The following is a 137,845-nucleotide window of genomic DNA, read 5'->3' as shown; positions in this document are numbered from 1 at the left end:
CGGCCTCCCAAAGTGCTGGGATTACAGACGTGAGCCACCGCACCCGGTGCTATTTGTTTGTCTTTTTTGTATTCCTTTTGTTCACCTTGCTTTATAGCAAAGTAAAAGCACTTTGCTCTCTGCTTTTAGTTATTCTGACCTTTAGCCAACTTTTAATTCCCTTTGCTATTCTTCTGCCTTATGTTCCCTATTCTCCTGCCTCAAAAGGAGTGGGTGGGCTCTCGCTCTCTCTTTAGCCCCCAACAAAACTCCCAAGTCTCCAGTAAGCATGAGCCTAAGTTGGCCCTGCCTCATGGGAAACATATCCACATGGCTTGAAATTGCAGGACAAACAAAGGCTCGGCAGCTTCTCCCAGGGAAGGAAGCTAGTCAAGGTGCGGTGGCTCACACCTGTAATCCCAGCACTTTGGGAGGCTGAGGCAGGAGGATCGCTTGAGCCTAGGAATTCAAGGTCAGCTTGGGCAACATAGTGAGACCTTGTCTCACAAAAAATAAAAATTAGCTGGGCATAGTAAGGCGCACCTGCAGTCCCAGCTACTGGATAGGCTGAGGCAAGATCGCTTGAGCCTGGGAGGCAGAGGTTGCAGTGAGCCGAGATCACGCCATGACACTCCAGCCTGGGCAACAGAGTGAGACCTTGTCTCAATATAAATAAATAAAGACACTACCAACAGGCTAAAAAGGCAATCCGTAGAATGAGAGAAAATGTTTCCAAATAATCAACCCCTGATAAGGGATTGATATCCTAAATACGTAGAGAACTCCTAAAACTCAAACAGTACAAAACAAACAACCTGATTCAAAAAAGGGCAGCCGGGCACAGTGGCTCAGGCCTGTAATCCCAGCACTTTGGGAGGCTGAGGTGGGTGAATCATGAGGTCAGGAGTTTGAGACCAGCCTGGCCAACAGGGTGAAACCCAATCTTTACTAAAGAAACAAAAAATTAGCCAGGTGTGGTGATGCATGCCTGTAATCCCAGCTACTCAGGAGGCTGAGGCAGGAGAATCGCTTGAACCCAGGAGGCGGAGGTTGCAGTGAGCTGAGATTGTGCCACTGCACTCCAACCTGGTGACAGAGGAAGACTTTGTCAAAAAAAAAAAATGCAAAGGACTTGAATAAACATCTCTCTAACGATAGGCAGCATATAGTCCCAGCTACTCAGGAGGCTGAGGCGGGAGGATTGCTTGAGCCCAAGAGTTTGAGGCTGCAGTGAGCCATGATTGCGCCACTGCACTCCAACCTGGGAGACACAGCAAGACCCTGTCTTAAAAAAAAAAAAAAGGCCAGGCACCGTGGCTCACGCCTGTAATCCCAGCACTTTGGGAGGCTGAGGCAGGCAGATCATGAGGTCAGGAGATCGAGACCATCCTGGCTAACACGGTGAAACCCCGTCTCTACTAAAAATACAAAAAATTAGCGGGACGTGTGGTGGGTGCCTGTAATCCCAGCTGCTCGGGAGGCTGAGGCGGAAGAATGGCATGAACCCAGGAGGCGGAGCTTGCAGTGAGCTGAGATCGCGCCACTGCACTCCAGCCTGGGCAACAGAGCGAATCTCTGTCTCAAAAAAAAAAAAAAAATATATATATATATACACAAAGGCCAACAGGTACATGAAAAGATACTCAGCATCACTAATTAGAGAAATGCAAATCAAAACCACAATGAGATCCTACCTAACATCCATTATGATGCCTACTGTCAAAAAACAGAAAATAAATGTTGGTGAGATATGGAGAAATTGGAACTCTTGTGCACTATCACTGAGAATGTAAAATAGTGCAGCCAATGTGGACAACACTATAGTGCTTCCTCAAAAAATTAAAAATAGGCTGGGCGCGGTGGCTCATACCTGTCATCCTAAAACTTTGGGAGGCCGAGGAGGGCGGATCACCTGAGGTCAAGAGTCGGAGGCCAGCCTGGCCAACATGGTGAAACCTTGTCTCTACTAAAAATAGAAAAATTAGCCAGGTGTGTTGGCAAGCACCTGTAATCCCAGCTACTTCGGAGGCTGAGGCAGGAGAATCATTTGAATCCATGAGGCGGAGGTTGCAGTGAGCCGAGACCATGGCATTGTATGCCAGCCTGGGCAATAAGAGCGAAACTCCATCTCAAACAAACAAGGCCAGGCACGGTGGCTTATGCCTGTAATCCCAGCACTTTGGGAGGCCAAGGCAGGTGGATCACCTGAGGTCAGGAGTTCAAGACCAGCCTGGCCAACATGGCAAAACCCTGTCTCTACTAAAAATAGAAAAATTAGCCAGGCGTGATGGCATATGCCTGTAGTCCCAGCTACTCAGGAGGCTGAGGCAGGAGAATTGCTTGAACAGGGAAGCAGAGGTTGCAGTGAGCAGAGATCGTGCCACTGCACTCCAGCCCAGGCGACAGTGCAAGACTCCGTTTCAAAAAAAAAAAAAATGGTTAACATAGTGAATTTCATGTTATATGTATTTTACCGCGATAAAAAATAAAGAAAGGAAAGAAGGGAGGGAGAGAGGGAGGGAAGAAAGAAGGATAGAAAGAAGGAAGGAAGAAGGAAGGAAGAAGGAAGGGAGGGAAGGAGGAAGGAAGGGAGGGAGGGAGGAAGGAAGAGGGGGGGAAGGAAGGAAAAGATTCTCAGCTTCGCCAGAACTAGTTACAATAACATTGACTTATCTGAGGCTAAACACTGAGAAGTTTGAATTAATGTCCAGAAAAAAGAGATACTGCGGAGGCAACTCAGTTTGAAGCCAATTGTTATTTAGTTTAATATAAGTGGTTTGTTGCTTTGTAAATACGTAGGTTATATCTTTGAGCTTCCTTCTGCTTTCTCCCCCTATTTATTCCTAGTAAAGCTCTTTTTTGAAGAATTACAATTTTTTTTTCCCCCACAACTAAGAGGAAAAGAAAACCTCTACTTTTGCACCAAGGTAGGGAGAGAGTAGGGTATTCTTCTAGACCAAGTATGAAGGTCACAGTGACCTCAGTTTTAAGAACTGGAGGCCGGGTACGGTGGCTCATGCCTGTAATCCCAGCATTTTGGGAGGCTGAGGCAGGTGGATCACCTGAGGTCGGGAGTTTGAGACCAGCCTGACCAACATGAAGAAACCCCATCTCTACTAAAAATACAAAATTAGCTGGGCGTGGTGGCGCATGCCTGTAATCCCAGCTACTTGGGAGGCTGAGGCAGAATCACTTGAATCTGGGAGACAGAGGTTGCGGTGAGCTGAGATCGCGCCATTGCACTCCAACCTGGGCAAAAAGAACGAAACTCTGTCTCAAAAAGGAGAAAAAAAAAACGAGAAAAACTGAAAAGGAGCTGGTTGAGTTGGAGGAGAAATGTTACAGCCTGGGAAAGAGAAAGCATGAATAACTTAGATTTCTATTATCTCAAACAAACTCTTTTGGGCTAGTGTTTTGGACTCCCTTACAGCTACCTCTGCCTGATACAATTTGCTCACTCATTCTCCTTCTTTCTTTCTTTCCTTCCTTCCTTCCTTCCTTCTTTCCTCCCTCCCTCCCTCCCCTTTCTTTCTTTCTCTCTTTCTTTTCTTTCTTTCTTTCTCGTTCTTTCTTTCTTTTTTCTTCTTTCTTTTTTCTTCTTTCCTTTCTTCCTTTTCTCTCTTTTTTTTTTTCTGTTTGTTTGAGACAGGGTCTTGTTCTATCACTTAGGCTGGAGTGCAGTGGTGCTGCCTCAGCTCATTGCAGCCTCTACCTCCTGGGCTCAAGCGAATCTTACACCTCAGCCTCCCAAATAGCCAGGACTACAGGTGCCTGCCATCAGATCCAGCTAATTTTTGTATTTTTTGTAGAGACAGGGTCTCCCTATGTTGCTCAGGCTGGTCTCGAACTTTTGGGCTCAAGTGATCATCCTGCCTCGGCTTCCCAAAGTGCTGGGATTACAGGCATAAGCCACTGCACCCGGCCCTCATTCTCTTTCTAAGAACTTGTTCCACTCTGACACTTCTGCTCCTGGATTAATAGCGGGAAATAGAATGAAGAAATGGAGAGCTTTTCTCAGCCTCCTTGTCCCAGATTAGAGGAACTACTTCAAGCTTTAAGGGTAGAGAGAGATAAGCAGAAAGAGAAATACTCACCCAAATTGCAATGGCTGATACCACAACCACCGTCTTATGCCACTTGAACTGTCTGACCAATAGGTCTGTGGAAGCCTAGAGTTGTTTATTAGACATCGGACCTGTGCTCAAGACCCTAGGTAGAAAATTTTTAAAATCCAAGGGTCTGTGAGAAACCATCAATGTAGGAGATGTATATCAATAATGGCAGTTTTTGAAGTTTCCAGTTGCATGATTAAATAATTAGAAGCTGTGTTCAGCAGTGTTTGTAATACATAATGAAATAATTCTACAACTTGTCAGTGTTGTAGAATCAGTGAAAGCCCTGAGCTTGTTTTCCTGCAACTAGAGACCAGCCTGGCCAACATGGTGAAACCCTGTCTCTACTAAAAATACAAAAATTAGCTGGGCATGGTGGTGCACGCGCCTGTAATCCCAGCTACTCGGGAGGCTGAGGCCGAAGAATCGCTTGAACCCGGGAGGCGGAGGTTGCAGTGAGCCGAGATTGTGCCACTGCACTCCAGCCTGGGCAACAGAATGAGACTCTGTCTCAAAAAAAAAAAAAAGAAAAAGAAAAAAGAAAAGAGAAGCAACTGCTGTCTACTCTCAACTTTCTCTCCCTGCAGCCCCACCTTTAATTGGGAGTTTTTGTCCTTCTCAGCATTTAGTTTTCGGGGCTAAGGGAAGACCCAGGAATTCAGACAATCATCCCTTAGAAATTCCAGACATCCTACCACTCAGTTGATCCTTTTCTTTCTTTTCTTTTTCTTTCTTCCTTTTACTTTTTTTTTTTTTTTTTTTTTTTTGGAGACAGGATCTCACTCCGTCACCCAGGCTGGAGTACAGTGGGGGTGATCATAGCTCACTGCAGCCTCAACCTCCCAGATGCAAGCTATCCTCCCACCTCAGACTCCCAAGTAGCTGGGACCACAGGCACTTGCCACCATGCCCAGCTAATTTTTTGATTTTTTGTAGAGACAGAGTCTCTCCCAGGGTACTGGGATTACAGACGTGAGCTGCCATGCTCAGCATGAGTGCTTTTTTTCTAACTCTGAATTTTCATTGTCTTTTTTTTTTTTTTTTTTTGAGGTGGAGTCTCACTCTGTCGCCCAGGCTGGAGTGCAGTGGCGCGATCTCGACTCACTGCAAGCTCCGCCTCCTGGGTTCACGCCATTCTCCTGGCTCAGCCTCACAAGTAGCTGGGACTACAGGCGCCCACCACCACACCCGGCTAATTTTTCTGTATTTTTAGTAGAGACGGGGTTTCACCGTGTCAGCCAGGATGGTCTCGATCTCCTGACCTCGTGATCCGCCCGCCTTGGAAAGTGCTGGGACTACAGGTGTGAGCTACCGCGTCCGGCCTTCTTTTTTTTTTTTCTGAGACAAAGTCTGTCTCTGTAGCCCAGGCTAGAGTGCAGTGGCGCCATCTCGGGTCACTACAACCTCTGCCTCAAATGATTCTCCTGCCTCAGCCTCCAGAGTAACTGGGACTACAGGTGCATGCCACCATGCCTGGCTAATTTTTGTATTTTTATTTTTTAAAATTATATATATATATATTTTAAGACAGAGTCTAGCTCTGTTTCCCAGGTGGGAGTGCAGTGGTGTGGTGAGATCTCAGCCCACTGCAACCTCCGTTGTCCGGGTTTAAGCAATTCTCCTGCCTCAGCCTCCCGAGTATCTGGGATTACAGGTGCCCACCACCATGCCCAGCTAATTTTTGTATGTTTAGTACATAAGGAGTTTCACCATGTTGGCCAGGCTGGTCTCGAACACCTGACCTCAGGTGATCCACCCACCTCAGCCTCCCAAAGCGCTAGGATTACAGGCATGAGCCACTGCGCCCGGTCCCAGATCATGATTTTAATCTTACTGATTGCTTGACAAATAGAAGAAATACACTGCTTCCTAAACCTGAGTCTGTCCCTGTGTCTCTTTCCCCTGCCCACATTTTCTTTCTGAAACTTAAATCCCCTCCCCCCATTGCAGGATACTCCTCAACCCTTGTTCTTTCTCTCCTCCCTCTGTAAGTCCCCAAAGCCTTGTGTCCTCTTTTCATAAAAACTCACAGGGTAGTGTCCTGGCGATGTTTTATCTACTGCCAAAGTACAGCATCTGAAAACATGTGGAAGATGTGGCTGGTCAAGCACCCAGAAGGAAGTTCAGTGGGGAGAAAGGCAGCTGCCTTAGGAAGGAGAGAACCACACTTCTTAGTAGAATCAATTTAGAGTCCGGGAATGCAAGCGCAAAGAAGGAATAAGTCTGCGGGCAAGAGGAACCTAATGACTGTGGAACTTTATGGTCCAGAACCCCAGAAAAAAAATAATAATAATCAGCCGGGCGCGGTGGCTCACGCCTGTAATCCCAGCACTTTGGGAGGCCGAGACGGGTGGATCACGAGGTCAGGAGATCGAGACCATCCTGGCTAACACGGTGAAACCCCGTCTCTACTAAAAAATACAAAAAACTAGCCGGGCGAGGTGGCGGGCGCCTATAGTCCCAGCTACTCGGGAGGCTGAGGCAGGAGAATGGCGTGAACCCGGGAGGCGGAGCTTGCAGTGAGCTGAGATCCGGCCACTGCACTCCAGCCTGGGTGACAGAGCGAGACTCCGTCTCAAAAAAAAAAAAAAAAAAAAAATCACCTCCTCCTCCCATGCACCCACCAGAAAGCAATTTTGTTGTTGTTGTTGTTGTTTGTTTGAGACGGAGTCTCATTCTGTCACCTAGACTGGAGTGTAGTGGCATGATGTAACCTCCGCCGCCCGGGTTCAAGAGATTCACCTGCCTCAGCCTCCTGAGTAGCTGGGATTATAGGCACACGCCACCACACCCAGCTAATTTTTGCGTTTTTAGTAGAGATGGGGTTTCACCATGTTGGCCAGGCTGGTCACAAACTCCTGACCTCAAGTGATCCGCCGGCTTCGGCCTCCCAAAGTGCTGGGATTACAGGCGTGATCCACCACGCCTGGCCCAGAAAGCCTTTTCTACTGGATATCTGTAGAAGAAAGCAATGCCCTGGGGAGAGGGTTGTGTTTGTCTGCTTTCTAGAGAGAAACTGGACTTGAAGTCAGTACCTAAGTATATGAAGGAATTATGCAGGGATGGATGATATATTGAGCTTGATGGTTTGAGCACAGGAGTTTGAGGCCAGCCTGGCAGCAAAGTGAGACCTTATCACTACAAAAAATAGAAAAATTAGCTGGGCATGGGGGTGCACACCTCTACTCCCAGCTACTCAGGAGGCTGAGGTGGGAGGATCACTTGAATCCAGGAGTTGGAGGCTGCAGTAAGCTATGATTACACCACTGCACCCCAGCCTAGGCAACAGAGCAAGACCCTATCTCAAAAAAATAAAAAAATTAAGAAATTAAAAAGTTGCTTCATGTTAGCAATATGTTTTTTATTTTTTTTGTTTTTTTAGGATGAGTCTCCCTCTGTTGCCCAGGCCGAAGTGCAGTGGTGCCATCTTGGCTCACTGCAACCTCCGCCTCCTGAATTCAAGTGATTCTCCTGCCTCGCCCTCACAAATAGCTGGGACTACCAGCGCATGCCACCACATCTGGCTAAATTTTGTATTTTTAGTAGAGATGGAGTTTCACCATGTTGGTCAGGCTGGTCTGGAACTCCCGCCCTCACGTGATCCGCCCGCCTCGGCCTCCCAAAGTGCCGAGATTACAGGTGAGCCACTGTGCCTGGCCAGAACAATATGTTTAGACTTAAGTTTTCTAGCAGCAAGGCCAGCACTAAAGGTTATAAGATGTTTTCTTGCTTTTTAAAATTTGTTATTTAATTATTACTTTATTTTATTTTTTTTGAGACGGAGTCTCCCTCTGTCGCCCGAGCTGGAGTGCAGTGGCGCAATCTCAGCCCACTGCAAGCTCCGCCTCCCGGGTTCACGACATTCTCCTGCCTCAGCCTCCGGAGTAGCTGGGACTACAGGCGCCTACCACCACTCCCAGCTAATTTTTTGTAGTTTTTAGTAGGGACGGGGTTTTACCGTGTTAGCCAGGATGGTTTTGATCTCCTGACCTCGTGATCCGCCTGCCTTGGCCTCCCAAAGTGCTGCGATTACAGGCATGAGCCACCGCCCCCGGCCCACTTCTTTTTTTTTTAAAAAAACACATTTATTTATATATTTTTTTGTAGCGACAAAAGTAAAATGTTTCATTTCCCTGTAAGTTAAGATACAAATTTGTCTGGAGGAAAAACTCCTGTTAACTAAAATATTAATACAAGGTACAAAGACAAAAGTAGAGTTCTTTGGAGAAAACTTGAGATGATAGAGACCCTGAGGGTAAAGTAGGGTCATTGTTGCAGAAACTGAGGGAGGAAGGTTGTGCTCAAGGATTTGTAAGGTAGTGGTTCAGCATGCTGGTTTCTTTCCAGGTCAGTAGGTTCCATCATAAGCTGTGGTCACATTCAGCTACCTGTTCATTAAGTGATCAAACAAGACTGGGAGCTGAATACACACACACCAAAAAAAACTTCACCTGAAGCCCTGCTACTAGTCCAGGAAGTAACTTTGTGTGTCTAGACACCTACACCTTCCTGAAGCACGTTAGTCGTCCCATCTGCCAGGAAATCAACCTTCCAAAACGTACAAACCTTTTTTTTTTTTTTTTTTTTTTTTGAGACAGTCTGGCGCGTCACCCAGGCTGGAGTGCAGTCACGCGATCCCGGCTCACTGCAAGCTCCGTCTCCCAGATTCACGCCATTCTCCTGCCTCAGCCTCCCGAGTAGCTGGGATCACAGGCGCCTGCCACCATGCCTGGACAATTTTCTGTATTTTTAGTAGAGACAGGGTTTTACTGTGTTAGCCAGGATGGTCTCGATCTCCTGACCTCATGATCCCCCCGCCTCGGCCTCCCAAAGTGCTGGGATTACAGGCGTGAGCCACCGCGCCCGGCCACAAACCTTTTTACAAAATGAAGCCTGAGCTTCAGCTGAGACGCTTCGGGAGAATTGAATTGTTCAGTAGCAATGGCGCGATCTCAGCTCACTGTAACCTCCACCTCCCGGATTCAAACAATTCTCCTGCCTCAGCCTCCCGACTAGCTGGGATTATAGGCATGTGCCACCACATCCAACTAATTTTTGTATTGTTAGTAGAGACGGGGTTTCTCTATGTTGGCCAGGCTGGTCTCAAACTCCTGACCTCAGGTGATATGCCTGCCTTGACCTCCCAAAGTGCTGGGATTACAGGCATGAGCCACTTCGCCCAGGCCTCACAGGCTCACTTTTTTTTGTTTGTTTGTTTTTGAGACAGAGTTTTGCTCTTGTTGCCGAGGCTAGAATACAATGGCGCAATCTCGGTTCACCACAACCTCCATCTCCCGGGTTCAAGAGATTCTCCTGCCTCAGCCTCCCAAGTAGCTGGGATTACAGGCATGCGCCACCACGCCTGGCTAATTTTGTATTTTTGGTAGAGACGGGGTTTCTCCATATTGGTCAGGCTGGTCTCAAACTCCCTACCTCAGGTGATACACCCACCTTGGCTTCCCAAAGTGGTGAGATTACAGGCGTGAGCCACCGAGCCGAGCCCATAGGTCACTTCTAATCACGACAGTCACCATATGAAACTGAAGCTGCCAGTTACCAGGGCAGCACAGTCACACACTCTGATTAGTCATTGCTTTTCCTCTCAAGAAATTGAAGCTAATTCTGGCTGATTACAGATAAAAGGAATTAATAAAAGTATCCTGGGCAGCCCATACAAGTATTAGGAGACTGGAGATGAAAACCTGAATGCTGATCTTCCAGGAACTATGCCCTAAAATCATGCTCAGACCTCCACTGCTGCAGCCCTACTCAGTGGGGTAGGAGAGACTCCTGCTGTCATTCACACTGCACCAAGGATGCATGCCTTTCTGTGCCAGGAGTCTAGCCTTGCAAACTACCACCACTATTGAGGGCCAGGTTCCTCTAATACCACCCTGACCAGCAAAATAGATCCCGTGTGGACCTCATTTTCAAGTTGCTCATGTGTGCATTGAAGGAAGTGATATTATGAAAGCCAAGAGGAGATAAGATTTCCCAATAAAGGTTGGTCTACGCTGTTTACTAAGTGGGAAAAAAACCCCAATAATCTGCAAATGAACTGTGGCTTTTGGCCTGACTACCCCCAATAAAGACAACTGAAAAAAGATTTAAGGCCGGGCGTGGTGGCTCAAGCCTGTAATCCCAGCACTTTGGGAGGCCGAGATGGGTGGATCACGAGGTCAGGAGATCGAGACCATCCTGGCTAACACGGCGAAACCCCATCTCTACTAAAAAATACAAAAAACTAGCCGGGCGAGGTGGCGGGCGCCTGTAGTCCCAGCTACTCGGGAGGCTGAGGCAGGAGAATGGCGTAAATCTGGGAGGCGGAGCTTGCAGTGAGCTGAGATCCGGCCACTGCACTCCAGCCTGGGCGACAGAGCGAGACTCCGTCTCAAAAAAAAAAAAAAAAAGATTTAAAATAAAAATATTTATGGCTGGGCATGTTGGATCACACCTGTAATCCCAGCACTTTGGGAGGCCAAGGTGGGTGGATCACCTGAGGTCAGGAGTTCAAGACCAGCCTGGCCAACATGGCAAAACCCCATCTCTACTAAAAATACAAAAATTAGCCAGGTGTGCTAGCACACACCTGTAATCCCAGCTACTTGGGAGGCTGAGGTAGGAGAATTGCTTGAACTCAGGAGGTGGAGGTTGCAGTGAGCCAAGATTGTGCCACTGCACTCCAGCCTGGGTGACAGAGCGAGACTCCGTCTCAAAAAATAAAATAGGCCGGGCGCGGTGGCTCAAGCCTGTAATCCCAGCACTTTGGGAGGCCGAGACGGGTGGATCACGAGGTCAGGAGATCGAGACCATCCTGGCAAACACGTTGAAACCCCGTCTCTACTAAAAAATACAAAAAACTAGCCAGGCGAGATGGCGGGCACCTGTAATCCCAGTTACTTGGGAGGCTGAGGCAGGAGAATGGCGTAAACCCCGGAGGCGGAGCTTGCAGTGAGCTGAGATCCGGCCACTGCACTCCAGCCCGGGCGACAGAGCGAGACTCCGTCTCAAAAAAAAAAAAATAAATAAATAAAATAAAATAAAATAAAAATATTTAAAAAGCATCAAAGACCTTGTATGACACTGAAGAATTATCAGGAGAGAACTGGGAAAAGGATTGGAGCTCAAATAGATGGCTTAGGGTTGATTCTAAACCAGGGATATTTGTGAGTAAACACAGCAGAGACATAAAGCTTGGCTTTTGTCATTCTCAAGAGTAGAGTGGGCTGCGTGCAGTGGCTCATGCCTATGATCTCAGCAGGTGGGAGGCCGAGGTGGGAAGATCACTTGAGCCCAGGAGTTTCACACCAGCCTGGGTAACATAGTGAGATCCCATCTTTAAAAAAAACAAAAACAAAAACAAAAAAACCCAGCCAGGTGTGGTGGCATGCACCTGTAGTCCCAGCTACTTGAGGGGCTGAGGCAGGAGGATCTCTTGAACCCGGGAGGTCAAGGCTGCACTAAGCTGAGATTGCGACAGTGCACTCTAGCCTGGGTAACAAGGTGAGACGCTGTGTCAAAAAAAAAAAAAAAAGAGAGAGATAGAGTGAACATGGGTGAAAGTCCTTCAGCAACTGGGAAGGTAAACTTTAGAGAAGCATCTTCTGCTATTTGTCAAGACTCTAATCCATGGGCATTCACTGAAAGGCAGAGATGTATTTTTGGTGGCTTCATGCATTAGAGCAATGGGAGTTGGAGCTTACCATTCACCAAATGGAAGACGCTATGTAACAGTTGCTATACTGGGTTGAAAACTGAAGAATTTTGCTCTGTTTGTTGGGGTGGACTGTACTCCCAGGAATTTTTCTGTGTGGCCACAGAACTTCAAACCATGTGTCTGAACTGTTAAGTACCTTAGATATCTAATAGCAGAAACTGTTTAGAGTAAGATAATAGTGCCTTAGGTCTTACAGTATACATAAAAGTATTTTTTCAAATAAAATGTCCAGAAAACAATCAAATATCACAAGGCATGTAATAAAGCAGGGCAGCCAGAACAATAGAAACAACAGACTACAGAAACATGTACACACACATACACACACAGACACACAAGGGCTCCAGATGTTGGAATTATCAGACACAGATTGTAACGCTTACTATGTTCAAGGAAATAAAAGTCTAATTTTAAGATCTCAGTGGCCGGGCAGTGCAGGTCACACTTGAAATTCCAGCACTGTGCAAGGTTGAGGCAGACAGATCACTTGAGACCAGAAGTTCAAGACCAGCCTGGGCAACATAGCGAGACCTCATCTCTATAACAAACAATAACAAACAAAAATTTAAAAATAAATTCGTGGATTTAGGCATGTTTGTTATATTTCAATTCACTGCAGTTATTGTACTGATTGATTTCAAAATATTGTTTTTTCTTTTTTGTCCAGTGGAAGCCTCTTCAAGTTGGCTTTTGAATTCTTTTGACACAACCCTAGTCACCAATAAAGTTATCTTTTTATTGATTGATTGATTGATTGATTGAGAAGGAGTCACGTTCTGCTGCCCAGGCTGGAGTGCAGTGTCATGATCTCCATTCACTGCAACCTCTGCCTCCCAGATTCAAGTGATTCTCCTAAGCCTCCTGAGTACCTGGGATTACAGGCACATGCCACCACGCCCGGCTAATTTTTGTATTTTCAGTAGAGATGGGGTTTCAACATGTTGACCAGGCTGGTCTGGAACGCCTGACCTCATGATCCCCGCCTACCTCGGTCTTCCAGAGTGCTGGGATTACAGGCGTGAGCCACCGTGCCCGGCCCTAAAGTTATCTTTAACTTCATTCTGTAGTTTTATAATTGCTTTCTCTTTTTTTGAGACTGAGTCTTGCTCTGTCGTCCGGGCTGGAATTCAGTGGTGCAATCCTGGCTTACTGCAACCTCCGTCTCCCAGGTTCAAGTGATTCTCCTGCCTCAGCCTCCTGAGTAGCTGGGATTACAGGTGCCTGCCTCCACGTGCAGCGATGTTTTGAATTTTTATTAGAGACAGGGTTTGGCCATGTTGGCCAGGCTGGTCTCAAACTCCTGAGCCAAAGCGATCTGCCCGCTTTGGCCTCCCAAAATGCTGGATTACAGGTGTGAGCCACCGCACCCGGCCTCCATCTTTTATCTATCTACATCTTCTGCCTGCAGAGTGGCCTAGAAACTATGTTATCCCATAAAAATGGGCACTCACAATCCCCAGATATGCATTTCCAATTCCTCACAAATCCTCAGAGAATCAACAAATTCCAAGTTTGGGGCATAAATAGGTACAAAGTGAGCCTGAGAAGCTTTTTTTTTTTTTTTTTTTTTTTTTTTTTTTTGAGACGGAGTCTCGCTCTGTTGCCCAGGCTGGAGTGCAGTGGCATGATCTCGGCTCACTGAAACCTCCGCCTCCCAGGTTCAGGCAATTCTGTGCCATAGCCTCCCAAGTAGCTGGGATTACAGGCGCCCACAACCACACCCGGCTAATTTTTTGTATTTTTAGTAGAGATGGGGGTTTCTCCATCTTGCCAGGCTGGTCTTGAACTCCTGGCCTCGTGATCCACCTGCCTCGGCCTCTAAAAGTGCTAGAATTATAGGAGTGAACCACCATGCCCAGCCAAGCCTGAGAAGCTTTCTAATGCCAGAGTTACGTCAAAAAGGACACAAGCCAACTCAGCAAAAATTGTGAACATTTGAATATTAGAGAAAACAATGATTGTACTGATTGAGCTACATCAAATCAATAAAAATCTATGTGTCCATAATGGCATTCAAAAAGGTAAAGCCATTTGTCACACTGGACATGGCAGCTCACACCTATAATCCCAACACTTTGGGAGGCCGAGGCAGGCGGATCACTTGAGCCCAGGAGTTTGAAACCAACCTGGGCAACATGGCGAGACCCTGTTTCTACAAGAAATCCAAAAATTAGCCACGTGAGGTGGTGCATGTCTGTAGTCCCAGCTTCTCAGGAGGCTAAGGTGAGAGGATTGCTCCAGCCCAGGAGTTCAAGGCTGCAGTGAGCCATGATCACACCACTGGACTCAAGCCTGTGCAACAGAGCAAGATCCTTTCTTTAAAAAAAAAAAAAAGGGCTGGGTGCAGTGGCTCACGCCTGTAATCCCAGCACTTTGGGAGGCCGAGGCGGGCGGATCATGAGGTTAGGAGACCAAGATCATCCTGGCTAACACGATGAAACCCCATCTCTACTAAAAATACAAAAAAAATAGCCGGGATGACGACATGCCCCTATAATCCCAGCTACTTGGGAGGCTGAGGCAGGAGAATTGCTTGAACCCGAGAGGCGGAGGTTGCAGTGAGCTGAGAGTGCACCACTGCACTACAGCCTGAGCAACATAGCGAGACTCTGTCTCAAAAAAAAAAAAAAAAAAAAGTTGAACTGATACTTCACAAAATATGATATCCCAAAAGACAAACCTGTCTGAAAATGTGATCAACCTCATTAATATTTAGGTAAATGCAAATAAAAACCACAATGAGAAGCCATCGCATATCTAAAAGTGTGGCAATACTGGCTGGGTGTGGTGGCTCATACCTATAATCCCAACACTTTGGGTGGCTGACGTGGGCAAATCACGAGGTCAAGAGATTGAGACTATCCTAGCCAACATGGTGAAACCTGTCTCTACTAAAAATATAAAAATTAGCTGGGTGTGGTGGTGCGCTCCTGTAGTCCCAGCTACTCAAGAGGCTGAGGCAGAAGAATTGCTTGAACCCGGGAGGCGGAGGTTGCAGTGAGCCGAGATTGCGCCACTGCACTCCAGTCTGGGCAACAGAACGAGACTCTGTCTCCAAAAAAAAAAAAAAAAAAACAAAGTGTCGCAATACCAAGTGTTAATGGAGCTGGAGATAACCAGGAACTCTGACACATTGCTAGAGGAGTGTGAGTTGGTCTAACCAGTTTGATTTGCAGATCATAGATAAAAAAGATAAGGAACTCTGATTCATTTTTTTCTGGCAACCTGCTCTTTCTACCAAAAGCAGATAAATAATATACCAAAAAGAAACTATAGCCCAATCTCATTTATCATAATGGATTTTTAAAATTCTAAATAAAGCAGTACAACAAATGGGTAGTATAGTTTGTTCCAGTAGATTTTATTCCAGAAACACAAAGATGGTTAAATATCACTTGATCTTAGCCAGAAGGCCGAGAAGCAATAAAGATGGTTAAATATCAAGAATACTGCCACTGGCTGGGCGCAGTGGCTCTCGCCTGTAATCCCAGCACTTTGGGAGGCCGAGGCGGGTGGATCACCTGAGGTCGGGAGTTCGAGACCAGCCTGACCAACATGGGAAACCCCGTCTCTACTAAAAATACAAAATTAGCTGGGCCTGGTGGCACATGCCTATAATCCCAGCTACTAGGGAGGCTGAGGCAGGAGAATTGCTTGAACCTGGGAGGCGGAGGTTGCGGTCAGCCGAGATCGTGCCATTGCACTCCAGCCTGGGCAACAAGAGTGAAACTCCGCCTCAAAAAAAAAAAAAAAGAATACTGCCACCATAATTTATTACATCAAAATCTTTTTTTTTTTTTTTTGAGACGGAGTTTCATTCTTGTTGCCCAGGTCAGAGTGCAATGGCACAATCTTGGCTCATTGCAACCTCCGCCTCCTGGGTTCAAGGATTCTCCTGCCTCAGCCTCCCCAGTAGCTGGGATTACAGGCATGTACCACTGCACCTGCCTAATTTTTTTTTTTTTTTTTTGTATTTTTTGTAGTGATGAGGTTTCACCATGTTGGCCAGGCAGGTCTTGAACTCCTGACCTCAGGTGATCCACCCGCCTTGGTCTCCCAAACTGCTGGGATTACAGGTGTGAGCTACCATGTCCAGCCTTGAAATTGTTGTTTCTAACAAGTCTTAAAAGACACCCAGACTTCAACAATTGTTACTATATTCAGATTTTTTTTGGTTTGTTTTTGAGACAATCTTGCTCTTTTACCCAGTCTGGAGTGCAGTAGCATGATCATGGCTCACTGCAGCTTCAAACTCCTGGGCTCAAGCAATTCTCCCACCTCAGCCTCCCCAGTAGCTGGGACTACATGTGTGGTATCATGCCTGGTTAATTTTTAAATTTGTAGAGATGGGGTCTTGCTATGTTGCTCAGGCTTCTAGAATCACTCTTCATATTACTCACTAACACTGCCTCCACCACATTAATACGGCAACAGGTCTAGAAATTATTTAAAACAAAAATTTCCAATGTTTACATATATTGTGTGATATATGTATGTGTGTGTGTGTGTGTGTGTGTCATTCCAAGGTACTGTTTCTAATTTTTTCCTGCAGAGAATATTCAGTATTGTATCTACATTGGCTAGCTGGGGATTCTATTCACCATCACATTGTCCCGGACTGAATCTGAGGACAAAAAACCGCTTTGGGAACAAATTCTTTTTTTTTTTTTTTTTTTGAGATGTAGTCTCGCTGTCTCCCAGGCTGGAGTGCAGTGGCATCTCGACTCACTGCAAGCTCCGCCTCCCGGGTTCACGCCATTCTCCTGCCTCAGCCTCCCGAGTAGCTGGAACTACAGGCGCCCGCCACCACGCCCAGCTAATTTTCTGTATTTTTTAGTAGGGACGGGGTTTCACTGTGTTAGCCAGGATGGTTTCGATCTTCTGACCTCGTGATCCGCCCGCCTCGGCCTCCCAAAGTTCTGGGATTACAGTCGTGAGCCACTGTGCCCGGCCAAGGGAACAAATTCTTGTCTTCAACAAAGAGCGGTCTTGAGTAGGCATAAAAGTAGCATTTGAAGGTTGGGCGCGGCGGCTCACGCCTGTAATCCCAGCACTTTGGGAGGCCGAGGCAGGCGGATCACTAGGCCAGGAGTTTGAGACCAGCCGGGCCGATATGGTGAAACCCTGTCTCTACTAAAAACATAAAAATAGCCGGGCGTTGTGGCGGGCGCCTGTAATTCCAGCTACTTGGGAGGCTAAGGCAGGAGAATTGCTTGAACCTGGGAGGCGGAGGTTGTATTGAGCCAGAGATCACGCCATTGCACTCCAACGTGGGTGACAAGAGACTCCGACTCAAAAAAAAAAAAAAAAAAAAGGTAGCATTCGAATAGCTTTTTTAATTTTTATTTTTTAGAGGAAGGGCACCCAGGCTGGAGTGCAGTGGCACCAAAATAGCTCACTGCACTCCAACTGCTGAGTTCAAGAGATTCTCCTGCATCAGCCTCCTTAGTAGCTGGAATTACTGGCGCGAGGCACCACGCCCGGCTTATTTTCTTATTTTTTGTAGAGGTGGTTGGAGGCGGGGGGTTGGGGAGGGTCTCGCTATGTTACTCAGGCTGGTATGTAACTTGCCCTGAAATCATCCGTCCTCTTCCGCCTCGCAAAGCGCTGAGATTACAGGCGTGAGCCACGGCGCCCAGCCTTGAATAGCTTTTTACATGCATTGCACGTTATTTCCTTGTATTATCACGTTTTTTGGGTCCAGTCTTAAATCCGGGAAGGCATTCGTTTGGGGGGTCACACTGGCGGGCATCCTGGTTCAGGCGGAACCCAGACTCTAGAAAGCGCGCGCGGGGCCACACGGTCAACCCTGTCCCACTCCCGGGCCCCCCAGACCGTCCCCTCCCCGGACGAACTCCCTCTTCCTCTCGCTCAGGCACTGCCTGAGAGGCGGGGAGATGGGTGTTAAAGAGGGGATATCACCAATCAACGTGCGCCTCCGGGAAGGAGCGCTTCGCACTGGCTGGTTGGGTCTGACGACGTGGCCACGATCCAATCCTCATGCTAGAGGCGCGGCTAAAGAGTAGGGAAGCAAGCAGAAGGAGGAGCGCGCCGGGTGCGAGCACGTGACCGGGGCCTGAAGCCGGAAGCTACCTATCTGGTAGGGAGCTCCACCAGCACCGGAGACTGCGATGGTGAGTGAGGGCGCATGCGCGGGAGGACCCGCCGGGGGTTCCGCGTCTCTGCTCCCCAATCTGTGTGGTTTCCCCCTTGTGGGTCTGCGCTCCACCCTCACCTCCTATCCGCTCGGGGAGGAAGACGGGATGGAGATGGGAGGGATGGCGACGGGAATGCTGGGGAGGGGTCTGTGGGAGGGTGTTCTGGGGCTGCGGGTAGTCTGCAGGTCAGGGGCGGGGAGGTGGAGAGAGGGTCTGGGGGCAGGGGCCAGTGGGGCAGCGAAGTCCCCTCGGGGTAGCATAGGTGGAGCGTGGAAGGCCAGGGGAGCCCGGGGGCCGAGAGTGGGGGCAGATGGAGGCTCGGGAAGATCAGTATTGAGGACCATGTAGGGGGAAGGGGGCCGGGAAAGGACCTGGCTGGGGAATGAGAAAACCTGGGGCCATCGTCAATCAAGAGACTTGGGTTTGTAGGTGAAGGGTATCAGGGGCCATCCATCCCTCTAGCATGCTTCTCACTACTTGCATCTTTACCCACTAGACTTCTGCACTGACCCAGGGGCTGGAGCGAATCCCAGACCAGCTCGGCTACCTGGTACTGAGTGAAGGTGCAGTGCTGGCGGTGCGTTCTGGGAAAGGGAGGGGGTCCCTTAGTGCACACAGCCCGGTAACCCCTTCTAATATTGGCCCTTCTTTTCTCGACTTTTACCTGGTTTGCGGTCTGGCATCTATTAGGTTGGTACAAAAGTATTTGCAGTTTTTGCAATTACTTTCAGTAATCAGTCTGTGGAATCTTAGTCTCCTAACGGTTGCGATTTATTTATTTATTTATTTATTTATTTATTTATGTTTTTGAAACTGAGTTTCATTCTTGTTGCCCCAAGCTGGAGTGCAGTGGTGCGATCTCGGCTCACTGCAACCTCCGCCTCCGGGGTTCAAGCGATTGTCCTGCCTCAGCCTCCCGAGTAGCTAGGATTACAGGCATGTGCCACCACACTCGGCTAACTTTTTGTATTTTTAGTAGAAACAGGGTTTCACCGTGTTAGCCAGGCTGGTCTCAAACTCCTGACCTCAGGTGATCCACCTGCCTCAGCCTCCCAAAGTGCTGGGATTACAGGCGTGAGCCAACATCCCTGGCCTTTATTTGATATTTCTTAAAGAGTCATTTGTATTTTGTTTCATAGTACTGTATAGTGTTAGGTCTCTAGATGTTTTTGATTTAGCTAGAGACAAAGCTTAAGGTTAAGTGTTGAAAACAATACAGGTGGTAAAAGACTATTGAAGGAATCCAGGATATTAAAAATTCAACATGTTATGACAAGGTAACTAACTTTCCTGGAGGTAGGAATTCAGCTCAGCTTAAAGGAGAGTATTTATAGTGGGGAGGTGGACATATTTGCAGGTGTGTGGCACTGACCTTTCTGAACTGATGGTAAGTCTGTGCTGAAAAGATTTGGGAAGATTTGAGGGAAGAGGAGGATATGGTCAGGGAGGATCTGATTGTGAAGGATCTTCAAGGCCAGGTTAACACACTTGAACTTATTCTTCTTGGAGGTAATACAGTTTGAAAGGTTTTTTAAACAGAAACAAGACCCAGTGAGGTGGTTGAGCAATATTGTTGTTAGTGATGTGAAGATGGGCAGAAGGAGGCATCATTAAGAGATTAGACTGGGCCGGGCATAGGTGGCTCACGTCTTTAGTAATCCCAGCACTTTGGGAGGCCAAGGCGAGTGGATCACGAGGTCAGGAGATCTAGACCATCCTGGCCAACACGGTGAAACCCTGTCTCTATTAAAAATACAAAAACAAAATTGGCCAGGCGTGGTGGTGGGCGCCAGCTATTCGGGAGGCTGAGGCGGGAGAATGGCGTGAACCAGGAAGGCGGAGGTTGCAGTTAGCCAATATCGCACCACTGCACTCCAGCCTGGGTGACAGAGCAAGACCCCGTCTCAAAAAAAAAAAAAAAAAAGAAAAAAGGAGATGAGACTGGGCAAGTGGCAGTAAGAAGGAGCAAGGAGAGAAGAGTTTTGTTTTTGTTTTTGTTTTTGTTGTTTTTTGAGACAGAGTCTCGCTGTGTGGCCCAGGCTGGAGTGCAGTGGCATGATCTCAGCTCAGGGCAACCTCCGCCTCCCAGGTTCAAGCGATTCTCCCGCCTAAGCCTCCTGAGTAGCTAGGATTACAGGCGTGTGCCACCACACCCGGCTAATTTTTGTATTTTTTTTTTTTTTTTTGAGACAGAGTCTCGCTTAGTCGCCCAGGCTGGAGTGCAGTGGCGCGATCTCGGCTCACTGCAAGCTCCGCCTCCCGGGTTCACGCCATTCTCCTGCCTCAGCCTCCCGAGTAGCTGGGACTACAGGCGCCCGCCGCTTCGCCCGGCTAATTTTTGCATTTTTAGTAGAGACGGGGTTTCACCATGTTAGCCAGGATGGTCTCGATCTCCTGACCTCGTGATCCGCCCGCCTCGGCCTCCCAAAGTGCTGGGATTACAGGCGTGAGCCACCGCGCCCGGCAATTTTTGTATTTTTAGTAGAGATGGGGTTTTGCCATGTTGGCCAGGCTGGTCTCGAACTCCTGACCTTGTGATCTGCCCACCTCAGCCTCCCAAAGTGCTGGGATTACAGGCATGAGCCACCGCGCCCGGCCCCCCATTATTTTTTTTTTTTTTTTTAGGACAGAGTCTTGCTGTCACTCAGGCTGAAGTGCAGTAGTGTGATCACATCTCATTGCAGTCTTGAACTCCTGGGCCCAAGCGATCCTCCCACCTCAGCATCCCAAGTAACTAGAACTATAGGCAAGCACCACCACGCCCAGCCATTAAAAAAAAAAAAAATTTATAGGGACAGGGGTCTTGCTATGTTGCCCAGGTTGGTCTCGAAGTCCTGGCCTCCATCAGTCCTCCTGCCTTGGCCTCCCAAAGTGCTGGGATTATAGGTATGAGCTACTGTGCTTGGCTGGGAGAAGATATTTTAAAGGAGGAATCAGTATATCTTGCTAATGACTAGAAATAGGTAATAAAAGAAATACTTCTCTAGCTAGAACTCTAAAGCCTGGAAGAGTGATGATGCCTTAAGAAACATGTTCCTGGGCCGGGCGCGGTGGCTCAAGCCTGTAATCCCAGCACTTTGGGAGGCCGAGACGGGCGGATCACGAGGTCAGGAGTTCGAGACCATCCTGGCTAACACGGTGAAACCCCGTCTCTACTAAAAAATACGAAAAACTAGCCGGGCGAGGTGGCGGGCGCCTGTAGTCCCGGCTACTCGGGAGGCTGAGGCAGGAGAATGGCGTAAAAACCCGGGAGGCGGAGCTTGCAGTGAGCTGAGATCCGGCCACTGCACTCCAGCCTGGGCGACACAGCGAGACTCCGTCTCAAAAAAAAAAAAAAAAAAAAAAAAAAAAAAGAAACATGTTCCTGTGTGGTGGCTCACACCTATAATCCCAGCACTTTGGGAGGCTGAGGTGGGTGGATCACTTGAGGTCAGGAGTTTGAGACCAGCCTAGCCAGCATGGTGAAACCCCATCTTGACTGAAAATACAAAAAACTAGCCTGGCGTGGAGGCACATGCCTGTAATCCCAGCTACTTGGGAGGTTGATGCAGGAGAATTGCTTGAACCCAGGAGGCAGAGGTTGCAGCAAGCCAAGAGTGCACCACTGCACTCCAGCCTGGGCGATAGAGTGAGACTCCGTCTCAAAACACAAACAAACAAGAAATCAAAAAAGGAAGTAGACTGGAAAGGAGGTGGATAAGGATAAGGTGAAATTTGATGGCCCAACTTTAGACATTGAGTTTGATGTAAAATAGCAGTTAATATATATTGCTAGCTCAGCAAAAGGAACTAAATCTAGTGGAGGCCCATATCAAGGAAGACCCATATCAAGGAAGAGGGAAGAGGAAGTTGAGACAGTCACCAGAAAAGAGGAACCCTAAGCCACTGTCCCATCACTTACTCTAGGGGTCAACAGAGGGAGGGATTCAAGGACAAACGGAATGTTTATGTTGGAGATTGTGCAAACAGGGCAGCAAGTGTGAAGACTAAGAAAAAGATGGAGCCATTAACAGGTCAGTGGTGGGCAGGCATTCATTTCGGAGAATGTGGTTTTATCAAATAGGCAGGGACATGGGAGAAATCCAGTTTCATGGGGTTAGAAAAGCATGGTCAATAAAGACATGGATGGCCAAGCACGGTGGCTTACGTCTGTAATCCCAGCATTTTGGAAGGCTGAGGCGGGCAGATCATTTGAGGTCAAGAGTTTGAGACCAGCTGATTAATATGGTAAAACCTCGTCTCTACTAAAAATATAAAAAATTAGCCAGGTGTGGTGATGCTGGTATATACCTGTAATCTCAGCTACTTGGGAGGCTAAGGCAGGAGAATCACTTGAACCCGAGAGGCCGAGATTGCACCACTGCACTCCAGCGTGGGTGACAGAACGAGATTCCGTCTCAGAAAAAAAAAAAAGAGAGATGGATAAGCTGCTGCTCATCCGGGAAAGTCCAGTATTACGGGAAACAGGATGGCATCTGGAGGGTGACAACATCATAGGGGGAGATTTCAGGTTTTTTCCAAAGCTGGGTGACCCAAGGGTACTGGCAAGCCGAGGGGGAGATGGTCTAAGTGTGAGAGCCAAGGGGACTGTGCCTGGAATTCCGTCCCGAGCCTGTGCCGTAATGCCCGCCCCCTCCCTCCTCCGTCTGCATGCAGTCATCTGGGGACCTGGAGAATGACGAGCAAGCAGCCAGTGCCATCTCTGAGCTGGTCAGCACGGCCTGCGGTTTCCGGCTGCACCACGGCATGAATGTGCCCTTCAAGCGCCTGTCTGGTGAGCCCCTGTCCCTGCCCTTGGTGGTAGTACTGGGAGGAAGGGCCACTTCCAGAGGCTTCTCTTCTTCCTCCCAGCCTCCCACCATCTCCTCCTGGGGTCTCTGGTCTGGCCACTTTCCTCCCTTTGGGACTCCCCTGTATCAGAATTGTGAATGAGAAGGCAAGAGAAAGGAGATGTAGCAGAGGCCACTCATCTTCAAATCTCTGAGCCTGGAACGATAGAATTTCTTTGGCTTTGATCCCAGCCAATGTGCGTGTGGCCCCGCCCCATGGAGTCTGTTGCACCCACTAACTCTGTGCTCCCTTCCCTCTCCTGGGGCGGGGGAAGGTGTGTCTCTCCTCCAGTGGTCTTTGGAGAACACACGCTGCTGGTGACGGTGTCAGGACAGAGGGTGTTTGTGGTGAAGCGGCAGAACCGAGGTCGGGAGCCCATTGATGTCTGAGCCTGCTGGAGGGTGAGGGTCGGAGAAGCGGATTGGGTCCTGGGCCTCTGTGATGAGGCAGGCACAGCCGTCAGTCTTCGCTTGCAGCTAGAACTAGGGCCTTCTGCTCGCCCACCTCCCACCCCTACCTGGATGGGCCGAAGCTTGGGGACTGTGAGCTGTGTTAAGGAGAACAAGGGCAAGGAGACCTCCCTTTGTGCTCCCTCCCTCCCTCCCTCCCTAATAAACATGAGCCTGATGTTCTCTAGCCCAGGGACATGTGTGTTTAGTGTGGGAATGGTTACACCCCATGTCTGTCTTCCACCTTCTGGGGAGAAAGTCATGCACTTTAGCCCAAGTTGGGTGTGGCAGGGGTGCCTCTGTGTGCTATAAAACTGGGAAACAGAAAAAGCTGGAGGGGAAGGGAGTCACTCTGAGCCCTGGCGACTTCTGCTCTTCCCATCAGTACACAAACTAGTCATCCTTCTCCCTCCTGAACAGGCATTTAATAGTCTTATTTCAGTTGGAAGCAATAGTTGGAGAATAAGTTACAGGAACAGACCAAAAAAAAAAAAAAAAAAAAAAAAACCACAACAACTTAAAGTGCTTCAGGCTGCAAACGAAAACATGAGGGGCAGGAGGCCACCTGCCTGGCCCTGTCCCCAACCCCTGAGACAGGACGGTCACTGTCAGGGGCCCTTAGCCATCACCACCCTCTAATCTCAGCCCTGCAGGAGGGAGGGAGGGAATGTCAGAGGTGGGAAAGAACTCAAAGGGAATGAGGAAGATACTTTGTAAACTTAGAACCAGGGTAAAGGGCGGGGGGCAAGGGAGCTCTGGAAACCCTTGCCCTGGCCTAGGGGTGGGGCCAGCCCCCCCCCCACAGGAACTCGGGGAATACTGGTGGCTTAGTCCCAGCCATGCCCGCCCACTTCACAGCTTTTCCCCCGTCCCTGATCAGCAGACACAGACAGGCAGCTCTGCCAGGCCTCTTCACCCCCATCTGGGAGGCATTCCAGGGGAGGCACAGCCCGGGAGCAGGGATCCCCTCTGGGGGCATTGGGTCTCTGGAGTGTAAGAGGGAACAGAGCTGGCACGATGCTACTTGACGGGTTCCACCACCAAGACCTTGCACTCGCGCTTGGCAATCTTGTCCAGAGACAACACAGCCTTGTCCGGGGGTAGGTAGAGGGGGCGGCCAACAGGAGAGGCCACAGGGGGTGTGATGGCCCTGCGCTCCATCACACTGCCCGACCTGGGGGAAGGCAGAGGCTGTGGGCGCTGGTCAGACCCGGCACCCTCCCTGCTCCCAGCCTCTACCCCATCCCATGCCACGCCCCCTGGTTCTGTACCTCATGAGGTGGCTTCGGGAAGGCTGCTGGTGGGAGAAGGACTGGGAGCGGCCCAGGCTAGCCTGATGCCTCTCCACCAAGTCCCGGACAGCAGGGCTGCTGGGGCTGCTCTTGCGGGAGAGAGGCCGGGCCTCGGGTGGAGGGTGGGACACGCTGGCGGTGAACTGCAGCTTCAGTTTCATGTGCTGGCTTAGCTGGGGGGAGACGCAGGTCAGCATGCCAGCTCGGCTTCCAGGGCCCAGGCCTCCTTCCAAATGGTCTTCCCCACGTGACAGACTGATGTCAAATCTAAATCCCACCTTCCCTCTGCCCAGCTTTTTATTTCATCCCTAAAATCTAAGGGTCCTGCCTCCATCCACCCCAGCATTCTGCATCACTCAGCACTCAGCTCAGACCCTCCCCAGCCCACCTCGAAGAGTCCCGTCCTCAGAGCCTGGAAGGCCACACTGAAGGTGAGAGCGCTGCCCTTCCGGGAAAAGCCGAGGTTGTTGAGGGGCGTGTGGCAGACGATGGAGTCCAGGGCAGCCTGCATGGCCCGGCGCTCCTCCTCACACAGCTGCTTTCCTGGGGGCAGAAACAGGGACCAGCAAACACTACAGCGTTCCTCATTCCCACAGGGCCTTCGCCAGCACATCTGATTCTCAAAGCCACTCTGTGGAGTAAACTGAGCAAACGTTATCTTTTGTGCATGTTGTAGATAACAACGGCTAATACTTACTGTGTGCAAGGCATGTCATGTATATTAACTCAGTATCTGCATGACAACCCCATGAGATATGAGTTGCTGTATTTTAGAGGTGAGGACTCTGAGACCCAGAGAGGTTAAGTAACTTATTCAAGGTCACACGGCTAGTAAAAGAGAGAAGTAGAGTTCACACCAGCAAGTGCAGCTCCAGTGTCTATGCCCTGAAAGTCACTCTGCCCCACTGCCTCTCTAAACTCTCCATCTAGGACACTGGGGAGATGACCCAGGTACAGGGCGGAAGCCACCTGCCACAAGTCACCTCCTGTGGTGGGGCTGGCACCAAGTTTGGCTGTTATCACTGTCCGGCCTCCCTGACTTTTTCCTTTCTTTTCTCCTTCCTGGGGATCAGATCCCCACCTGGCAGCTGACCTACCAGCCTGTGCATGCTCTGGGGTCCACACGAGCCTCACAGCAAGGAAGTCTTGGAGATTGTTGAGCAAAGTGTAGGTGACAGTGAATCGCTCGTAGGTCCGAACAGGGGACTCACAAGAAGCGGTCATCACGAAACACGGGCGGTCCAGGCGGACACTGGGCAGGCTAGGAGTGGTGAGAGAGGGATGCTGGCTGTGTGTGTTAAGCCACAAAGGCGAATGCCACAGTTCCTCCGGGATCCACACTCACCGGTAGTGGGTGTAGATGCTCTGAGTGAAGGGCAGCTTTGGGGTGGACCACTGAACCACAGCAATCAGGGGAACTTCCAGGCCCTGTGGGAGGGACAAAGGGGGTTGGGGCAGGTATTAAGAGTGCTCCTCCCATCTTGAGTCAGCTGCATGGTCTTTCCCTCCCACTGCCTTATCACTTTTCTTTGAACACACCAGCCCCTTATGCTCACCTCCTTGGCCCCTGGAGGGGGCTGCTCACCCCCTCGCAGCTGAAACAGGAAGTTGTGTTCCTCCAGGGCATTCAGTGGGCAGGGGAAGCAGCCAGAGGTCCCAGGTAGGCGGCAGAAGGAGCCCATGGAGACTTCCCCAGACTGGTGACTAGCTCAGAAAAGAGAACAAGGCATGGTCTCCCCATGCCAGAGCTCAGTCCCTGAAGCCATCCCCACCACTTCATAGCCTCGCCCCTCCCAGGACCTCACCAGACATTGTCCACCAGCAGCACAGAGCCATCGGGCATGACAGGTAGATAACTGGCGTTGAAGTTGGGGAGGATTCGGATATCCCAGATGGAGATTTCCTCCTGAGAGGAGCTGTTCAGCACTGTGGGAGAGGACCAGCTTGGCTCAGAATAGCTGGACCCCTCAGGCCCCACCTTTACCCAGAAAAAACCGGACCCCACCAGCCTGCCCAGAGGAACTGCATCCAATCAGTTCCCTTGCTGCTCCCCGAGGCTGGAGCTGGCAGACCTGCTTACCCTTGAGCACGGTCAAGTGTTTTCCAGCCACAGTGAACTGCCGGCATCTCAGAACCGGAGGGGGCAGCAGAGTCAGCAGCGTGCTCACTGCGGGAGGGGTTGGGGGCAAGAAGTGATGGTCTGGGGGCTGACCTCACCTCCAACCCAGAATTCTCACCTTCCTCTTCTCAGAGCCCATTAGCCACTTTCCAGTGTGACCCCTCCCCTCTCTCCCTCAATTCCGAGAGACTCGAGCCCTTGGCCTCTTCGTTGTCCTGCCCACCTTGGGCCTTGAAAGCGCTCTGCTCGCCCCGGAATGTCTCCCCAGGAGATCGGGTCTGCAGCAATCGCAGGTAGCCTTGATCTCTGACCTCTGGTGCCTCAACCTCCCGCTTCCACACAGTCACTACAATCTGTCAAGAGGAAAGACAGATGGCTGAGCCCGGAAAAGGTGTCTTAATTAGGACAACAGCTCCACTCCTTGCTCATCTTACCTTGGCCTTAGGTGTCCCTGGGGGCAGTCTATCCAGTGAAACGGTGAGTGGGAAGATGACCTCATCTGTGGAAACAATCGGTTCCTCCACAGGCAGCTGGGGTTGGGAAAGGGGTGAAGAGGTCAGGAGCAAGTCAGAGGCAGCCTGCAGCCTTTCCCTTTAAGACCAGCAGGTCATCTGCCTCCTGCCTTACGCCCCCAGCAAACCCCCTCCGCCCTGTGCCGGGTCCCCCAAAGCTCCTCACCGTGGTCGCTCCCCCTGAGGTAGCAGGGCCCGGGCCGTGGGTGAGAAGGGGGCTGCAGCCTCGGAACAAACCCCCACCCCCAGGATCCCCTCCCCCTGGGGGCTCCGAATCCTGGTCGCCGGCACCGCCGCCACCCGGCATCCCGCCTCCGGCGCTGACCGAGGCCAGGGCGGCCAGGGCGGTTGCCAGTTCTGCCCAGGTTCCTCTGGAGCCCAAGCCCGGGCTGCCCCCGGCGCCGGACCCCGCACCGCCCCGGCAGCGCAACACCAGCAGAAACCGGACAGTCTCCCCCAAGTACAGATGGTTGCGCCGGGGCAGCGCCCGGTACCGGCCCGGGTCCCCTGCCAGCTCCGCGCGGGGCGGCAGCGGCACGGCCGGGAAGTACATCGAATAGTCGCACTGGGACTCCATGGGGCGGCGAGGATGGCGCGACCGGGGGCCCGGACCGGAGGCCGACCCCCAGCGGGGCCCTCTAGGGTAGGTCCAGAGGGTCCCGACACCTCGGGCTGCTGCGCGCGGCTGGGGCGGCCCGAGAGACCGGCCCGGTCCCGGCACCCGGGCAACAAATCCGGAACCGAGACCCGGCGGCGCCGGAACCGGGGTACTGAGCCGAATGACTGGAGAGAAACCGGAAGCGGAAGGGAGGGGGCGTGGCCGCCGTGGCCCCGGAATCTGCGGGTGCCCGGACCTTGGAGGAGGGGGCGGGGTCCCGCTGCTCTGAGGCTGAGAGAATGCAGGCCGGGGCTGCGGCCAGGCGTCTTGGAAAAGAAATGTAAGAACCCTGTCGGCCAGGCGTGTTGGCTCACGCCAGTAATCCCAGCACTGTGGGAGGCCGAGGCGGGAGGATTGCTTGAGGCCTGGAGTTCAAGACCTCCCTGGCCAACATAGCAAGACCTCCTCTCTGCAAAAACTTTAAATAAATTGTCCGGGTGCGGTGGCGAGCGCCTGTACTCCCAGCTACTTAGAAGGCCTAGGCAGGTGGATCCTTTGAGCCCAGAAGTTTGAGGCTGAAGTGAGCTATGATTGGGACACTGGTGCAGCCTGGATGACAGAGTGAGATCTTGTCTCAAAAAATGAATAAATAAATAAATAAATAAATAAACCTTCCAACCCCACTTCTTCCAGGAAGATTCTCCATCCCTCCCCTTTCCATCCTCCATAAATCAAGTAGAAGTTTCAAATTATTTATTCATTCAACAAATATTTCAGAGAGAAATGAACAGTCTAGTAGCAAATATTTCATAGAGAAATGGATGTATCATTCTAACTCACCACGCCCCAAACTTTCTGTGGCTCACTCCATCTTTTGCCCACCTAGGGAGCTTTGGTGATGTGGATCTGCCTTGGGGCAAGAAAGGGGAAGGGGAAGCCAGGCGTAGTGGCTCACGCCTATAATGGCAGAACTTTGGGAGGCAGAGGCGTGTGGATCATCTGAGGTGAGGAGTTCAAGACCAGCCTGACCAACATGTTGAAACCCTGTCTCTACTAAAAATATAAAAATTAAGGCTGGGCGCGGTGGCTCACGCCTGTAATCGCAGCACTTTGGGAGGCCGAGACGGGCGGCTCACAAGGTCAGGAGATCGAGACCATCCGGCTAACACGATGAAACCCCGTCTCTACTAAAAGTACAAAAAAAAAAAATAAAATAAAAAAAATAAAAAGTTAAAAATAAAAATTAGGCCGGGTGCAGTGGCTCACGCCTGTAATCCCAGCACTTTGGGAGGCTGAGGCGGACAGATCACAAGGTCAGGAGTTCGAGACCAGCCTGGCCAGCATGGTGAAACCCCATCTCTACTAAAAATTAAAAAATTAGCCGGGCATGGTGGTGCACACCTGTAGTCCCAGCTACTTAGGAGGCTGAGGCAGGAGAATCACTTGAACCCGGGAGGCGGAGGTTGCAGTAAGTCAAGATGGCGCCATTGCACTCCAGCCAGGCAACAGAGCGAGACTCTGTCTCAAAAAAACAAAACAAAACAAAAAAAACATTAGCCGGGTATGGTGGCACACGTCTGTAATCCTAGCTACTCTGGATGCTGAGGCAGGAGAATCGCTTGAACCCGTAAGGCAGAGGTTTCGGTGAGCCGAGATCATGCCACTGCACTCCAGCCTGGGGGACAGAGCGAGACTCTATCTCAAAAAAAAATTAAAAAAAAAAGAAAAATCGGGGAGAAAGAACAAAATGAGTAGAGGGTGAAGGAGGAAAGCACTGTTGGGAGCCCAGCAAAGAGGACGCTTGCATCAGGACAAAGACTCATCCCTTCTGGGAGATGCAGAAGTGGCATCTTGCTGCCCCCCACTCATCACATGTGCCCTTCAAACATGGCTGCTCTTCCACCTAAATCTGTAGTCTGATGTCTATGGGGAGAGTGGCCTTGAAGTCTTGAGAGGCAGTGAGACGGTAGGGGGGAACTGCTTGGCATCCAGCTTGTCCTTATACTGGAGCTCAGGGGTAGCCAAGCGCTCACACTCCTCTTGGTCCTGAGGGCTCAATCCACTCCGAAGTATATAGCCCAAAACCTTAGCTGACCCAAACTGGAAGGGGCGGAACCGGCGATCAGTGATGTATTTGGGGTCAGAAGCCTCACCCCCTGCCAGACAATGTTTGGCTAGGGCCTCTCGGCGAGCCCGGAGCTCGGCTACAGCTGTCTGCAGCCGGCGCTGGCCGTATTTCTCTATCCGTGCCCAGAGACTGCGGTTGAAGTGGACGTAGAGAGCCCAGTCCAGGTTGTTCCAGGCTCGGGCCCGTGCAGTTAGCTGTTGGTCCCCTGCAGTCAGTCCAGTGTTGCTGAAAGTGCTGAGGTCCTGCTTACGTCCAGCCTGGGCATTGTGCCTGAAGCCCACCACGTCATCTAGACCCCAGCACAGGGCATCTGCCAGCAGAACCAATGATTCATCGAAGTACTCAGCCACCATGACCAGGTCAAAGACAGAGTCCAGCCAGGCCAGACCCCACTGGATGAAGGATGAAGACCCCAAATCGAAAGAGGCAGGGCTTGATATCTGGCTGCGATGATCAGCAACAGTGGAAACAGGATGGATGAGGGCATTGGGATTGAGGGTTTGGGCTCGAGGGCCAGCACCAGAAGGCAAGACCTGAAGCTGTCGGGGGTCGGGGTCTCTGGGGGGATGAAGATTCCCTCTCTTGGCCCTCTTCTCTGGGGGAAAGGGCAGGCCAAAGTCAAACCATAGTAAGTTGCGAGCGTAGTGGTCCCCACGGGCCCCAGGCCTGTAGAAGGCTCGAGGATTGGCCAGGAAGGCAGCCAAGGATGGTGACTTGCGGAAGGCTGATGAGGTGGATTTATAATAGGAGAAGGCAGAGCGAGCCAGAGCCGCTGGGTCTCGGACAATGGAAAAAAAGAAGCTGTCAGAAGGCATGACCTGAAGTACCTGCAGAGGAGGGAAGACAGAAGAGAGAGAATTGGGCTGGGGAGAAGGTATGCATAAGTATGCACAAGCCATGTGTCCACTGACCCGGCCTTCTCAAACTTCCTTCTCCCAGCTCTGCTAGGAATCCCCAGCTTCCATCACTTGTTGCGTGGCAAGTTACTTAACATCCTTGAGACTCAATTTGCTTATCTGCAAAATGAGGATAATCATACTTTCCCAAGTGATTATGAAAGATACATGAGATAAAACATACGAAGAAACCTGGAGGATGGAGCCAGGCATGTTTTGTGTGCCTGTCGATGCAGCTACTCGGGAGGCTGAGGCAGGAGTATGGCTTGAGCATTGCTATGTTGCCGAGGCCAGCCTGGACAACATAGCAAGACCCTGCCTCTACAAAAATAAAACTAAAAAAATTAGCAGGGCAATCAATGATAGACTGGATAAAGAAAATGTGGCACATATACACCATGGAATACTATCCAGCCATAAAAAAGAATGAGATAATGTCATTTGCAGGTGCATGGATGAAGCTGGAAGCCATCATCGTGCTCAGCAAACTAACCTACTCCAGCAAACTAACACAGGAACAGAAAACCAAACACCACGTGTTCTCACTCGTAAGTAAGTGGAGTTGAACAGTGAGAACACATGGACACAGGGAGGGGAACAACACAAACTGGGGCCTGTCGGGGTGGGGAGCAAGGGGAAGGAGAGCATTCAGACGAATACCTAATGCATGCAGGGCTTAAAACCTAGATGACAGGTTGATCAGTGCAGCAAACCACCTTGGCACATGTGTACCTATGTAACAAACCTATGTGCTCTGCACATATATCCCAGAACTTAAAGTAAAATAAAAATAAATTAGCAGGGTATCCTGGCACACACCTGTAGTCCCAGCTACTTAAGAGGCTGAGGTAGTAGGATTGCTTGAGTTCAGGAGTTCAAGACAAGCCTAAACAACGTAGCAAGACTCTGCCTTGAAAGAAAGGGGCCGGGTGCAGTGACTCACACCTGTAATCCCAGCAGTTTGGGAGGCTGAGGCAAGTGGATCACAAGGTCAAGAGTTCAAGACCAGCCTGGCCAAGATGGTGAAATCTCCGTCTCTACTAAAACTACAAAAAATTAGCCAGGCACGGTGGCAGGTGCCTGTAATCCCAGCTACTCGGGAGGCTGAGGTAGGAGAATTGCTTGAAGCTGGGTGGCAGAGGTTGCAGTGAGCCGAGATCGCGCCACTGCACTCCAGCCTGGGCAACAAAGTGAGACTCTGTCTCAAAAAAAAGAAACAAAGAGAGCCAGAGCAAGAGGGGGAAGGAGGGAAGGGAAGAGGAGGGGAGGGGAGGGGAGTAAAGGGAGGGGAAGGGGAGGGGAGTAAAGGGAGGGGAAGGGGAGGGGAGTAAAGGGAGGGGGGAGGGGAGGGGCTTGTCAGGGGATGGGGGCAAAGGAAGAGAGAGAATTAGGATGGATGCCTAATGCATGCAGGACTTAAAACCTAGATGACGGGTTGATAGGTGCAGCAAACCACCATGGCACATGTATACCTATGTAACAAACTTGCATATTCTGCACATGTATCCCAGAACTTAAAAATTAGCCAGGCACTAATTTTTAAGGGGAGGGGAGGGGAGGGAAAGGAAGGGAAAAAAAGAAAAAGAAAAAAGAGAAAGAAGGGAGGGAAGGAAACCTGGAGGATAGGAAACTCCTGGAGAACATTAATTTCCTCGGGCATTTCTGTCTGCCTTAGTCAGTAAAACCTCTAGAAACCAACCTTTGTACTCATTTCTCCAGCAAAAACCTGTTGAGTGCCTGGGAGAGGCATCACTGGCAGCAAAGGGGCAACTATAATGCCATCTCAGGCATAGGCAACAGGTGGGCAGGCCAGGCCCAGAATCACTGAGGGGTAAAGCACTTCAGGGACTCCTGGGCATCCCAGAGGGCAAAAGACACCCTGGGCCGGGGCACTGGGAAGCCACCGCTGCCTGGTAGGATGCTGCCCTGAGGGCTGGGACATGTGATTCCACCATTCTGCAAGAAGGAAGGTGGAAATCAGGCTGCACCACACCCTAACATGGCCCTGCAGGCTGATGCAGGTCAGAACCTAGCTCCTGATCTCCTTAAAGGGTTTCTGCCTCCAAAAATGACTTTCATCATTGAATCTGACTTCTGTCATGGTGTTCCTCAATCGGCTCTGCAAATATGGCACACCTGAATAGCAGCCTGTGAACGCTCTTTTTTTTTTGGGGGGGGGGGGGCAGGAAATTAGTATTTTTCAAATAAAACTTTTCAGTGTTTATTTTCTTCTTATTCTTATTCTTCTTACTTTTTTGAGACGGCGTCTCACTCTGTCGCCCAAGGTGGAGTGCAGTGGTGCGATCTCGGCTCACTGCAAGCTCCGCCTCCAGGGTTCACGCCATTCTCCTGCCGCAGCCTCCTGAGTAGCTGGGACTACAGGCACCTGCCACCATGCCCGGCTAATTTTTTGTATTTTGTTTAGTAGAGACGGGGTTTCACTGTGTTGACCAGGATGGTCTCGATCTCCTGTTGTCGTGAACCGCCCTCCTCGGCCTCCCAAAGTTCTGGGATTACAGGCGTGAGCCACCACTCCCGGCCTCTTATTATTTTTTAAGAGACAGTGTTTTCTTGCTCTGTCACCTAGGCGGCATATCATAGCTCACTGCAGCCTTGAAAACTCCTGGGCTCAAGGGATTCCCCAGACTCAGCCTCCTGAGTAGCTGGGACTACAGGCACACACCAACATACCCTGTTAATTCTTAATTTTTTTTGTAGGGATGGGGTCTTGCTATGTTGCCCAGATTGGCCTCGAACTCCTGGGCTGAAGTAATCCTCCCACCTTAGCATGCAAAAGCACTCGGATCACAGGCATGCGCCACCATGCCTGGCCCTGCAGGTCTCTTTGAAGGCAGAGGGGAAAGTGAAGAAAACAGTCTTTGGCATATGGACCTGGAATAAAATCCCACTCTGCCATTTACTAATTCTGTGACTTTGGGAGGGTTATCGAAGGTTTCAGAGCCATCATTCCTCCATCTAGAAATCGGAGTAACTGGGTAACACTTACCTGGAAGAATGTGCAAGTGTCTGGAACATGGTAGATATTCAGTGAATGGTGGTGTCAATGAAGGCCATCATCCTAGCCTCTGGAGAAACCTACCTCAAAGGTCACTGTCATTGCCTCACTCCTGCCAGTGGCCTTTCGCTGCCCATTAGAGCATGCCCATGTCCTCAGCTGGTGTCTCCAGCTCCAGCTTCAACAAGGGTGACTTTGCAGACCCTGCAGAACTTCCACCCCAATACAGACGTTCTCCCTTTTATATGCACATACACACATGCACCCCACCATGTCCTTGCTGGTGTTTTGCTCCCTCTAAGAATGTCTCATGCTGTCCTTACCACAAGCCACATCCACCTTTTCCTTTAAAACCCCCTACTCTCGGCTGGGCACAGTGGCTCACACCTGGAATCCTAGCACTTTGGGAGGCCGAGGCGGGCGGATCATTTGAGGTCAGGAGTTTGAGACCAGCCTGGTCAACATGGTGAAACTCCATCCCTACTAAAAGTACAAAAATTAGCCAGGCGTGGTGGCAGGTGCCTGTAGTCCCAGCTACTTGGGAGGCACGAGAATTGCTTGAACCCGGGAGGCACAGGTTGCAGTGAGCTGAGGTGGCACCGCTGCACTCCAGCCTGGGGAAAAGAGCAAGACTCTGTCTCAAAATAAATAAATAAATAACATCAAAATTAAATAATAAAGTAAAATAAACCCCCCTCTCCAGAAAGCCTCACCTCTTTGGTGAATACTCTTCTCACCATTCCAGATACAAACGCACGCACAAGCCTCGGAAGGAGCCTTGACTTTGGAGTGCGTGGACCTGGGCTCAACTTCCAGCTGGAGCCTTGACTTTGGAGTGCATGGACCTGGGCTCAACTTCCAGCTCTGCCACTTTCATTTTCAATTTTATTTATTTATTTATCTTTCTTTCCTTTTTTTTTTTTTTTTTTTTTGAGATGGAGTCTCGCTCTGTCGCCCAGGCTGGAGTGCAGTGGCCGGATCTCAGCTCACTGCAAGCTCCGCCTCCCGGGTTCACGCCATTCTCCGGCCTCAGCCTCCCGAGTAGCTGGGACTACAGGCGCCCGCCACCTCGCCCGGCTAGTTTTTTTTTTTTTTGTATTTCTTAATAGAGACGGGGTTTCACCGTGTTAGCCAGGATGGTCTCGATCTCCTGACCTCGTGATCCGCCCGTCTCGGCCTCCCAAAGTGCTGGGATTACAGGCTTGAGCCACCGCGCCCGGCCTTTTTTTTTTTTCTTTTATGAAACGGAGTCCCACTCTGTTGCCCAGGCTGGAGCACAGTGGCACGATCTCAGCTCACTGAAACCTCTACCTCCCAGGTTCAAGCAATTCTCCTGCTTCAGCCTCCCGAGTAGCTTGGATTACAGGCATGCACCACCACACCTGGCAAATTTTTGCATTTTTAATAGAGACAGGGTTCACCATGTTGGCCAGGCTGGTCTCGAACTTCTGACCTCAGGTGATCTGCCCACTTTGGTCTACCAAAGTGCTGGGATTACGGGTGTGAGCCACCGTGCCCAGCCTATTTATTTATTCATCTTTCAAGACAGGGTCTTATTCTGCCACCAGGTTGGTGTACAGTGGCATGATCTTGGCTCACTGCAGCCTCGACTCCCTTGGCTCAAGTGGTCCTCCCATTTCAGCCTCCTGAGTAGCTGGGACTTCAGGCATGCACCACTGCCCTTAGCTATTTTTATTTAAGTTTATCTTTTTGTAGAGACGGAGTCTGCTATGTTGCCCAGGCTACTTTTGAACTCCTGGGCTCAAGTGATTCTCCTGCCTCAGTCTCCCAAAGTGTGAAGATCACAGACGTGAGCCACCATGCCTGGCCTTAATCTTTATGTTTTTAGCAATAGGATCTTGCTTTGTCACCCAGGTTGGTGTGCAGTTGCACAATCATAGCTCACTGCAGCCTCCAACTCCTGGGCTCAAGCAATCCTCCTGCTTCAGCCTCCTGAGTAGCTGAGACTACAGGCATGCATTACCACACCTGCCTGATGTTTTAAATTTTTTGTACAGGTGGGGTCTCGCTATATTGGGCAGGCTGGTCTCAAACTGCTGGGTTCAAGTGATTCTCCGCCTCAGCCTCCTAAAGTGCTGGGATTATAAGCGTGAGCCACTGTGGCTACTGGGTGCCATTTTCTAACTGTGAAAGTCTCTTCACCTCCCTGAGACTCGAACTCCACATATGTGTAATGGAGACACTTAAAATGCCTTCTTGGCAAGGTGATGGGAAGATTAGTACTCAGCATTGGTAAATATTCAGTTTAGTTTCTTCCCCGTATGTTTCAATTACACATTGATTTTCTTCCTATAGGAGCCCTCAGCTTCCTGTGTGTGTCTGAGTATGTGAATGTGTATGTTCTTCTCTCCCCCATTAGAATAGAAGTTCCTGGCCGGGCGCGGTGGCTCAAGCCTGTAATCCCAGCACTTTGGGAGGCCGAGACGGGTGGATCGCGAGGTCAGCAGATCGAGACCATCCTGGCTAACACAGTGAAACCCCGTCTCTACTAAAAAATACAAAAAATTAGCTGGGCGAGGTGGCGGGCGCCTGTAGTCCCAGCTACTCGGGAGGCTGAGGCAGGAGAATGGCGTAAACCTGGGAGGAGGAGCTTGCAGTGAGCCGAGATCCGGCCACTGCACTCCAGCCTGAGCCACAGAGCGAGACTCCGTCTCAAAAAAAAAAAAAAAAGAATAGAAGTTCCTGGAGGTCAGGACTGGGCTTCCACCCCGCTATTCTCAGCTGACCTCACGTGATCTGCCCATGTTGGTTTCCCAAAGTGCTGGGCTTAGCGCCGGGCTAAACGTACAGCTGATCCTCAAAATGTGGCAGACATGGTGAGGAGGTTGAAGAAGACAAGTCAGAAGGCAGTGGGGGAGCTGGGGCCCTGGTGTGACAGTGGAAGGGAGGCTAAGAAAGGGAAGGGGGCATGTTGTCCTAGGTACTTGCGAGGCTGAGGTGGGAGGATTGTTTGAGGCCAGCCTGGGCAACATAGTGAGACCCCATCTCTACAAAAAATAAAAAAAAATTAGCCAGGTGTGGTGGCGTGCACCTGTAGTCGCAGCTAGTTGGGAGGCTGAGGTAAAAGGATCGCTTGAGCCCAGGAGTTTGAAGTTGCGGTGAGCTATAATTGCACCACTGCATTCTAGCCTGGATGACAGAGTGAGACCCTGTCTCTCTCTCTCTCTTTCTCTCTCTCTCTCTCTCACACACACACACACACACACACATATACACACAGAGGCTGGGCAAGCTCACTTCTGTAATCCCAACCCTTTGGGAGGCCAAGGTGAGCAGATGGCTTGAGCCCAGGAGTATTTATTTATTTATTTAAGCCCAGGAGTTTGAGATCAGTCTGGGCAACATAGCAAGACCCCATCTCTACAAAAAAATTAGAAAGTAGCCATGTGTAGTGGCACATGCCTTAGCCCTAGCTACTCAGGAGGCTGAGGTGGGAGGATCCCTTGAGCCTGGGAAGTCAAGAGCTATGATTGTGCCCCTGTACTCCAGCCTGGGCAACAGAGCAAGACCCTGTCTTCCAAGAAATAAAAAAAAAAGAAGGGTAAGGGGCACCTGGAGGGAGAGTTGGAGGCTCAGAATTGGCAGGGCACTGATGCCAGGGAAATACATTGGTGAAAGACAGAGACTGTAGTAAGCGCCAGAGAGAGAAGGGAGAGAGGAGGACTTGGGCTCCCAGAAACTTCGGGGGAAGGGACACCTGTAGAGAGGATGGCAGGGAGCCCCACCTTTATGGCCCCTGTGTCCAACTTTAGGGTGAGATGATGCCTGGGGAGCCCTCAAGTCTGGGCCCCCTCCCTTGGTGGTGTCAGCCTGAGCCCATCTCTTGCTGGTCCCTCCCACCCCTGCGACACTCCTTACCTCTTTCAGGTTGAACCTCATGTGGTGACAGAGGATGTGGAAGGGGAGCTGGGTGCCTCCAGTCTGGGGGCGGTAGCCTTTTACCCTTGAGGCCTGGAAGAGCCTTGGGTAGCCAAACTGGTAGCGGGCAGGGAGGGCGAAGCGCAGCCCGTGCCGGTCCCCGTAGCGGTGAAGCAGGCTCAGCACAGAGCTGCTCCCAGATTTATGCGTCTTCAGGAACACCAGTCGCTGCCGGGGTGGGCAGGACGGAAGGGCTGGTCGTAGAGATGGGGCCAAGGGCTGTCGGAGCTGTGGCCCTGGTAGCCTGGGAAGAGATGCAGGGGGAGTGTCCTGTCCCTCAGCAGCAAATGGGTGGAAGGGACAGAGGGCATGGAGGCTTCTGAGTCCCTAAGAGTCACCAGCCCCAGGCGGGATGGGGAAGAGCAAGTGTGGGGCATCTAGAAGGAGCTGGGGCAAAGTGGGAACTTACCTCCTCTGGAAAGGCCCTCCCAAGAGCTGGAGTGCAAAGCCAATGGTCATGAAGACTCCCAGAGCCACCCCCAGGCTCCGAGGTCCCCAGAGCCGCAGCGTCCTGGCAGGAGACAGAGGGCCCATGTGGCACAGGGAAGGGTGAGATGAGAGAGGGATGGAGCCAGGGCCAGGAACAGGGGCAGAGACAGCTGGAGAAAGCCGTGCAGCCGCGGAAGGCGCCGGTTGCAGATCGGGGGGTCATTCCCCAGGCCTGTTTGCAGTCTTGGTTGAGTCTGCCCCCTGAGTTAGCAGATTTTTGCCTCTGTCAGCGTCTAGGAGGGAAATGAGGGGGAAGAAGGGAAGTCTAAGGAGAGAGGCAGAGTGAACCTTCTCTCCTGCTGCAGCTGAGACCTGATTCAGGGAAGGGGAGTGGCTGGGAATGTGGTCTACACCCAGACTGTCCTAGGTGGCCCCACAACTACTCCCTCCACTCTATCACTGTCTTATCTCCAATTCCCCCAGCTCCCCACCTACAGTTGTCCCTGAGCCTCGGGGACTTAGAAGGGAAGGAGAGAAAAAGCCCCAGCTCATGAATGAAACAGCCAGCAAGAGAGAGATCAGACCAATCAGCTCATTAAGAGAGTCAGGTCAGACTATGGTCGGGACCCTGGCTTCCTCCTGAGCCCCTCTGGGTGTCACAGATGGGGATGAAGAGCCCTATCCCAGGGCCAGGAAGGGAAGCCATACAGTGGGAATGAGGATCAGACAGGACACAGGTGGATGAACCCAGGCAAGAGGAAGGGAGGTTGGACTTCCAGGAGTGGCATTGCAATGGGCAAGAGCCACTGTGTTCTAAATTCCCGCACCTCTTTTTCCTCTGTCTCAGCACGGGGCAGACCCCCATGTGCGACAGGGGCTGGGGGAGACGTGTGGCTACTTGTGAAGCCCAGATTCCCGGACTTAACCCTCCATGCCACTTTCCAACCTTATCAGTGCACCCGGAGGAGACTGAAAGGGTGGGGCTGGAGAGGGAGACAGAGATAGAGAGAGAGAGAGACAGACAGACACAGAGAGACAGAGAGACTATGACACAAAGATATGGAGAAAGGCACAAATACTAACTGTAGAGTTCCTTCTCAAACCCGAACTTCCTAATCAACCAGGAGTCCAGCCCCGCCCCTTCAGATTACAACTCACGATCAAGGACCACAGCCCCCTCCAACAAGCCCCGACAGCTCCCTGCTCCGATGAGCCAGGGGTAACCCCAGGCAGAGAGAAGCCACACTTTTACTCCGGGAGACCCACCCCCTCTGGCATCACTCCCCAATTTCCTCCCCGATCACAGCCTCTGGGGTCCAGCTGCGTCTCCCCTACCCAGAGCCCTTCATTTCCTTCCATCCATCTCTCCCTTCCCATGATTGGAGATCCCAGCCCTCTGTCCCCTCCAGCTTTGGTGACTGCCCAGTCAGTTGCCCCTGCCGGGGTCCCATGAACCCCTCACGTCTCCTCCCATACATTAGAAGGTCCCTCCACTGGTCCTATCCTTGGTTTCACTTCCCACTCACCAGGCCACAAGGGGAGCAGCAAGGGAAATCAGGCCGGGCCCTCCCGCCCTCCCCAGCCACCGCCCGACTCTTGGCTCAGCTCAACTTTCCCCAAGAACTTTCTCAGCGCCCAGGCTCCTCCCTCCTCCCTTTGTCCCGCCAGCCCCAGCAGCTGCTGTAGCTTTGATCGCAGTTCTAGGTCTCTCCCCCGCTGCATCTTCCCTTCTCCGGCAGGGCACCCAGACTCCCCTTGGAAGACACCACTTCCACCCCCCTTTCACACTTGGGAATCAATCCTACCATTTTCTCTTGGCTTGCCGCAGAACAAAAGATTCATTCAGGCGGCAGAAAGAAAGAAGGAAGGAAGGAGAAAGTGATATTTGAAAGCAGACATTGTCAAAGATGTGGCAAGGTAGCCAGAGACTGATGCTCAGAGAACAAGGCCTCCCATCCTGAAGGCAGGGGACAGTGGTGTGGTCACCTTAATAATGCCTCGTGGCCGGGCGTGGTGGCTGACGCCTGTAATCCCAGCACTTCGGGAGGCTGAGGCTGGCGGATTGCTTGAGGTCAGGAGTTCGAGATCAGCCTGGCCAACATGGTGAAACCCCGTCTCCACTAAAAATACAAAAACTAGCTGGGTGTGGTGGCAGGCGCCTGTAATCCCAGCTACTCAGGAGGCTGAGGCAGGAGAATCATTTGAACTGGGGAGGAGGAGGGAGGTTGCAGTGAACCGAGATTGCACCATTGCACTCCACCCTCACGACAACAGTGAGACTCCATCTCAAAAAAAAAAAAAAAAAAAAAAAAAGCCTCATGTTCAAAGAGCATTTTGCAGGTGACAAGGTGCTTTTTCACACAGATTCTATTTGGTCCCCACAATTCTCCCTGTTGTACAAACGAAGATACTCAGAGGCCCAGAGGGTGGGAGATCAGGGGTTATTCCCTAGACCCGCCTCCTGGGGGACAGGTGCCAAGGGAGGTGAAAAGCTGGCAGAAAATGAGCCAGTCAGAGAGGCTCTGAGACCTCTGCTGGGAGCCAGGGCTCAGGCACTGACGGTGACAGCACAGAAGCCACACATGGGGTCCAATACATTACCATTTATTTACAGAATAAACACAGACTTGAACACTGAAACATGGAATTTGTGAAGGATGTGGGTGGCAGAGGTCACGAGATGAGCACCCCCCCACGTTGTCTTTTTTAAATTTTGGTTTAAGAAATTGATACTGAAAAACCTCAACAGAACCCAGGCCCATGAAGCCTCACATCCTACTCAAGCACCCCTAGTCCCCTGCCCCACACCCTGTCAGCATCCAGCTTTGTCCATTTCTGAGACCAGATGCCCCCACCCCTCCCGACTTCCAACTTCCTTCAAACCCCTTCCCCAGCTGCAACTCTAAACTCCTCACTTTCTCTGTTGGGGCTGATCACCAGCCCCAGCCTTAGAGGGCTGGAGATTATACCCTCTAAGGAAACCACACAGCCTCCTAAATAAATACCCCAGGCCCCCCTCCCATTACCAAATGAAAAAATAAATATTGTGAACACCCACCCACCTCTGATGAAAATCTCCTGGATTTGGGGCCCCAGCCATTCACCTGCAAAGTCCCTTCTCTACCTTCTCTGCAGCCCCCTTCGACTCCTCCCCAGGCCCAGCTGAGGGGGGAGGAGGGGAAAGGGCCATGAACCCTTCTGATGCTAGGGCACCCCTCCCCTGTTATCGAGGTCCAAGCAGGGCCAGGGCTGAGACGGAGAGAATGAGGATGGTTTGGGTGTGAAAACCAATAGATGCCCCCCCCACTCCTGCTCCGGCCCTGGTTGTAGCGGGCACTGCCACCTCCTCCTTTGCCCCCAGAACCATCCCTTCTAGGAGGGTATGGAGGCCGAGGAGGCCGGGCTGGGGGAGCCACAGCCCCAGCCATCCAGTCATCTGCATACTGCTGTCCCCCTCCAGAGCCGCTGGCATCCTCATCTGCAAGGAAGAAGAGGGACAGAGACAGGATGGGAGGGAGAGGCAGAGGGAGACAGAGGGAGAAAAAGAAATTGAGATAAAAACAGAAAGAGAGAGGCAGGGGAGGGAGACACAGGTGGATGCCGGGTTGGGTAAGGGAGAAAGACCATGAGTGACAGGAAGGCAGGGAGAGAGGGAAAGAGAGAGATCCGACAGCAGACATAGCGGGGAGAGATCATGATGGGAGACAATGAGACAGAGAGAAAAAAGACAGGCAGATGGGGAGATAGGATAACAGGAAAAAACAGAAAAATCAGAAGTACACAGAAGCAGAGAGCAGCCAGGAAGAGGGGTGGGGGAAGTGACAGAGACAGAGACAGAAGAGAAGAAAACAGTGAGTATCTGTGCCTTGCCTCTCTGTCTGGCAAATTCCACTCTGGGGAGGCAACCCAATGTCACCCACCACCCTGGCTTCCCAGCCTCCCCCAAGTTGCCCCCTCCCCCATTTCCCACTGCCCTTTGCCCATTATAAGGGTCTTCCCACTGTTCTGTAAGAATGTTTTCGTGTCTCCCCTACTGGCCCGAAAGGATAGAGATCCCCTCATTGATCTGTTACCCCCAGTCTTTGAGGTCAACCCTCAATAAATGCTCGTTGAATGAATTAATGAATGAATGAATGCTAAGAGCAGAGGCACGGGCGGGAACTACCAGGAGAGGGGAGAGGCTTAAGGGCAGTGGGCGGGGCTCAGGTTCAGGAATGCCGGGGTCTCACCCGCGTCCTGCCCGTCCAGGTCGTGTCCCAGTGCGGCTGCCTTCATCCTGGCCGTGGCCGCCCGGAGCTGTAGCCGACGCCGCCGTGTCGGGACATCGGGGCCCGAGGTGTCCACCTTGAGCTCGGGGTTGTTGACCTGCTCGGCCAGGGAGCCCCCAACCACCGGCGGCAAGTACCTGGGAGCAGAGCAGCCCCGAAGCTCTCGCTCGCGCGCGCGGCCCCGCCCCTCCCGGCCGCGGCCCCGCCCCCTGCTGCCCCACCACACCCCCGAGGCTCACCTGCCCCGCCCGGCTCCGGTCCAGCAGGGCGCCGCCTCCAGCGAGGCGTCCACTGCCATGCGAGAGTCTCCGCACACCGTCAGGGACTGCCGGGCCCAGAAGCCCCGCATCCGGGCCAGACGCTCGCGGAGCTCCCACACCTGGGCAGGAGAGAAGGGGCGGGGCGAGCTGGAGCGCAACCCCCATCCCCATCCCCGACCCCGCCCCCAACTCCTTGGTCACCCCACGCACCAGCCGGTGCAGGTTAGTGCCCGCGGCCGTCGTGGGCCGCTCCTCCTCGGTCACCATCGACCACAGCCGGCCCGCCTCTTGGGGCGGCGGGGCTCGACGGTTGCGGGCCGGCACCGGGTGGGGGGGGGCCACACTCCTGAAACACCTGCGGCACGGGGAGGAGACCTCACAGTCACCCGTGGGGGAAACCACACTGCGTCCTCACTCTGACCCCGGAGTCTCTTCTCAGATCCCCTATACTGTCTCCCTGACACCCACACCGTCCCCGCCCCGGGTCTCACCTCCACCCTTCTCTCCCCCGTACCTGGGCGGACACCTTCGCACTGTTTTCCTGCAGGTACATCAAACCCTCTGAGATCTTCACCCCAATGGACTCAGCCGCCAGCTCAAAGGAAAAGGGGCCCTGGAGCTTATCAGCCAGGATCAGGAGACCATCTTAAGGGAGGCAGAGAAAGAGAAAGGATGGGATGAGTGGTGATACTGAACTAGGATGTTCCCGAAAATCCTCAATCGGGCCTTAGAGAAGCAGTAGAGTGTTTCGGGGAAACTCACATGAGCTTCCTCTCATGTTTTCTCCCAATTTGGCTTTAGAGCCCCTCTCCAGTTCACCCCTAGCCTTACTCAGGACCCTCCTCCATCCCAGACTTTTTTAAAATTTAAATTTAAATTTTAGGATTTTAGGATTTTTTTTTTTTTTTTTTTTTTTTGAGACTGAGTCTCCCTCTGTCGCCCAGGCTCGATGGAGTGCACTGGCGTGATCTTGGGTCACTGCAACCTCCGCCTCCTGGGTTCAAGCAATTCTTCTGCATCAGCCTACAGGCGCCCACCACCATGTCCGGCTAATTTTTGTATTTTTTTTTTTTTTTTTCTTTTCAGTAGAGACAGGATTTTACCCTATTGGCCAGGCTGGTCTCGAACTCCTGACCTTGTCCTTGTGATCCGCCTGCCTCGGTCTCCCAAAGTGCTAGGATTATAGGTGTGAGCCACTGTGCCTGGCCAATTTAAGGATTTTTTAAAAGACAGGGTCTTACTCTCTTGCCCAGGCTGGAGTATAGGGGCACCATCATAGCTTACTGCAGGCTCTAACTCCTGGGATCAAGGGAGCCTCCTGCCTCAGCCTCTGGAGTAACTGGGACAACAGGCATGTGTGCCACCACGCGTAATAAGTTCTTTTTTTTTTTTTTTGGTAGAGATGGGGTCTAGTTACATTGCCCAGGCTGGCCTCCAACTCCTGGCCTCAAGTGATCTCCTGCCTCAGCCTCAGGAGTAACTGGGACTACAGGCGTGGGCGCTACCACGCCTGGCTAATTTTTCTTTCTTTCTTTTCTTTCTTTCCTTCCTTCCTTCCTTCCTTCCCTTCTTCTTTCTTTCTTTCTTTTCTTTCTTTCTTTCTTTCTTTCTTTCTTTCTTTCTTTCTTTCTTTCTTTCTTTCTTTCTTTCTCTCTCTCTCTCTCTCTCTCTCTCTCTCTCTCTTTCTCTCTTTCTTTCTTTCTTTTTTTGTAGAGATGATGTCTAGCTATGTTGCCCCTGCTGGGTTCCAACTCCTGGCCTCAAGTGATCCTCCTGCCTTTCAGCCTCTCAAAGTGCTGTGATTACAGGTGTGAGCCACCATGCCTGGCTCCAGGCTTTCTTGAATCCCCTCACCCAAATAGTTGCCCCAGTCAGGTTCCAGTCCCCTGCTGCTGAGACAGCCACGAACCACGTTGAGGCAGAAGCCCTGGCAGGGCATAAGTGAGGGGACTCCCCGGCAAAGGGGACAGCCGATGAGACGCATCAGAGCCTGGCTGCAGCCTTCAGACAGCGGCACCTGGGGGCAGAGAGTGGGGCTATGTCCTCCACAAACATTGTGGCTTCTCTCAGCCCAGCTTGGTGCCAGGCACAGACAGAAATCACATACCCCACCCCACGCCTAGGGCTGGTGACAACATGTGGCAGCAGGTGAGATTGTCACAGATCTGAGGAGGGAGGTTCCAGGTTGCTGACACTGATTCGTGGGAGGGGTGGAACTAAAGAGGCAGTTAGGGGTGGAGGGAAGATTCAAGGACAAGAGTGAGCCCATCACAGCTGGGGAGGGAGGAGGCGGTCAGGAGGCAGAAGGTGAGGCTGGGAGGTCAGGTAGAGGATGGGCAGTGAGAGAGGCCAAGCCAGGCATCTGGCCTTCAGCAGCAGGGAAGTGGAGTCATTGAGGGCTCCTGGGGGGTTGGGCAGGGGCAGTATCCAATCTCTGACTGCTATGGAGATGAGCAGGCCCTTGGGGACTGATGGGGGTAAGGGTCCACAGAGGGTAGGAGGGGGTCAGAGATCATGGATCGTGGACCAGTGGAGGTTTCACTCCAGCTCCCTCCTTCCTAATTCATCCTGGGACACCAGGGCCTAGAGGCAGAGAGAGCCCCAGGCCTGTCGTGCTGGCTGGTGGCTAATTCTTCCTCATGGGGTCTCTCTCACTTCCGCCTCTCCCTCCCTGGCCCCTGCCCACACTCAGGCCCCCTCTAACCTTAAGCGCTTCGCTGACCACATTTCTTCCAGTCTCCAGGCCCTGCACAAAGGCTCGGGCAGCCACCAGGGTCCGGGTTATCTGGGAGAAGGCAAAGAAGATGAGAAAAACCACAAGGGTGTTATGGGTCAGTCAAGGCTGGAGCCAAGAGACTGCATCAAGAGCAGTGAGGGTTGGGTTTGTGGGGTTCTCTCAAAGTGGGTTGAGTGTTGGGTGGTACAGAGAGGCAGGTTCAAGAGCCCCACAGGAATTATAGTCTTAAAGAAAACCAAAGGAAGGCTTGGAAAGAGATGGAGGGATTATGTTGTACAGGGCTTAGAGATAGAGAAATTGTGTATCGGAACTAACACTGAACTTGAAGCCAGAAGACCTGGATGTGAGCCACGGTTCTGCCATTTACTGGCTGGAAAGCTTTAACCTCTGGGAGCCTCAGTTTTCTCATCTGTAAAATAAGGGCATGACTCTCTACCTTGCAGGGTGATGATGACAACTAAATGTGATACTATAAAAGAAAATACCTTTTGCATATTGAATACATAATTCCTGTTTAGTTGAACCAGAGGAAGTCAAGGTGTTAGGATTAGGGAGGGGTTGGCACAAAGGTGGCTGGAGGTTAAGGGTAGGTGAGTGTTTGTGTGAAACTAGGGCACAGAATGGGAGGTGGCAGGGGTTGGGGCATCTGCTTCAAGAAGACCAAGGGGCACTGGGTTGGGCAGTGGTAAGTAAAGCTCAGGATAGGCATCACCAGGTCAGAAATGGCTTCAATGCAGGATGGGAGGATCACCAGGTCAGAGGTGACTGGAACACACCAGTTTGGAGATGAGTGGTGCACAGTTCAGGGGTCACTAGGTCAGAAGTGGTTGAAGCTCAGGCCTCAGGATCCCTCACCTGCAGGCGGAGGCGGCGGGGTGAGTCCCCGAAGGGCTGCAGAGAGCCATCGGTAGATGAGGCCAAGCGTGAGAGGCAGAGCAGGTAGTCAGGGGGGAAGCTGTACTGTGGGTGCAGCAGCGGGAACACTCTCTCCAGGAGCTGTGCCCAGAAATCCGCCAGGGTGTCATCCAACCCCTCACCAGATTCCCCATAGAAGTCTCGCAGCCGAGAGAACAGGCCATTGAATATGAGAGCGTGCTGGGCATACAGGCGGCCGTAGGAGTGGGAGAAGAGCTGGGTCAGAGAATGCTGGGCTACTGAGAGCATCTCCAGAAAAAACTCTGCAGCAAATGCAGGGAACAGGTGGAAGGTGGGTGAGGCCAGAGAAGGGAAGAAAAGTGAACAGGCAGAGGCAGGAGGGGATGGGAGAGAAGAGAAAAGACAAGTGAATCAGAAACTGAGTAACTCTCAGAGATGGGGCAGACAGGGAAGGAGGGAGGGCAGGGCCCTGGAGATAGAGTCTGGGGGGTGGGTGGGCTAAACCAGGGCTGGGAGGGGATGGAGTCTTCACAGACGGAGTAAGGAGTGGGGACAGGAGGCTTGCTGGGGTCCTAAGCGCCGAGAAGAGCTATGAAGCTGAGTTTGGGGACCCCAGGTCCTCACCATCAAATTTTCTGTGCCTGGCAGCCAGTGTGTGAACCAGAAAGGAGCCGCTGTCCTCCACCAGGCTTCGGAAGGTAGCCTCAGTCTCCCTGATCAGCCTCTGTTCTGTCTCACTGGAACAGCAGGTATACTCCTGGGGACAGACCCGGAGGTGCTCACCTGGACAGAGGAGACGTGAAGGAATGGTGGGAAGTGATATCCTAAAATTCCTTCCATTTTCCGCCTCTCTCTGGGGACGATGCCTTCTCTTCTACCTGCCTGCTCTCTTTTCTATTGTCTGCACCTTCTTCCCCACCTGACCCTATCCCCCACCTTATTGTCTCCTCACCCATCCCAAGTTCACTCCCATTAGCCACGGGATCATCTATTTAACAGCTGCCCGGAGGGCCAAGTCAGTGGTCAGTGTGTCCTCAGGTGACCCTCCCCAACGTCCACACCCCAGACCTCGAGGGACTTGGAGGACAGCTTCTAGGGGATGAAGAATGGGGCTTGGAAGGGTGGGGTTACTGGGTGAGCAATAAAGTATTCTCATAGAAGGGGCTAATAGAAACAGCGAGAACATGGCTGTGAAGAAAGAAACACATAGGGGGGTGTTAATTACGAGGAGGGGATTCCTGGGGTGGGGATGGAGTAAGAGCGCTATTCTGTGCATAGCAGGGTTATTGTGATCCCGGTAAGGAAGTTACAGGAGGAGAACAGACACTACTGTGGGATGAAAAGATTAGTATAACGGTCACTCTGAAAGGGAAGAGAGTTATTGTGAGATGAGGAGGCCCCGCCCCCGCCCCCACCCCCAATTCTCTAGTCTTCCTCTTTCTCCTCACCTGAGATCAGGGCGGGAGGGATTAGGTTTAAGCTATATCCCCGGGCCCCCAGCACCTGCCGGGTCTCTGCACAACTCCGGGTGACCTTTGCCTCGCTCCCGGGTCCGGGACCAGGACCGGGACACAGAGGCAGCAGCAGAAGCAGGAGAGGTCGCAGCGCGAACATAGCTGCAGCCACCCTGGGACGGCAAAGTGGGTCCTAAGGAGGAAAGAAGAGCCTCCCAAACTCGGGAATCCGGTACTCGGCCGTGGGACCGTTCAGCGGGCCAGAGAAAGAGCGCTACCCCCGAAAACTGAATAGCGAGCACGATAGCTGGACCAGGCGGCATCTGCCGAGACAATGGGAGCGGGGAGCCGGACAGGGGGCGGGGTCCGAGGCGGGGCCCCGCCAATAATGGCTCGGAGCCGGTTTCAGGGGCGGGGGCAAGGAAGAAATTAAGCCAATGTAGCGCAGAAGCTCGGTAGGGGGGCGGGACCCGGCCGGCACTGAGGAGGTTGGTAAAATAGGGGCGTGGTCTCCCTTGGGGGCGTGGCGATCCTGTTCAAAAGGAGGGGCCTGGGTGGAATCCAGCCTATGGCAATTGAGAAGCCAGATTAAAGGGGTTACTACGAGTCTGGTCCGAAACCCGTCCAATGGAGGGGGAGATTGAGGGTTGCGGGGGTGGGGCCTGGGTGGGGGCGGGGCTAAAGCGGGCCGCACGCGTGCCCAAGCCCACGTGACAGGGCAGCACGCCTGAGAGCTTGAGGCCACACGAGGCTGTGGAGCGGCGTAACTCAAACGTGGCGCGCACCAGCTCGCACACTCCCAAGCCTCGCGATAGCTACTGGCCCTGGGCGAGCCGTTGGGATTGCGCTTGCGCCCAGCGTGTTTCGTGCCTTCCCGCGCTTTTCTGAACTCTTTCGCCACCGGAAGGGCAGCGGCGGGCGCCTGTGCGGAAGGTGGGGTGGCGAGAGACACCCGAAGGACCTGAGGTGGGGGTCCTTCCCTGAACCCTGCTTCGCCAGAAGTCACTCTTCCAGGCTCTGACAGTGAGGTTTCTCCTTCACACAAGAACACACCGTCTCGCGACCCTCCCGGCCCTGATACTAGGAGCCTTCCTGGGCTGTGCCCCCAATGGCCTCTGCCACAGAGCCCCAGAATCCCCTCCCCAGGCCTCCATAGACTGAGAGTCCACTCTCCTAAGCGCTTGGAAGGCTCCTCATCCCGAAGCCGGTTACCCCAGGGGCAGTCGTAGATATTTTTACCTTCTGGAAAAATAGGAAACGCGCGCCTGCCTTTACTCCTTTTGCTTTTCCAGCTCTATTCTCATGGCGCTTCCACCCCCAAATCCTTAAGAGCCTCCCGTTCCATTCCAGGTGGAATCAGGTGCTAGTTCTCTAGAAACGTAAGCCTGGGGTCTTTCTGTATTGTTTTTTCTTATTTCTTTATTGGTTTAATTTTATTTCATTTTTTAAAACCTGTAAGTTCCCTTGCAGCAGGCAGTTTATACTTCTGAAGCCTCCAGAGAGGGGTGTGTCTGAAGCTGCCTTTCTGTTTGCCTTGCTTGGCTTTTTTTTTAATTTAATTTTTTTTTTTTTTTTTTTTTTAGAGACAGGGCCTTGCTATGTGGCTCAGGCTAGTCTTGAACTCCTGGGCCCAAGCGATGCTCCCGCTTCGTCCTCCCAAAGTACTGGGATTATAGGCGGGAGCCACCGTGCACCACGCCTCGGCTTTTGGAGAGCAGTTCCAAACTCACTGCCGAGTTTCTGGGGTCTTGGTGTCTGTAATCCCTTGGTGCTTTAGGGCTACTCTTTGTCTTATTTATTTGTCATTACTATTTTTTGAGACAGAGTCTTGCTTTGTTGCCCAGGCTGGAGTGCATGGTGCAGTCATAGCTCACTGCAGCCTCGACCTCCTGGGCTCAGGTGATCATCCTGCCTCATTCTCCACAGTAGCTGGGACTACAGGTGCACCACCACGCCTGGCTAGTTGTTTTGTTCTGTTTTGTTTTGTTTCGTAGAGACAGGGTCTTGCTCTGTTGCCCAGGCTGGAGTGCATGGTGCAGTCATAGCTCACTGCAGCCTCGACCTCCTGGGCTCAGGTGATCATCCTGCCTCATTCTCCACAGTAGCTGGGACTACAGGTGCACCACCACGCCTGGCTAGTTGTTTTGTTTTGTTTTGTTTTGTTTCGTAGAGACAGGGTCTTGCTATGTTGCCCAGGCTGATTTCGAACTGTTGGGGTCAGGCAGTCCTGCTTCAGCCGCTCAAAGTGCTAGGATTCCAGGTTTGAGCCACCGTGGGCGCCTTGCCTTTTTTTTTTTTTTTTTTTTGGGGGGGGGGGGCTCTGCTTCGTCGCCCCGGGTGGAGTGGCCGGATCTCAGCTCACTGCAAGCTCCGCCTCCTGGGTTTACGCCATTCTCCTGCCTCAGCCTCCCGAGTAGCTGGGACTACAGGCGCCCGCCACCTCGCCCGGCTAGTTTTTTGTATTTTTAGTAGAGACGGGGTTTCACCGTGTTAGCCAGGATGGTCTTGATCTCCTGACCTCGTGATCCGCCCGTCTCGGCCTCCCAAAGTGCTGGGATTACAGGCTTAAGCCACCGCGCCCGGCCCTTTTTTTTTTTTTTTTAAAAACCTATGAGTTAAATTCCCTTGCAGCAGGCAGTTTACACTTCTGAAGCCTCTAGAGAGGGCTGTGTCTGAAGCTGCCCTGGTGTGTGCTTTGCTCGGATTTTTTTTTTTTTTTTTGGACGCATCTCATGTTGCCAAGTCTGGTCTCAAACTGCTGGGCTCAAGCAGTCCTCCTGCCTCAGCCTCATGAGTAGCTGGGACCACAGGTGTGCACCACCACACATAGCTAGTTTTTGCTTATTTTTTGTAGAGATGGGGTCTTGCTATGTTGCCCAGGCTGGTCTTGAACTACTGGACTCAAGCAGTCCTCCCACCTCAGCTGCCTAAAGTTCTGGGATTATAGGTATGATCTGCTGCACCCAGCGTGCTTTTTTTTTTCTTTCTTTTTTTTTTTTGAAGAAAAGACCCATGAGTTAAATTTACTTGCAACAGGCAGTTTGCACTTCCACAGCCTTTAGAGAGATGTGTCTGAAGCTGCCCTGGTGTGTGACTTCCTCAGCTGTTGGAGAGCAACTCCAAACCCACTGGCCAGTTTCTGGGGTGTTGTTGTCCTTAATCCCTTGATGCCTTAGGTCAGCTCTTTGTCTTATTTATTTATTTTGAGATGGAGTTTAGCTCTTGTTGCCCAGGCTAGAGTGCAATGGCACAGTCTCAGCTCACTGCAACTTCTGCCTTCTATGTTCAAGCGATTCTCCTGCCTCAGCCTCCCGAGTAGCTGGGATTACAGGTATATACCATCACACCCGGCTAATTTCGTATTTTTAGTAGAGACAGGGTTTCTCCATGTTGGTCAGGCTGGTCTCGAGCCCCCGACCTCAGGTGATCTGCCTGCCTCGGTCTCCCAAAGTGCTGGAGTTACAGGCATGAGTCACTGTGCCCAGCCATTTTTCTTATTTATTATTACTTTTTTTTTTCTTTTTTTTCTGGGACAGGGTCTTGCTCTGTCACCCAGGCTGGAGTACAGTGGTGCGATCATAGCTCACTGTAGCCTTGAACTCCTGGACTCAGGCAGTCCTCCCACCTCAGCCTCGTGAATAGCTGAATACAGGCATGCGCTACCACACCTGACTATTACTATTTTTTGTAGAAATGGGGTCTTGCTGTATTGCCCAGGCTGGTCTTGAACTCCTGGGCTCAAGCCATCCTTCTGCCTCGGCCTCCCAAAGTGCTGGGATTATAGGCATGAGCCATGGTGCCCAGCTTTTGTCTTAGTTTTTGGTCCCCCTCACCCAACCCCAGAGTTCTAGAACCATTCCCTTGGAAAGAAAGGGACTGGTCAGGGCTGGGGATGGAGAAGTGCTGTGATAGGAGCCCTTTCTTATATTTCTTTCTCCAGCTGGATCGCCATACTTTCCCTGCAGTCTTCATCGTCCTGGCCCCGTAGCTCCTCTCTAAGCATGTCCTCCCCACTGCAAAGAGCTGCGGGAGGTGCCAGGACGGCCTTGTCTGCGTCTTCTAGTTCCTCTGCCAGTCTACCCTTTGATGACAGGGACTCAAACCATACATCAGAGGGGTAAGTAGATGTTGCATTGTGCAGCCACTTCCTGTGTCTGTCGCAGCCTTCTCCCTCTCGTTTCCCCACATTGATGATAATATGCGTGGGACTGTGTGAAAACACCAGAAGTGCTACACTCGTTCAGCACAGTGACACCCTCCCTCCAGCTCTAGGTGTGTTTTTTTTTTTTGGTGGTCCTAGGTGTTAGGTGTTGTAGACATCAAAATAGTAGTACATCCTGCTTTTTTTTTTTTTGGAGACGGAGTCTTGCCCTGTTGCCCAGGCTGGAGTGCCGTGGCGCGATCTCGGCTCACTGCAGCCTCTGCCTCCCGGGTTCAAGCACATCCTATTTTTAATCCATTCCATCTTGTCTAAACCTCTCTTAAACACATTTCTGTGTTCAGCATGTACAACCCCTGGTGGGGGCTGAGAGGTGGCAGATGGGGGAGTAAAGAGTTCTTTATTTGTTGCCTGGCAAATTGTATATACTTTTTAGCCAGTGTCCCCTAGTTCTCCTACTTGAGGATTTTGTAAACAGGTCTGTGTATCTTTATTTATTACCATATGAGAGTTTATTCTGTGTAGGTTATAATGATATATCTTGGTTTTTCATGTTTTCAGAAGGAAAAAAGCTAATTTCATATAGATCTGCTTTATCCCCTGGCTGTTTTAATTGGCTTTCTCTGAGTCATTTCTGTTTCTGTCAGTGCTACTGTGGGGGACCAGATTATATCAATGTTATAAACTTGAATTGATAAGACGTGTGGTTTATGTTTCAAGGGGGTGAAATTTAGGTACACATTACTCTTCCATTTATGGTTGAGTGATAGATGACTTCCTGAGCCATGATTATTTTTCTCTACCTGCTAAGTGAGTATCATTTGATTCTCTTATTCAGAGAGAATACTAGGAAGGGTTGTCCTTCCCCTGTCTCATTTCCTCATTCTTCATCTCCATTGCTTTCACATGAAAGTTTTCCTTTAAGACTTCGTCTCAGCCGGGTGTAGTGGCTCAAGCTTGTAATCCCAACACTTTGGGAGGCTGAGGCGGGTGGATCACCTGAGGTCAGGAGTTTGATACCAGCCTGACCAACATGAAACACCTGTAATCCCAGCTACGCGGAGGCTGAGGTAGGAGAATCGCTTGAACCTGGGAGGTGGAGGTTGCAGTGAGCCGAGATCATGCCATTGCACTCTAGCCTGGGTGACAAGAGTGAAACTCCGTCTCAAAAAAAAAAAAAGATTTTGTCCCAACTTCCTATGAATAATAAGCTCGTTTTTTCTTAAAATCCGAATATGTTTTTCTCATGGAGATGGGGTGTGGTGAGAGACAGAGAAACTATAATTCATTAGCCTTTTATATGGAGGGAATAGGATGGTTGTATTTAAAGAGAACCATATTTTCTCACAGGAATAGTGACTCTTTGTTAGCTGATGAAGGCAGTGACTTTGAAGATAGCTTGAATCGCAGTGTGAAGAAGAGAGCAGCAAAACGACCACCGAAAACAACGCCGGTGAGTCAGCCAGTTTTCTTTTGTTTTTGAATCTTGTGGGGGAAGCAGCCCAGCTACTCAGGAGGCTGAGGCAGGAGAATGAAACCAGAGGGCAGAGCTTGCAGTGTGCCAAGATCGTGCCACTGTACTCCAGCCTGGGCGACAGAGCAAGACTTTGTCTCAAAAAAAAAAAAAAAAAAAGAAAACCTAAAAGAGGTTCAGGTGATATGGTTCATAAAAGGACAAGATTTACCAAGTATTAAGGGATGGAAATAGGAAGAAGAGAAATTTCGAAGATAAAAGAATAAGAGAAAAGGATGTTAGGATGTAGAGATACAGGAAAGGGACTCAAGAACTTTTTTTTTCTCCTAGGGAAAAAAGTTAATAAATTTCATAACAGTATAAACATCAACTATTTCAGGATTGAGTCTAACTCAGATTCTGCTGTGGAATTGGCAGCTTAAGCCTACTTGTGTGATAATGATGAAACCAAGTGTTAATGTCACTTTTACCTTTTTTTCATATTTCTGATCTCTTTATACATATCAGGTGGCAAAACATCCAAAGAAAGGGTCCCGAGTGGTACATCGTCATAGCCGGAAACAGTCAGAGCCACCAGCCAATGATCTTTTCAGTGCTGTGAAAGCCGCCAAAAGTGACATGCAGGTAAAGCAGTGTCTTACTTCTGTTGATACCATCTCAGTTTTTGTAAGGTAAGGACAAGTGTCTACAAACTTGATTTGATATGAACATTTTAGTGGGTATAACGTATCAAAAAAGATAAGATTATGGGGTGAATCCTTGGAGTGATACGAAGGTAACCTTGAATGAGAGAGCGTGTTCTTCTCTTTTTTTTTTTTTGAGACACAATCTCTTTCCATTGCCCAGGCTGGAATGCAGTGGCACAGTCTCCACTTACTGGGTTCAAGCGATTCTCATGCCTCAGGTTCCCAAGTAGCTGAGATTACAGGTGCATGCCACCACGCCCAGCTAATTTTTATGTTTTTAGTAGAGATGGGGTTTCGCCATGTTGGCCAGGCTGGTCTTGAACTCCTGACCTCAGGTGATCCGCCCACCTCGGCCTCCCAAAGTGCTGAAATTACAGGCATGAGCCACTGCATCCAGCTTTGAGAGAGCATGTTCTTTTCTTAAAGGTATCACAGGAGTGATTACGCCTTTATTGATTGATGGAGCAGATGAGGAGAGGCATTGCATGACATAGGAAGGAAGTTTGGATGTGGGTGGCACCTTGTTCACCCATGTTATTTTTTAGCTCCATCTTGACAATTGTACTTAATTATTTTTTCCCTCTCTCTGTTTCTTTTTTTATAATTTTATTGAAGTTCTAATATCCAAAAGTGTACAAAGCTTATATGTAGTTTAAAAAACAAAAATGATCACCCAGATCTCTAGCCCCAGCTCAAGAAATGAAACCTTAATAGTGCTGTAGAGATCCTTTGTGTACCTTCTTTCTACCCTACCTCACAGTCTCCTTATTACCCGTCGGTAGACACTAGAGTGAATTTTGTGTTAATCTTTCTCATCTTTCATTATAGTGTTACCACTATGAATGTGTTTTTTAGTTATGTAAATGAATCCATTATTCAGGCTTCTGTGATTTAATTATTTCAGTTAACATTGTTTGAGATTTATACACATTAATGTGTAGTTTTATAGTTTCTGGGAAAATATTTAAATTTTCAAACATACAGAATTTTGCTAGTTATATTTTCGTTATTTGATTTCTAACTTTATTGCATTGTAGTCAGGGAATGTAGTGTTTGAAATTTATGTAGGGGCTGGGCACAGTGGCTCACACCTGTAATCCCAGCACTTGGGGAGGCTGAGGCAGGCAGATCACTTGAGGCCAGGAGTTCGAGACCAGCCTGGCCAACATGGTGAAACCCTGTCTCTACTAAAAATACAGAAATTAGCTGTGTGTGGTGGTGTTTGTCTATAATCCCAGCCACTTGGGAGGCTGAGGCATGAGAATTGCTTGAACCCGGGAGGCAGAGGTTGCAGTGAGCTGAGATTGTGCCATGGCACTCTAGCCTGGGTGACAGAGTGAGACTCTGTCTCAAAAAAAAAAAAAAAGAAAAGAAAAATTTATGGAGACTTAGCCTTATGACCTAGTATTGAGTTGGTACTTTCATTTTATCTTTTCTGTTTCTTTTTCCCCCTTTGCTTGCTTTCCTTTGAATTTCTTATCTTCTACAAGGACCTGAGCACATTTGAATTCCAGTTGTCTTTTCCATCTTACATGCAGTTGTACAGTGTGTTAGTTTTTTTTGAGACAGAGTCTTACTCTGTCGCCAGGCTGGAGTGCAGTGACGCGATCTTGGCTCACTGCAACCTCTGCCTCCTGGGTTCATGCGATTCTCCTGCCTCAGCCTCCCTAGTAGCTGGGATTACAGGCTCATGCCACCGCGCCCAACTAATTTTTGTATTTTTAGCAGAGATGGGGTTTTACCATGTTGGCCAGGATGGTCTTGATCTCTTGACCTCATGATCCACCTGCCTTGGCCTTCCAAAGTGCTGGGATTACAGGTGTGAGTCACTGCGCCCGGCCTTTTATTTCTTTTATTTTAGCCCATTCTCCCCCTCTATTATTTTTAAAATTTTATTACACGTAGTCATTTTATAATCTATGGTAGATTATTATCTGAAGATCTTTGTGAATATAATTCTGTCAGTGCCTTGTTTCTTTGTATGTTTTACTAGATTTTATTGTGAGCCACTCATTTTCCCTGGAGTTGTTTTTTTTTTTTTTTTTTTTTTTTTTTTGAGACGGAGTCTCGCTCTGTAGCCCAGGCTGGAGTGCAGTGGCCGGATCTCAGCTCACTGCAAGCTCCGCCTCCCGGGTTCACGCCATTCTCCGGCCTCAGCCTCCCGAGTAGCTGGGACTACAGGCGCCCGCCACCTCGCCCGGCTAGTTTTTGTATTTCTTAGTAGAGACGGGGTTTCACCGTGTTAGCCAGGATGGTCTCGATCTCCTGACCTCGTGATCCGCCCAGCTCGGCCTCCCAAAGTGCTGGGATTACAGGCTTGAGCCACCGCGCCCGGCCTGGAGTTCTTATGTGTTGGAATTTTTGGGGGCCTAGGTCAAAGGTGGGTTTTTTTTTTTTTTTTTTTCCTTGAGATGGAGTCTCACACTGTCGCCCAGGCTGGAGTGCAGTGGCGCGATCTCCACTCACTGCAAACTCCGCTTCCCGGATTCACGCCATTCTCCTGCCTCAGCCTCCTGAGTAGCTGGGACTGCAGGCGCCCGCTACCACGCCCAGCTAATTTTTTGTATTTTTTTTTTTTTTTTTTTTTTTAGTAGAGACGGGGTTTCGCCGTGTTAGCCAGGATGGTCTCGATCTCCTGACCTTATGATCTGCCTGCCTCGGCCTCCCAAAGTGCTGGGATTACAGGCATGAGCTAACACGCCTGGCCAAAGGTGGGTTTTTAAGAGAGGATCCTGTTTTTGCTTTGACAGTTGCCTGGGGACACTCCTGAATCACTTTTTTTTTTTTTTTAAGACAGGGTTTCATTCTTTCTAGGCTGAAGTGCAGTAGTGCTATCACAGCTCCCTGCTGATTCAACCTCCCTCAGTGGGGAGGTGGTGATCCTCCCACCTCAGCCTCTCTAGTAGTTGGGACTATAGGCATGTGCCAACATTCCTGACTAATTATTCTGTTTTTGGTAGACCAGCCTGGGCAACAGGAGTTTTACTTTACTTGGGTTACTGCTTCCAGCCTGAATCACTTTTAATTATCTGAATGATTATTCTGGGCTGAGTGTGGTGGCTCATGCCTGTAATCCCAGCATTTTGGGACGCTAAGGTGGACCTTACTTGAAGTCAGGAGTTCGAGACCAGCCTGGCCAATATGGTGAAACCCTGTCTCTACTAAAAATAGAAAAATTAGCCGTTAGCCAGGAGTGGTGGCGCACACCTGTAATCCCAGCTACTTGGGAGGCTGAAGCAGGAGAATTGCTTGAACCTGGGAGCTGGAGGTTGTAGTGAGCTGAGATCATGCCATTGCACTCCAGTTTGGGCTGCAGAGTGAGACTCTGTCCCAAAAAAAAAAAGAAAAGAAAAGAAAAAAAAAAGATTATCCTGATCATGTATGTGATATGAATCTTGACTGCAAATCCAGATCTGAGGGCTCACTATGGTTATGAATTCTCAAAGAGAATTATTTTTTTTTCCTCCACTGCACCCTCAGGTCATAACAAGCTAGTTTTCTTGCTGTCCCTATCTGCCCTGTAGGTTTAGTGTTCAGTCTCACTTCCTTGAGGATGTGACTTTTTGCAGGACCCAGCTCTATTTAGGTGCCTCCTCTTTGACTACTCGTCTTGGAAAAAGCTTAGGCTCTATCTCCTGTGCTCTGCATTCCATGCAGCCATCTGGATACAAAGTCAGGGTCCCCAGGGATTAATGAAACTTTTAGGGCAAAAGTCAGTTTGCTTACCTCCCAGGGTTGCTACTTAGACCTCATTTTTGCCCTGTATGAAATTTTACCTTTCATTCTAGTTCACCAGTACATTGTGAAAGATGTTTTAAATGTTTTACAGAAGTTTAGATGGTTCAACTGGGAAGATCATATGGGATTTCTGTTCTGTCATGTTGCCAGAAATAGAAGTCATCTACATTTTTTTTCCTAGTCTTTGGTAGATGAGTGGCTGGATAGCTACAAGCAAGACCAGGATGCAGGATTTCTGGAGCTTGTTAACTTTTTCATCCGATCTTGCGGATGTAAAGGTGAGGAAACTACTCTTTCTAATTCCCAGCCTTTTGTTCCTATGTCATGAAATTCTTTCTCCATTTAGATAAGTAGGATTAGACATTTCCTAAATAAAGGAAGATGGTAAAGCATTAGAAAAGTTTTACTTATTTAGGCTGGGCACTGTGACTCACACCTGTAATCCCAGCACTTTGGGAAGCTGAGGTGGGTGAATCACTTGAGGTCAGGAGTTTAAGACCAGCCTGGGCAACATGGTGAAACCCTACTAAAATACAAAACATTATCTGGGTATGGTGGCTCATGCCTGTAGAATTGCTTGAACCCAGGAGGTGGATAGTGAGCTGGGATAGCGCCACTGCACTCCAGCCTGGCGACAGAGCCAGACTGTCTTCAAAAAAAAAAAAAAGTTTCACTTATTTAACTAATTTTTTTTATTGATAAATACGGGAAGTGATCCAGTAGGGAACCATGTTGGTTTAGAGGCAAGACACTTTGGGGAAAAACAAGTAATCATGCTTATGTTATGGCACAAATTTGAAGACACCCTTTAGTCTTTCTAGATGCAATAATCTGTTATTTTCATACTCTTTATTTCCCAGCTACTTTGCCCATATTTCTCCTCTGTAGCTGTGGTACCCCCAGAACTCTTACTGTCATGGCTTAATTTATTGGGACAGATGGTCTCAGTCAGGTTGTATTATATAAGAAATCAGCACCTGGCTTAGTTTTATTGCTCTCTTTGTTTTCTTTTTTTTGTTTTTTTGGTTTTTTTTGGTGTTTTTTTTTTGAGACAGTCTCACTCTATTGCCCAGGCTGGAGTGCAGTGGCACAACCTTGGCTCACTGCAACCTCTACATCCTGGGTTTAAGCGATTCTTGTGCTTCAGCCTCCCAAGTAGCTGGGATTACAGGCGTGTGCCACCAAACGCGGCTAATGATTGCATTTTTAGTAGAGACGGGGTTTCACCAGGCTGGTCTTGAACTCCTGACCTCAGGTGATCCACCTGCCTCGGCCTCCCAAAGTGTTGGGATTACAGGCGTGAGCCATCGCATCCAGCCTATTTTGTTTTGTTTTGTTTTGTTGTTGTTGTTGATGTTTTTGGCACAGTTTTTCACTGCTTGATTCCTTTTTTTTTTTTTTTTTGGGCGGGGTTTCCCTCTTTCCCCCCGGCCGGGGGGGCAGTTTTTTTTTTTTTTTTTTTTGTAAACAAATTCTGCCTCAGGTTTATTTGTACAAATAGTGCAGGAGGACACCAGTCCTCCTGTCCTCACACTGGAGACGGAGATCTCTACTCTGAAGCCTTTGTACAGCCTGGGGCACCTTTGGGAGCCTGAGCTGGAACTGAAGCTGGAGCTGCAGCCTGGGCCTTCATTTGATCCTTGGCCTTTGGCTGGCACAGCCTGAACCCCTTGGCATTGTGGGCACAAGCATGCTTCTCAAGCTTGGGGTGGGCAGTGTAGGCAAGTGGGCTTAACTTCCTTGGGCTTTACGAGAGGCTTGATAGCCTCAGCATGTGCACTTGTGGCCCTGGCATTGTTGCCCTGCATCATCTTCTTTTTTTTTTTTTTTTTTGAGACAGAGTCTCACTCTGTTGGCAGACTGGAGTGCAGTAGTGCAATCTCGGCTCACTGTAACCTCTGCCTACCGGTTTCAAGTGATTCTCCTGCCTCAGCCTCCCGAGTAGCTGGGATTACAGGTGCCCACCACTATGCCCAGCTCATTTTTTGCATTTTTAGTAGAGATGGGGTTTCACCATGCTGGCCAGGCTGGTCTCGAATTCCTGACCTCATGATTCGTCCGCCTTGGCCTCCCAAAGTGCTGGGATTACAGGCATGACTGACTGCGCCCAGCCGGCCTGCATCTTCTTTAGGCCCTTCTTGTTGTGCTTCTTGGCAAAGCACATACTCCTCAGGAACTTGGGGTCCATCCCCTTAAGAGATTTGTATCTTTGTGATTGGGGTTTCTTGATGCCATTTCTGTGCAGTTTTCAGCCTGATTGTGTGAGGTGTGGTTCTTGGATTTGGCCATGTCTACAGCATAACCTGTGGCTCCCTTCCTTTGGGTTTTTAGAGAGATTGCCTTATAGCAAATACATAGTTGGATGTTGGCAGACTGTTGACCAGGGGGTCTTCTGATTCCCCACCTAGGCTGTTTGCAGAATGTTTCCTTGCTCATCTTCAGGTATATCTGTAAATAATCATAGCATCCTGTTATTTTGCTCGTAAGCACCTCATATCCTTCATTCTTTAGGCACCGTGACCCCTGAGATGTTCAAGAAGATGTCCAACTCAGAGATCATCCAGCACCTAACAGAGCAGTTTAATGAGGTGGAAGAAGACGACCAGGATCCTCTTACTCCTCTTATTTCAAAACAATGCCTATTATCCCCTTCTTTTTGATTCTGTGAAATAGGGTAGCTTTTAGAAGGAGGAATTCAGTCTCTTGGGGGTAAAAGAGATCTGAATATGCCTCTCAAATTGGGGAGAATACCTGGAAATGAGGTATAACAGAGGTATTTTTACTAGACTGTTGGGTTTTGACATCCAAGCCCGTATGACTTCATGGACCTTGTGATAACTTTCCCATCCTTTTCATACATCCTTTTGTAGGACTCAGGGGACTATCCTCTGACAGCTCCAGGTCCATCCTGGAAGAAGTTCCAGGGCAGCTTCTGTGAGTTTGTGAGGACACTGGTCTGTCAGTGCCAGTACAGCCTCCTCTATGATGGCTTCCCTATGGACAACCTCATCTCCCTGCTCACTGGCCTCTCAGACTCACAAGTCCGCGCCTTCCGTCACACTAGCACCCTGGCTGGTGAGCATTCATTTTTACTCTGGACATTCTCCCGGGGATTTATAGGACTTTCCTCTGTTCTCCGATTCAGGGTCTTATTTCCTACCTGCATCTTGGCTTTTCACTTCAAGGCCATGCCTCTTTTATCCTAAACTTCAATCCAGTTTCTCACTAGTGGAGTTTTGAGAAGGGGTAGATCACAGGAACAATTTCCAGGCTTAACATTTTTGTCAGAGCTCACCACTAGGGGTATGCTAATGGTTAGAAGAAGACCACAAGAGTTAGAGGGAAACAGTCTGCTCCAGGACAGGCAGTCTTAGGATTTTAGGGTCACCCTGCTCTGGCTTCTCATTTTCATTCTGTTTTTTCCTTCGACTCATCCTCTCTCCTCTGACCTAAATAATGATTTCTTTTATCTCTTTTTCCTTACTCAAAGCCATGAAACTGATGACCTCCCTGGTAAGAGTTGCCCTCCAACTGAGTCTGCACCAAGATAACAATCAACGTCAGTATGAGGCTGAAAGAAACAAGGGGCCAGGGCAGAGGGCACCTGAGCGGCTGGAGAGCCTGTTGGAGAAACGCAAAGAGGTGAGGAGTGTTCCCTGCTTCTTCTTTCCCTTTTTCCCAACTCACATCCACTTCTGCCACAGACAGGCCCTGGGCAGTCTTTCAAGATCATGAATAACAGAATCTGGCAATAGTTTCATAGACCCATCCTGTAAGGGGTCATTGCATGCTCATCTTGTTTCTGGGTTGTGGGCTCAATAAATAATGTGTAATTTAGAGTTCTCTCTAATTCCACTTTTGCTCAGTTTTTCTTTGTCAGCACTCATTGTCAGAAGTGTTTAAGTGCTGTACCTGCCTGTCATGCAAGGAATTTTTGACCTACTTGTCAAGTGTGCATGCAGTGTGCAAGTGATCGCAGGAGTACTAAAAGCCAACCATTGACAAGGGAGGCCAAATTTTCAAGGAATGGAAAGAGCACAGGCCTTCCAGTGAACTCCTGGCTTTAAGTTCTGTTCCACTTAGTCACTAGCTCCATAGCCTTATGTAACCTCTCTTCACTTTTCTTTTCATTAAAAAAAAAGGGGGATAATCTCACCTTTTTGTGAAGAATAAATGAGATGATGAGTAAATTGCCTCAGCTGGCACATAGTAGATACTTGTTTTGTTTCCTTTTAAACTTAAGGATGACTACTGGAGGGCATAAGCCATAGCAAAATCTTTTACGCTGATGAAATCTTTAATCAGCTGGGTCTATCATAAGAGTAACACTACTGATGTTTTCACCTCACTCTCTGTTAGTGTCTTAAGACACCTCCTGTGAGGCTGGCAGGACTCACCATGTCTGACCATATCATTTGGTTGTTTCTCCAGCCCTCACAAAAGATGTCTTCCATTCTAAATCACTAGAGAAGGAAACTTTCTGCTTCCCTCATTCTCTTTTGTTATTTTTCATTGTCAAGTTGATCTTAAAAGCTTATGTGTATTAATCTGTCCTGGATTTCAGATTATGTACACTAGTACAAATCTTCCTTTTTTTTCTTTTTTTTCTTTTTTTGGCTTCTCCGGGGTCTAGCTTAATCAATTGTCATTATAATTCCCCCATTTTATCCTTAATTTCTTTCTCCCCACTCTTTTCTTCTCTCCACTTATAAATGTATATAGGCTCTTGAATCTTTATTTCATTCTTCTCCTCTGTGAGTTACTCTTTTTTCCATCCTTCTTTTTAGGATAGTATTTCCTTACTTCTTTTTTTTGAGACGGAGTCTCGCTCTGTCCCCCAGGCTGGAGTGCAGTGGCACGATCTCGGCTCACTGCAAGCTCCGCCTCCCGGGTTTACCCCATTCTCCTGCCTCAGCCTCCCGAGTAGCTGGGACTACAGGTGCCCCCCACCATGTCCGGCTAATTTTTTGTATTTTTAGTAGAGACGGGGTTTCACCGTGGTCTCGATCTCCTGACCTTGTGATCCGCCCGCCTCGGCCTCCCAAAGTGCTGGGATTACAGGTGTGAGCCACCGCGCCCGGCAAATGTTTTTTTTTTTTTTTTTTTTTTGAGACGGAGTCTCGCTCTGTCGCCCAGGCTGGAGTGCAGTGGCCGGATCTCAGCTCACTGCAAGCTCCGCCTCCCAGGTCTACGCCATTCTCCTGCCTCAGCCTCCCGAGTAGTTGGGACTACAGGCGCCCGCCACCTCGCCTGGCTAGTTTTTTGTATATTTTTGGTAGAGACGGGGTTTCACTGTGTTAGCCAGGCTGGTCTTGATCTCCTGACCTCGTGATCCATCCACCTCGGCCTCGTCTAGGCCTCCCAAAGTGCTGGGATTACAGGCGTGAGCCACCGCGCCCGGCCATTTCCTTACGTCTTTTTTTTTTTTTTTTTTTTTGAGACGGAGTCTCGCTGTGCTCCCAGGCTGGAGCGCAGTGGCGTGATCTCGGCTCATTGCAAGCTCCGCCTCCCGGGTTCACGCCATTCTCCCGCCTCAGCCTCCCAAGTAGCTGAGACTACAGGCGCCCGCCACCACGCCCGGCTAGTTTTTTGTATTTTTAGTAGAGACGGGGTTTCACCATGTTAGCCAGGATAGTCTTGATCACCTGACCTCGTGATCCATCCACCTCGGCCTCCCAAAGTGCTGGGATTACAGGCTTGAGCCACCGCGCCCGGCCTCCTTACTTCTTTAATGTCCAACTAACTGAATCCTTTTTGCTACCTAGCTTATTTCCCTATTTTTCTTTGAAACTGTTCTTTCCAAACCAATGATTTCCTAATTCCTAAAGCCGGTAACCTTTTCTCAGTCTCCCTTTCCCAAATATTTTACATATTCGCCTCACCTATTTTTGCTAATTTACTGTAAAATATGGACATACAGGTACTTCAGCCCTAATGACTTAAGTATGTCCTGTCGAAAATGATATGTTGTTCTTACATAATTGAAGAGGTGGGGTCTGTTGTCTTAAAGAATGTTCCCTTTCTCCTTATAATTCTGTTTCTTTGGTATCTGTTGTTCATGTGATCCAGGATTTTTCAACAATGGCATTATGGATGTTGAGGGGCTGTCCTGCCATGGTAGGATGTTTAGCAGCATCTCTGGCCTTTTATCTACTAGATAGATACCAGTAGTACCCTGCCCGCCGCCCACCAAGTTGTGGCAGCTAAAAAAATCTTTAGACACTGCTAAATCTCCCTTGGAGAACAAAATTAGCCCCAGTTGAGAACCACTGATCTAATCCCTTTTTTCTCATTTTTGCTAGTTCCACTTCTATTAAACGAACTGCACTTAACTAAAAATTTGTTTTCCAAATTGTTAGAAACATATGGGCATCATACCTCGAAGATCTTGCAGGTTCAATTCTAGACCATCACAATAAAGTGAATGTTGAAGTACAATGAGTCACACAATCAAAAAATCGAAATTTTTATTTCTCAGTGCATATGAAAGTTATGTTTACACTGTAGTCTGTTAAGTGTGCAAGACTACTGTCTAAAAAGCAATGTATGTACCTTAATTTAAAAATATTTTATTGCTAAAAAGTGCTAATGGCAATCTGAACCTTTAGCGAGTTACATCTTTTTGTTGGTGGAAGGTCTTGCTTCCATGTTGATGGCTGCTGACTGATCAGGGTAGTGGTTGCTGAAGATTAGGGTGGCTGTGGCAATTTCTTAAAATAAGACAACAGTGAAGTTTGCTGCATCTATTGACTCTTCCGTTTACAAAAGATTTCTCTGTAACATGAAATGCTGTTTGATGACGTTTTACCCACAATAGAAATTCTTTCAAAACAAGAGTCAGTTCTCTCAAGCCCTCATGCTACTTAATCAGCTAAGTTTAGGTAATAGTCTGAATCATTTGTTGTCATTTCAACAATATTCACAACCTCTTCACCAGGAATAGATTCCATTTCAGGAAACCGCTTTCCTTGTTCATTCATAAGAAGTAATTCCTTATTTGTTCAAGGTCATGAAATTGTAGCAATTCAGCCACATTTTCAGTCTCTACTTCTAGTTGTCTTGCTTTTTCCACCGTATCTGTAGTTACTTCCTCTACTAAAGTCTTAAACCTCTCAAAGTCATCCATGAGGGTTAGAATCAACTTAACTCTTGTTAATGTTGATATTTTGACCTCCTCCCATGAACCACAGATGTTCTTAATGGCATTTAAAATGGTGAATCCCAGCCAGGCACAGTGGCTCACACCTGTAATCCCAGCACTCTGGGAGGCCAAGGCAGGTGGATCATATGAGGTCAGGAGTTTGAGACCAGCCTGGCCAACATGGAAAAACCCATCTCTACTAAAAATACCAAAATTAGCCAGGTGTGGTTGTGTGTGCTTGTAATCCCAGCTACTTGCGAGGCTGAGGCAGAAGAATTGCTTCAACCCAGGAAGCAGAGGTTGCAGTGTGCCAAGATCACACCACTGCACTCTAGCCTGCACTATGGAGCAAGACTCCGTCTCAAAAAAATAAAAATAAAAATAAATAAATAAATTAATTAATTAAAGTAAAGTAAGATGGTGAATCCTTCCCAGACAGGGGGTTGGGTTGTTCTGGTTTTTGTTTTTTGTTTTGAAGACAGGGTCTTGCTCTTTTGTCTAGACCAGAATGCACTGGTGCAGTCACAGGTTACTGCAGCCTCAACCTGCTGTGCTCAAGTGATGTTCCTGCCTTATCCTTCCAAGTATCTGGAACTACAGATTGCATACTACACCTGGCTAGTTTTTGTTTTGTTTCTGTAGAGACAGGTTCTCACTATGTTGCCCAGGCTAGTCTTGAACTCCTGGGCTTAATCAGTCCTCCCACCTCAGCCTCCCAAAAAGTTGGGATTGTAGGCATGAGCCACTATGCCTAACCCCAGGAAGTTTTAAATGGACTTTGCCCAAATCATCAGAGGAATCACTGTGGCAGCTATAGCCTTATGAAATGTATTTCTGAAATAATAAGACTTGAAAGTTGAAATTACTCCTTGGTTCCATGGGCTGCAAAATGGATGTTCTGTTAGTAGGCATGAAAAAAGCAACATGGGGCCGGGCGCGGTGGCTCAAGCCTGTAATCCCAGCACTTTGGGAGGCTGAGGCGGGTGGATCACGAGGTCAGGGGATCGAGACCATCCTGGCTAACATGGTGAAACCCCGTCTTTACTAAAAAAATACAAAAAACTAGCCGGGCGAGGTGGCGGGCGCCTGTAGTCCCAGCTACTCGGAGGCTGAGGCGGGAGAATGGCGTGAACCCGGGAGGTGGAGCTTGCAGTGAGCCGAGATCGCGCCACTGCACTCCAGCCTGGGCGACAGAGCGCGAGACTCCGTCTCAAAAAAAAAAAAAAAAAAGAAAAAAGCAACATGGATCTCCTTGTACATGTTCACCAGAGCTCTTGGGTGACCAGGTACATTGTAATTGAACAGTAATATTTTGAAAGGAATCTTTTTTTCTGAGCTGTAGTTCTCACCCATGTGCTTAAAATATTCAGGAAACCATGCTGTAAACAGATGTGATATCAGTTAGGCTTTGTTGTTTCATTTATAGACATAGGGAGAGTAGATTTAGCATAATTCTTAAGGGCTATAGGATTTTTAAAATGGTAAATGAGTGTTGGCTTCAGCTTAAAGTCACCAACTGCATTAGCCCCTAACAAAGAGTCAGGCTGTCCTTTGAAGCTTTGAAGCCAGGCATTGACTTCTCCTCAATAGCTGTGAAAGTCCTAGATGGCATTTTCCAATATAAGGCAGTTTAGTCCACATTGAAAATCCATTGTTTAGTGTAACCACCTTCATCAATAATCTTAGCTAGATTTTCTTGATAACTTGTTGCTTCTCTATCAGTATTTGCTGCTTCACCTTGTACTTTTATGTTATGGAGAGGGCTTCTTTCCTTAAACTTCATGAACTAACTTCTAGCTTCAAACTTTACTTTTGTGGCTTCCTTAGTTTGCTCAGCCTTCATAGAATGGAATACAGCTAGGATATTAATCTGGATTGGGCTTTGGCTGAAGGGAATGTTGTAGCTGGTTTGATCTTCTGTTCCGACTACTAAAACTGTCTCTGTATCAGCAATAAGACTGTTTGACTTTCTCACCCTTTGTTCCCTGGAGTAGCGTTTTTAATTTCTTTCAAGAATTTTTCTTTTGCGTTCACAACTTGACTGTTTGGTACAAGAAGCCTAGCTATCAATTGGCCTGTCTTGGCTTTCAACTAAGCTTCATCATTTCTTTTTTTTTTTTTTTTTTCTTTTTGAGACAGAGTCTCTCTTTGTTGCCCAGGCTGGAGTGCAGTGGCTTGATCTCGGCTCACCGCAACCTCCGCCTCCCAGGTTCAAGCGATTCTCCTGCCTCAGCCTCCTAAATAGCTGGGATTATAGGCACCCGCCACCGTGCCTGGATAATTTTCTATTCTTAGTAGAGACAGGGTTTTGCCATGTTGGTCAGGCTGGTCTTGAACTGACCTCAAGTGATTTGCCCACCTCAGCCACCTCACCATCCCACCCAAAGTGCTGGGATTATAGGTGTGAGCCACCGCTCCTGGCCTCTAAGCTTAATCATTTCTAGCTTTTGATTTAAAGTGAGAAACATGTGACTCTTCCTTTCTTTTGGACACTTAAGAGGGTTATTAATTGACCTAATTACAATATTTTTGTGTCTCAAGGAATGAATAGGGAGACCTGAGGAGAGAGAGACAGGGAAACTCTTGTTGGTAGAGTATTCAGAACACAGACAACATTTGTTAAGTTTGCCATCTTATATGGGCACAGTTCGTGGTACCCCAAAACAGTTACAGTAGTAACCTCAGGCTGGGTGCGATGGCCCATGCCTATAATCCCAGTACTTTGGGAGGCTGAGGTGGAAGGATTTCTTGAGCCCAGGAGTTCAAGACCAGCCTGGGCAAACATAGGGAGACCCTGTCTCTACCAAAAAAATTTTTTTGAACTAGCTGGGTGTGGTGGCATGCATCTGAACTCCCAGCTACTCGGGAGGCCGAGGCAGGAGGATCTCTTGAGTCCAGGAGGTGGAGGCTGCCATGAGCCATGGTCACACCACTGTACTTCAGCCTGGGTGCCAGAGTGAGACTCTGTCTCATAAAAAAAAAAAAAAAGTAACATTAAAGGTTACTGATCACAGATAACCATAACAGGTACCATCATGAAAAAGTTTAAAATACTGTGAGAATTACCAAAAAGTGCCACAGGGACACAAAGTGAGGATATGCTATTAGACAAATGGCGCTGATAGGTATACCCAATGCAGGGTTGTCACACACCTTTAGTAAACAATGTTTGCAAAGCGCAATAAAGTGAGATATGCCTGTATAATACCAGCTAGGGCTTCTGAATAGTCAGAATAGCCACATGCAGAGGGGATATTATTTTTACTACACACAAACCTCTGAGGCATTAGTTGACTATACAGCTTCTTCCAGAATTAGAAGGTTTAAAAGAGAGCATAGGATTACGGGGGTTCACACTATCCTATGATACACAGGAAGTAGGTGGAAGTTGTACTTTTTTTGTAACTTCAGGGCCTTATGCTTGTTAGGGTATAAGAGATTAATTCGTTTCTCCCTGTCCTCCAGCTCCAAGAGCATCAAGAGGAGATTGAGGGGATGATGAATGCCCTCTTCAGGGGTGTCTTTGTTCATCGGTACAGGTGAGCTAATGGGATTCTCTTATTGAAGCAGCTGGCCTTTGGTTATGGAATCTGAGGAAGTGAACAAGGTTTTCCCCCTCCAACCCTTAGTTATTTGGTTAGTCCCAGAATTAATGTGGCTGGAGCAGAAACTCTTAACAAATGTTTCAAATTGGTGAGGTTTAGTTTATCACCCCTACAAAGGATCTTGTAAGTGCTTCTGGGAGAAAATAAGAAAGTAAAGCATTGCTGAGTATAAAACTGTATAAAATAAGAAAGTAAAGCATTGCTGAGTATAAAACTGCTCCAGTTTTGCCCCAGATCTGCCCCAACTCCTCATCTTTCTGGGGTTGGAGACTTGAGAATAAGAGCAGAGAACAGAAAGGCGGGACTTTTCTGAGGGATGCGTGCAGCCTGGTGAGCCTTCTCCTGGCCCAGCCTGCTGTCTCACTGTGCGAAGGGCAGGGGAGTTTTATATTCTTTAAAGACCTGATCAAGTTAAGTTAAAGAGTATCTGTAGGCTGGGCGCGGTGGCTCATGCCTGTAATCCCAGCACTTTGGGAGGCCAAGGCAGGCAGATCACCTGAGGTCAGGAGTTCACAACCAGCCTGACCAACATGGAGAAACCCCATCTCTACTGAAAATACAAAATTAGCCAGATGTGATGGCGCATCCCTGTAATTCCAGCTATTTGGGAGACTGAGGCAGGAGAATCGCTTGAATCTGGGAGGTGGAGGTTGTGGTGAGCCGAGATCATGCCATTGTACTCTAGCCTGGGCAACAAGAGTGAAACTCCGTCTGTCTGTCTGTCTGTCTGTCTGTCTCTCTCTCTCTCTCTCTCTCTCTCTCTCCCCACCTCCCCACCTATATATATGGTATCTGTAGATGTTTGTCACTCTTACCTAGGTTTCACTTCTGCCTTTCCAGACCCTTTCAGCTGATTTAACCTTTTCTTAATGTGGAATTAAAACACACTCAGGGCCGGGCATGGTGGCTCACGCCTGTCATCCCAGCACTTTGGGAGGCCGAGGCAGGCAGATCACAAGGTCAGGAGATGGAGACCATGGTGAAACCCAGTCTCTACTAAAAATACAAAAAATTAGCCGGGCCTGGTGGCGGGCATCTGTAGTCCCAGCTACTCAGGAGTCTGAGGCAGGAGAATGGTATGAACCTGGGAGACGGAGCTTGCAGTGAGCCGAGATGGCGCCACTGCACTCCATCCTGGGCAACAGAGCGAGACTCCGTCTCAGAAAGAAAAAAAAAAACTCCCACACTTCGGCCAACAGCTGAATGAACCTTTTTTTTTCTGGGACAGAGTCTCACTCTGTCACACAGGCTGGAGTGCAGTGGTGCGATCTCGGCTCACCACAACCTCCACCCCCTGGGTTCAGGTGATTCTCCTGCCTCAGCCTCCCAAGTAGCTGGGACTACAGGTGCCCCCAACCATGCTTGGCTAATTTTTGGCCACCATGCCCCGCCTGAATGAACTTTCAAAATTGGTTTTTAAGAGAGGTATGGAGGCCGGGTGCAGTGGCTCACACCTTTAACCCCAGCATTTTGGGAGGCCAAGATGGGCAGATCATTTGAGGTCAGGAGTTTGAGACCAGCCTGGCCAACATAGTGAAACCCCATCTCTACTAAAAATACAAAAAGGTAGCTGGGCGTGGTGGTGCACCTGTAATCCCAGCTACTAGGGAGGCGGAGGCAGGAGAATCACTTGAACCAGAGAGGTAGTGGTTGCAGTGAGCCGAGATTGTGCCTGGGCAACAGGTAGAGTGGAGAATTAGGCTTTACAAGGCTGGTGTTTAACTGTTTTATGGTTTGGTAACAGAAAATATTTACTAACTGGTTACGGCACATTTTTGTAGTCCTAGCCACTTGAGAGGCCAAAGTGGGAAGATAACTTGAACCCAGGGGTTCCAGGCCAGCTTGGGCAACATAGCAAGAGACCCCATCCCTTAAAAAAAAAAAGAAAAAATATTTACATGTATTTTGCTATATATATATATAGAGAGAGAGAGAGCCAGAGAGAGAGAGAGAGAGAGTATTTACAGCAGGAGGAAGAAATGAAAGGCCTGGGGTGGATGGTATTTCAAGAAAATAAATTCTTCCATGAGAGGGAGTTATCTGGTAGGATGGAAAGTGAGTTTGAAGAGAGGGTGACTGTAAGAGTCAACTTATCTGTCTGTGCCTAGGGATGTCCTTCCTGAGATCCGTGCTATCTGCATCGAGGAAATTGGATGTTGGATGCAAAGCTACAGCACTTCTTTCCTCACCGACAGCTATTTAAAATATATTGGTTGGACTCTGCATGATAAGGTGGGATTCGAGTCAGTTTCCTTTTCCGTTTCCCTCATCTTTTTCTTGTCCTAGGACACCTCACCTTTTCCTGGGCCTGCCACTGAGATATTTTACCTAGTGAGCAATGATTAACCTATCAAGGCACTGAACCTTGAAACTCTCCTAGCACTGGGGAGGGTAGGATAAGGTAGAGAGAGACATATCGAGGAGATAAAATGACTCAAAACATGAGGTATGGGGAGAGAGACTTTCCCATGGAAGAGAGTTATTGATGGATGGTAATACAAGTGCTAAGGGGCAGCCAAAGTATCCTTCTCATGAGTACTGCTGTGATCCTTTTGTTTTTTAAGTAAGAAGACACTGTTAATTGTTTCTGACATCTCAGAGTCCTCAGTATAGGAGACACCCAAGCTAGAATGAGGGATCGGAGAGGGGAGTCTGGAGGCTCAGTAGGGGTAAGTAGAGTATGGTTAGTCTTGTTTCCATTCTCCTGGTTTTCCCTCCTCATCAGCACCGAGAAGTCCGCCTGAAGTGCCTGAAGGCCCTGAAAGGGCTGTATGGCAACAGGGACCTGACCGCACGTCTGGAGCTCTTCACCAGCCGCTTCAAGGTGAAATGTGTGGCGCTCCTTGGCTTGGCTCTTTGTTGTGATTCCCATTTCCCCACCTTGTATCTTTCTACTCCTCATGCTCTAAGATGTCTTGGCTATCCCAGCATCTTCCTCTGTGTAGGCACTCTCTTTAGGAATTTCTGATTCTAAGAGAGCAGAATGTTTGGAATTTGTATAATGAGATATTGAGTGACTTTCTCCTTTCTGCAGGACCGGATGGTTTCCATGGTCATGGACAAAGAGTACGATGTGGCAGTAGAGGCCGTCAGATTACTGATACTTATCCTTAAGTGAGTCCTGGGAAGAGGGGAGGCCAGTGTCTCAGACTTTTGCCCCTTCCAGGGTCCTCTCCCTCCACCTGTCATAGCTGACTCTTCCATCTGTGCAGGTTGACTGAGGTCATTCCTGAGTTGCAATATCTCGAGTGGGAAATATTTCTGTCTTCTCTAACTCCCCCTACTCCTTTGTCTTCCACTCTCCATTTAGAAGTTCTTTGTGAGTTATGTCCTCGTTGCTTTTGCCTCTTTTTGTTTCTAGCCTTGGTTGTGCCAGAAGACAATGTCCCTATTCACACACTCTTTCTGCTTTTCTGTGGGCAGGAACATGGAAGGGGTGCTGACGGACGCAGACTGCGAGAGCATCTACCCCATTGTGTATGCCTCTAATCGAGGCCTGGCCTCTGCTGCAGGCGAATTTCTGTACTGGAAGTGAGTAGGGCCCCTTTTATGTTTCCTTAACACCACCCTCTCGGTTTCTCTCCCCCATCTGCTGCTGCCCTACCTAAGGCCTCCGCATCTCCATGGAAGTCTCTCTGGTGTCTCCTTTCCTCTCTCTGCTCCTTGGGGCTTTCCTTAGCTCTGCACCTCCTTTTCCTTTATCATCTCCTTGAGCCATCTCCTCCCTCTGTGGTCATCGTTACACCTCCTTGTTTCCTCCTGTGCTGAGCCCTTTCCTTGTGTCCTTTCCACCAGACTCTTCTACCCTGAGTGTGAGATAAGAACGATGGGTGGAAGAGAGCGACGCCAGAGCCCAGGCGCCCAGAGGACTTTCTTCCAGCTTCTGCTGTCCTTCTTTGTGGAGAGTGAGGTGACATACACAGAGATGAAGTCTGGCTGTTGTGCATAGGACCGACAAGTGGACTGGGCTTGGTGGCTCATGCCTGTTAGCCCAGCACTTTGAGAGGCTAAGGTGGCAGAATCCTTTAAGCCCAGGAGTTTGAGACCAGCCTGGGCAACATAGTGAGACCCTGTCTCTACTGGGGAAAAAAAAAAAAAGACAAATGGAGAAGGATGGGGGTGGACACTGTAGGAAGGAGAGCGATATTTAATCAGTGACCACTTCCTAGGATATTTTAATATGCCATCACTAACTCCCCATGCACCTCCTTCCTCAGCTCCACGACCACGCTGCTTACTTAGTAGACAGCCTGTGGGACTGTGCAGGGGCTCAGCTGAAGGACTGGGAGAGTCTGACAAGCCTGCTGCTGGAGAAGGACCAGAGTGCGTGCCACATGGAGCCAGGGACAGGGACCTTCCACTTCCTAGGGTGAAACCAGGAGAGATTGCTTGCCTGACTTGTACAAGGCAGCAATGGTGGCATGGGGTAGGGGGAACTTGGAGTTAGAAGGTGGCTAATCTTTGATTCTGTGTTTTTGATCCTCTTGGCACTCCAGACCTGGGTGATGTGCAGGAGAGCACACTGATAGAAATCCTTGTATCCAGTGCCCGGCAAGCTTCAGAGGGGCACCCACCTGTGGGCCGGGTCACTGGGAGGAAGGTATGGCATGAGGGTGGAGTGGGTAGGTCAGTAATACTCAATCCTGACAGGCATTGTGCATCCTTACCCTTCAGGCCGGGGTTAGGGTGCTCCTTCTACCCTTTAAAGAATTTCATTTCCAGAAAAAAGGGCTGGGTGCGGTGGCTCATGCCTATAATCCCAGCACTTTGGGAGGCTGAGGAAGGCGGATCATGAGGTCAGGAGATCAAGACCATCCTGGCTAACATGGTGAAACCCCGTCTCTACTAAAAATAAAACAAAAAAATTAGCCGGGCATGGTAGTGGGCACCTGTAGTCCCAGCTACTTAGGAGGCTGAGGCAGGAGAATGGCATGAACCTGTGAGGCGGAGATTGCAGTGAGCTGAGATCGTACCACTGCACTCCAGCCTGGGCAACGGAGCGAGACTGTCTCAAAAAAAAAAAAAAAAAAAGGAATTTCATTTCCAGAGAGAAGAAATCTCGTGGGACCTGCCGAGTTTTCTTTTCCTTCCAGGCAGATAAGGTCACGGGGAGGAGGACTGCACACACCCCCTGCACTAGTGTTTCTCTACACCTCCCCCACCCCCAAGTGACTCTCATTCCAGGGCTTAACCTCTAAGGAGCGCAAGACCCAAGCTGATGACAGGGTGAAGTTGACTGAGCACCTCATCCCCCTGCTGCCCCAGCTCCTGGCCAAGGTACCACTGCCCCTCCACTCAGCATCACACCATGAGAAGTGAAAGGAAATGGCCTCTGTGGGGGTGGGAGTAGGAATTAGCAATGTGTCAACTCGTAAGGAGGCCTCCCTGTCAATCATCACAGTTCTCAGCTGATGCAGAGAAGGTCACTCCCCTGCTCCGGCTTCTCAGCTCCTTTGACCTCCACATCTACTGCACTGGGCGCTTGGAGAAGGTAAGGAGATAGATTTCCTATACCTTGCTTCTTGCCTGCTGGGGCCAAAGGGTTCTATTGCCAGTATCTTTTTTTTTTCCAAGAACCTGGGTTCCAGAAAAATCAGCAAGCCTTTTCTTAGGCATCTTTTCCTTGAAGTTTAATGTTTTTAACCCTGTTCTACTTCCCTCCAGAAGAGTGCCCTCCTCCCACCCCCACAGCACACCATCTTCTGCCTTTTCTTCTCAGCACCTGGAGCTGTTCCTGCAGCAACTCCAGGAGGTGGTGGTGAAGCATGCAGAGCCAGCGGTACTCGAGGCTGGGGCCCATGCCCTCTACCTGCTCTGTAATCCGGAATTCACTTTCTTCAGCCGGGCCGACTTTGCCCGCAGCCAACTAGTGGATCTGCTGACTGACCGCTTCCAGCAGGAGCTTGAAGAGCTGCTGCAGGTAGAAGCTGGGACTGGACAATGGGACACCCCAAACAAGGGTGGGAGGGGCTGCAAGACAGGGGACGTGGACTGATGAGTTCTGGGGGAAATGCTATTGTGGATCTTCTTTCCTCCTCAGTCGTCCTTCCTAGATGAGGATGAGGTATATAATCTGGCAGCCACTCTGAAACGCCTCTCTGCCTTCTACAAGTGAGTGGCTTTCCTCCTCTTTCCCATCCCGTTTTTACTGGTGTCTGTGGAGTTGGTTCCCTCTGTTCTTTTCCAGTATAACGTTCCCCTTTCTTTCACAAAGCGCTCATGACCTGACTCGCTGGGAGCTCTATGAGCCATGTTGTCAACTCCTGCAGAAGGCTGTGGACACAGGAGAGGTTCCTCACCAGGTGAGTGGACAGGCTAGAGATGGGTTGGGGGCTGGGGGGCTAGATTTTAAGGACCTATGTTCTAGGTGGCCACCAGGTACATCAAGTCTCAAGGTGTAGAGTAGACATAGCGAGGAAGATCAGGTCGGGGGGGTCACCTCTTACATTCCTCTCTTAGGAGGTAGACTCTACTTCCAGTGTCATCTTGGATTTCCTGGAAGCCAAGGATAATATTGAGGGATTCTAGGAGACGTAGAGTAAATTAGGGAGCGGTGACATTTCTACTTCGTATAGAAGCCTCTGAAGAGTGTCCATAATATCATTCATTTTCCACTGGAAAAGGAATTGACTCTCCTCTTACTCATTTTCTCTCCTCTTCATTGGTGTGTGTCTGCCTATCTGTCTCTCCCTCTCCTGACCCAAACCTCTTTTTTCAAACACTTTGTTGTTACAGGTTATCCTGCCAGCCTTGACTCTTGTCTATTTTTCCATTCTCTGGACACTAACCCACATTTCTAAATCAGATGCTTCCCAGGTGAGTGTGGGTCTTAGATGGGGGAGTGGGAACAGAGGAGTCTGTGTCTTCATTCTTCCCTTTCAAGCCACTGTGTCCACAGAAGCAGCTGTCGAGTTTGAGGGACAGAATGGTGGCCTTCTGTGAACTCTGCCAGAGTTGTCTCTCAGATGTGGATACTGAGATCCAGGAGCAGGTGAGCACTGACTCAAGTGGGAGCAACAAGGCGAGTATCCCTGCCCGCATCCCCCATTCCAAGGAGAAATTGACAAGTGTCATTTCTACCTTGGGAAACATTCTGTCCTTTTAAACATCCTTTCTTTTCCCCCTACAGGCTTTTGTCTTATTAAGTGATCTACTTCTCATCTTTAGCCCTCAGATGATTGTCGGGGGCCGTGATTTCCTTAGGCCACTTGTCTTTTTTCCTGAAGCTACTCTCCAGTCTGAGCTAGCCAGCTTCCTCATGGACCACGTCTTCATCCAGCTGGGAGACCTGGGCAGTGGTGCAGTGACTCTATACCTGGGGCTCAGTAAGGGCTGGGGCTTGGTTGGGGCTCAGGAATATAGGGCAGGAAGCCTAAGTCTGTGATTCCCTTCTGCCTTCCATGTGAGCCAGGTGATTCCCAGGAGGATCATTTACAGATAGAGCGGCTACACCAGCGGCGCCGCCTCCTGGCTGGGTTCTGCAAGTTGTTGCTTTATGGGGTGCTGGAGATGGATGCAGCCTCAGATGTTTTCAAACACTACAACAAGGTACAGCAAGGCCCTACAGAAATAAAAGAGAAGGGAGCAAGTTGAGCACAGCTATGACTTCAAACACGATAGCACTACAGGTGGGGGATATCCAATAGTATCAAGCTTAAAGGAGAAGTAGAAGGGAAAGGCACTGGGAGTTCAGAATAAGAGGATAAAGAAAAGAGACTTAATAGTAAATAATTATGGAGAAAAAGCTGTGAAGAAATTCAGTGGAGGGGAAATAGCTTATTCTTCCTGTCAAGAAATATTTATTTTTCTCTGACCCCTGTCTATGGAATGGGGTAACATAAGGAAAAAAGAATAAAAGAGGGATCAATCCTCACAGGATACCTAGATAGGTGCCCCAGTTTCCTCAACCCACCAGTATTGATTTATGCTTATTGAGCACCTGCTGTGTACCAAGCACCATTCCAGGAACTAAGGCCACAACAGTGAACAAAACACACAAGTTACTATTTGGTGGAGCTTCCGTTGTAGTTGGAGAGAGACAAATAGTGAAGGTGTCAGTGCTGTGTGAGAGGGCACTCTCAGGCTTACTTCTCTTCTCCAAGAATTGGGCTTGGGCCAGTGTTTGTTTCTTTTTTATTTATTTATTTATTTATTTATTTTTGAGATGGAATCTAGCTCTGTCACCAGGCTAGAGTGCAATGGCAGTATCTCGGCTCACTGTAACCTCCACCTCCTGGGGTTCAAGCAATTCTCCTGCCCCAGCCTCCCAAGTAGCTGGGATTACAGGCACGTGCTGTCATGCCCAGCTAGTTTTTATAGTTTTACAGGCACGTGCTGTCATGCCCAGCTAATTTTTATAGTTTTAGTAAAGACAGGGTTTCACCATGTTGGCCAGGGTGGTCCCGATCTCCTGACCTTGTGATCCGCCCACCTCAGCCTCCCAAAGTGCTGGAATTATAGGCATGAGCCACCGCACCCAGCCTGTTTCGTTATTTGTTTACCAAAACTCTGATTTATTTTAGGCTTTGCACTGTTGATTAGAGATGAAGTCTAGCCTGAATTATTTTATGCTTCAGTTCGTGTTTCCTACCTAAGGCAGTTTGGGAGGGAGGCATGATTAGTGATGTGAAGGAAGAAACAAAATGGTCTTTTCCACTGGTCAGACATTACTTTCCCCACTCTTTCCCCTCAGTTCTACAATGACTATGGTGACATTATCAAGGAAACATTAACTAGAGCAAGGCAGATTGACCGAAGTCATTGTTCCCGAATCCTGCTGCTGAGCCTCAAGCAGGTACGCTCTTCTGCCTTGAGGGCATGCCCTCTCTGTTGTCCCCAAGTCTCTGTCTACCCTCAGCCACTCAAAATGTAAGATCCTTCAGAGCAGTAACTTTTCTTGTTTTGACTCTTTACTTTACATGATAGGTTCCTTCATTCAAATACTTGGAAAGTTTTTTTTTTTTTTTAACTGACTGGGCAACCCCATCAAAAGTAACTTATCAGAACGTTGGAACACCAACAAGGAAGTGATAGGGAATTCCTAATTATTTTTCAGTCTGTTCTCTTTCAGCCTCCTTCAGTTACTTATAGACATTTTTATTTAATGTTACAGAGTAGAGGTGATGGGCATTGTCTGCTGCAGGGGTTAGTATCAGGGGAGTTCCTTAGAAGGAAAGAAAGAGTAAAAGTAGTAGATGGTGTCCCAAGGCCTTTGGAATTTCTGAGTAGAGAAGAGAATGCTGGACTTCTCTGTTTCCGCCATGTTCTTCCCTTTCCCACATGCACCATGTCTCCTGGACACAGCTGTACACAGAACTGCTGCAGGACCATGGGCCCCAGGGCCTGAATGAGCTTCCCGCCTTCATCGAGATGAGGGACCTGGCCCGGAGGTTTGCCTTGAGTTTTGGACCCCAGCAGCTGCAGAACCGTGACCTTGTGGTCATGCTACACAAGTAGGAAGTATTGATTGGAGGCCGTGTTCACGGAGGGCTGGGAACAAGGCCTTGGAGGGAGGGTGTGTGTGTCAAGGAATAGCAGTCAGGTTAGTGGTGGGTATGCCTTTGGAGACAGGCTGGGGACAGAGGGAGGGTGCACTGGCACAGGATATCTCAGCCCTGGGAGGGAAGTGGGAAGAGACTTTCTTCCTAAAAGAATTCTGCCCAACCAAGGGAAGGCATCAAGTTCTCCTTGTCTGAGCTTCCTCCAGCTGGCTCCTCTGATCAGCCTCCAAATCTGGCATTCCTGGAGCTCCTTTCAGAGTTTTCCCCCCGACTCATCCATCAGGACAAACAGCTTTTGTAAGTTGGTGGGTGGATAGAGATGTAGATTAGGGAAGGGCCTGCTGAGGGCCCAGTAGCCCCTTCAGCCTTTTGGTTCCACCTCTTTCTTAGACTGTCCTACCTAGAAAAGTGCCTGCAGCAAGTCTCCCAGGCACCTGGCCGTCCCTGGGGCCCAGTCACCACCTACTGCCACTCCCTCAGCCCTGTGGAGAACACAGCAGAGACCAGCCCTCAGGTCCTCCCCAGCTCCAAAAGGAGGCGTGTTGAAGGTAGGGTGCTGTGTGTGGGTATGGGGCTGCCCAGCGTGGATAAGTGCAGGTGGTTTTTCACTGCCTTCAAACTTATTTTGTCAAATATTTCATTGAGCATCTACGTCATTCAGGGTATTAATTTCTTTCAAGGTTTAGTCAACTGAAAACCTGCATCAAAAATCAAATAGAGGGCCAGGCGTGGTGGCTCATGCCTGTAATCCCAGCACTTTGGGAGGCCGAGATGGGCGGATCACGAGGTCAGGCGTTCGAGACCAGCGTGGCCAAGATGGTGAAACCTCTCTACTAAAAATACAAAAATTACCTGGGCGTGGTGGCACGCACCTGTAATCCCAGCTACTCGAGAGGCTGAGGCAGGAGAATTGCTTGAACTTGAGAGGTGGAGGTTGCAGTGAGCTGAGATTGTGCTGCTGCACCCCAGCCTGGGCGACAGAGCGAGACTCTATCTCAAAAAAAAAAAAATAATAATAATAATATAATGAAATAGAAAACCGATGATAAAACCAAATATTGAACTAAGAAATCTATACATTCAGAGTACCCCTCCTCAACGTCTCGTATCCCATTATTTTCCAAACTTTAGACACTTTTACACAACCTTCATTATTTTTTCCCTTCAGATCACCTGTTGTCTTATAAGTTGCCTAAGATTTGTTTTGTTTTGTTTTGTTTTGTTTTGAGACAGAGTCTTGCTCTGTTGCCCAGGCTGGAGTGCAGTGGTGGCGTGATCTCAGGTCACTGCAAGCTCCACCTCCCAGGTTCATACCATTCTCCTGCCTCAGCCTCCCGAGTAGCTGGGACTACAGGTGCTTGCCACCACGTCTGGCTAAATTTTTTTGTATTTTTAGTAGAGACGGGTTTTCACCATGTTAGCCAGGATGGTCTTGATCTCCTGACCTCGTGATCTGCCTGCCTCAGTCTCCCAAAGTGCTGGGATGACAGGCGTGAGCCACTGTGCCCGAGCCACTGTGCCCGGCTGCCTAAGGTTTTTTCTTTGCTTTTTAAAAAACAGCTGCATATTAAGTAACATTGTAGCAATCATTTCATATGCAAGTATGTGTTTTCTAGTGTACATTTTTAAAATGGGATTTTGTGTGACAGCTTTATTGAGATACAATTTACATATCATAAAAATCACCCCCCCCCCCTTTTTTTTTTTGAGACGGAGTCTTGCTCTGTCACCCAGGCTGGAGTGCAGAGGCGTGATCTCGACTCACTGCAACATCCGCCTCCCAGGTTCAAGCGATTATCCTGCCTCAGCCTCCTGAGTAGCTGGGACTACAGGCTCCCACCACCACGCCTGGCCAATTTTTGTATTTCTAGTAGAGACAGGGTTTCACCATGTTGGCCTGGCTGGCCTCAAACTCCTGACCTTGTGATCTGCCTGCCTCAGCCTCCCAAAGTGCTCCCAAAGTGCTGGTGAGTCACCGCACCCAGCCAAAAATCACACTTTTAAAGTGTACGCTTAGCATATTCACTGAATTGTACAACCATCACCTCTATCTAATTTTAGAACATTTTCATCATTCCAAAAGAAACCACATACCCATTCGCAGTCTCTGCCCATCTTCCCAGCCTTAGGTTAGTATCACTAATATAATTCCTATCTCTTGATTTGCCTATTCCGGACCTTTCATATAAATTGAATCATATAATATGTGGCCTTTTATGTCCAGCTTCTTTCACTTAGCACAGTGTTTTCAAGGTTCATCCATACTTTGACATATATAAGTATCTCATACCTTTTTATGGCCAAAACAATATGCCATTGTGTGGATATGCCACATTCTACTTACCCACTTGTCAGTTGATTGACATTTGGGCTGTTTTATGCATAATGCTGCTAAACATGCTTGTACTAACTTTTGGGTAGATGCATCTTTTCAGTTTTCTTGAGATATACCTGGGAGTGGAATTGCTGGGTCATATGGCAATTCTATATTTAAGTATTTGAGGAGCTACCACACTGTTTTCCAAAGTACCTACACCATTTTACAATCCTACCAGCAATGTATGGGGCCCCTGGTTTCTCCATGTTGTCACTGGTACTTATTATTTTTTATTTTATCCATCTCCTAGTTACTGTAAGGTGTGGTATCTCATTGTGGTTTAAATTTGCATTTCCCTAATGACCAGTGGTATTGAGCATCTTTTCATGTGCTTATTGACAATTTGTTTATCTTCTTTGGAGAAATGTCTGTTCTGATCGTTTACTATTTTTAAAATAGGGTTGTCTTTTTATTGTTGAATTTTAAGTATTCTTTATATATTCTAGACATGAGATTTCTTATGATATGCAAACATTTTCTCCCATTTTTTGGGTTGTCTTTTCATGTTATTGGTGGTATCCTTTGAAACACAAAAATTCTTGAATTTGGTGAAATCTAACTTACTTTTTCCTTTTATTGCTTGTGCTTTTGATGCCCTATCTTGAGAAATTGTTGGCTAATTCAGGGTCACAAAGATTTACTCCTGTGTTTTCTTCTAAGAGTTACAGTTTTAGCTCTTGATTTAGATGTGTGATCCAGTTTGAGTTAATTTTTGTGTATGGCGTGAGATGGAGTGTGATTTCTTTTTGCTGTCTTCTGTGTACCACCTAAAATTATATCTTATACCACCAGGAAACTCTGCTTTAATCAATTAACTAATACGTATTTGTTAAGGACCTACTATATGCAAGATACTATGTTCAGTGTTTTAGGGGCCATGAAGAATCCTGCAGCAGCTTATCATCTAATAGGAAAAGGGGAAATTTTAATTATGGAAAACCCGAATTATGAGCAATTGCCAATAAATAACTGCCTGAAGGCTTGTACAAATGAATGCTGTAGAATTCAGAGAATGACGAAGGCTTTACCAAGAAGACGGAAATGCTGGAGCTTAAAAAATAAGTAATATTTGTATAAGCTGAACAGAGGAAGGAAGAGCACCATGGGCTGGCAGAATAGCACAAGCAAAGCATAGAACGCTGTGTGCTGGGCGAAGCATGGAGGTACATAGATCGCTCTGCCTAAAGCGTAGGGTTTGTGAAGGCAAGATAAAACTGAAGAGATTGTTTCTATTCATTCAATAGATACTGAGCACCATGTGCTGGGAATACAGCAGTGAACAAAAAAGCCAAAAATCTCTTTCTTTAGAGGGTGTCAGATAGTAGTAAATGCTATGGCAAAAAACAGGGAGGAGTATGAGGAATCCTGGTGGGGATTGCAGTCTTACAAAGACTGATCAAGGGAAGACTCAAGAACACAAATGTTGGACAAAAAGCCTAAAAATAAGTTAAAAGATACTCTTAGGCACATTAAAATTTTAACAGGTTTATTTGAGCATTCAGCAATTTATCAATCAGGCAGTGACAGACCGCAAGCAGTTCAGGGTGCCGCCACTGAGGAAACCAGAGGGATGTCTTACAAGGTGTCTGTGGGAGCAAGACAAAGAAAATATTTAATTGGTTAAAGTGGAAAGTTCATATTTAGAGGTTAACTGACCATAAATCTCTTGTTAGAGGTTAGTCAGTAGTTTCTGACTGGTTAAGCTTAAGTTTCCTTCTCCTAGGTTACACACAACACTTTCACTCTGAGTTGAGTTTCAGTTTGCTGACTTAGGAACCCAAAGTGCAAGAGACGTTTCAGCCTATTGGCCTCCCAGTGAATTTTTTTCACATGTGAGGGAGGCTGCTTAGTGTGTATCAGAATAGCATAGCAAAGGAAGCAGCCAGTCCTGAGGCCATGAGGGGATGGGGGGAATGTTCAAGGAACAGCAGAGAAGACCATTATGGCCAGAATGCAGATGGTAGGATATGAGACCAAATAGGGTGCAGGATCCCAGAGCATCTAAGGCAGAGACTGACTTTTACTCTGAGTGCAGTAGGAAACCATTGGAGGATTTTGAGCAGAGGAATGATAGGATCAACCTCTGTTGTTTTTTTTTTTTTTTTTTTTTTGAGACGGAGTCTTGCTCAGTCGCCCAGGCTGGAGTGCAGTGGCCGGATCTCAGCTCACTGCAAGCTCCGCCTCCCGGGTTTACGCCATTCTCCTGCCTCAGCCTCCGGAGTAGCTGGGACTACAGGCGCCCGCCACCACGCCCGGCTAGTTTTTTGTATTTTTTAGTAGAGACGGGGTTTCACAGTGTTAGCCAGGATGGTCTCGATCTCGTGACCTCGTGATCCGCCCGTCTCGGCCTCCCAAAGTGCTGGGATTACAGGCTTGAGCCACCGCGCCCGGCCCAACCTCTGTTTTTAAAGGATCCTACTGGCTGCTGTGTTGAAAACAACAGGAGATGGGGGAAGGCTTGAAGCGGGGAGACCAGCAGGGAGGCTGTGGCAGTTGTAGGAATCCAGCCCAAGATTCAAGATAAGAGAGTTTCTTAGGCCAGGGGCAATGGTGGAGGTGCCGAGAAATGGCCAGATTCTGGGTGCATTTTCAAGGTATCTCTAGTAGGCTTTTCTGACAAACTGGATGTGGGATATAAAACAAAAAGAGGAGTTGAGAATAGCTCCAAGTTTTGGCCTGACAGAAGGATGGAGTTGACAGTATCTGAGATGGGGAAGGCAGAGAGTGAAGATAGCTGTGGGGGAAGGTTGGGTCATTGGTGTTGGCCACAGGATTACAGGCGGAGATGTTGAACAAACCGTGGGGGCTGTTAAGATGGAGTTCAGGGGAGAGCTGAAGGCTTGAGATCCCTTTGGGATGTGGCAGAGTATAGGTGATATTTAAGGATGTGAACCTCAGTGGCTGGGTAATCTAGTGAAGATGGGGAAGCCAGTGAAGATGGAGAAGAGGAGAGACTCAAGGGCCCAGCCCTCGGGCATCACACCACTAATAGCTCGGGGAGATCAGGAGGACACACCTGGGGCCCCAGGGTTTCCTCTCTGGGCATACAAGCCCAGGGGTATGGCTCTTCCCTGTTTTCTGTAGCCCTCTGCTTAAACCCATAGCAGCTCACTTTGGGATTATTGTTTTCAGTGGATGAACATGGCCATGGAGAAGGAGGGTAACGGGAGTGTGACTGTTTACAGTTAACAGACTTAATATCAATTTGATTGATGCTTTAAAATAGTATTGCCTGGGTTTTCTCAGGTAGTGAGAATCTTTAGATTCTTTCTCCTCCTCTACCTTCTCCGATCTCTGTAGGAGCTAAGTCCCCCTTCATATCATATCAATTATACTGGCATTGTAATCACTTCATTTTTTTCTAGCTTTTAGAAAATCCTGTCTCCCATTTTCCAGTTCTTTCCTGGCCCTCATGAGTCCACTCTAGCCTCTGGTACCAAAACTCTGTTGTCATGTTAAGCTTTTTCTGACCTCAGAAATCTTGGATAGGAGCTCAAATGTCTTCATTGGCTAACTCAGACCTCTCAATCTTAGAGACTCCAACCCTCCCTCATATTTGTGTTCACCTGTTCACCTGTTACAGTTTATCTGTGAAATGTATATTTACATATCTTTCCATCTTGTTTTCTAAGCTGTGTAGCAGGTTTTCCTTGGACAAGGCCTAACTACAATTCTCTAAGCCTTACTTTTTGGTACATAAGGCTATGTATTTAGTACATAGGGCTATGCCCATTTGAGGGCAACAGAATGAGGCTGTATAGGTCTTCCATTCTCTTCTTGATGGCTTTCCCTTACTAAATCCTGGGCAGGTCTTGGAAAGAGAGCACACCTGTTGCAGGCCCTGGGCTGTGGCTAATGTGTGCATCTGCTTGGCAGGGCCTGCCAGGCATGACAGAGAGGACGTCTCCTCATCCCAGGAAGAAAGTCTGAAGCTGAACAGCATCCCGCCCACGCCCACCCTCACCTCCACCGCCGTGAAGAGCAGGCAGCCCCTGTGGGGGCTGGAAGAGATGGAGGAAGAAGATGGCTCAGAGTTGGATTTTGCCCAGGGGTGAGGCCATGGAGGGTATCTGGGTGTCTGAGTTCCCAGTTTGGTGTCTGGCTACCTCCATCTTGCTGTTTCTGTTTTGTAACAGAAACAACCCTGCTGTAGCAGTCCCTCATTGTTGGGTTCTTCTCTAATCCTTCTCCATTTTTTAGCTTTAAAATGCATCTCTCCCAACACTGAGCTTTTCTCCCCATTAACACCAGCTGCCTTACATCCTCCTCTTCTTACTCTTGATTTTTATCCCATCATGGATCCTGCTTCATTCCCAGCAGTCAGCCCCTCGCAGGCACCCAGAGGTCAAGGTTCTTGGGTCCACAGTATTTCCAGACTCCACGCAACCCTTCAGGTCCTGGTCTGGGCAACCAGCTGATGCGGTGAGCTTTTCTCATCATCTCCTGTCTTCACTTCAGATCTGTTGCCCACTGTAAGGGGATTCCTGTCTCACCCATTGCCTCTCTGTGGGTGCTTTTTGGGCTTGTTTTAGCCACAGAGCACTTCCTGTCAGCACAATCTGGAAACCTACTATGTTGTACTTAACTTCCCCCACCCCAAATGTCTGAGAAACTCTCAGGGGTCCTCAAAGAACAGTTTGAAAAGCCTGACTCTTTGCCCCTACATCAGACTCAGCCTTATGGAAGAGAATGAGGAAGAAGAGTTAGAAATTCAGGATGAGTCGAGTGAAGAACGGCAGGATACAGACATGGTGAGTGGACCACCCTGCCCTTTCTCTCAAGAACTAGGGGCTGATGTGCCAAAGAGAAGCCAGGGTGCTTCCCCTCTCCCCACTCGGTGATCCCTGGTCTCTGAAAGCTGAATGAATCTAGAGTAAAGGAGGACAGGTTATACATTGGTTTGGACTTGCTTAGACTCTACTTTTAGTAAAGAATAAGGAAAAGAAATTACAAATACCAAAGAAGGTTGGAATAGCACTCTTGCTCCCAATCCCTAAGTAAATGTTGTTGCCTCCGAACCTCCTAGGAATTGGAAGTCCTAATGCTGGAGGTGGGAGGTCATTCAGTCCAGGTGGCAGCCCCCTTCAGTGTCTCTCCTCCCAACACATTACCCCCTGTCCTCCCTCTCCCTACTAGAGGACTTCCCCTCCCTGTCCCTTCCGTCACTCCCCTTCTAACCTAGCCTGTTTCCCCAGGAGGAAATGCTGCTGGTGTACTGGGAAAAGCCTGGCATTTGGAGTGAGGTGACCTGAGTGCTAGTCTTCAACTCCATGTCAAGTTAGCACTTTACCCCTTCTCAGCCTGCATTTTCTCACCTTTATTTTTGATTTATTTTTATTTTTTGAGGTAGAGTCTCTCTCTGTCGCCTAGGCTGGAGTGCAGTGGCACAATCTCGGCTCACTGCAACCTCTGCCTCCTGGGCTCAAGCGGTTCTCCTGCCTCAGACTCCCAAGTAGCTGGGATTACAGGCGTGTGCCATCATGCCTGGCTAATTTTTTTTGTATTTTTAGTAGAGGTGGGATTTCGCCATGTTGGCCAGGCTATTCTCGAACACCTGACCTCGAGCGGATCCACCTGCCTCAGCCTCCTTTAGTGCTGGATTACAGGTGTGAGTCACTGCGTGCAGCCCATTTTCTCATCTTTAAAACAGAACTGTTAGCCTGTAGTTCCAGCAACTCAGGAGGTGGAGACAGGAGGATCAATAGTCCAGGAGTTGGAGTCCAGCCTGGGTAACAGTAAACTCCTGTCTCTTAAAAAACAAAACAAAAAAATCAACAATTCAAAAATAAATAAAATGGACCTTTTACATAAAATATAAGGTAAAACCACTTTATACATGGAAAGGGGCTATGTCTGAGTTCAGGCTACTGTAACGGAATTCCATAGACTGATATCTTACAAACAGCGAAATTCATTTCTCACGGTTCTGGAGGCTGAAGTCCCAGGGTTGGGTTCTGGTGAGGGCCTTCTTCCAGCCTGCAGACTGCTGGCTTCTAGTTGTATCCTCACCTGGAGGAGAAACAGCAAGCTAGCTCTCTGACCTGGGCTTAGAAGGCATTCATCCATCCATGAGGGCTGCACTCCTGTGACCCAGTCATCTCCCAAAGGCCCCACTTCCAAACAGCATCACACTGGGGGAAGGATTTCAACGTGCGTGTTTGGGGGGACACAGATATTCAGTCCATTACAGGCTCTGCATCTTCTGTTATTCTTCTGTTCTGTTCTCTTCTCTACAGGGAGGGAAAAAGAACAGAATAGAACAGAACAGGGGAGTCTTGTGCTTAGAAGGAGAAACCAAACAATGATACCTTCAAACCAGAGACTAGAGAGCAAGGCCTCTGTTAAAATATTATTTCCTAACATCTCAGGAAAAATCTATTTTCTAGTTTCCAAACCAAAGGCATTGAAGGGGCTCAGTCAGCAGGCCAAGAAGTGCTCTGCAGTCAGGCCCAATCCTCGTGTCCACACTAACATCCCTACCAGGAGGTGCCATAGGGGCCTGCTGTGCCCATATTTGTTCTTATGAGGCTGGGAAAGGAACTGGATTTTTTGTTTGCGAAGTGATAGAAGTGTGGAAAGGCCTTTTTGACTTTTTTTTTTTTTTTGAGACGGAGTCTCGCTCTGTCGCCAAGGCTGGAGTGCAGTGGCCGGATCTCAGCTCACTGCAAGCTCCGCCTCCCGGGTTCCCGCCATTCTCCTGCCTCAGCCTCCCGAGTAGCTGGGACTACAGGCACCCGCCACCTCGCCGGCTAGTTTTTTGTATTTTTTAGTAGAGACGGGGTTTCACCGTGTTAGCCGGGATGGTCTTGATCTCCTGACCTCGTGATCCGCCCGTCTCGGCCTCCCAAAGTGCTGGGATTACAGGCTTGAGCCACCGCGCCCAGCCCCTTTTTGACTTTTAACCTCATTCTCTCTAGCAAGCAAGTAGCTACTCTTCCCCCAGTGAGCGTGGGCTGGACCTCTTAGATTCTACAGAGCTGGATGTTGAGGTGAGTGTCCCCAGAGCAGGAGGAGTTATGTGTCCTTGGGAAATGCTGGCAGGCAACCCATGTACTCATCAAATTGACAGAAAGGCCACAGCCTGGGGGTGGCCCTCTGAGCTGTCTCTGGGGCTTTTACAGTAACCCAGGGGAGGACGGTCTGCCCATTGGCCTGTTGCTATGTCCTGTGTATTCCTTTCATCTTTCTCATTATAGGATTTCTGACATGACTGGGCCCCTCCCCAGCTCCACTCCCTACCTCAAGGATGTGACCATTTGGAAAAGGCAAAGAGAAAAAGAGCAAAATGAAGCATTCCCCCAGGCTTCAGCCCTGGGCTCTGAGGGGAAGGAGTTGGGCATTGTTTTTCTAACCTAACCTTTCCCTCTGGTGATATTGGGGTAGAGAAGCTGAGAGACCCTGTCCTCCCTAATGCACTGTGACCCAGTCCCCCTGCCGTTTTCCTGTTCTGTTTGGAGTGGAGAGGGGCAGCGCCTCTCTGTGTCTAATGGAAAGAGCCCATAGTTTCCTGGATTTTTGGAACATCTTTCTCAGCCTATTGTTTGTCCTAATGATTCGCTCAATAAACATGTTTGAATCCACACGTTCCCAAGGTGTGGCTTGAGATCATTAAACTGATGGAGGTCAGGTTCTTCGTCTGCCTTGTCCCATGGCCCAGTGTATAGGTGTCCCCACACCCTGCAGGTGCTTTGTCTACAGGCTCTCCAGGAAGTATTGCTTAGTAACTGAGAGGCGGGGTGAGGCAGTGGAGATAGGGAGGGATTGACTGCCTGTGAGTAGTTTATCTAGTGGCCACAGCCTCTGCAGCAGTGAAAGTTGTGCTGACAGATGGGAGAGTATAGCAGGACCTTGTAAATCTGCTGGTCTCACCCACGCGGGCCAGGCCAGGCCATGTGTCCTGGCAGCCTTCACCCAGGGGTTCTTTCCAAAGGAAATTTTATCCTGTCATCCCAAAGGTACCTGTCATAATTTGGAATTTGATCAAATCACAGTATCTGAGAGTTAAAATGAAACTAAGGAGTTACTGTAAATGTCCAACCCTAAAATCCAAGTGATGTCACCTTCACTCTTGCCTTCTCCAGCTAGTTCTTCACCAAGTTCTGTCAAGACTTGGTGAAAAATATTCTCTGGCCTATGTCCTCCACACATTGTCACCATCATCTCTCACCTAGACTGCTGCAGTGCAGCCTCAGGGCCAGCCTCTTGAAACTCAGACAGACGTTTGCTCTTGTTTTGCCTTGTGGAGCAGCATAGCACCTCTATTCTGTCTTGTCCCTCTGACAAGCAGTATTTGAAGACAGCTGTTGTCATTTTGTACTTTCACTGTTTTCTTCTGTGGTTTAAGGAACGCTTCAGCCTCTCTCTTTAGATATAATTTCCAGTTCTTCCCATCATGGGCACCTGCTTTAGTGACAGGTTCTCACTGTGGTCTCCTAGGCCAGACACAGACATCCAGCTAGTGATCTGTGCAGAAAGAGCCATGACTTCCTGCGATCGGGTCACTTAGCCAAGACTGCCTCGCCCCTTTTATTCTCCCTCCCTGCCCCCACCTGTCCCTCCCAGATAAAAGCTAGAAGAAATTGGCTTGTGGGTCTCCTTTTGGAAAGGAGTCTGAGGGAGTCAGAGCTGGGTTGGGGGGAAGGCTAACTCATTGAGAGATCACAAGAGGATAAGAGCAGCTTGGGGGCTTTACATCAATATGGACACCTGTGTACAGCCAGGCAGCTCAGTGCACTGGGTTGAGTCACAGCCTTTGAATCTGGGAGCTTGACACCATACTCCCTAAAGATTGTGACACTGTTTATTGAGAGGCTGGGTCTAGGTTATCTCCTTGAATATGGGCTCTGTGATGCTTGACTAATAGAAGATGATAGAAATGATGCCGTGCTAGTTAGTGGGCCCAGATTTTAAGGAAACTGGCAGTTTCCATTTCCTATCTCTTCTTGTACTTGGGTTCGTGCTTAGAACCCAGTCACCATTCTGTGAGCAAGCCCAGCAGCCGAAGGCAAAGGCCGTGTGTAGGTGTTCCTGCCAGCAGCCCTCACCGAGGTCCCAGCCAACATCCATGTTGGCTGCCAGACTCAGTCCAGATGGGAATCAGATGATTCCAACTTCCCCTGTTTTTCCATTTTCCCAGCTGAGGTCCAGGCATCAGGGAGCGGAGACAGCCCATCTTTTCTGTGCACTTTCCAAATTCCTGACCATGAGCCCATGAGCATAATAAGATGGTGGTTTACACCACTCAGTCTGGAGGGGTTTGTTATGTAGCCATAGCAACTGGAACAGGGCCTTAAAGTCATAAGACTCCCAACATTTGGACATTTATATCAGTTTTTTAAAAATTTTAAGTTATATAAACATATACTAATTCTATATTATACACATTTAAAATGTAACAGATGAGTTGATGAAATAAGTGTTTTAAAATATTTCATTGGTGGCCGGGCGCGGTGGCTCAAGCCTGTAATCTCAGCACTTTGGGAGGCCGAGACGGGCGGATCACAAGGTCAGGAGATCGAGACCAGCCTGGCTAAATACGGTGAAACCCCGTCTCTACTAAAAAATACAAAAAACTAGCCGGGTGTGGTGGCGGGCGCCTGTAGTCCCAGCTACTCGGGAGGCTGAGGCAGGAGAATGGCGTAGACCCGGGAGGCGGAGCTTGCAGTGAGCTGAGATCTGGCCACTGCACTCCAGCCTGTGTGACAGAGCGAGACTCCGTCTCAAAAAAAAAAGAGTGGCGGAAGCAGAGAGACAGGTTAGGAGGTTGTTGCATGGATTTAGGTGGGAGGCCACGGTGACTTGAACCAGGGTGGTAGCAGTGGACAAAGTGAACAGTTATTCCATAAAGGATGTATTTGGAAGGTAGACCCCACTGGATTTTCTGATGGATCATTATATGGGAAGTAGGTGAACGAGAGAGGTTAGTGATGACTCCAGGGATTTTGGCCTGAGCAATTGGAAGGATGAGGATAGCTGAATGGAACAGCATTAGGGTGAGACATCAGAGTTCAGTTTTAGACGTATTGAGTCTGAGATGTCGGTTCACACCCAAGTGAGGATATAAAGTAGGCAGTTGGATATATGAGTCTGAGGTTTGAGAGCGNTTTTTTTTTTTTTTTTTTTTTTTTTTTTTTTTTTTTGAGATGGAGTCTCACGCTGTCGCCTAGGTTGGAGTGCAGTGGCACGATCTCGGCTCACTGCAAGCTCTGCCTCCTGGGTTCACGCCATTCTCCTGCCTCAGCCTCCTGAGTAGCTGGGACTATAGGCGCCCGCCACCGCGCCCGGCTAATTTTTTGTATTTTTAGTAGAGACGGGGTTTCACTGTGGTCTCCATCTCCTGACCTTGTGATCCGCCCGCCTCGGCCTCCCAAAGTGCTGGGATTACAGGTGTGAGCCACCGCCTCCGGCCCTTTTTGCTCTTAAAAAAGGGTTTAGTGAGAGCAAAGTGAGAAACATTTTTTTAAATCATGGTTCAACATTTTCTGAAGTTCAGTTGAAAGTTTAGTTTAGGGCTGGGTGCGGTGGCTCATGCCTGTAATCCTAGCACTTTGGGAGGCCAAGGCGGGCAGATCACGAGGTCAAAAGATTGAGACCATCCTGACCAACATGGTGAAACCCCGTCTCTACTAAAAATACAACAAAATTAGCTGGGCGTGGTGGCGTGCACCTGTAGTCCCAGCTACTCGGGAGGCTGAGACAGGAGAATCACTTGAACCCGGGAGACGGAGGTTGCAGTGAACCGAGATTGCGCCACTGCACTCCAGCCTGGCGACTGAGCGAGACTCCGTTTCAAAAAAAAAAAGTTGTTTACTCTGATATTAATTTTAATGACCTTCCTAACTTCCAGGAGTACCTCTCAAAAACAGGCAAATCCAAGTGGATTAGGTTCCTCTTTGCTGTTAATTGCTTTTTAAATAGATCCAAACCCACTGAAAATCTTCATCTGGAAGACTTGTGAACAGGTCAGAGGATGATTTCCCAGTGCAGACAACAGTGCCCTCATGAGAATAGGCATTGTTTGGGAGCACAAAACCTGAAGTGCATGAGCTGCGGTATGTGGTGATGGGCTGGGGGTTTGCCTCTCTTCCCGATCGTATTCCAGGGCAATCATGACTTAACAATGTTTTTATCTACACTTGATCTTGGCCAAAAGGCCAAGAAGCGATACTATATTTTTGTCTTAAAAGATTAGAATTTGGCCGGGCGCGGTGGCTCACGCCTGTAATCCCAGCACTTTGGGAGGCCGAGGCGGGCGGATCACAAGGTCAGGAGTTTGAGACCACGGTGAAACCCCGTCTCTACTAAAAATACAAAAAAAATTAGCCGGGCGCAGTGGCGGGTGCCTGTAGTCCCAGCTACTTGGGAGGCTGAGGCAGGAGAATGGCAGGAACCTGGGAGGCGGAGCTTGCAGTGAGCCGAGATCGCGCCACTGCACTCCAGCCAGGGGAACAGAGCGAGACTCCGTCTCAAAAAAAAAAAAAAGATTAGAATTTTTCTTTATTTCTGCTGCACAACATCTGTGGATATTTTTTGTGCACGCCCCCACCTTGACATGCTCAGCTGTGAAGGGTTCATGACAGCGAGCCCCCTGCCGGCCGGCTGGGACAGCCCAGGGCTCCGGCTTCTCAGCAGCATCTCCCACTGGCCAGGCCCAGGCCAGGCTGGACCGAGCTGAGGCTAGCTCAGGTAGCAGGCACGGAGGCCTTTGCCCAGCCTGACAAGTGATGCAGAGCAGTGCTTTTCAGGGTCTGGCACTGTAGGGTCCAGCCCTACTGGGTCTGTGGGTTTTATTCCTCATGTGTGGAGACAAGAGACTGTAGAAATGAAGACACAAGACAAAGAGATAGAAAAGACAGCTGGGCCCAGGGGACCACTACCACTTAGATGCGGAGACCAGTAGTGGCCCTGAATGCCTGATCGCGCTGCTATTTATTGTATACAAGGCAAAAGGGGCGGGGTAAGGAGTGTGAGTCATCTCCAGTGATTGATAAGGTCATGTGAGTCACGTGTTCACCGGACAGGGGGCCTTTCCCTTTTAGGTAGCCGAGGCAGAGAGAGAGAGGACAGCTTACGTCGTTATTTCTTCTATGCTCTTCTCAGAAAGATCAAAGACTTTAATACTTTCACTAATTCTGCTACTATCTAGAAGGTGGAGCCAGGTGTACAGAGCGGAACATGAAAGTGAAACAGGAGCGTGACTGCTGAAACACAGCATCCCAGGGAAACGGTTAGGCCTCCGGATGACTGTGGGCGGGCCTGACTGTCAGGCCTTCCACAAGAGGTGGTGGTACAGTCTTCTCTAACTCCCCCTGGGAAAGGGAGACTCCCTTTCACGGTCTGCTACCCCTAGACCAAGGTCTGCTAAGTAACAGGTGCCTTCCCAGGCACTGGCGTTACCACTAGACCAGGGAGCCCTCTAGTGGCCTTGTCTGGGCATGACAGAGAGCTCACACTGGTCTTCTAGTCACTTCTCACTGTGTCCCTTCAGTTCCTATCTCTGTATGGCCTGGTTTTTCCTAGGTTATGATTGTAGAAAAAAGATTATTGGCCGGGCACGGTGGCTCAAGCCTGTAATCCCAGCACTTTGGCAGGCCGAGACGGGCGGATCACGAGGTCAGGAGATCAAGACCATCCTGGCTAACATGGTGAAACCCCGTCTCTACTAAAAAATACAAAAAACTAGCCGGGCAAGGTGGCAGGCGCCTGTAGTCCCAGCTACTCGGGAGGCTGAGGCAGGAGAATGGCGTAAACTCGGGCGACGGAGCTTGCAGTGAGCTGAGATCCAGCCACTGCACTCCAGCTTGGGCGACAGAGCGAGACTCCGTCTCAAAAAAAAAAAAAAAAAAAAAGATTATTATAATATTGGAATAAAGAGTACTGCTATAAACTAATGGTTAGTGATATTCATATATAATCATATCTATATTTCTAGTATAACTATTCTTATTCTGTATATTTTCTTTATTATACTGGAACAGCTTGTGCCCTTGGTCTCTTGCCTTGGCAGCTGGGTGGCTTGCCTCCCACATGGCACCGCTGGGCATTGTCTGTGAATATCGAATAATTGTTTTAAGATTACTTTTAATGATTTTCAATAAGGCTTTACCTTTTTTAACTTGCACTGTGGCCATGAGCTCTGCCGGAAGTGACTTGTTGGTGTTGTCTCCTGAGTTATAAAGTGAAGAGATTTTTTTTTTTTCAGATTACTGAGAGTCTTCAGTTACTAGATAAGTCGCCCCATCCTTGTAACTCCAGGTGACACTGGGGTTTATGGGATGAAAGAGGAATGTGTGCTTGGATGATAGGGTGTGATAGTGAAGGGGTGAACGGTTTCTTCTCACACATAGACATCGTGAGGTCTTCCTTGAGCTCTTTAGAGCCTTCCCTCCGGATAGGATGAAATACTGAGATCCTAGAAAACATTCACAAAACGAGTCACTCATCAGGTCAGATTCACCAATTACCCCTAGATGTATGTGGGATTTGGATGTCAGAGAGAAACAGGCACTGAAGATTTTTGGTCAGGATGGGGCAGAGAAATAAGGAGAAGAGCTGAAAACTCACCAAAGGATAGATAAACCCGGGGCGTTTAGAGAAGACCTGTAGGGTGCAAAGGAGACCAGAATCCTGCGGAAACTTGAAGGGAAATATACTTAATTTGATTCAGTAAGTTAGGCCCAGTGAAGGGATTGGGTGGCATAGGTAGAAGCCGAAAAATAAAGCATCTTGTATTGCTGGAGTAGCCTCTGTCTCTGAGGTCACATCCGAACTTAGCAAGTCAGCTTAACCTGGTGAGAGACATGGGTTCAACTCCTGGCTTCTGTACTGCCAGGCAGAAAGGACGACTGCCGTTTGCTGACACAATCTTGCAGTTCAATTTTATTTTTTTAACCAAGGTGTGGGAGAAGGCAGCTCCGCATAATGCTGAATATTATGGGTTCTGAAGTGAAAATTTTTGTCAGGGTTTAAATTTTGGCTTCACTGTGTAAGTAGCCTTTCCACCCTGAGCAAGTTATTTCCCACATAAAGTGATTGTTAAGTATGGAACTGATGTATGTGCATCACTGAGAGTGGGTTTAGCACATAGTATCCACTGAAGACACTGCCTCACATTAGCTGTATTACTGTGATAAAGGGTAAGCTGTAATTAAAGTTACAGAGGAACAAAAGTGGCCCTTTTCACAACATTAAAACATACATGTAAAAATAAATGCAGCAGTCACAAGTCTTACTCTACAAACTCAGATGAGCAGAAACAACTTTATTTTTCCTCTAATTTCAAGCTCTTTTTCTGCCCAGCTGCTGAGAAAATTTAACTCCTGAGTCTTCTTGGCTTCCTTCCTTTTCCCTAAGGTTGTGTCAAGTGCCAAAGCATTTAGGGGAGGAGGAGGCCTCTAGTCCTCTGTCAAAAATATTTTGGATTTTTATAGCCATTTCCCTTTCTCTGTGGTGAGACTAGGCCCTCCAGGACCCTGTGTTTTGGCCCCAGGAATTGAAGCCGTCCAAATCAGCTGCTTGGGTTCCTATCTGCAGTGGGCCCCATGGGCCTACAGAAGAACAGGGGCTGCTCAGGGCTGAGCTGTTTGCTGCACAGAACCAAGGCTAGGATGGAGGAGCTCGGACTCTTCCAGTGGAAGCAGTTATAGGACTGAGACAGCCACCCCTGAAGAGGGGACATTGACATCCAGTTGATCTAGGCTCACTGCAAGCTCCGCCTCCCGGGTTCACGCCATTCTCCTGCCTCAGCCTCCTGAGTAGCTGGGACTACAGGTGCCCGCCACCACACCCGGCTAATTTTTTGTATTTTTAGTAGAGACGGGGTTTCACCATGTTAGCCAGGCACGAACCCGGGAGGCGGAGCTTGCAGTGAGCCTAGATCGCACCACTGCACTGCATCCTGGGCGACAGAGCAAGACTCTGTCTCAAAAAAAAAAAAAAAAAAAAAAATGTTACTATGTGCACACATGTGCACAAGTCATATAAAATATATTAAAAAAGAAACAGCCAGATGGTTGACACTTTTTATAACCATCTTGAAATTACAGAAATAATGGGAGGCCCGGAGCACAGCAAAACAGGTTAAAGGAAGGGGAGAGGAGAGACTTGGCTAGCAAAGGTCTTGTTCTGCAGGTGACACCTCACAGCTGGTGCTCTGCGGAGCCTGTGGTAAGCAAGTCCTTCAGACCCTTAAAGGGGTCCCGCCTCTCAGTTTGTCTTTCCTAGATCCAGACATGGAGACTGCAGAGAAAGGCTGTGTGCATCTGCTGTCTATTCCACCGTCTCCTCTGCAGAGGTGGATTTCCCTGACTGAAGACCACGTTGCAGGCCCACAGCTGCCTACAAGCCCTCTGGGCAACCATCCCAAAATATGGCTAAGAAGCCTATTCTGAGGTTAAACATTTTTGGTTTCTTTCAGTGAGAGGCAAGGGTCTTTCGGACTAGGGAGGTAGATATGCAGCAGCCTCAGGTGCCCTAGGTGCTTTGCAGCTATGCTGGCCAGGGCACCCGAGGTAGGTCCCCTCTGCACCAGTCTCACACCCTGCCTGGGGGACGGTAGTGGAGAAAGCGGTAAAAGCAGGTCTGAGGCAGGTGTGGAGATCAGTACAGGTGGCCTGGGCGAAGGGCAAAGGGTTAAAAGAATGTTGGGAGCCATGGGTGACTGGCTGCACAGGTACCATGAAGACCACTATGGGCTGCAGGGTGTGGATGAGGGGACAGTTTGCCCCAGAGACCAAACCTGGTTTGTGTCAAACATCACAGGATTCTTATTTTGTATTTTTTTAATTTTTAATTTTTTTTTTTTTTGAGATAGGGTCTCACTCTTGCCCATGCTGGAGTGTAGTGGCATGATCTTGGCTCACGGCAACCTCTCCGCCTCCCAGGCTCAAGTGATCCTTCCGCCTCAGCCTCCCGAGTAACTGAGACTACAGGCGAAAGCCACCACACCCAGCTAATGTTTATTTTTTGTAGAGGCAGGGTCTCACTGTGTTGCCCAGGCTAGTCTCAAACTCCAGGGCTCAAGTGATCCACCCACCTCAGCCTCCCAAAGTGCTGGGATTATAGTCATGAGCCACCACATCCAGCCAGCACCACAGGATTAAGCAGACATGGTGAGTCTTTGACACGGGCAAACCAGGGCCCAGAGAGGTGACTTGGGACAGGGCTGTCTCTTCAGTCCTTACCACACCGTGGACAAGATCAACCTTAAGACAGCACCCTGGGCTCTCACTGGACCCTGGATTCCGGCTCACAGCACACAAAGCAAACTGATCCCTGGAAAGGGTCACCTGTTGCTGCCTAGCAGCATTCTGGTCAGTTTGCATCCTTGAAGTGACATAAGCAGGGAACTAATTCAGAGCAACGTTTATTTATCAAGACAGGGTTTCACTCTGTCACCCAGGCTGGAGTGCAGTGGTGCAATCACGGTTCACTGCAACTTCTGCCTCCTGGGCTTAAGCGATCCTTTGACCTCAGCCTCCCAAATAGTTGAGACTACAGGTGCCTGCCACCACGCCTGGCTAATTTTTTATTTCTTTTTTTGATAGAGATAAAGTCTCACCATGTTGCCCAGGCTGGTCTTGAACTCCTGGACTCATCCTAAAGTGCTGGCCTCTCATTCCCTGTCTGTGCACACCTCACGGCAAGGGCCAGCCCGTTTCCTCCTGGTCACCTCCAAATCTTGCTGCTTTTAATTCAACTCAGAGGTATGCACGTGAGGTAGGAGGGCAGGGGAGGTGGGGATGGCAGGACATGGATGGTCCTTGAGGCGTCGACTCTGGGTGTCATGGGCTGTGAGAATCAAGAAGGGCAGTGGCCTGCCTAACTTGGGTTCAGAAGTGTCACTCTGGCCACTGCGGTGAGAACTGAAACCAGCCAGGCCAATTCTCCATTGTTTCTGCTCTTCCAGGCAGGAGAATATTAGGCCTGGAGTCAGAAGGTAGCAGTGGCTGGGGATTGTCGGGGGGTGGTGGGAAGAAGTGGTCCTTTGGTCAGGGTGGGAAGCCAACAGGATTTCCTGGTGCATTGGAGGTGAAAGCGAAGAGGCACTGGTGGCTGTGCTTTGGTCCTGAGCAGCCAGAAGCCAGTTGCCATCACCTATGACAAGGGAGACGGCACCTGGAGCAGAGCCCAGTATGGGGTGCGTTCAGGGTAGATCAGGAGGTATGAGTGGGCAGTGGGCAAGTCAGGCTGGGGGTTGTCGGGGAGGCCTGGGTTGCAGGTGTAAGCGTGGGACCCACGTCAGATTGGTGGCGGGTCACGCACACTGGGCTGGCTTTCAGGTCCTCCTTGCTGGCTTCCCGCTCCCAGGGACTTTCTCCTCCCAGATTCCTTAGCTGGGTAAGGGGTGGGACAGAACCCTTTCCTAGGGAAGCCCGGCATCCCTTGCTGTCCAGGGAAGGGGGAGTCCTTCCAGACCCTGGCAGCTACTCCGCCCCTTCTCTGGCCTCCCCAGGCCTAGCCAGGGCTGGGTTCTCACCCACCTGTGCCACCCTGCCTTGTTACCCGGAAGCACAGCCTTGGGGACTGAGCGGGCCTTCACTGTCACTTTAAGAAGGGAATCAGCCACCTTGTGTTCACCACCTCTGGGGAAGGTGTGAGAGGGGAGAAGGAAGTGGCTGTTTGGCTGCTGACAACATGAAGACTTCCTGCGATGAGAACAGAGGCACAGGTGCCGGCCCTGTAGTCCCCAGAACCCGGACTGGAGGGGGCCATGGGGCGCCGGACCCTGGCCCTGCCCTGGGTGCTGCTGACCCTGTGTGTCACTGCGGGTGAGTGCCGGCACCAGAGAGGGGCAGGGGCTGCAGGGAGGGCGATGTAGGACAACAGCCCACCAACCTTGCTGCTGTTCCACAGGGACCCCGGAGGTGTGGGTGCAAGTTCAGATGGAGGCCACTGAGCTCTCGTCCTTCACTGTCCATTGTGGGTTCCTGGGGCCTGGCTCCATCTCCCTTGTGACTGTGAGCTGGGGAGGCCCCGATGGTGCTGGGGGGACCAAGCTGGCTGTGTTGCACCCAGAACTTGGCACCCGGCAATGGGCCCCTGCTCGCCAGGCCCGCTGGGAAACCCAGAGCAGCATCTCTCTCGCCCTGGAAGACTCTGGGGCCAGCAGCCCCTTCGCCAACACCACCTTCTGCTGCAAGTTTGCTTCCTTCCCTGAAGGCTCCTGGGAGTCCTGTGGGAGCCTCCCGCCCAGCTCAGACCCAGGTGGGGCCAGGGCGAGGAGCCCAGGAGGGCAGGGAGGGGCTTGGGCACTGGCCACCAATCTGATTCTTGTCTCTGTGCCCAGGGCTCTCTGCCCCGCCAACTCCTGTCCCCATTCTGCGGGCAGATCTGGCCGGGATCTTGGGGCTCTCAGGAGTCCTCCTCTTTGGCTGTGGATACCTCCTTCACCTGCTGCGCCGACAGAAGCACCGGTGAGACCTGGGCCCTGTTCACATCCCCCTGACACTGGGCTGGCCACATGCCCTGCAGAGCTCTGACCATCCTCGCTCTCTCCCAGCCCTACCCCTAGGCTACAGCCATCCCACACCAACTCTCAGGCACTGACAGCACAAGCATGGGTGAGGAGGGGGGCTGCTTTGGGGACGAGGTGGCAGGGGAAGGGGAGCCAGGGCTGGACCCAAGCTGTACAGACTCACTTGACCCTCCTTCCCCCGTGCAGGCGCCCAGCCAGGCCTCCCAGGCTGCACTCCACGACCCTTATGCCACTATCAACACCAGCTTCTGCCCAGCTACTTTGGACACGGCTCACCCCAACGGGTGGGCATCACTCCCCACCCACGCCGCACACCAGCCCCAGGGCCCTGCCGCCTCGGCCTCCACACCCATCCTTGCACATGGCAGCTTTGTCTCTGTTGAGAACGGACTCTACACTGAGGCAGGGGAGAGGCCTCCCCACACGGGTCCCGGCCTCACTCTTTTCCCTGACTGCCGGGGTCCCAGGGCCGTGGAAGGACGCTTCGGAGTTCGATGAGAGAGACCATGAGGCCACTGGACTTTCCCCTTCCCTGGCCTCCTGGGCGCCACCCCCTTACTTTATTCTTGGGCCTCCAATAAGTGTACCACGGGTACTTGGCCAGGCCCACCTGCTGCGGATGTGGTCTGTGTGTGTGCATGCGTGGGGGTGTGTGGGCACAGGTGTGAGTGTGTGCGTGACAGAACCCCATTCCAGTCGTTTCCTGCCGTGACGAAGTCAGCAACACAGTTTCTCTGACTTGGGCCTTGACTGTGCTGCTTCTTTGGGGGTGAAGAGACTGGGGAGGCAGTCTCCACCCCTGGAGGAAGAAGCCAGGTGAGAACCAGAGTGGGTTGGGGCCTCCTTGCAGGGTTGGAGTTGGCCCAGGGAGAGGGCAGTGTCCCAATCTTAGAGATCTGTCCTGGCTTCTTGGGGTGGCGGGGGGTTGGGGGAGCTTCCTGAGGGACACTTCTAGCTGCCTAGATAGAACTGGGGGATCCCAGCAGGATGGTTTCTGCTCTAATCCCACCATGTCCTAGGACAGCTGCAAGGGTTCCTGGGGCTTCAGCCTGAGAGAAGTCCCTGTGGTTTGACCTGGCATCCTTCTGCCGGGCTCCCTGCTGTGGCCTGGTCTGCGGTCCTGATGCCCTCCTTCCACAGCTGGTGTCAGGCAGGGGGTGGAGAGTAGGGGGATTCGCCTGAAATCTTCCCTCAGTCACTTCCCCCACCTCCTCTCCGGGCAGGCAGAGGCCTTCACAGACATGGGGGCCTCCCCACAAAATGTTCCATCCAGAGCCGGCCCTTCTGCTTGTGGGCCCCACAGCCTGGGCCTGATGGGGCTTTTGCCACACGAGACAGCGTGAGTGAGAGGGCTCTGGGCTTCGAGACTCCCCAGGAACGTGGCAGGCCCTAGGTGGCGGGGCTGTGTCGTTCCGGAGCCAGGCTGAGGCTGCTGCCCGAGCAGGGGTGAGCACCCCTGGAGAGGAAGGGCACCCGCCCCTCAGCCCCTCCCTGGGACTGCATGGGGGACATCGCAGGAAGTGCCAGCTGCCAATCAGGAACCATGCCCTACGTCCAGCTCAGGGACGGCCTGTCCAGAGGCTGCATCCACCCTTACCACCCTCCGCAGCCCAGCGCACTGCCCCAGGCAGGCCCTGATGTGGCCTTGCCAGGACCCAGCCCCATCCAGTTCCCAGCTCTGCACTATGCTGGAAAGAGGGTGGTTGCAGGTGGTCAGGCCTGCCTTCCTCAGCTGGTGGTCATCCTCCTCCTCCCAGAAACCCTCAGCACTGGCCTAGGCAGCTCAGCAGTTCCTCCAGGGCTGGGGGCTCAAGGAAGAGACAAAGGGTTGCTGCAGAGGTCCCCAAGGAGGGTGAGGAAGGCAGTGCCGGGAGGAAGATGACAGGGAGGGTAGGGAGAGAGCAAGAGCACCCTGGACCCAGGGTGGCTGTGAACAGTGGGGCTTGTAAGGTCTCAGGGGAAACCTAAAGGGGATCTCCAGAAAGCTGGGTATCTCTAAGAAGCAGACAAAGGGGGGCCGGGCGCGGTGGCTCATGCCTGTAATCCCAGCACTTTGGGAGGCCCATGCGGGTGGATCATGAGGTCAGGAGATTGAGACCACCCTGGCTAACACGGTGAAACCCTGTTACTACTAAAAATACAAAAAACTAGCCGGGCGTGGTGGTGGGCGCCTGTAGTCCCAGCTACTCTGGAGACTGAGGCAGGAGAATGGCGTGAACCCGGGAGGCAGAGCTTGCAGTGAGCCAAGATCGTGCCACTGCACTCCAGCCTGGGCAACAGAGCGAGACTCTGTCTCAAAAAAAAAAAAAGGCGGCCGGGCGCGGTGGCTCAAGCCTGTAATCCCAGCACTTTGGGAGGCCGAGACAGGTGGATCACGAGGTCAGGAGATCGAGACCATCCTGGCTAACACGGTGAAACCCCGTCTCTACTAAGAAATACAAAAAACTAGCCGGGCGAGGTGGCGGGCGCCTGTAGTCCCAGCTACTCGGGAGGCTGAGGCCGGAGAATGGCGTGAACCCAGGAGGCGGAGCTTGCAGTGAGCTGAGATCCGGCCACTGCACTCCAGCCTGGGCAAGAGAGCGAGACTCCGTCTCAAAAAAAAAAAAAAAAAAAAAAGGCAGACAAAGGGGGAGCTCTGAGGGACCCCCTGCCAGGGCCACTTGCCCATCACACAATGGAGGAAGAGTCCCCTGGCCTGAACCTGTCTTCCATAAGCTTAGGAGGCTGCAGCCCAGCCTGGTCCCTGTGGGACTCAGAGCCAAACACCTTGGGACCCAGAAAGTATCCCGACATCCAGCCTGCTCCGTGCTGCCCAACCTCAAGTGTGAGAGCCAGCAGCAGCGACAAAGGGCGCCCTGAGAGTGTGTGGTGCACTGTGCTGTGGTGCATGGTTGAGCCTGAGACCCAGAGACCAGAGTGCTGTTGGTTCAGTGTGCATGGAAATTGAGGCCTGAGGGAGCTGATGTGCTCCAGGGGAAGAGCTGAATCAGCCCAGCAGCAGCACCTGCTTCCCCTCCAGTGGCCCCAGGTGCCCAGGACAAGCCCCAACACCCATGGCCAACAGTAAGGTTTCAGCTTTGAATGGACCTGGGTTTGAATCCTGGGGGTCCCTCCCTGGCCGTGTGGCACCCATGTGGCTCACGTTGAGCATCAGGTACATGAGAAGGGCGAGGAGGCCTGCAGGGATGTGAAGATTGTAAACCAGGAGGCTCCCAAGGCCTGAGCAACTCTTCCCAGATAGTCTTATCTTACAAGTCAGGAGGTGGGTATTTTCAGGATGTCCAATTTGACAGATGTGGAGCCTGAGGTGCAAAACATTGCCGTAACCCGCCCAGGGGGGCACAGGGCTGGGAGGAAGAGGAGTTCTTGGGGAAGGAGGGCAGGGGGCAGGCCTGGACAAGCATGTTCCTGGTGGGTGGAGGCACAGCTGGCTGATGAGGGTGCTCTGAGAGCAGTCTCACATCTACACCAGGTGGTGTGGCTGACATTGCTTGGGGGCCAGGCCAGATCATGTCTGAAAGGCCTGAGTGTCAGGGCCTAAGTCAAGGGTGAGATACACCATGTTCATATATCACAAGGCTCATTGTTGTTTTGGTGGTGGTGGTTTGTTTTTTGTTTTTTTTTTTTGAGATGGAGTCTTGTTCTGTCACCAGGTTGGAGTGCAGTGGCGCAATCTCAGCTCACTACAACCTCTGCCTCCTGGTTTCAAGCAATTCTCCTGCCTCAACCTCCTGAGTAGCTGGAACTACAGGCGCCCACCACCACGCCCAGCTAATTTTTGTATTTTTAGTAGAGACGGGGTTTCACCATGTTGACCAGGATGGTCTTGATCTCCTGACCTCATAATCCGCTCACCTCAGCCTCCCAAAGTGCTGGGATTACAGGCGTGAGCCACCGTGCATGGCCTAGCGGTGGTGTTTTGGGACAAGGTCTCACTCTGTCATCCGAGCTGTGCAGTGGTGGGATCTCAGCTCACTGCAGCCTCAACCTCCTGGGCTCAAACGATCCTCCCCCCTCTGGCTCCCAAGTAGCTGGGACCACAGGCACGTGCCACCATACCTGGCTAATTTTTGTAGTTTTTCTTTTTCTTTTTTTTTTTTTGTAGAGATGAAGTTTCATTGCCCAGGCTGGTCTCAAACTTTGGGCTCAAGTGATCTGCCTTCCTTGGCCTCCCAAAGTGCTGGGATGACAGGCATAAGCCACTGTGCCTGGCTAAGGCTCACTGTTAACAGGTCAATATCCCCAAATTGATTTTTTTTTTTTTTTTTGAGATGGACTCTTACTGTCACCCAAGCTGGAGTGCAGTGGCATGATCTTGGCTTACTGCAACCTCCACCTCCCGGGTTCTAGTGATTCTCCTGCATCAACCTCCCGAGTAGCTGGGACTACGGGTGTGCACCATTGTGTCCAGCTAATTTTTGTATTGTTCTTTTTTTTAGTAGAGACGGGGGTTTCACCATGTTGGCTGGGCTGGTCTTGAACTCCTGACCTCAGGTGATCCGCCCACCTTGGCCTCCCAAAGTGCTGGGATTACAGACATGAGCCACTGTGCCCCACCTGAATAAGAACTTCTTAATCAAAATTTCAGCATGCCTCCTGGTCAGAATTGACCAGCTGATTTAATAAGTTGATGTAAAAATTTTACAGTCGGCTACCCCTGGGAGGGGGAGTCTCTCCCTAGTCAGTGAGGTACCAGATGCCAGAGCATTGGCAGTGTACAAGGGGCTCAGCCTTGTGGCTCATGTGTGTAATCCCAGCACACTGGGAGGATTCCTTGAGCCTGGGAGATTGAGACCAGCCTGGGTAACAGAGTGACACCACGTCTCTGCAAAAAAGAAGAAAATTAGAGGGGAACTGTGGTGCGTGCCTATAATCCCACCTACAGGCAGAGCGAGACCATGTCCCCCACTAAAAAAAGGCCAAGAATGCAGGCAATATAGATAATATGGGCCCTGTGATGGGTGGAGGCCAAATAGATCAATACAGAATTGAAGAAGACACAAAACACTTGTATTTCCAGCGTAGCACACTGGCTAGGACAGTACTATGAAGGGAGGCAGTGAGAACAGACGTCTGTGCCTCATTCCTGATCTCAGGGTGGGTGCCAAGGAGGGGGGGCAAGGGGCTGGGGCAGGGGTAGACTTGGCTGGTGAGGAAAGGAGGATAGTTTTTGAGGGAAGATGGGGACATACAAGCAGCAGTTCTCAAAACGTGGTTCAGGGTCCTGGCCCCCTCCCTGCCCCTGCACCTGAACACACTGCATCCCACGCCTCTCCCATGGCCACCTGCTGGGCTAACAGGCTGCATTTAGGTTCTGCCCCTGTTAGAATCATGCCCTCCTCCAGGGCTGCCTCCTCCCAAAAGCCCCCTCTGAGAGAGAGCCACAGCCCCAGGCTTAGCCCCAGGCCCTGTCACTGATGTTGGGGGAAGGAGGATGAACCACCCAGGAGTCCTCACACCATCCTAGAGCAGAAATCCTGACACAAAAGGAATCTCCCATGGGGGTTCAGCTGGGTCCAGGGCCCAGAAAGTGACATAAACGTGTACCTTGCATCTAAGAACGCACGTGGCGGTACCAGGCCTGAGGCCCTTGGGGAGGATGTGCCCTCCAGAGCTACCCAGAGGCTGTTGGCTAAAAGTTCTATGTCACCCCCTCCTCGGGCAGCCTGGTAAGCAGGTGACCTTCCAGCTGGGTCCCATGGCTCATGGGCAAGGCAGGAATGGAACCAAGAGTCAGTCCTCAGTGGCTGGGCGTCGTATCCCATGCCTGTAATCCCAGCACTTTGGGAGGCTGAGGTGGCCAGATCACTTGAGGCCAGGAGTTCGAGACCAGCCTGGCCAACATGGTGAAACCCTGTCTCTACTAAAAATACAAAAATTAACTGGGCATGGTGGCACGCACTTGTAATTCCCAGCTACTTAGAAGGCTGAGGCACGAGAATTACTTGAACCCAGGAGGCAGAGGTTACTGTGAACCAAAATCACACTACTGCACTCCAGCCTGGGTGACACAGTGAGATCATCTTAAAAAAAAAAAAAAAGTCCTCAGGCAGGGTGGACCACCCTCTCGAGGCCCTGCCCAGACAGCCAGGGGGCCCCTTGTCCTCTCTTCAGCCCACCTTTGCAGGTGGGACCAGTTCAGTCCAAAGCCCCTGTGCCTCCGTTTTCCTGTGGGTTGAATGGGGAGAATGAGGCATTGAGGGCCTGGCTCAGACGGAGGGGTTTCCTGAGCACAGGGGAACATGTTTCCTCTGGCCTGTGAAGGGAGGGAGGGAGGGCTGGCCTGGCTGGCCCTGGGAAGCACAGAGGAGCCTACTGGGGCCAGGGAAGAGACTGAGAAGAGAAGGGAGGCCCGTCCCTGCCTGCTTCTGTCTCAAGAAGGCTGATGCCATTTCCTCTGACGAAATCCTGTCTTCCTGCCCCCACGGCCCCTTAGCTGGAGGGGCCACCTCACCCTGGAGAGGGTGGGCAGAGCCTCCTACGGAGGGAGCCCTGTGGGCCACCAAAGCTCCCCGCTCCAGCGACCACCCCAGGCAAAGGCCAGCAGAAACCCGTTAGAGATGGGCCCAGGACTGTGTGCGGGGTGCCCACTGTTGCTCTGAGCCTTCACTTCCTTCTGTGTCCAAGGAAGCTTCTGGATCAGCCAAGGGCTCAGGTGTGTGGAGGGAATGACCTGAGGTGCTGTATGAAGGGGTGGCCCCCTGTCCTGCACTCAGAAGTTGAGGCCCAGAGATTCTGCCCTTCAGCCAGCCCCAGACATCTGGGTAGAGGGAGCTCCGGTCCTGGAACTGCCACTGCAAGTCACGTGGCCTGGGGCAGGGCTTCTTGGAGCCCTGTCCCTGCCTGTGTAGGATGGGGAGGGCAGAGGGGAGCCTGCAGATCCAGTCTCACGTCTAGGAGGTGAAGGGGTGGCCTCCAGAAGGACCAGTCTGTGTAGGGGACCATCAGCCCCCTCACCCCTTGAACAAGGTGGGGTGCTTGCATCAAGGGAGCAGGCCTGGCATGGGAAGAGGCCAGCTGGGCCCTGGTGGTGCCTGGGGACTGCATGGGAGTCCCTGCCGGAGAGAGAGAGGGAAAGAAGACAAGCTGGGGACTCTGGTGCTTGGGCTGGGGACTGAGCGCCTGTGACCTCCACCGGCTTCCTCCTCCTCCTCCCTGAGGACTGAATCTGGGACACAGAAGGGCAGAGAATCAGGCCTGCCTTTCCTCTCCCTGAAAGAGCCTGTGCTGGCCCTGGGCAAAGAGAAGGATGAGAAGTGAAGCTGAGTGAGGTGAGGCTGCAGGGATCCAGGTGGGAGGGGCCCAGCCAGCCAAGGTCAGGCCTGGCCCCTCAGCAGGAGGACAGGCACTGGGGCCCTTGGGCAGGGCTGACTTGACACTGACCACAAGGGAGGCCCTTTTGCAATAAGAGGGAAAAAACCAGATGGATAAAGGAAGTGCTGGTCATCCTGGAGGTGCACGGGTTTGAGGAAGGCTCCCGGCCCCCACAGCCCTCTGCGGAGCCTGAGCCCGGCTCCCCCCACTCACCTCAACCCCCAGGTGGCCCCACCACAGGGCCCCTCTCTGCCTGGACGGCTCTGCTGGTCTCCCCATCCCCTGGAGGAGAGCAAGGCCATGGGCCAGCTCCTGCTGCTGCCCCTGCTGCTGCTGCCCCTGCTGCTGCCGCCAGCATTTCTGCAGCCTGGTGAGTGCCCAGGACCACCCAGATGTGGGCTCTGCCCAAACCACAGGAGGGGCCAACCCGAGACAAAGGTGGGACATCTTAGGGAGGGCCCAGGCTCCCACCACCAGGAAACAAGGGTGGGTCCCACAGGGGCGGGTGCCCCCATCCTCTCTCTCCCATGCCTGAAGAGTGGGAGACCCAGGCCAGAAGTCAGTCCAGCCACCTGTCACACGACTGCCTGTGGCTGAAGGTGCGGGAGGGTCTGGGGTCACCCTCTTTGTGTCTTGCGGTGGCTTCGAGGTCTCTCCCCCACTCTCTCCCTCCCACCTCTAGGTGGCTCCACGGGATCCAGTTCAAACCGCCCTTATGGGGTCACTCAACCAAAACACCTCTCAGCCCCTATGGGTGGCTCTGTGGAAATTCCCTTCTCCTTCTATCACCCCTGGGAGTTAGCCACAGCTCCCAACATGAAAATATCCTGGAGACGGGGCGACTTCTACGGGCAGTTCTTCTACAGAACAAGGCCAGCTTTCATTCACGAGGATTACTCGAACCGGCTCTTTCTGAACTGGACAGAGGGTCAGGACTGCGGGCTCCTCAGGATCTGGAACCTGCGGAAGGAGGACCAGTCTGTGTATTTCTGCCGAGTCGAGCTGGACACACGGAGATCAGGGAGGCAGCGGTGGCAGTCCACCGAGGGGACCAAACTCACCATCACCCAGGGTGAGTCCAGCTGCCCCGGCACGTGCCTTGCCCACTGCAGTCAGGGTTTTTGGTGACTGGTGATGTCTTCACATTTAAACCCAGTTGTCTGGATTGAGAGCTGTCAGCATTTCACCTTGCTACCCCTTCCCTGTGTGGGCTTCTGAGAGCGGCTTGCTCATCCTGAATGTCCCCCAATCTAGAAAGCAGCACACCATGCCTTTCACCCTGATGCCCCGCACCCCCAGAAGAGGGTCTGCTCATTCCTCATCTCTCCCCAGCTGTCACGACCACCACCACCTGGAGGCCCAGCAGTGCAACCACCACAGCTGGACTCAGGGTCACAGAAGGCAAAGGGCACTCAGAATCATGGCACCTAAATCTGGACACTGCTATCAGTGTGGCATTGGCTGTTGCTGTGCTCAAAACTGTCACTTTGGGACTGCTGTGCCTCCTCAGGTGGAAAAGAAGGAAAGGTAAGTGCCCAGGACATGCTGTCTCCTCAAGCCTCCAAGCTGGGGTTTCTCAGAGCCCACCTGCAGCTAAGGGATTTCAGAAATACGCAGACCCTGCTGGCTCCCCTCAAGCCCACTGAGGCCAACTCCGTGGCCTGTGCTGGGGCTTCTGCATCTCGGGGGCTCCTGCAGTGGAGTCATGCAGGGTCACTGTGAGAACCCCCAGCCTGGGTGCAGTGGCTCACGCCTATAATCCCAGCAAGCACTTTGGGAGGCCAAGGGCGGGTGGATCATGAGGTCAAGAGATTGAGACCATCCTGGCCAACATGGTGACACCCCATCTCTACTAAAAATACAAAAATTAGCTGGACATGGTGGCACACGCTTGTAGGACCAGCTACTCAGGAGGCTGAGGCAGGAGAATCGCTTGAACCCTGGAGGCAGAGGTTGCAGTGACTCAAGATCCCATCACTGCACTCCAGCCTGGTGACAGAACAAGACTCCGTCTCAAAAAAAAAAAAAAAAAAGAAAGAAAGAAAGAGCCGGGCGCGGTGGCTCACACCTGTAATCCCAGCACTTTGGGAGGCCGAGGTGGGCGGATCACAAGGTCAGGAGATCGAGACCACGGTGAAACCCCGTCTCTACTAAAAATACAAAAAATTAGCCGGGCGCGGTTGTGGGCGCCTGTAGTCCCAGCTACTTGGGAGGCTGAGCCAGGAGAATGGCGGGAACCTGGGAGGCGGAGCTTGCAGTGAGCCGAGATTGCGCCACTGCACTCCAGCCTGGGCGACAAAGCGAGACTCCGTCTCAAAAAGAAAAGAAAGAGAGCCCCCAGTCCTCTCTACACAGCTGGATCCCCCCAACTACTTCTCTCTCAGTCATCAATCATCTACCCTCCCCTGAAGGTTCCTGGGGAGGGGAGGGTCTGCCCTGGGAAAAGGACAGAGAGAGGAGAAGTGACCAGAATTGGGCTGAGCTCAGCAGGCACTGGCTGACTGCCCACCTGCCACGGCCTGGCTTGAAACTGGAGAAGCAAAGTAGATAAAGCACAGGCTCTGTTCTCAGGGAACTGGGGGTGTGGAGTTGTCAGTTGCCTCAAGGACTAATTGCTTCATTGAGAAAGAGCTATGGTATTGCTAAACAAGGGTAGGAGGAGAGAGAGGTAATCAGGGAGGACTTCCCAGAGGAGGTGACATCTGCAGATGTCTCAGAGAAGAAAAGAATTAGCTTGGCAAGAGGTGAGGGTGGTGTAGAGGTCACTCACTTTCCTTGCAGGTGGAGGAAACCGTTCCAGGAGCTGTAGGAAGCTTGATGCTGGTGGAGGAGGCAGGAGAGGAGAGGAGACAACCTTGGAAATCACATCCAATAGCCTCTGATCCCAGAGGCAGCGTGAGGCAGCAAAGGGTGACCTCAGCTCCCCATGGGAGACCTTGGTCTGTGGAGCAGCGGGCAGAGGTGGGCCAGGCTGGGTCAGTGCAGTGCAGGGGTGAGGCAGAGAGAGGGAAAGGGCCAGATCCTAGAAAATATTAAGTAATAAAAACCAATGAGATTGATTGCTGTAGGGGCGAGGGAGCAGGAAGAAGCATCCGTTTCCACTTGGGTGCATGGGGCTGTGATGAAACCATCAAGTACAGTAGACAATAGAGGAGGAGACTATGTTTGGAGGGGAACGATGCCTCGTTTAGTTTGGAATTTGTTTTTGTTTTTGTTTTTTTTGTCTTGTTTTGTTTTGTTTTTTTGTTTGTTTATTTTTTGAGATGGAGTTTTGTTCTGTTGCCCAGACTGGAGTGCAGTGGCACAATCTCAGTTCACTGCAAGCTCCGCCTCCTGGGTTCACGCCATTCTCCTGCCTCAGCTTCCTGAGTAGCTGGGACTACAGGCGCCTGCCACCACGCCTAGCTAGTTTTTTGTAATTTTAGTAGAGACGGGGTTTCATTGTGTTAGCCAGGATGGTCTCGATCTCCTGACCTCGTGATCCGCCCAACTCAGCCTCCCAAAGTGCTGGGATTACAAGCTTGAGCCACCTCACCCAGCCAGTTTGGAATCTGTTATACTGGAGATCCATGTGTGGCATCTCAGCAGAGTTGTCCTTTGGAAACTTGGATGTACACATTCCCAGTTCAAAAGAGAGGACAAGGCTCCAGGCATCAATGAGTTCTACCTCAATATCCTCCAAACCTGACAGTAAGTTACCATCACGAAAGTCTTCAGGCCAGGCACAGTGGCTGACGCCTGTGATCCCAGCACTTTGGGAGGCCAAGGCGGGTGGATCACCTGAGGTCAGGCGTTCAAGACCAGCCTGGCCAAAATGGTGAAACCCCGTCTCAATTAAAAACACAAAAAATTAGCTGGGCGTGGAGGCGCACACCTGTAGTCCCAGCTACTCAGGAAGCTGAGGCAGGAGAATTGCTTGAACCTGGGAGGCGGAGGCTGCAGTAAGCCAAGATGGTGACACTGCACTCCAGTCAGGGTGACAGAGCGAGACTCCGTCTATAAAAAGAAAAAAAAGAAAGTCTTCAATGAAAGGAGATTCACCCTATCAGCTAGGAAAGCACAGAGGGGAGGAGCTTGGGGTCGGGGCTGCCTGCAGCCAGATCCCGGCCTCACACCCTCACCAGGGAACAGGCTCGCGAATACAAAGGCTGTGTGCCTCAACTTCCTCATGGAAGCACGTGAGATTATTTTATAACCATAGAGTGGAGACAGTCTCAGTATGACCAAACCCAGGAGCCATGTATTAAAATATTGATAAATTTAACTATATAAAAAATTTTTTGCCGGGTGCAGTGGCTCACACCTGTGATTCCAGCAGAAAATCAGGAGATCAGGAGATCACAGAAGGTCCAGGAGCTAGTGAGAGAGCAGGAATGGAGAGCAGGGGGACCGGTAGGAAGCTTGGAGAATCTGCAAATAGGAGATCACAAAGGAACAAGAGTCAATGAGGTTCAACAAGAGGCAGGGCGGGATAATGACCAAAGACAGAGGGAACACTTCCAGGTTCGTTCTGTGAGGTCAGCAACACCATGATCTGAGAGCCAGATAAAGACCCTGCAAGAAAACAACACACAAAATACAGACGAAAAGGCCGGTGAATATTGATGGAAAAATCTTCAGCAAAATTCTAGCAAACCAGCTTTGACAGCACGTTAAAAGGATTGTACACCATGACCAAGTTGGAGTTAGTCCTGGAATGCAGGTATCACCCAAGACAGGAAAATTAATCAGTGTAGTGCACCCCATTAACAGAAAGAAGGACAAAACCCACATGATCATCTCAACTGCTGCAGAAAAAACATCGGACAAGATTGAATACTCTTTCCTTTCTTTTTTTTTTTTTTTTTGAGTTGGAGCCTCACTCTGTTGCCCAGCCTGGAGTGCAGCGGTGCCATCTCAGCTCACTGCAACTTCTGCCTCCCAGGTTCAAGCGATTCTTCCGCCTTAGCCTTCTGAGGAGCTGGGATTACAGGCACGCACCACTATGCCCGGCTAATTTTTTATTTTTGGAAGAAACGTGGTTTTACTATATTAGCCAGGCTGGTCTCGAACTCCTGACCTCAACTGATCAACCCGCCTTGGCCTCCCAAAGTGCTGGGATTACAGGCTGAGCCACGGTGCCCAGCTTGAACACCCTTTCCTGGTAAAAAACTCCACAAACCAGGAAAAGAAGGAAAGAAGGAATATACTGCAACATAATAAAGGTCAGTCATGCAAAGCCCACAGCTGAAAGTCTTTCAGTCATTTTAGGTGAAAGACTGAAATATTCGCCTCCAAGATCAGGAACAAGAAGAGAAGGATGCCCTATCTCACTACTTCTATTCAACATAGGATTTGAAGTCAGGCCAGGCACAGTGGCTCACACCTGTTATCCCACCACTTTTGGAAGTCGAGGTAAGGTGGATTACTTGAGGCTACGAGTTTGAGACCACCCTGGCCAACATGGCAAAACCCCATCTCTACTTAAAAAAAAAAAAAAAGATTTGAAGTCCTAGCCAGAGCAATTAAGCAAAGAATAAAAAGGCATCTAATTTGAAAAGGAACAAGCAAAATGATCTCTGTTTGCAGGTGACAAGATCTCATATGTAGAAAATCCTAAGTATTGCACAAAAATACCTGTTGAACGAATGAATTCAGCAAAGTTCCAGGAAACCAATTTAACATACAAGCAAAAATGTACTGCATTTTTTGCACTAACCATAAACACTCTGAAAAGAAAATTAAGAAAACAATTCCACTTACAATAATGTCAAAAAATAAAGTAAGATCTTTGGAATAAACCTAACCAGGGAAATGAAAGACTTGTACACTGAAACTACAAAACATTTCTGAACAAATGAGAAGAAGACACAAATAAGTGGATGACATTCCTGTTTGTGGAATGGAAGAATTAATATCGTCAAGGTGTCCACGCCACCAACAACAATCTTCAGATCCAGTGCAAATCCTATGAAAACCCCAATGGCATTTTTTTTTGCTCAAACAGAAAATTCATCCAGAAATTCAAATGGAATCTGAAAGCACTACCACAAACCAAAATAATCTTTAGAAAGGTGAACAGAGTTAGAGGACACGCATTCCCTGATTTCAGAATATATTAAAAACTATGGTAATCAAAATAATATGGTACTGAAATAAAGACATAAATAGGCTGGGTGCAGTGGCTCACGCCTGTCATCCCAGCACTTTGGGAGGCCGAGCTGGGCGGATCACCTGAGATTGGGAGTTTGAGACCAGCCTGACCAACGTGGAGAAGCCCCATCTCTACCAAAAATTAAAAATTAGCTGGGTGCGGTGTCTCATGCCTGTACTCCCGGCTACTCGGGAGAGTGAGGCAGGAGAATCACTTGAACCCGGGAGGCAGAGGTTGCAGTGAGCCGAGATCACGCCATTGCATTCCAACCTGGGCAACAAGAGTGAAACTCTGCCAAAAAAAAAAAAAAAGATGTAAATAGACCAGCGGAATAGAATACAGAGGAGCCCACAAATAAACCCTCACATAGATAGTCAAATGATCCTCCACAAGGATGCCAAGATGACCACTCAGCGAAGAATCATTTCTTCAACAAATGGTGTTGAGAAAGCTGGATACCCTCATGCAAAACATAGAGGTGCATCTCTACCTTATACCACATACAAAAAATTAACTGAAAATGGATTAAAGACCTCAACGTAAGACCCAAAACTGCCCAATGTCTAGAAGAAAATACAGGAGAAAACATAGGGTAATGAGACAAGATGGTGGGTCCTTGCACCATTACCCCCACACCCACGGTTTGTATTCCACAGGGGAAGGACGGTTTGCACTCCACAGGGGAAGGACGGTTTGCACTCCACAGGGGAAGGACGGTTTGTACTCCACAGTTGAAGTATGATCATATCAAAGTTGTTTCACTCCAGGGCAGGATTTATGATATGTACCTGCTCTTACACAAGGAATCATAGATCAACTGGAAATCTTAGAGGCCTTCCCAAAACTGGAGTTAATCAGAAGCTGCCATGGCAGATTAGCCTCCAAGATGGAGTTGCCTTAGCCTCCGCAATATTAAAAGTAGAACTACCATATGATCCAACAATCTCACTTCTGGGCATATATTCAACAAATTGAAAGCAGGGTCAGGAAGAGGGGTTTGCACACCGATGTTTGTAGTAGCATTACTCAAAATACCCCAAATGTAGAATCAACTGAAATGTCCATCAAACAAAGTATGGTGTCTGTAGTCCCAGCTGCTTGGGAAACTGAGGTTGGGAGAATGATCTGAGCCCAGGAGGTTGAGGGTGTAGTGAGCTATGATTGTGCCACTGCACTCCATCCTGGGTGACAGAGTAAGATCCTGTCTATTAAAAAAAAAAAAAAGTTCTGAAAAAAGAATATTATTAAATCTTTTTTATTTAGTTATTTATTTTGAGACAAAGTCCTGCTTTGTCACCCAGGCTGGAGTGCAGCAGTACAATCTCAGTTCAGTGCAATCTCAGTTCAGTGCAATCTCAGTTCACTGCAACCTCCACCTCCCGGGTTCAAGCGATTCTCTTGGCTCAGCCTCCCGAGTAACTGGGATCACAGGTGTGTGCCACCACGCCCAGCTACTTCTTGCATTTTCAGTAGAGATGGGGTTTCACCATGTTGGCCAGGCTGGTCTCGAACTCCGACCTTAGGGGATCCACCCACCTCGGCCTCCCAAAGTGCTAGGATTATAGGTGTGAGCCACTGTGCCTGGCCTCAACCTTTAAAGGGAAGGAAATTCTTACACATGCTCTAGTATAAATGAGTCTTGAAGACATTATGCTAAGCGAAATAAGCTAGTTACAACAAGATAAATAATGTCTGATTCCATTTATATGAGTATCTAGAGTAGCCAGATTCCTAGAAACAGGAAAGGTGGTTGTCAGGGGCATAGAGGAGATGGGAATGGAGAGTTAACATTTGAAGAACATAGAGTTTCAGTTTTACTGGCCCAGTGTGGTGGCTCACGCCTGTGAGAGACATGCCTTGGAAGGCCGAGGTGGGTGGATCACTTGAGATCTGGAGTTCAAGCCCAGCCTGGCCAACATGGCGAAACCCTGTCTCTACTAAAAATACAAAAAATTAGCTCTACTAAAAATACAAAAAATTAGCTGGGTATGGTGGCGGGCACCTGTAATCCCATCTACTCAGCAGCCTGAGGCAGGAGAATCACTGGAACCCAGGACATGGAGGTTGCAGTGAGCTGAGATCACGTCACTGCATAGCAGCCTGGGTGACAGAGCAAGACTCTGTCTCAAAAAAAAAAAAAAGAAAAGAAAGAGGACTTTTGAGTTTCAGTTTCGAAAGGTGAAAATGTTCTGGAGATCTGTCTCACAACCATGTGAATACACTTAACACTGCCAAACTGTACACTAAGCAATGGTTAGGATGGTAAATTCTAGGTGTTTTTTTTTTTTTGAGACAGAGTCTCACTTTGTCACCCAGGCTGGAGTGCAGTGGTGCGATCTTGGCTCACTACAACCTCCACCTCCCAGGGTCAAGCAGTTCTCCTACTTCAGCCTCCTGAGTAGCTGGGACTACAGGCACACATCACTACACCCGGCTAATTTTTGTAATTTTAGTAGAGACGGGTTTTCACCATATTGTCCAGGCTGATCTCGAACTCCTGGCCTCAGGTGATCTGTCCACCTTGGCCTCCCAATCCTGGGATTATCACCAGCGTGAGCCACAGCACCCGGCCTAGGTGTTACGCTGGAAGGAGTAAAAGTTGCAACATGAAAATGATACTAGCAGTTAATATTTCAGAGTTCCCAATCCCAACATTAAAAAACAACCTATAGAAGTGGAAGGGAAGGCCCCCGGAATTGAGGGGTGCCGTGAGGCCTGGGTTCAGAAGGTGTCTCTGTGGACGCTGAACCCTCCCGGGAGGAGGCTGGATGGTGGAGGGGATGTCTGTGGACCAGGGGCCCAGTGTTTGGGAAGTGCCGCAAGGATTCCAGGGGGACAAGAGGGGCAGGGCACAGTGGAATAGGCAGCAGAAGATTCAGGGTGAGACCAGACAGAGGGGAGGGGGTCCTAGTGGTGGCATCAGAACTTGAACAGCCGCAAACATGAGTCCCAAGCATGAGGCTCCCAAGGCTGGAGGGCAGACCCAGCCGACGGCCAGAAGGAAACCACAGGCATAGTCTCCCTGAGGACTTGGAGGGAGAGGTTGGGGTGCATATGCCAAGGGAAGGGAAGGGAGGGAAGAGATGGGTGGGCGAGGGCTCAGCGGTGGAGGGAGCCAGGTTGGGGGTGAGCGGAGAGCTCAAGAGTGAAGGAAGCCAACAGAGGGTATCAAGGTTGGGGGGTGCCGGTTTCAGGAGGTGATGTGGTGGACAACAGGGAGGACAGGTCGGGGGGTTGCCTCAGGGTGCCGGCTGAGTCCCAGGCCCTTCCTGATGGGTTTGCATGGAGCTGCTCTGCTGCTCTGGTCCCTCTAAGGAGGGCCTCAGCCTAGGGCACAGCAGAGAAGGTGGGATGGAGACTGCCACCACCTGGATGCCACCCTGACTCACTGTTGGTCTCCCTACAGGTCAGCAGCAGACTAAAGCCACAACTCCAGCCAGGTGAGTGCTGGGCCTCCCTAAGGGGGTGGGGGGTGCAGGTGCGGGCAGGGGGCCACTCCACAGGGAGTGTGCTGCTAAGAACCCCACAAGCCCAGCCTGCCACAAATTCTCCTGAGTTTTTGCCACCACCCACTTAAATCTGATCTCTGAAGCAATTGCCTTGCTTGCCTCGCTGTAATAATCCTGGCCCTGCATCTAAAAACACTTCCCCTCCTGCAGATAGCAGGGCGCCAAGCAGTGACTTCCAACCAACAGGATGTGGGGAGAAGGGATGTGTATTAGCCCCGGAGGACGTGCTGTGAGACCCGCTTGTGAGTACTCCACACTGGCTCCCCATTGGCAAGATACATGGAGAGCATCCTGAGGACCTAAAAAAGGCAGAGCCGCAAGGCAGAAGGAGCCTGGGTCCCTGAATCACCAACTGGAGGAGAGATACCTACCAGAGCCTTCATCCAGGAGCATCCACTCTGCAGTGACACAGGAATGAGGTCTGAACTCCACTGAATTAAATCACTGGCATTCGGGGGCTGTTCATTATAGCAGTGCTAAGAGTTCCTTTGTCTTCCCCAAGGATGGAAAACTACAATTTATTTTGCTTACCATACACCCCTTTTCTCCTCGTCCACATTTTCCAATCTGTACAGTGGCTGTCTTCTCCTATGGCAGGGGTTTTGGGGAATAAACAGTGTGAAATGCTGCTGACACTTCCCTGTGCATCTCCCACGTGGCTGCCAAGTGCCCCTTCCTGCTCTGCAGTATCTGTGTCCAGTCGTGATTCAGGGAGTATCCCCGCTAGTAACAGATGGCGCTCACAGATTTAAGGCAGTTGGAAGCAAGTTTAAGAAGGGAAATCTTTTTTTTTTTTTTTTTGAGACAGAGCCTCACTCTGTCATTACCCAGGCTGGAGTGCAGTGGCGCAATCTCAGCTCCCACTGCAACCTCTGCCTCCTGGGTTCAAGCCATTCTCGTGCCTCAGCTTCCCAAGTAGTTGGGATTACAGGCGTGCACGCCCACACTCAGCTAATGTTTGTATTTTTTAGTGGTACTGGGGTTTCGCCAAGTTGTCTAGGCTGGTCTCAAACTCCTGGGCTCAAGCAATCCTCCAGCTTCAGTTTCCCAAATAGCTGCAATTACAGGCGTGAGCCACCGTGCCTGGCTGAAAGGTAATCATTAAGGAGTGGGCAGGGCAGGAACACTGTCAGAGATGGTGTGGTGGCCAAGGCTAGTACAGCAAATCGGCTGCTTCCTGTGATTGCACGGGTTGGGGGCTCAGTTCCACAAGGCTGCTCCCGCATCAGATGCCAGTCAAAAGCTCACGTGGTGCCTGTGCTTCTGACACAGGGCTATAAAAATTGAGGTTCCCATGATCCCCTCCTTGGGTTCAGTTAATTTTCTAGAATGGTACCTAGAACTCAGGGAAACCCTTTACTCACATGTGCCCCCTTATAAAGGATATTATAGGGCCTGGCGCCAGGGCTCATGCCTGTGATCTCTGCACTTCGAGAGGCTGAGCTGGGAGGTTTACTTGAGCACAGGAGTTTGAGACCAACCTGGGCAACATAGCGAGACCGTGTCTCAAAATAAAAACATAGGATATTACAAAGGATAGTGATGAACAGCCAGATACAAGAGATACACAGAGAGAGGCCTGGGGGAAGGTGTGCAGAGCTTCCATGTCTTCCCCAGGTGCTGCACCCTCTAGGAAGCTCCATGAGTTCAGTTATCCAGAAGCCCTCTGCATCCCTTTTGGGTTTTTATGGGCTTCACTATAAAGGCATGAATGGGCCAGGCACAGTGGCTCCTGCCTGTAACCCCAGCACATTTTGAGGCCGAGGTGGGAGAATCAATTGAGCCCTCAAGCGGCAATTGAGGCCGCAGTGAGTTGTGATTGCACCACTGGACTCCAGCCTGGGTGACAGAGAGAGACGCTGTCTCAAAAAAAGACAAAACGAAACAAAACAAAACAAAAAACCTGGCCAATATGGTGAAACTCCATCTCTACTGAAAATGATCGTCGCCTGATCCCTACCCCTTGAAGATTCCTCCACGCCCTCCATACACATTTGGTCAGCACTGATTGCCCGGCACACTGCACTGGGTGACAAGGACCCAAAGCGACACCAGCCAGTGCCCCAGCCCTCAAGCACCTCCCTGTGCAGAAGGAAGACAACACAGAAAAGGGAAGCGTGGTTGTCACAGAGGCCCAGAGGACTGCCGGCTGATGTCACTGAATGGGGAAGTGGTCGGCCGCACAGGCCCTCGGCTCAGTCCTGATGCCACAGTGGATGTTCATGGGCCATGTGACCTCAGGCCAGGCTGAGAACCCCCCTCAGGGCCTCCGTTTCTCTCTGTATGAATTGAGGACCATAACAGAGATGCTGCCTGCCTCCTGGGATTGTCCAGAGAGTTAAAAGCTCTTTTAAAATGCACCTGCTGGGCTGGGCACGGTGTCTCACACCTGTAATCCCAGCACTTTGGGAGGCTGAGGCAGGCAGATCATGAGGTCAGGAGGTTGAGACCAGCCTGAACAACATAGCGAAAACCCACCTCTACTAAAAATACAAAAAGTAGCCGGGCATGGTGGCACGTGCCTGTAATCCCAGCTACTCAGGAGGCTGAGGCAGGAGAATCGCTTGAACTTGGGAGGTGGAGTTTGCAGTGAGCCGAGATTGAGCCATTGCACTCCAGCCTGGGTGACAGAGCGAGACTCTGTCTCAAAAAAATAAAAATAAATAAAATGCACCTGCTGGCAGGGCTGGGTGGCTCACGCCTGTAACCTCAGCACTTTGGGAGGCCTAGGCAGGTGTATCACCTCAGGTAAAGAGTTCGAGACCAGCCTGGCCAACATGGCAAACCCCATCTCTGCTAAAACTACAAAAATTAGTTGGGTATAGTGGTGGGCACCTGTAGTCCCAGCTACTCGGGAGGCTGAGGCAGGAGAATCGCTTGAACCCGGGAGGCAGAGGTTGCAGTGAGCCGAGATAGTGCCACTGCATTGCAGCCTGGGTGACAGAGTGAGACTCCGTCTCAAAATAATAATAATAATAATAATAATAATAATAATAATAATAATAAATAAAATAGTAAAACAAAATGCACCTGCCATTCTTTCCATCAAGTATGGCCACGGAAATGAGGGTCATGAGGGAAGCAGTGTATCCTCACAGATCCCCAGAAATGAGAGACACAGCCATGCAGGGCCACTTGGGAAAGCACCAGAGTCCCTCGGGGGGCAGAGGAAGCCAGGGGGAAATGGGGGTGAGACCTTTTGTTATGCTTTCCATGGAAAAGGCAAGGAAGGGTATGCAGGTTTAGGATTGGCTAGTTAGAATAATGTTAGCAGGCTCTGGGGATTAGGGGCTGTCACTTGTTATTTGGTGCCCGGCCCAGGGTGATGAAGGCAGAGAAATACTGCCTCCTGAAAGGTGAGAGGCAGTTAGAAGAGCTGGTTCAGTGTTGGGGCCCTGGATTAGTTGGTTTGCATATGAAAGGCACACTCAGCCAGGCACTGCGGCTCAAGCCTGTAATCCCAGCACTTTGGGAGGCCGAGGTGGGCAGATAACAAGGTCAGGGACCATCTGGGCCAACATGGTGAATCCCCATCTCTATTAAAAATACAAAAATTAGTTGGGCACGGTGGTATGCACTTGTAATCCCAGCAACTTGGGAGGCTGAGGCAGGAGAATCACTTGAACCTGGGAGGTGGAGGTTGCAGTGAGCTGAGGCTGTGCCACTGCACTCCAGCCTGCCAACAGAGCGAGACTCCATTTCGGAAAAAAAAAAGAAAGGGACACTCTCAGAGGGGTCATTTGCTAGCTTTAACAACTGGTTGGCTCTGGCAGGGGCAGTCCCTCTTTCTGGTCTTGGAGGTCCAAGAAGCCAGAATATCAGCAATACAGTGGGGCTGGGTGAGGTGGCTCACACCTGTCATCCCAGCACTGAGGGAGGCCAAGGCAGGAGGATTGCTGGAGCCCAGGAGCTAGAGACCAGCCTAGACAACATAGTAAGACCCCACCTCTCAAAAAAAAAAAAGAAAAAAATTATCCGTGTGTGGTGGTGTGTGCCTGTGGTCTTCACTACTCGGGAGTCTGAGGTCAGTAAATCGCTTCAATCCAGGAGCGATGGTGATCGTGTCCCTACACTCCAGTCTGTGGACACTCTAGAACCTTAAGGATAATACAGCCTGATTACAGAAGCTTTACAGCAACTCTTGAAGTCAGGTATTATAAATCTTCCACCTTCATTCTTCATTTGTAAAGGCCTGTTGGCTATTCCAGGTCCTTTGAGTTACTGTAAGAAAGTTACAATTGGCTTGTGAACTCCACATCTATTGGGATCAGAGGAAAGCAGGAACAGGGTGGGTGCCAAGGAGGGGCAAGGGGCTGGGGCAGGGATGGATGTGGCCAGTGAGGACAGGAGGATACTTGTTGCGGGAATGTGGGGACATCCAAGCAGTGGGTCTCATCATGCCGTGCAGGGTACTCGCCCCCTCCCTGCCCCTGCTCCCCACACACGACTTCCCATGCCTCTCCCATGAGCACCTGCGCTAAGGGGCTGCATTTAGGCTCCGCCCACATTGGAATCCCGCCCTCCTCCAGGCCCTCCTCCTCCTCCCAGAGCCCTGTCTGAGAGCCACAGCCCCAGGCTCAGTCCCAGGTCCTGTCACTGCTGTTGGGGGAGGGAGGATGAACAAACCCAGGAGACCTCACATCATCCCAGAGCAGAAATCCTGACACAAAAGGAATCTCCCATGGGGGTTCAGCTGGGTCCAGGGCCTGAAAGTGACATCATTGTGGACCTTGTATCTAAGGAGATCACACGTGGCAGCACTGGGGCAGAAGACCCTGGGAAGCATGTGCCCTCCAGAGCTACCCAGCGGCTGTTGGCTGTAAGTTCTATGTGGCCCCCACCTTGGACGGCCTGGTAAGCAGGTGACCCTTCAGCCAGGTCCTCAGGCAGGGCGGACCACCCTCTCGAGGCCCTGCCCAGACAGCCAGGGGGCCCCTTGTCCTCTCTTCAGCCCATCTTTCCAGCTGGGACCAGTTCAGCCCAAAGCCCCCGTGCCTCCGTTTTCCTGTGGGTTGAATGGGGAGAATGAGGCATTGAGGGCCTGGCTCAGACGGAGGGGTTTCCTGAGCACAGGGGAACATGTTTCCTCTGGCCTGTGAAGGGAGGGAGGGAGGGCTGACCTGGCTGGCCCTGGGAAGCACAGAGGAGCCTACTGGGGCCAGGGAAGAGACTGAGAAGAGAAGGGAGGCCCGTCCCTGCCTGCTTCTGTCTCAAGAAGGCTGATGCCATTTCCTCTGACGAAATCCTGTCTTCCTGCCCCCACGGCCCCTTAGCTGGAGGGGCCACCTCACCCTGGAGAGGGTGGGCAGAGCCTCCTACGGAGGGAGCCCTGTGGGCCACCAAAGCTCCCCGCTCCAGCGACTACCCCAGGCAAAGGCCAGCAGAAACCCGTTAGAGATGGGCCCAGGATTGTGTGCGGGGTGACCACTGCTGCTCTGAGCCTTCACTTCCTTCTGTGTCCAAGGAAGCTTCTGGATCAGCCAAGGGCTCAGGTGTGTGGAGGGAATGACCTGAGGTGCTGTATGAAGGGACAGCCTCCTGTCCTGCACTCAGAAGTTGAGGCCCAGAGATTCTGCCCTTCAGCCAGCCCCAGACATCTGGGTAGAGGGGGCTCCAGTCCTGGAACTGTCACTGCAAGTCACATGGCCTGGGGCAGTGCTTCTCGGAGCCCTGTCCCCGCCTGCATAGGATGGGGAGGTCAGAGGGGAGCCTGCAGATCCAGTCTCATGTCTAGGGGGTGAAGGGGTGGCCTCCAGAAGGACCAGTCTGTGTAGGGGACCATCAGCCCCCTCACCCCTTGAGCAAGGTCGTGGTCCCTGCACCAAGGGAAGAGGCCAGCTGGGCCCTGGTGGTGCCTGGGAACTGCATGGAAGTCCCTTCCGGGGAGGGAGAGGGACAGAGGACAAGCTGGGGACTCTGGTGCTTGGGCTGGGGTCTGAGCGCCTGTGACCTCCACCGGCTTCCTCCTCCTCCTCCCTGAGGACTGAATCTGGGACACAGAAGGGCAGAGATTCAGGCCTGCCTTTCCTCTCCCTGAAAGAGCCTGTGCTGGCCCTGGGCAGAGAGAAGGATGAGAAGTGAAGCTGAGTGAGGTGGGGCTGCAGGGATCCAGGTGGGAGGGGCCCAGCCAGCCAAGGTCAGGCCCGGCCCCTCAGCAGGAGGACAGGCACTGGGGCCCTTGGGCAGGGCTGACTTGACACTGACCACAAGGGAGGCCCTTTTGCAATAAGAGGAAAAAAACCAGATGGATAAAGGAAGTGCTGGTCACCCTGGAGGTGCACGGGTTTGAGGAAGGCTCCTGGCCCCCACAGCCCACTGCAGAGCCTGAGCCCGGCTCCCCCGACTCACCTCAACCTCCAGGTGGCCCCACCACAGGGCCCCTCTCTGCCTGGACGGCTCTGCTGGTCTCCCCATCCCCTGGAGGAGAGCAAGGCCATGGGCCAGCTCCTGCTGCTGCCCCTGCTGCTGCTGCCCCTGCTGCTGCCGCCAGCATTTCTGCAGCCTGGTGAGTGCCCAGGACCACCCAGATGTGGGCTCTGCCCAAACCACAGGAGAGGTCAACCCGAGACAAAGGTGGGACATCTTGGGGAGGGCCCAGGCTCCCACCACCAGGAAACAAGGGCAGGTCCCACAGGGGCAGGTGCCCCCATCCTTTCTCTCCCATGCCTGAAGAGTGGGAGACCCAGGCCAGAAGTCAGTCCAGCCACCTGTCACACGACTGCCTGTGGCTGAAGGTGCGGGAGGGTCTGGGGTCACCCTCTTTGTGTCTTGCGGTGGCTTCAAGGTCTCTCCCCCACTCTCTCCCTCCCACCTCTAGGTGGCTCCGCGGGATCCAGTCCAAACCGCCCTTATGGGGTCACTCAACCAAAACACCTCTCAGCCCCTATGGGTGGCTCCGTGGAAATTCCCTTCTCCTTCTATCACCCCTGGGAGTTAGCCACAGCTCCCAACATGAAAATATTCTGGAGACGGGGCGACTTCCACGGGCAGTTCTTCTACAGAACAAGGCCAGCTTTCATTCACAAGGATTACTCGAACCGGCTCTTTCTGAACTGGACAGAGGGTCAGGACCGCGGGCTCCTCAGGATCTGGAACCTGCGGAAGGAGGACCAGTCTGTGTATTTCTGCCGAGTCGAGCTGGACACACGGAGATCAGGGAGGCAGCGGTGGCAGTCCATCGAGGGGACTAAACTCACCATCACCCAGGGTGAGTCCAGCTGCCCTGGCACCTGCCTTGCCCACGGCAGTGAGGCTTTTATGATCACTGGTGACGTCGTCCCTGGCACCTCAGACCCCACTTCTTCTGACGACCCCTAAGTTCTCTCTTTGGCCCCTAACACTTCCTCAGGCCTTTGCCACCTCTCCCCTTTTCTCTTCCCCTTGTCTCCACATCTGATCTGCTGTCCCCTCCAGATCCAGCCCCGCCCCCACTCCTCAGGCCTCAGCATCTGCCAGACCCTCTAATTATCCTTCATTCTTTCTCCAAACTGGGGATCCAGCCTGGCCTCTCTCCATGACCTCCAGGCAGATTTGATCTCTCCAGGGTGTGGCTCACCCGCTCTTTGTCATGTGTCTCTGCCTGGAGTCCCCGTTAGTGCCTCAGGGTGGGCCCCATATCTTGCATCTCTCACAGTCACGAGCTCATCCAGGAACCCCCAGCAGGTGCCCAGTGACTGGCCCTGGGAGCTCTGCAGTCCCTGGGTCAACCTGGGTTCCCATCTGCCTACTTCCTTCTCCCCCTCTGCTTCCCAGAAGTGTCCTTCAGCTCCTCCCTGACCTGTCTCACCTCTTCCCTCACCTGTCATACCCCTCTTCTCCTATATCCATCCTTTACCCTCACTTTCTCCCCAGCCCCTGCAGCCCCCACTCTCCCTGACAAGCCCCTGGGTTCTTCCAGCCGTTCCCTCTCTGTCCTCCACTCTGGTCTTGCTACTCTGTCCTTACCAACACTAAGGGACGTGTCTGCAGAAGCAAGAGCAGCAGCCCTCATTCACTGAGGCATCATGGCATGGCCCCGGCAAATTGCTTCATGTGCATTGCCCTAGTGAACCCTCACCAAGACTCCTCAATGGCAAGAGGAACTGCTATTCTCTTCAGTTTACAGATAGGGAAACTGAGGCTAACAGAGCCTATATAGCTGCCCAACGTCACACTAGTGGTGCAGATGGGATTTGGAAGGGATGGTGAGGGCAGGGCATAGTGGCTGATGCCTGTAATCCCAGCACTTTGGGAAGCCAAGGTGGGTGGATCACTTGAGGTCAGGAGTTCGAGACTAGCCTGGCCAACATGGCAAAACCCCGTCTCTACTAAACATACAAAAGTTAGCCAGGCATGGTGGCGCATGCCTGTAATCCTAGCTACTCAGGAGGCTGAGGCAGGAGAATCACTTGAACCTGGGAGGCGGAGGTTGAGGTGAGTTGAGATCGAGTCACTGCACACCAGCCTGGGTGACAAAGTGAGACTCTGTCTCAAACAAACAAACAAACAAACACACACACACAATGACAGGGATGGTGAGCTGCAGAACTTTCTCACCTAACCTCTAGCTACAGGGCCTCACCTATTGAGTTGACCATAGTGTTCGCCTTGACCTACTTTTGAACCTAGCGATGGGATGTGTTGCACTAATAGATCTTCTGTTTTATTCAGAAAGGGCATCAGGGAAATTTGAGCCTAGGTTTATCTGTCGCCAGATCAGTGGGGCGAGGGGAGTTTCTCCCAGGCCCAGGCAGGAAGGGGGTGCATTGTCTGTAGAAAATGTTTTAGGAAACTAATCTTTGGCCAGGTGGGTTTATTTTTTCTAATCACTTGCACTGGCAACCCTAAACAATGCCAGGGATAAATTACTCTTCCCTGCAGGGACAGACACTCTCGCTGCCCGTGCCCTGGTAAACCACCACACCATCTTAACCACTGTGTTGGTTTTGGAGCAGATGGAGAGCGGCTCCTTAATCCAAATGAAGTAAGACAGCCTTGAACTTTGATTTCCTACGTATTTCCTTAAATGGCCTTTTCTGAGAGATTTGGGTTTTTCTCGGGCCTTCTCTTCCTCTTTCCTTAATTCCTGCTTGCTTTTCTCACTTCTCTGCATAGGTCAGAGTTGTAGTTTTTTTCACTAATAAATTGTTGTGTTTTTTTTTTTTTTTTTGTTTTTTTGTTTTTTTTGAGACGGAGTCTCTGTCGCCCAGGCTGGAGTGCAGTGGCTGGATCTCAGCTTACTGCAAGCTCCGCCTCCTGGGTTTATGCCATTCTCCTGCCTCAGCCTCCCGAGTAGCTGGGACTACAGGTGCCCGCCACCTCGCCTGACTAGTTTTTTGTATTTTTTAGTAGAGACGGGATTTCACCGTGTTAGCCAGGATGGTCTCGATCTCCTGACCTCGTGATCCGCCCATCTCGGCCTCCCAAAGTGCTGGGATTACAAGCTTGAGCCACCGCACCTGGCTATAAATTGTATTTTTAATTAATTCAATTAGTTGAATATTCATGTTTATTATAAAAAAACAAAATACAGGAAAATAATAAAAAGAGAAAAATGGTGGGTTTGTTTTGTTTTGTTTTTTTTTGAGACAAAGTGTTGCTCTGTCACCCAGGCTAGAGTGCAATGGCACGATCTTGGCTCACTCCAACCTCCACCTCCCAGGTTCAAGCGATTCTCCCGCCTCAGCCTCCGAGTAGCTAGAATTACAGGCACCCGCCATCATGCCAGGCTAGTTTTTTTATTTTTGTAGAGATAGGGTTTCACTGTGTTAGCCAGGCTGCTCTCGAACTCCTGACCTCGGATGATCTGCCCGCCTTGGCTTCCCAAAGTGCTGGGATTACAGGCGTAAGTGACCTTGCCCTGCCTTTTTTTTAAGATAGGGTCTCGCTCTGTCACCCAGGGATTGTGATCATGGCTTACTGCAGTGTTGATCTCCCAGGCTCAAGTGATTCTCTTGCCTTAGCCTCCCAAATAGCTGGGACTACAGGCATGCACCACCACACCTGGCTAATTTTTGTATTTTTTTTTGTAGTCATGGAATTTTGCTATGTTGCCCAGGCTGGTCTCAAACTCCTGAGCTCAAGTGATCCACCCACCTTGGCCTTCCAAAGTGCTGGGATATAGGCAGGAGCCACTGTGTCTGGCAAAAAAATCCAACTGAAGTACCATCATGCTAAGTAAGATACAACAAACTAAAGGAGTATTTGTAGCAGATATAAACTAAGTTTGTTGTTGGCTTATTAATGTTTTCTACGTAATTTTACTTTTGTAACCAAACCTAATTGTGTTCTTTGTCACTTTTCTGTTTTATTTCTAAGCACAAAAATCCCAATTTCCACTAAAAGTTGAAAATATTGGCCAGACACAATGGCTCATGCCTGTAATCCCAGCACTTTGGGAGGCCGAGGTGGTGGATCACCTGAGGTCAGGAGTTCGAAACCAGCCTGGCCAACATGGTGAAACCCCGTCTCTACTAAAAATACAAAAATTAGTCGGGTGTGGTGGTGCATGCCTGCAGTCCCAGCTACTCAGGAAGCTGAGGCAGGAGAATTGTTTGAACCTGGGAGCCAGAGGAGGTTTCAGTGAGCCAAGATCCCACCACTGCACTCCAGCCTGAGTGACAGAGCAAGACTCTGTCTCAAAAAAAAAAAAAAATTTATATTTAAATTCTTAATTTAAAAAAAATTGTATGTAGTGAGAATTTATTTTGATATATGGCATAAACAACTAAATTGATCTTTATATGAAGTAATTAATCAGTTGTCCCAACCCCATTTACTGCATTTTTATCTGCTTCTCTATTGATACATTAGGCCTGGTTTTTAAATTATTTTTGTAGAAGAGCATCTATTTCTGGTCAGTCAATTCTGTTTCACTGATCTGTCTTTTCTTACATCAGCACACAGGTTTAGTGATTGTAACTTTACCACGTTTCAATGCCTAAGACGATTTCCATCTCAAACATATTACTCCTTCCTCAAAAACTTTTTTAGGCTGGGCGCAGTGGCTTCATGCCTGTAATCCCAGCACTTTAGGAGGCTGAGGCACGAAGATTACTTGAGCCCAAGAGTTTGAGACTTAACATGGGCAACATAGTGAGACCCCATCTCTACCAAAAAAAAAAAAAAAATTAGCCAGTTGTGGTAGTGCAAACCTATGGTCCCAGCTAACTCAGGAGGCTGAGACAGGAACATCGCTTGAGGCCAGGAGGTTGGGCCTGCAATGAGCTGTGATTTCACAACTGCACTCCAGCCTGAGTGACAGAGCAAGACCCTGTCTTAAAAAACAAAGCAAAACAAAAAATATTTTTCTGTTGTTGCCTGCCTGTTCCTTCCCCACTGTTAGAATAACTTTATCCAGTTTAGGGGAAAAAAAAACAAAAACAAAAAACACAACACTCTTTTAGGTCACAGTTGCATTAAACCTATAATGCAATTGACAGAAACCGAAATCAGGCTCATACACAATCTTCCCACCCAGGAACAAGGTCCTATTTTATATCCCTCAGTAAACCTTGGTAGTGTTCTGCCAAAGAGCATATAAATGTCTCATAAGATTGTTTAACTGTCTGTAGTGAGCCGAGATCACGCCACTGCGCTCCAGCCTGGGTGACAGCCAGATCCTGTCTCGGGAAAAAAAAAGATTTTTTTACCTTCTATATTTCCTTTTGTTATTAATATACAATATTACTTTTTGAATCCTTAATAATTGTTATTGTAAAAGTAATACATAGGTGGCCGGGCACCCGGTGGCTTATACCTGTAAACTCAGTACTTTGGGAGGCTGAGGTGGGCAGATCACAAGGTCAGGAGATCGAGACCATCCTGGCTAACACAGTGAAACCCTGTCTCTGCTGAAAGTACAAAAAAATTAGCTGGGTGTGGTGGCAAGCGCCTGTAGTCCCAGCTACTCAGGAAGCTGAGGCAGGAGAATGGCGTAAGCCCGGGAGGCGGAGCTTGCAGTGAGCCGAGATCGCGCCACTGCACTCCAGCCTGGGCGACAGAGCGAGACTCCGTCTCAAACCCAATCCAAAAAAAAAAAAAAAAAAAAAAAAAAAAGAATCACTTGAACTGGGAGACGGAGGTTGCAGTGAACCGAAATTGCACCACTGTACTCCAGCCTGGGCAACAGAGGGAGACTCTGTCTCAAAAAAAAAAAAAAAAAAAAAAAATGCATAAAATCTGGCCAAGACGGTGGGTTATATGCATGTTTACCATCACCCCCTCCCAGAATCTACTAAAATAATAGCAAAGGGAATTTTTTAAGAAAGAAATCCTCAAGAACAAGAAATATATGAACTGGATGTACAAAAGCAAATTTTGAGAAGCTGGAAACAGACTAATGGAATTGGTTTAGGGCTAAATCCTAAGCCAGTGTTGGGAAACCCAGATGAATGGCAACTTATACCACAAAACTCTGTAAAGGTTCAGTAATGTTGGCCCTGAGTACCCCCTGAAAGTAGGAGTGAAGATGGGTCTGAAAACTAGAGGACATTGAAAATCTACTTCAGAAGCAGGGAAACCTCCATTCCCCATTCCCCCACCCTAGCCCAAAGACAAGAGGTTTGCTTTCCAGAATAGATGAACCAGAGGGCCTCTGGGGCAGCACCCCAGGGATAACTGGCAAGGCGATTGGGGTCTGGTCCTCATACCGAGTCCCCCAACACCGGGGACTATACCTTGGCCTCAGCTGTGTCTGGGAAGCCTGAGGCTAGAGTCCCTATATGATTAAATGAAACAGACTTCTCCCATGAAACACGAAGAACAAAACAAACATGAAAATCAGAAAGAGGAACCTGGAAGAAACCAAAACAGTTCAGGGAGTATAAAATTTTAAAATACTCAGCATCTCCTTCTATTCAGAAAGTTAAGAGACCTCGTGCATGTGATAAGAGGGGGTGCTTTACAAAGGAACTTGCAAACCACAAAGAAAGCTCTTGGAAATTTAAGATACAATAGCAAAAACAAAAAATTCCATTAAAGGGCTGGGCACGGTGGCTCACACCTGTAATCCCAGCACTTAGGGAGTCCAAGACAGGAGGATTACTTGAGGTCAGGAGTTCAAGACCAGCCTGGAAAACATAGCAAGAATCTGGCAACATAGCAACACTCTGTCTCTATAAAAAAAATAAAATTTAAAAATTAGCTGGGTGTGGCCTGTCGTGGTAGCTCGCACCTGTAATCCCAGCACTTTGGGAGGCCGAGGTGGGCGGATCACTCAACAAGTCAGAAGTTGACACCAGCCTGGCCAACATGGCGAAACCTTCCCTGTCTCTACTAAAAATACAAAAAAGAATTAGCTGGGTGTGGTCGTGTGTACCTGTAATCCCAACTACTCGGGAGGCTGAGGCATAAGAATCATTTGAACCCGGTAGGCGACGGTTGCAGTGAGCTGAGATCACACCACTGCACTCCAGCCTGAGTGATAGAGTGAGACTCCATCTCAAAAAACAAAAACAAAAACAAAAAAAACCTAGCTGGGTATGGTGGCACATGCCTGTAGTTCCAGCTACTCAGGAGGTTGAGGCAGGAGGATCACTTCGGGCTGTGAGGTCAAGGCTGCAGTAGCTGTGGTCCCACTACTGCACTCCAGCCTGGGTGACAGAGTGAGATCCTGACTCAAAAAAAAAACCAGGCCGGGCGCGGTGGCTCAAGCCTGTAATCCCAGCACTTTGGGAGGCCGAGACGGGCGGATCACGAGGTCAGGAGATCGAGACCATCCTGGCTAACCCCGTGAAACCCCGTCTCTACTAAAAAATACAAAAAACTAGCCGGGCGAGGTGGCGGGCGCCTGCAGTCCCAGCTACTCGGGAGGCTGAGGCAGGAGAATGGCGTAAACCCGGGAGGCAGAGCTTGCAGTGAGCTGAGATCCGGCCACTGCACTCCAGCCTGGGTGACAGAGCGAGACTCCGTCTCAAAAAAAAAAAAAAAAAACCAAAAAACAAAACAAAGCCACCACCACCACCAAAACAACCAAAAATGCACCCAAGGATGAAATTTACTTTTGAGTGTGGGAATAAATATATAAATGGATTAATTCTTTTTATGTGTCAGGTGATGGTGAAAAGAGAAAAGAAGAGAACTGAAGTGGAGTGAGTGGGACAGAGATTGCTAAGGGTGGCCCTGTATTCACACTGAACAGGGAAGGCTGCTGTGAGATGAAGCAGGTGTAGGGTAACTGAGGAGACCTTAGAGTGAGGCACAGTTTGGGAAACCAAACAGGGATGGGGGGGGGGGGAAGTACCCTGGGACCAGCAGCAGGCCTGAAGAGCAAGGGGAGGGAGCCCAGAGAAGACTGGAATGTGTGGAGAGGAGCTGTGGCCTCTGGAGTCAGAAGTTACAGGGCACGAGAGCCCACAGATGGGGTCCATCAAGGCCAGCTCCAAAGGCACAACACAGGGATGGAAGAACTGGGGAGCGGACCTGGAGAAGCCCCAGGAAGATCCAGCCTAGATACAGATTGATTGGTAGAACATAATAGAGAGGTTGGGAGAAGAATGTTCCAGTCACACAGGACAAGTGTGGCTGAAGCCAAAGGGAAGAGGCAGAGGTTGCAGGAGGTGGGGAAGATCCTGTGTGGCTTTGAAAGCCAAGGAAACAACTCACTTTCGCTCTGAGTGCCATGGGAGCAAAGGAGCATTTCCTGCAGGAGTGCTGAGATCTGACTCACACTTTTTTTTTTTTTAATCATTTTTTTTTTTTAGATGGAGTCTTGCTCTGTTGCCCAGGCTGGAGTGCAGTGGCACGGTCTTGGGTCACTGAACCTCTACCTCCCAGTTTCAAGGGATTCTCCTGCATCAGCCTCCCGAGTAGCTGGGATTACAGGTGCCCACCACCACACCCGGCTAATTTTTCTATTTTTAGTAGAGACAGGGTTTCACCATGTTGGCCAGGCTGGTCTCGAACTGTTGACTTCAGGCGATCCGCCTGCCTCGGCCTCCCAAAGTGCTGGGATTACAGGCGTGAGCCTCCATGCCCGGCCCCAACTCATAGCTTAAAAGCATCCCTATGGCTGTGGTATGGAGGAAAAAATTACAGGTGAGCGAAGTCAGAAGCAGGGAGACCAGCGAGAGATGATGCAGCTTGGCTTAGCGAGATGGCAGTGCATGAGGTGAGAGGTGGCTGATACTGGTTAGTTATATTTTGAAGACAGGGCAGACAGGATTTGCAGATGGATTGGATGTAGGGTATGAGAGGGAGGGAAGCAAGGATGACTCTAAGGTCCTTGGACTGAGCATCCTGAAGGACAGAATTGCCATTTACTGAGGTAGAGAAATGGGGAAGAATGGGCTTGGGAGGAAATCAAGAACTCTGTTTTGGACACCTTACGTTTGAGTCGTTACTAGACATACAAATGGAGGCGTGAACAGGTAGTAAGATCTCTGAGTCTAGAGTGCAGGGGGAAAGTTGGCTGGATATATCAACTTGGAACCCAGCCTGGGCAACATAATGGAACCCCGTCTCCACCAAAAAAAAAAAAAAAAAATTTTTTTTTTTTTTTTTTGAGACAGCGTCTCACTCTGTCACCCAGGCTGGAGTGCAGTGGCATGATCTTGGCTCACTGCAACCCCTGCCTCCAGGTTCAAGTGATTCTTCTGCTTCAGCCTCCTGAGTAGCTAGGACTACAGGAGGGCACCACCACACCCAGCTAACTGTTTTGCATTTTTAGTAGAGATGGGGTTTCACCATATTGCTCAGGCTATCCACAGAAAAAAAATTTTTTTAAATTATCTGGGCATGGTGGTGTGCACCTGTAGTCCCAGCTACTCAGGAGGCTGAGATGGGAAGATTGCTTGAGCCCAGGAATTGGAGGCTGCAGTGAGCCATGGTTGCACTATTGCACTCCAGCCTGGGCGACAGAGGAAGACTAATCAGGATACCACTGATATTTAATGTCACGTGGTGAATGACATCATCTGGGAAGTGAGTGTGGCTAGAGAGGAAGTTTCAGGACTGGGCCCTGACATTAGGTTTGGGCAGATGAAAAGAAATCAACAGAGATGACTCAGAAGGAGCTAAGAGTGAGGCAGGAGAACCAAGGGAGATGGTGTCCCAGAAACCAAATTAATAACTCACTTCATAAAAGGGGGAGTGAGAGGCCGGGCGCGGTGGCTCAAGCCTGTAATCCCAGCACTTTGGGAGGCCGAGACGGGCAGATCACGAGGTCAGGAGATCGAGACCATCCTGGCTAACACGGTGAAACCCCGTCTCTATTAAATACAAAAAAACTAGCCGGGCGAGGTGGCGGGTGCCTGTAGTCCCAGCTACTTGGGAGGCTGAGGCCGGAGAATGGCGTGAACCCGGGAGGCGGAGCTTGCAGTGAGCTGAGATCCGGCCACTGCACTCCAGCCTGGGTGACAGAGCGAGACTCCGTCTCAAAAAAAAAAAAAAAAAAAGGGGGAGTGAGGAGTATCAAATGCTGAAAAGCTGAGTCAGATAAAGAAAATGGGGGTGTAAGATCTAAATTCTCCATGTCAGTAGTAAGAAGTGAGTAGATACCACTTAAAGCAAGCAAATCAAGCAACGGCAATATTCGCATGCTGTTTAGAAATAGGAGGTTAACATCAAAATAAATAGCTAAAGTTGCTGAAAATAGTTGCCTCTGGGGAGTTGGAAGGGAGTAGGAGGCAGGTGCAGGAGGCTGCTGTTTTTTTCTAAGTTGTGTGAAATTTGTTGGGTCTGAATTACGTGCCGATACAACTTGGAAAAAAAAAGTGTTAAATTTAAAAACTAATAAAAGTACTGGTAATACTTACACATAATTTTAAAAATACAGAAGGAAGTTAAATAAAAGGTAACATTCACCTTATCTCCCCAGTCCCTACCACTTTGTGTGGAAGTATTCTCTCTTACAGATACCGACATAAAACATAAATATAATCAAACCACATACAATGCTGCTCTAGAACTTGCTATTTTTACTTAAAGTAACTTGAATCTCTTTCATTCTAGTATATATACATCTATGTCTTTTTTTTTTTTTTTTTGAGATGGAGTTTTGCTCTCGTTGCCCAGGCTGGAGTGCAATGGCATGATCTCGGCTCACTGTAACCTCTGCCTCCGGGGTTCAAGCGATTCTTCTGCCTCAACCTCCCAAGCAGCTGGGATTATAGCTGTGTGCCACCACACCTGGCCTATGCCTTTTTAATTTTTTTTCTTTTTCTTTTTTTTTTTTTTTTTTGAGACAGAGTTTCACTCTTGTCACCCAAGCTGGATGAGGTGGCACGATCTCAGCTCACTGCAATCTCTGCCTCCCAGGTTCAAGTGATTCTCCTGCTTCAGCCTCCCCAGTAGCCAGGATTACAGGCACATGCCACCATGCCCACCTAATTTTTGTATTTTTAGTGGAGATGGGGTTTCACCAAGTTGGCCAGGCTGGTCTAACTCCTGACCTCAGATGATCCACATGCCTTGGCCTCCCAAAGTGCTGGGATTACAGGCATGAGCCACTGCGCCTGGCCATTTAAAAAAATTTTTTCGCTGCTCCTTGCAGAGCAGGGCTAACTCCTAGTCATTGTGCTCTGAATCAGCAATGCCTTTTTAAATGGCCGCATGCATCCCATGGTAGTGATGTATCATAATTTATTTAATCACTGTTCTATTTGAAGACAGTTAAATTGTTGCCACATCACAAACTATAATGTAAAGAACACCCTTCAACACATGCCTTTGAATACTTGGGCAAGCATTTGCATAGGAGAAATTCCCAGCACTGAGACAACTGCAACAAAGGGCACACATAGGTCTTTTACCTTTTGATAGATCTTCCCAAATTGCATTCCCAAAGGTTCTGCCCATTTATACTCCCATTGTGCATGACAGTTTCTCTCTCCCTAAACCCTGGCCAATAACGGGCATTTTCCTCTACTCAAATCAGTTTTTTAAATGGTCTCTTGTATTAGTCTGCATTTTTAAAAATTTTGTTTTTTGCTGGGTGTGGTGGTTCACGCCTGTAATCTCAGTACTTTGGGAGGCTGAGGCAGGCAGATCACTTGAGGTCAGGAGTTCGAGACCAGCCTGGCCAACATGGTGAACCCTTGTCTCTACTAAAAATACAAAAATTAGCCGGGTATGGTGGCATGCACCTGCAATCCCAACTACTTGGGAGGCTGAGACACAAGAATCCCTTGAAGCCGGGAATTGGAGGTTGCAGTGAGCCAAGGTTGCACACTGCACTTTTTTTTGTTGTTGACAGAGTGACACTATGTCAAAAAGAAAAAAAAAAAAAAAATTTGTTTTTGAGACAAGGTCTCACTCTGTTGCACTGGCAACAGAGTGCAGTGGCACACTCATAGATCACTGTAGACTCAACCTCCTGGGCTCAAGCGATCCTCCCTCCTCAGGCTCCTGAGTATCTGGGACTATAGGCATGGGCCACCACACCCAGCGAATTTTTGTATTTATCATAGAGACCGGGGGAGCAGGGGGTCTCACTATGCTGCCCAGGCTGGTCTCAAACTCCTAGGCTGAAGTGATCTGCCCACCTCAGCCTCCCAAAGTGCTGAGATTATAGGCATGAGCCACATTGCCCAGCTTTGGAAAAAAAAAACAAAACAAAAAACTTTTGAATGAATATTAGCATTAGGATTATGGTATCTTTTTATGAAATTGATTCAAATTGCATAGTTTTCCATCTTTATGTTCTGGAAACTTCTTTTTTTTTTTTTTTTTTTTTTTTGAGATGGAGTCTCGCTCTGCCACCCAGCCTGGAGTGCAGTGGCCGGATCTCAGCTCACTGCAAGCTCCGCCTCCTGGGTTTAGGCCATTCTCCTGCCTCAGCCTCCGGAGTAGCTGGGACTACAGGCGCCGGCCACCTCACCCGGCTAGTTTTTTGTAATTTTTAGTAGAGACGGGGTTTCACCGGGTTAGCCGGGATGGCCTCGATCTCCTGACCTCGTGATCCGCCCGTCTCGGCCTCCCAAAGTGCTGGGATTACAGGCTTGAGCCACCGCGCCCGGCTCTGGAAACTTCTATGTGGGAATTCTATGTTCCTTAAATTTTTACAAGAACTTATTTATAAAACTTCCTGAGCATGGAGACCTTATGAAAGGTAGTTCTTTCATAGCCTTCCCATTTCTTCTTTGTCTACTGATCATTAACCCATTTATGCCAGAGGCTGCAAATTTTTTGTGTGAAAGATCAGACCTTGGCGATGACCTTGAGCAGTAGCATATAAATAACTCACACAAGCTTAGCGTTCCAATAATGGAACACTAGGCCTAAATAAGTTAAGGTATACTACTTTTTTTTTTTTTTGAGACGGAGTCTCGCTCTGTCGCCCAGGCTGGAGTGCAGTGGCCGGATCTCAGCTCACTGCAAGCTCCGCCTCCCGGGTTCACGCCATTCTCCTGCCTCAGCCTCCCGAGTAGTTGGGACTACAGGCGCCCGCCACCTCGCCCGGCTAGTTTTTTTTTGTATTTTTTAGTAGAGACGGGGTTTCACCGCGTGAGCCAGGATGGTCTTGATCTCTTGATCTCCTGATCTCGTGATCCGCCCGTCTCGGCCTCCCAAAGTGCTGGGATTACAGGCTTGAGCCACCGCGCCCGGCCTACTTTTTTTGTTTGTTTTGAGACAGAATCTCGCTCTGTCACCCAGGCTGGGGTACAGTAGCGTGATCTTGGCTCACCGCAACCTCCGCCTCCCAGGTTCAAGTGATTATCCTGCCTCAGCCTCCCAAGTAGCTGGGATTACAGGCGCCCACCACCACACCCAGCTAAGTTTTGTATTTTTAGTAGAGATGGGGTTTCACCACGTTGGCCAGGGCTGGTCTCAAACTCCTGACCTCAGGTGATCCGCCCACCTCAGCTTCTCAAAAGTGCTGGGATTACAGGCATGAGTCACTGTGCCTGGCCCCAAGGTATACTAGTTCTTAAATCAATTTTTAAAAATATCACCCAGGCCTGGCTCAGAGGCTCATGCTTGTAGTCCCAGCTAATCAGGACGTTGAGGCGGGAGGATTACTTGAGCCCAGGAGGTGGAGGCTGCAGTGAGGTAGGATTGTGCACTCCAGCCTGGGCAACAGAGCAAGGCCCTGTCTCAAGAAAACCCAAAAGACACCCATTTCACAGATATTTTAACATTTAACAATCTATAATTGAGCATATACTCACTCATGATTGCAACTGGCTTTTGTTGTCATTAGGTTTGCTAGTCTTGTCTACCTTCTTGTTGTTGCTCCTTTAAATAACCAGTTTCTGCATTTATTTTGCTTGTGGCTATCTGTTCCCTAATAAATTTATTCCTATGTAACTTTTCATTACTTTCTTCCTCTGAGTTTCCTTACAGCTGTCTCCTCTCTGGGGTTTTTTTCTTTGGAAACTGAATATTTTATTTGTTTTAAAAATTTATTCCCATTTTAAGTAATAAAAGCATTTCATACTGAGTTTAGCTTAGAGTGTTGCTTTAGTCATACACCAGGGTTCTTTTTTAAAATATGTATTACTCTAGTTTTTATTTTCTAAACAGTATGTTATTATATATGTCTCCTTTAAGTAATTAAAACATTTTAAAATTCCCAGTAGAGACATAGCATTTACACTTTTAGTAATTTCTCTTAAGAGTGGACGAAGATTTTAGTTCATCCTAACTTGAAGACATTAAGGAGCCTGATTTTTTTGTCCTGTGGCTGAGTACTATGTCAATTTTTTAAGGGTGCATGAAACATCTATAAAGAAGGTGTCACTTGTTTGTAGGATGTGAAGGTCAATATATATTAATGTGACCTTAAAAACATATTTTCAATATACAGTAGGTTTTTTTACAGATGTGTTCTCACTTATTAAGACAATTCTGGCTTGGCACGGTGGCTCACGCCTGTAATCCCAGCACTTTAGGAAGCTGAGGCAGGCAGATCACCTGAAGTCAGGAGTTAGAGACCAGCCTGGCCAACATGGTGAAACCCTGTTTCTACTAAAAAAGAAAAAAAATACAAAAATTAGCTGGGTGTGGTGGCATGTGCCTGTGATCCTAGCTACTCGGGAGGCTGAGGCAGGAGAATCACTTGAACCTGAGAGGTGGAGGTTGCAGTGAGCCGAGGCTGCACCACCGCACTCCAGCCTGGGTGACAGAGCAAGCCTCCGTCTCAAAAAAAAAAAAGATAATCCTGTAAAAAGACACATTGTATGATTCAGCTAATACGAGGTATTTACAGTAGTCAAATTCATAGAGACAGAAAGTAGAGGGGTAGAAGGGTGGCTGCCAGGGACTTCAGGACACAGGAATGAGGAGTTGATGTTTAACACATAAAATATTTCCATTGAGGAAGATGCAAAGGTTCTGGAGTTGGATGGTGTGATGGTTGCACAGCACTGTGAATGTGCTTGATGCCACTGAACGGTGCATGTAGAAATGGTTAAAATGACATATTTTATGTTACCTGCATTTGCAACAATAGACTCTTTTTGGTCCTGTGATTTAGTTATCCCTATTTGTGAGTGAGGAGATGAGGTTCTGAGGTTACCCTACTGATAACTGATGTAGAATCAGGTTTTAACTGAGTTGCTTGTTAAGTTGAATTTGAGGAGGAAGAAATAAAATGAAAGGAAGGAAGAAATAAAAGGAAGGAAGGAAAGAGGGAGGCAGGGAGGGAAGGAGGGAGGAAGGGAGGAAGGAAGGAAGGGAAGGAAAGGGAAAGGAAAAGAAGGAAGGGAAAAATAAAAGGAACTGAGTCGTCTGCATTGAAAGCTGTTAGCATGTCACCCTGTTCCCCGCTCCCTGTGTGGGCTTCAGAGAGGAGCTCCCTCACCACTAATGTCCCCCAACCTAGAAAGCAGCACACCATGCCTTTTACCCAGACACCCTGCACCTCCAGGGGAGGGTCTGTTCATTCCTCATCTCTCCCCAGCTGTCACGACCACCACCCAGAGGCCCAGCAGCATGACCACCACAGCCGGCCTCAGGGTCACACAGGGCAAACGACACTCAGACTCTTGGCACCTAAGTCTGAAAACTGCCGTCGGGGTGACAGTGGCTGTCGCTGTGCTTGGAAT

General features: G+C 49.8%; 7 protein-coding genes and 1 long non-coding RNA gene across 21 annotated transcripts in view; 4 read left to right on the top strand and 4 right to left on the bottom strand.

Moving 5' to 3' along the window:
- The first annotated feature begins 17,862 nt into the window (after positions 1 to 17,862).
- LAMTOR4 (late endosomal/lysosomal adaptor, MAPK and MTOR activator 4) lies at positions 17,863 to 23,441 on the top strand. Of its 4 annotated transcripts, none has more exons than XM_025380240.1 (4): positions 17,863 to 17,942; positions 18,463 to 18,543; positions 22,623 to 22,740; positions 23,088 to 23,439. In XM_025380240.1, exons 1-4 carry the CDS (start codon positions 17,940 to 17,942, stop codon positions 23,183 to 23,185), a joined length of 300 nt encoding a protein of 99 aa, XP_025236025.1. In that variant the 5' UTR covers positions 17,863 to 17,939; the 3' UTR covers positions 23,186 to 23,439. The 4 variants fall into 4 exon arrangements, with proteins under 4 accessions (XP_025236025.1, XP_025236027.1, XP_025236028.1 ...); XM_025380242.1 differs by having other exon boundaries at positions 23,071 to 23,439; XM_025380243.1 differs by lacking the exon at positions 18,463 to 18,543 and having other exon boundaries at positions 23,088 to 23,441.
- A 207-nt stretch (positions 23,442 to 23,648) lies between these two features.
- On the bottom strand, positions 23,649 to 27,984 carry C3H7orf43 (chromosome 3 C7orf43 homolog). Of its 2 annotated transcripts, none has more exons than XM_025380237.1 (11): positions 27,335 to 27,984; positions 27,091 to 27,186; positions 26,880 to 27,009; positions 26,618 to 26,704; positions 26,343 to 26,463; positions 26,094 to 26,241; positions 25,883 to 25,965; positions 25,635 to 25,798; positions 24,926 to 25,080; positions 24,517 to 24,710; positions 23,649 to 24,419 (listed from the first exon to the last, which is right to left on the bottom strand). In XM_025380237.1, exons 1-11 carry the CDS (start codon positions 27,743 to 27,745, stop codon positions 24,266 to 24,268), a joined length of 1,743 nt encoding a protein of 580 aa, XP_025236022.1. In that variant the 5' UTR covers positions 27,746 to 27,984; the 3' UTR covers positions 23,649 to 24,265. The 2 variants fall into 2 exon arrangements, with proteins under 2 accessions (XP_025236022.1, XP_025236023.1); XM_025380238.1 differs by having other exon boundaries at positions 27,835 to 27,962.
- A 520-nt stretch (positions 27,985 to 28,504) lies between these two features.
- GAL3ST4 (galactose-3-O-sulfotransferase 4) lies at positions 28,505 to 42,792 on the bottom strand. The gene is made up of 6 exons (XM_025380959.1): positions 42,682 to 42,792; positions 42,404 to 42,579; positions 38,155 to 38,467; positions 37,686 to 37,989; positions 29,319 to 30,721; positions 28,505 to 28,833 (listed from the first exon to the last, which is right to left on the bottom strand). Exons 3-5 carry the CDS (start codon positions 38,277 to 38,279, stop codon positions 29,690 to 29,692), a joined length of 1,461 nt encoding a protein of 486 aa, XP_025236744.1. The 5' UTR covers positions 38,280 to 38,467; positions 42,404 to 42,579; positions 42,682 to 42,792; the 3' UTR covers positions 28,505 to 28,833; positions 29,319 to 29,689.
- Positions 41,398 to 48,156, bottom strand: GPC2 (glypican 2). Its single transcript, XM_025380958.1, is given in 12 exon segments — positions 41,398 to 41,478; positions 41,480 to 41,652; positions 42,404 to 42,579; positions 42,682 to 42,821; positions 42,913 to 43,038; positions 43,040 to 43,057; positions 43,217 to 43,347; positions 44,557 to 44,719; positions 45,407 to 45,487; positions 46,295 to 46,617; positions 46,940 to 47,098; positions 47,764 to 48,156. Coding segments are annotated over 12 exon segments (1,737 nt in total). The 5' UTR covers positions 47,930 to 48,156.
- A 136-nt stretch (positions 48,157 to 48,292) lies between these two features.
- On the top strand, positions 48,293 to 88,035 carry STAG3 (stromal antigen 3). Of its 4 annotated transcripts, none has more exons than XM_025378800.1 (34): positions 48,293 to 48,635; positions 51,710 to 51,886; positions 53,279 to 53,381; positions 53,910 to 54,026; positions 58,008 to 58,104; positions 60,338 to 60,414; positions 60,697 to 60,901; positions 61,317 to 61,468; positions 68,433 to 68,506; positions 70,681 to 70,804; positions 71,298 to 71,396; positions 71,607 to 71,686; positions 71,996 to 72,103; positions 72,368 to 72,482; positions 72,790 to 72,895; positions 73,069 to 73,172; positions 73,757 to 73,849; positions 73,974 to 74,063; positions 74,292 to 74,492; positions 74,613 to 74,683; positions 74,787 to 74,874; positions 75,308 to 75,388; positions 75,471 to 75,563; positions 75,702 to 75,870; positions 75,984 to 76,120; positions 77,265 to 77,366; positions 77,876 to 78,024; positions 78,241 to 78,369; positions 78,463 to 78,620; positions 84,326 to 84,500; positions 84,770 to 84,871; positions 85,119 to 85,200; positions 87,367 to 87,438; positions 87,646 to 88,035. In XM_025378800.1, the coding sequence occupies exons 2-34, from the start codon at positions 51,771 to 51,773 to the stop codon at positions 87,652 to 87,654; spliced, it is 3,678 nt and encodes a 1,225-aa protein (XP_025234585.1). In that variant the 5' UTR covers positions 48,293 to 48,635; positions 51,710 to 51,770; the 3' UTR covers positions 87,655 to 88,035. The 4 variants fall into 4 exon arrangements, with proteins under 4 accessions (XP_025234585.1, XP_025234584.1, XP_025234583.1 ...); XM_025378799.1 differs by having other exon boundaries at positions 48,473 to 48,735; XM_025378798.1 differs by having other exon boundaries at positions 48,473 to 48,735; positions 84,767 to 84,871.
- Positions 81,923 to 87,017, bottom strand: LOC112620358. The gene is made up of 2 exons (XR_003118517.1): positions 82,847 to 87,017; positions 81,923 to 82,530 (listed from the first exon to the last, which is right to left on the bottom strand). It is a non-coding gene; the product is annotated as an uncharacterized LOC112620358 (long non-coding RNA).
- A 7,721-nt stretch (positions 88,036 to 95,756) lies between the features above and the next one.
- On the top strand, positions 95,757 to 99,670 carry PVRIG (PVR related immunoglobulin domain containing). The gene is made up of 7 exons (XM_025379513.1): positions 95,757 to 95,839; positions 96,994 to 97,152; positions 97,902 to 98,217; positions 98,303 to 98,653; positions 98,736 to 98,862; positions 98,949 to 99,009; positions 99,111 to 99,670. The coding sequence occupies exons 3-7, from the start codon at positions 98,160 to 98,162 to the stop codon at positions 99,420 to 99,422; spliced, it is 909 nt and encodes a 302-aa protein (XP_025235298.1). The 5' UTR covers positions 95,757 to 95,839; positions 96,994 to 97,152; positions 97,902 to 98,159; the 3' UTR covers positions 99,423 to 99,670.
- Positions 99,671 to 106,315: 6,645 nt separating this feature from the next.
- Positions 106,316 to 137,845, top strand: part of LOC112621400 (paired immunoglobulin-like type 2 receptor alpha) — a 42,215-nt gene continuing 10,685 nt past the window's right edge. The window contains exons 1-4 of one of the 7 annotated variants that reach the window (XM_025380809.1): positions 106,316 to 106,608; positions 106,921 to 107,310; positions 107,571 to 107,765; positions 116,031 to 116,513. In XM_025380809.1, the coding sequence (XP_025236594.1) occupies positions 106,539 to 106,608; positions 106,921 to 107,310; positions 107,571 to 107,765; positions 116,031 to 116,113 (738 nt within the window). In that variant the 5' untranslated portion in view covers positions 106,316 to 106,538 and the 3' untranslated portion in view covers positions 116,114 to 116,513. Of the gene's footprint in view, positions 106,609 to 106,920; positions 107,311 to 107,570; positions 108,108 to 115,777; positions 115,812 to 116,030; positions 116,514 to 122,104; positions 122,386 to 122,697; positions 123,088 to 137,700 lie in introns of those variants that run through there. The other 6 variants (XM_025380810.1, XM_025380808.1, XM_025380807.1 and 3 more) reach the window with 6 other exon arrangements.

Source organism: Theropithecus gelada, chromosome 3 (assembly GCF_003255815.1).
Source record: "Theropithecus gelada isolate Dixy chromosome 3, Tgel_1.0, whole genome shotgun sequence".
Taxonomy (NCBI): Eukaryota; Metazoa; Chordata; class Mammalia; order Primates; family Cercopithecidae; genus Theropithecus; species Theropithecus gelada.
Note: the sequence above shows the minus strand (reverse complement) of the source record. Positions and strands in the feature narration are given on the sequence as shown.

Excerpts from the sequence above, each read along its gene's own strand:
- PVRIG (XM_025379513.1), top strand. The coding sequence starts at position 98,160 with ATGGGGCGCCGGACCCTGGCCCTGCCCTGGGTGCTGCTGACCCTGTGT. Across the intron at positions 98,863-98,948 it reads CTGCGCCGACAGAAGCACCG|CCCTACCCCTAGGCTACAGC; the intron begins GTGAGACCTGGG and ends GCTCTCTCCCAG. Across the intron at positions 99,010-99,110 it reads CACTGACAGCACAAGCATGG|GCGCCCAGCCAGGCCTCCCA; the intron begins GTGAGGAGGGGG and ends TCCCCCGTGCAG.
- C3H7orf43 (XM_025380237.1), bottom strand. The coding sequence starts at position 27,745 with ATGGAGTCCCAGTGCGACTATTCGATGTACTTCCCGGCCGTGCCGCTG. Across the intron at positions 26,705-26,879 it reads GAGCGCTTTCAAGGCCCAAG|TGAGCACGCTGCTGACTCTG; the intron begins GTGGGCAGGACA and ends CCCCTCCCGCAG. Across the intron at positions 25,966-26,093 it reads CCCCTCCAGGGGCCAAGGAG|GGCCTGGAAGTTCCCCTGAT; the intron begins GTGAGCATAAGG and ends TCCCTCCCACAG.
- GAL3ST4 (XM_025380959.1), bottom strand. The coding sequence starts at position 38,279 with ATGGGCCCTCTGTCTCCTGCCAGGACGCTGCGGCTCTGGGGACCTCGG. Across the intron at positions 37,990-38,154 it reads GGAGGGCCTTTCCAGAGGAG|GCTACCAGGGCCACAGCTCC; the intron begins GTAAGTTCCCAC and ends ATCTCTTCCCAG. Across the intron at positions 30,722-37,685 it reads TGAGGTTCAACCTGAAAGAG|GTACTTCAGGTCATGCCTTC; the intron begins GTAAGGAGTGTC and ends CCTCCTCTGCAG.
- STAG3 (XM_025378798.1), top strand. The coding sequence starts at position 51,771 with ATGTCCTCCCCACTGCAAAGAGCTGCGGGAGGTGCCAGGACGGCCTTG. Across the intron at positions 51,887-53,278 it reads TCAAACCATACATCAGAGGG|GAATAGTGACTCTTTGTTAG; the intron begins GTAAGTAGATGT and ends ATTTTCTCACAG. Across the intron at positions 72,483-72,789 it reads CCTTCTTTGTGGAGAGTGAG|CTCCACGACCACGCTGCTTA; the intron begins GTGACATACACA and ends CTCCTTCCTCAG.
- LAMTOR4 (XM_025380239.1), top strand. Across the intron at positions 18,544-22,622 it reads GTGAAGGTGCAGTGCTGGCG|TCATCTGGGGACCTGGAGAA; the intron begins GTGCGTTCTGGG and ends GTCTGCATGCAG.